The following is a 104,269-nucleotide window of genomic DNA, read 5'->3' on the forward strand; positions in this document are numbered from 1 at the left end:
ATATGGAAACAAATTTTCAATTACAGCATTGAGGGGGAGTATGTCCCGGTAGAAGGTGACGAGGTCACGTACAAAGTGAGCCGGGTCCCACCCAAGAACCTGAAGGTGCAGGCGGTGGAGGTCAAGATCACACATCTCAAGTCCGGGACGAAACACGAGACCTGGTCTGGTCAGATATTCAGCTCCTAGGCCTCACTTGTAGGCCTACCAGGTCACACTGGGTTCATTACCCACTTAGCAGATCTACAAGCCCACCACGCATTGTGATGCTACGCGTTGTGAGCTTGTAGATTGGCTATTTTCGGGAAGTAAAAAAAAGTTAATCTTTGAAAATAGGGCATAAGTTGTTATGGGACTACTGGGGTCATGTTGGGGTTTGGCCTGGGGGGTGGGGGGGGTGGGGGGGTGGCATGAAGGTGAGCAAGAGCTGAGGAGGAAAGAGTCAGATTACGCAGTAGCACCTCGAACTTATTTTCATTTAGCTACTGTTAGACACAGTCTTTTACCACGTCTGATTGTTCCATTGCAGTCAAATTGGAGGTGAAGCCACATTCCATGGTGATTGGATGATTGAAAATATCAGATTTGAGAGGGGAGTATAAATCAGAACCAACAAGAGACTCAGAGGTTTACGTGGGGAAGTGTTTGTACGTGTGACTTTCCTAGAGATGGACCCCACATAGCCTGACATGATGCTTACAGAGCATGATACTGTACTGTAATGTTGCTCAGCCATTATGATGCAGTTATTCCAAACATAGTTTGACCACAGTAAGTGCAAGTTAGGCTGAGAAGAATGTGTTGGTCAAATTAACGGTGCTGATAAATGTATCAGCACCGTTAAAATTATTACTCCTATATGTACAGCCAAGTAGTTGCACACTTGATTATGTAACTGAAATAGATTTAAAGCCTACAGGATTGGTGTACGCATGGGTGAGATGAGTTGTCTTATCCCTACATTGATCAATTGTTTTTTTTTTCCCAGTAGGGTGCTGAGCTGAAAATCACAACTCAAAATAAAGTAAGCATAAAAGAACAAGTAGTGGAGGGAATCATGGCTGAAGAGATTTGATGTTGATGTGTTGTTGGAAAGAGGAGAAGAGCAGCTCGTTTAGTGATGGCATGCTGACAATGTTTGGTGCAGTACTTTTTGACTGGCTTTGGTTTGGGACCCAAATGATATCTTAGGCATGAAGTTGTCTTCTAGTATCTTAGACACCACAGTGTTCTCCTAAATACATTATTGCTTGTGACCCTGACAGAAGGTCTTGCGACCTAATTTTGGGTTCCAATTCTCCAGTTGAAAAGGCACTGTCTTAGAGGACAAGAAGTAGAACTGATTATGATAAGATGGAAAGGGTAAGGTTTTGAAGGATTGGAGATGAGTTAGAGTAAGTGTTTTAGAAATGTAGTTGTAAGTCTATGTCAGAAAGAGCAAGTGTGAAGGGAAACTGAGATTGAATAAGGCAAAACACCAAGCATAGATGTTTGAAAACCTATTTATTTGACTGTGAATTGAAAAGCGAATATAAGTATTTTCCAGAGAAATGCATAAACGTGTCTGTATTTTCTCTTTTTGTTTTGTTTTTGATTATTTATGTTATTTATTTATTCAATGATTTATTTAGATTTTTATGTTACATGAGATTGCTATCTTTACATTTTGGGTAATATAGTCCACTGAGTGCACTGAATTTGTTTTGAACTTTTACAGAGGATAACCCCTGATTTCTAGTTGTTTTCGCGTAGGTGTTGCACCGAAAATAACAGACCTACAATCTCACACAGCACATCGCTCTGCAACACATTGTGAGCTTGTAAATCGATTATTTTCAGTGCACAACACCAGCGTACAACTAAGTATGAATTACCCTTAACTGCCACATGTTTCGAGTTCAATTTCTCGTCCTGTTTCAAAAGTCTTGTTTCAAAAGGTTTCAAGCCATGAATTGCTAAAAGAAAAAACTTTCTAAACCATTTTCTATTGTTAGAGAAACAATATATCTATCTGTGTGATTTCTTGAGCATAGTGTGACAGTGAACCACATAATGACATAGTTGATGCCGATAGAGTAATTTGTTGTCACTGAAATGTTATTTGTAGTTATTTTATGTTAGCCTGGTATATACTTTACTGTATGCCAGTTTCTACTGTAGCTACTGTATATCATACATTTCTATACATCTTGTCTATCTGTCAATCTCACTGCCTGGATTTGTTCAACATGAGATGTTGTGTAAAATTAGAATACCAATTCATTTCTGTCACGTCAAAGAGCACTTTCTTTTGTGGAAAAGCCACCATGGTGGTTTTTGCCATTACTTATCGAGCCTTGAAAGAACATTAAAGCATTTTATGATTCACACATTATGTGTCTTAATTGCTATGCAATTAACCTGTGTAAGCGATGGATGAAGATATGGACCAAGAGGAAAGATTGGTGTTTTCTTAGACAATAATGTAGTAGTAGTAGTAGTAATTAATAATAATGTGCCTAGAGTGACATTTTGTTACGTTTCAGTACGGTAGGTATAGTAGGTATAGGTGATATGGCTTTAAAGTAACGCAGTATTTTAATGTTCATATACAAAAAACATCTTAAAAAAGCATTTATATAATTTATGACCAACCAAACAAACCATGAATCGATTATGTCAAATAAATATTAGGTTCTATTTGAACAAAGGAATCGGTTGTCACAGTCTTCATGAATATAGTTTTAGTGGTGGTTGGAATGAAAAGACCTTCTCCTAAGACCTTGCAGAGGTTTATTTTGGACCCTAAGAGAATGGATTCAGTTTTACCCAGGTGTAATGATAGTTTGCTATCAGCGAGCCAGGTGTAGATTTTACCGAGTTCAGAGCTGAGTTTCGACCTGCAATTTGTCCTTGTCCGAGACCAGGAGAGCAGAGTCATCCGCGAACAAGAACAAATTGCAATCACAAGCTGATGTCATGTCTTTTACATATATTAGGAACAGTAAAGGCCCTAGTATGCTTCCTTACGGAACTCCACAGCTCACTGGGAGGGGGGAACAGGGTTCCGTTCACCTCCACCACCTGTCCTCTCCCCTCCAGAGAACTCTACTGCTTAATTATATCAAACAAATGACTTAAGAATGTTATAAAAGTTACATTATAACGAAAATTGTGTTATTATACACTCTACAATTGCAATGAAAAAAATTAAAGCAAAGTGTGCAGGTATACAGACCAAATGTGTTACACCCTTTATTTTAATAAATCACATGTATCATAATTCATTACATCACAAAAAAGGGGCACCATTGGGCCATATATATTCAGTAAAATCATATAAAAGAGTTGTATTAAAATGAATTGACACAACATCACACAAAATACAACAATCTTTCTCAAAACATTTCAAAACAAGGTGATTCTCACAATTATGCAATATTATGATGACCAATCATATAATACTTTACAAAAATGACCACCAATGATGATCCTTCATCGCTTCAGTGTTAGGAGTGTCATATTTCCCATAATCCTGCTATCTGTGCACCTCACTCAGGCAGATCATCAAATTAAAGTTTTATAATGATCAATTAGTCACAAAGCCACAAATTCCTCATAGCCATAACAAAAGGTCATTCATTTTGATATAACTTATGTGAAAACATTTACAGTTTCTACACATTGTAATATGAATATATATTATTGCATACAGTATTTATGAATCGTAAATGATGTAATTAATAAATCACATGATTAACACTGTGAATAGGAAATCAATAGTGGTTGATAATTGTAGATAAAATCCTGAAATTGAGCCACAACAAACAATTCCATGGGTTCACCAGTATTAAAGTATTGGGCAGTGACATAGAGTATCTAAAAAAAACATTTGTTCTAGATTAAAGAAAAAGTATTTTGTTGACCTAGGCACAATAATATCATTCATTGGTTGAAACTGATTAATGGGACTTGTCTTGAATAAATAAATCATCAGTTCAGTTCAGTCCAATTTCGCATTGAAACCCTCTGAGTCTGGTGTGCAGTAGAAGCAAGAGACGAGAGAGAAAATCTACATTTACTCTCATTTTGTAGCAGCAATCTATCCATGCCTTTTGGATGATCAAAACACAGATGGCAGTGTTGGTGTTTCAGGGTAAACCATTTTAAAATGATATGCAGCTCTGAGTGGTATAAAGAAAATGAAGTAGGCCTAACTGGAATGATTCATACAATGTGTCAGAAAAGGCCAAGATATGTCAAGCTTCATTAGCCTTATTTTCAATATGGACACAAAGCATAAAGTAAATGGTTCAGATGTTTCATCTCACTGTACAAATGTACATTTGTCTGTCTGTTACTCTCTGTCCTGTAGTGTTTAACAACACTAGTCACATGCAACCTTCATGGCATGTAAGTTCCCATTCATATTAAAAAAACAAGCAGGTACATGACATTGTTTTATAGCAATACTATAGCTCTTTACAGTATTAACCTCCAACAAAGTAAAACATACACAAATAAATTGTTTCCCCAAGTTTCTGTCACTTTAAAAAATACTGGGATGCTCTTGTCAATAATAACTGGCTTTTCCCTCCATTAACATCCAAACATACAGTCTGCCTGGTAGACCAGTCAAAAGGAATTAGTGAGGTGATCCCTCTGAGATTCTGCTCCAGGTTTCTTCCTGGCAGTTTTTGCGTGCTACAGACAGTCTAAGAGTATGGACCTGCTCTATATAAAAAAATCCATGAGACAACTTGTTATGATTTGGCGCTATATAAATAACATTTACTTGACTTGGTGCTTTTAAATGTCCAGCGAGGACACTATGTGATTGGCCAGTCTTCGCTTTGACTGGCAGTTCTGCCTTGGTGCCTTGGCAAATGCCAGGATGAAACTCATTGTCTCCCCTATACATAGTACCGTAATACAGTCACGCCCCTACCAGGAACCCCTCTGAGGCTATACATTTATGGAAGGATGATTGTTATTGCTTAAACATCTAACCTTATAATTTTGTGGGACATAAAATGCTATATAGTTGTTAAAAAGGTTACATAGTGCTGCTTTAACAATGTGTAAATTTGTTTACAAAAAATCAGTAGTATTATCATTATTTTAACATTGAATCTCCCCTTCACTGCCTCAGCACCTCAAGGTGCTGTGTTGTACAACGTGCACTGACCACAAGAGGTCATAAGAACACAATGGCTCTTTTGGACCGCAAAGGGTAACCTTCCATAACCTGAAACTTTCCAGAACCCATGAAATTCTGTGACGATTCCATTATAACCAGAACCACACCTGATGGGCGGGGTAAAAAATAGACGACCTACAAGCTGTGCACTTGTATATCAGCTATTTTTGAGTATAAGCTCTCAGTTCTGCGTTTCCAGAACTCAGGGTTGGTACCACCTCCTGAGCATGGCCCAAATTAGGTTGTGAGAACCTTATCTGAAACCCAGCCACAGCGGTATGGAAACAAATCCAGAACCTGTGAAATACTTCTCATTGCACAGCACGGTTGCCTTAGTTCTTGTAGTGGAAAAGAGCCATGAGACAGAGGGGAGCTTGCTCAATCAAGACTCGTTCGGTGGAGCATCAAAGAAAAGCTCTCGACAAAGCCTTGCTGTATCTTCTGGGGAGTAGACTGTGAACCCGATCGTCCGTGGGTCATTGAAAATTTCATAATCATTTCCACCCTAGGAGAAGAAATTAAGTGAGACAATAGAATAATCAGGTAGGATAATCATTTCTACCCTAGGAGAAGAAATTAAGTGAGACAATAGAATAATCAGGTAGGACGTAATGCTGTTTTAGGTGACAGTACTGTACTTTTGTTTTACAGCTTGCGCACAAAAACACCTATAAATGTCTTTATGTAAATGTTCTACTGTGGACATGAACACCGGTTAGATCATTCTATCTCTCCTGCTTTGTAAAAGAAGTCAATGACACAAACGGCAACATTCTTTCTGCCAAGGGTCAGCTCCTCTGAGCTAAGCCCATGACCTTTCACCTTCTGAATGGCCCTGCAAAACATTCCACAAAACCTGTGTTATCTCCAGGGTTGCATTGCTCATGGGACGGCCTTGCACACCGTGAAGGAACCTATTTGACCAGGAGCGCGCGCAGGTACACGCATAGATTTAAAACGACTTTAAATTCATACCTCAACAAAGTTTACAAAGGCTCCCGACTCACACCAGGTGCATTAACATAGGAATGAGCCAAGATGCATATTAATTGTCCATTGAGTGACCTGTAGTGTAGGTGTTAAGCGACGTGCGCGTCACGTAATTAAAATAGAGTGCAACCACGTTCCAATTCAGCATTGCAACACTGGTTATCTCTGTTACTAAACTCCTTGGAAAGGTTTCATCACTTATCCTTGTCAACACGTCCACAGCACCCCAATATCTATTTCTAGCCCTCTTTATCACTGCTCTATACTTATAATATACTCTCTCTCTCTCTCTCTCTCTCTCTCTCTCTATCTCTCTTTTGACCAAATTGTGTGCCCAACATAGGAACTCAAGGGTTAATGGGTAACATGCATTTTTTATTAAATTGTTCAAATGTGATATAAAAACAAAAACAAATCAGACATATCAGACAGCCTACATTTCTCAAAAGGAAATGCATGTATTTAATTCTGTCTGACTAGAAGCGGGGATAAAACATATCACTACCGGTGCTAATAAATTAATGGGGGATAGCAAAAGCAGAGGCATGGATCACCCCATCAAATCAAACCTTGGTACTATCTATCACCTACAGTACCAGTTAAATTTGAACTTCTCCTACAAGAGCTTAATTTAAAATTGAAACAGCTTGATTTAATCTAGGAAAATAATAGTATACACCTATAGATTTACATAATCTGCTTTAACCTCTAATAATCCATTCAAGTATAGCCATTGTTTTCATTGCATTGTAATTTAGCTTTAATAAACATTCCCTTTACTTACAAATGAGGTCTCATTGCCAAAGAAGTAGATAGTGTCCAGGCCTTCCCTCTCTAATGCCTCCAGACACAGCCTCTTGTCCCAGCCCTCAGGGAAGACATCAAAACTGATGAGACCACCTAAGCAAACAGGCAGAAAATTGGATGGAGAGGGGTAGTTCACATCAGCAAAACTTAAAAGATTAAGCCTAAAACGGAGTTTACATTGTGCTATTCCAATGGTCTTGAACAGTTATGTCAGTTATGTCTATCTATGGTGACCACATTTACAATACAACATCTATCTATGGTGACCACATTTACAATACAACATACGGTACATCTGCATGGTACAGAGCTGGAGAACAAAGTGTTTTCCATTCCCTGTGTGCAGTGACTGTGATCTGATGTTCAGGCATTTTAATTGTTTGTCCAACAGTATTATTATGGTGAGAATTGACCTTCTTTGCAGACAGCCAGGTGGTGGAAACAACACTCTACACTCAAACCTGCATCCTTATTCTGGGCATGTCATTATAGGTGAAAATGTTCCAAATGTTCCAAAATGTTCATAAATAAATAAATAAAGAGGAATAAAAGCAGATATACAGGCTCATAATGTCACATCATAGATCTGCTTTTTTTTGGGCTATAATATATATTTTATGCAAGCATACCTGCATCATCTCATTTAGTCACTTATTTAAGTCTTTCTTTTTGGTGTCATTTTTTTGGTGGCTAATTTATACTTATTTTTGTAGAACGAAAAGTCAGCATAGCGATAGTTCATGTTGGCATGAAAGGCAGGAGGTTTATATTCTACGTTCACTCTCCCCGAACCCCCCCATTCATTCGCTAACAAGCTAATTCATTCGTACTCCCACAAGTCAGTACATTCAACCTCACGCCATTCTCATTCGCTACAAGCAAACTCACTCACGCCCTCATTCCCACAGCGGTTCATTTAAGCAGCCTCTGTTCTCTGTTCACTCTACGTGCTTCACTGTCTCAGCTGGTTGTACAGCTGTGGTTTTCAAATTCCCTCCACCTCCCCGGCCTCCTCCCTATGGAATTTAGTTCATATTGTTATAGGTTGATTCTGTGTATTGTTCTGTGGTTCTATGGATGGTACTATGATTCTTTGTATTGTACTGTGGTTCTATGGATTGTACTATGATATGTGGTTGTTTAATTATGCATTGAAGGTTCAATGTTATGTTTATGTAAAACTATATTTTATGCTCAGCTCTGGGGGGTTTGTGATTTCAAATCTGTAGTCCTGCTTGCGCAGGTAATCTGTAATAGCACATGAGCAGAGTCACATCGCCAAATCTGAATGCAATATCATTGCAGTAAATGGTTAATATTGCTGTAACTGTAATGTTTATATGCAATATATGGTGATGGTTAATAAATGGTATTGGTTATTCCTGAGCTGAAATGTCTAAATGAAATAGGCTTTAGCGTAAGGTCCACTCCTAAAGGCCAGTCCACACCAATGATTCGTGACACAAACTCCTTGCAACATGCAACTACTTGCAACCATTATCCCCAATGGCAGTTGCAAGGAGTTGCATTGGTGTGGACTGGCCTTAAAACAGTTTTGTTGCAGTTGCATTGGTGTCGCCTTTACACACAATAATAATTAGATCGCTTAATTGCCACATAATATTCACGTTCTGTGTGGATGTTCTCATGACACAAACAGCAGTTCAATTAAATGTGAATTAATTGTACAAATACACGTTCCCAGGTGTAAGTTACCTTTAGGCAAAATTATGGTGTTATATGTGTTTTAACTGTATTATACATTTAATACATGCATAATACAGTTGTTTATCTATAGTAACTGGGTTTTTGTTCACAATGATAGAAGCTTGGATTTATATAGACATTGTAATGTATGCGTTGTACGTTAATGGTAATGTAATGTGAAAAATCACACTAAACAGTTCAATATTTCACCCCACCATCCCCCGCCTTGCTTTTTGAAAAGGAGCAGTTTAGATTCTACTTCATCCCCATCCCCCTTTAAACTGAACTCCACAACTAAATAGCCAAGCACAAAGTGTTACAGCTGATGACAATCCAGCCAATGAGATGTTGTGTTCCCCTCACACACCCCTGACATACCCCTCCGTCTGCTTTACTACCACTCTTTCCTTTGCTGACCCTGTGACCCATCCCCCGCTGCATCTGCAGACGTGTTTCATTATGGTGACCCGATGTCCCGGTTTGGCCGGGATTGTCCCAGTTTCAAGCTGGATGTCAAGAGTCCTGACAAATATCTCTAACACACAAAAACGTCCAGGTTTTCAACATTCACTAGTACTAATTGTACATGGATGTTTATGAGGTTTTGTTCTGTTGAAAGGTGCAGTCACTAGGTCTGCTAAGAGCTAAAATAATTGTAGCCCATCCTGGCGAAAACACCAGGTGAAAAGAAAAAATCACACCCTGTGTGAAGGAAGCGGTGCCTTTGGGGCGGGGCTTAAACAGTTCGTCCCTATTGGTGGTCTGAGTCGACTTACCAAATTTGTACTTGGTAGCATGCTGCAAACTGGAATGATGGCTGTTTAAAGCCCAGCCAATGGGCAGACAGAGGGGGCGGGGCTTAAGTAATTACAGTTCGTCCCTATTGCTGGTTTTAGTCCATGTACAAAATTTGTACTCCGTAGCATGCTGCGAACTTGAGTTATGGCTGTTTGAAGGCCAGCCAATGGGAAGACAGAGGGGGCGGGGCTTCAGCAATTCATGCTGGTCCCTATTGGTGGTCTAAGTCCACATACCAAATGTGGACTTGGTGGCATGCTGCAAACTGGAGTTATAGCTGTTTAAAATCCCGTGCTCATCCCGTGCTCATACGGGCGCTGGGGGTCCCTGGACCCCTCTTTGATAACGTCAGCAAGTCATGCGCCTCGCTATTGGTGGTGTAAGTCCACATACCAAATTTGGACTTGGTGGCAGGCTTCAAACTGGAGTTATAGCTGTTTTAAATCCCGTGCCCTAAACGGGCGGACGGACATAGCATACGCGGGGGGTCCCTGGACCCCGCTTTGATAACTTCAGCAATTCATGCTCGTCCCTATTGGTGGTGTAAGTCCACATACCAAATTTGGACTTGGTGGCAGGCTTCAAACTGGAGTTATAGCTGTTTAAAATCCCGTGCCCTAAACGGGCGGACTGACATAGCATACGCGGGGGGTCCCTGGACCCCGCTTTGATAACTTCAGCGATTCATGCTCGTCCCTATTGGTGGTGTAAGTCCACATACCAAATTTGGACTTGGTGGCAGGCTTCAAACTGGAGTTATAGCTGTTTAAAATCCCGTGCCCTAAACGGGCGGACGGACATAACATACGCGGGGGGTCCCTGGACCCCTCTTTGCTAACTTCAGCAAGTCATGCTCGTCCCTATTGGTGGTCTAAGTCCACATACCATATTTGGACTTGGTGGCATGCTGCAATCTGGAGTTATAGCTGTGTAAAATCCCGTGCTCATCATCCCGTGCTGATACGGACGGACGGACATACGGACAAAGTCAAGCTTAGAGCGGTTGGCACCGCTAAAAATAGAAATAAATAAAAAATGTCAGAAATTGTCAAAAGTAGCAAAAACAGCAGATCTATAAGCTCACATTATGTCGCATTGCGATGCATTGTGATCTTGTAGATTGCCTATTGTCTCTGTTTTTGAAGATTTAAGATATAAGTGATTAAGAATCCTGGTTTGAGTTTTTGAAAATATGGTCACCCTATGTTTTATACACAACCACCAAATGATGGGGCAAATAGATGAGTTGAAGCCAGGGAAACCATGTCATTTGCAGACTATTTTTCTTGTTTATTTTTTCTCGTCAATAAGTTTAAAAGTTAAGGTAAGTTAAAGTTCAGTTTCCCTGGTTTAACAATGGCTTAAATAAGGGGGAAACAGCACAAAAAGGAACCAGTGTGAAAAGCAGTGTCAAGAATAAGCAATGAATGAAAACTTTGTTTGTGAAACTTGTATATCAGAGCAGAGATTAGCAATATCAGTCATTGCTGCAGATACAGGCTGCAGAAGGCAAACACATAAAACCTGCCCTGCACACACACTCACTGTCACAGAGAACAGTGCAAACAGCAATATCCGCGGAGCTTGCTCTTCTGCAGCCAATTCTCCCCTCACGTCCCACCTCAGCAAACTAAAGTGTGCCTGTGTATATGCCTGTATGACAACGCATTCATTTTGTAGATTTGTGATTTCTCTGTGCAGTATGCATGTGTGTGTCTCTGCGTATGTCTCAGTTGTTATATCTGAGAATCAGTATCACACACATAATCAAATACAATTCCGAATGCATCCATTTGTAACTCTGAGAGCGTACAAATGTAACCAAATAGACCTGTACACTCTCAGAGTTAAATTAACACTGAGGATTAACACTGAGGACACTGTGTATAGCCTGCCGGAGGCCGCACATAATGTATTGTACTCTGTTTAATGATACTTCCCGTTCTGCTACGAGCCAAGAGCCAATTAGCAAGGAGACGCATGAGATGAAACAGACTAGTCCGTTTTGTGCACAGCAGCTTGTCTGTCTGAACTGTGTACAGTTTCACAAGGCATTAACAGAACCTCTCACCTCGCTGCACCAGTGAGCAAACACCAAGTATGTGATTAACCAAAAGAAAACATCTTACTCTCTGCTCCTACAGTACGTTCACGACAGGGAAGGGAAGCAGTGCGTGTGTGTGCATGCGGTCCATGCATGTTTCCTCATGGATAAATGAACACTGAGGATGTTTACTGTGTGCGTGTGTGTTCCAATGTCCACAACAACATGTCCTCTTTACACTTCAGTAACTATGAGGTAGTTGAGTCTTATTCTTATTATAGACAGATAACGTACAACAAACAAAGTCTTTGTAGAACAACCGAGATAACAGAGCAGTATTGGGGAGATAAACTGATACACCGTAAGACAAGGAGTCCCAGTTTGGATGTTTCATTCCGTATAAACGGATGTAATAATGTCCGAGAGAGCATTCTTTATCTTGATTATCGATAAGAAAGCGATTTGGCTAGGTGAAAATTACAACCAAATATTGCTGCCATTGCTAAAGTCCCCATAATTAGAGCGTGACCGGTGCCCGGCGTTGTGTCCGATGCTGATCTCTATTTTAAATATAAATTTCACACATGAACTAAACTTTTTAAAACGTTTTAGAAGTCTGGCGGTTGAGGCACCAAAATAATGTATATTGTCAAGCCAAATGGCCGATATATCGGCCAAACCAATATATCTGTCGGGCTCTACGCATATGGTTGTATACAGTAGTAGTTACTAGGAAGTGCTGTCAGATCATTTTGTTCTTCTACAGAGGTCCAAACACAAGCATAAAAACAAAACAAAATAAAGAAGGAAAGATAGTTAACTTTCTTCCTTACCACAAGAAACCAATATAGCCGCCAGTTCCATTTCGCGGGAATGATCAGTATGGTTAGAATGCATCTTTTCCCTGTCAAAATACTTTACTGAAACCAACTGAAACTCTGTAGTAGACTATAATGACATGTTATGGTAATTTGGCATGACTGCTGAAGAACATTCACACACTTTGGAGAAGGAAACTACATAAACTGAAGATATCAATAGCATATGTAAACGGTACATTATACAACTTGAACTTAAGCCCTATTTCATACTTTCACAAATGTTTTGTTAATAGCTGATCTACAAGCTCACATCATGACACATTACGATATGTTGAGAGCTTGTAGATGTGCTGTTTTTTTGCATATTGAGATGCTCAAAAAAGGGACACCAGGTTGAAAATGGTTAAGATGATTCCCACTGTCCAGCAGTAACATATTTCACTCTATTGAGAGAGAACCCCATTCTGCCAACTACTGTAGCTAGTCGAACTAAAGCGCTAGATGCTTGTGTCCTTTGAGTTAGCAGTGTCGTCCAGTGACTACAAATTCAGACAGACCTCAGTAAGGAATTATGTCCTTCTTTTGTTCCATTTCCCAGGAAACACACATTCATCTATGCCAGCTGACTGTGGGGAACAAGACTCACCTCTTGTGAAGCGTAGTCCCTTCCCAGCAAACTCCTCTTGTAGTGCACTAACAAACTTCTCTCTGATTTTCTCTTTCTGTAGGGACATGGCATGGACATGGCCTCTTTATGTTAATTTATACCTTGTCACAAGAAAAATGGTATGACGTTATGGCAATGGTAGTACTGTAATGAAAACAATCATTGATTGTAACGTCATTTCATCACATACTGTATTTTATCCGTTAATGCCCTTTGTATATTTTTTTCTCACCGTTGGTTGAGATAACCCAAATTTAAATGTGATATGTACTATTGTGAACCAAAATTAAATTAGAATAAATTTACAGCAAATTTACATCTGAAGAGTTAAAGCTCTATCCTTCATCAGGCCACAATCCTTCTCCCTGTCGCATGGCTCTGTGAAACTTCAATGGGCTCCCTGTTAAGCTCTCTTGAAAGCACAACATTGTTTTGACTTTTCCCTGTGTCTAATTCAAACTCAGTCAGTGCATACACTTTGCCTATCTAACAGACACACACACACACACACACACACACACACACACACACACACACACACACACACACACACTGACTGATAACTCACTCATTTCATTGAAATAACGAGAGAAGATCCCTTCCAGTATCAGTAAAGGGACACTATCATGATTTTCAACATTATTTCTGGAAATGTGTTGAATGGTTAATATTCTATTAGCATGTTCCATAGACCATTTGGGCGTGCCAGGCCGGTTCTTGTCTGTGAAATGGGAATATTATGGGGAAAAAAACAAGAAAGGCCTAAACAGACTCTGTCATGGATTGTATTGTAAATATTGTATATTATAGAACAGTGGTCCTTGAGGGGGTTCCAGGTGGTCCCTAGCTAAATGATGGAGAGTTGGTAACCAAATGGACCCTTAAAGATCTTTAACTCTTGAGAGTCTAAAATAAACCAAATGGACCCTTACGGGGTCCATTTGGTTCATTTGGTTCCTTACGGGGTCCATTTGGTTTCATTTTACGTTCGCAAGACTTAAATTGATGTTAAACATCTGCATTACTTAATTTACTTATTTAAGTAAGAATAATTGTTATTTTGATCAGCGTTTGCCTGTTATCTCTCCTATGGTACCACATCAATACAGCATCATACAAAATATTCTAAGTCTTGGGTCTGAGGGGCTAAATCTCATCAAATAGTGGTCCGTGGCTCAAATGCCGAATAAATAATGGACCTTGATATGAAAAGGGTTGAAAACCACTGCTATAGACTATGATAAACATCGCAATTAAATGAAATGCATATCAAAAGCATGACAGTGTCCCTTTAAGCAAAGGAACAGTGGCGTAATAACTAGCAAGGATTCACCGCTGGAACTTTACCTTGTCAATTTCGGAGAATTCAATTCGCTCTTCAAGTGTGCAGCTCCGGCCAATGGGTGAAATGTTCAGCATACCATTGCGGAACTCAATGAAGGTGCCCCTGGGAGAAAGAACAGGAACGTCATTTAACAATCTATAACTAGGATTTGGTCACATCAGTATGCCAGTCCCAGTAAAGCTTAATTTATGCTCCATAGCATGGTGTTGATCTCCAAGAAGATCTGATCTACAAGCTAACAACACATAGTGATGTGACATGTTGGTAGCTTGTATGTCTGCTGTTTTTATGGTGTATGAATTAAGCCTGATGTTGACTGAAAGCAATTTATGCTTTATTTCAGACCGAGATGAGAGGGGGGATCATATGGCAGTAAAGTGCCTCAGGTCAGATTTGACCCAGCCAGCTGCGGGAAGGACTATGGCCATACGTGGTCGTGGTATATGCTCTTATGCTCTCGCCTTGCTTGTTAAATGTTTATCAATTAAAAACAAGCCCTTTTGCACACCAGAGCGACAGGTGCGTAAGAGAGGAACAAACTAGGGCCAAGAAATTGAGCAGAAAAACAACATGTCACACACTGTCACTGTCAAATGACCAAAAAAAAAAAAAAAAAAAAAAAAATATATATATATATATATATATATATATATATATATATATATCCCTGATTTTTGGCATTTGAGGACGTGTGGGACTTTTTTTCAGGCAAAATGTTTGTCATTGCAACAAAGAAACATTCCCAAATGCCTGTTGTGTGTTGTCCTGGTGGCTCAACCAGTTAGTATGCGTAACATTACTACAGACAGAATCAAAACATTGTGAATTTAGCTGGTGGCCCCACCTCCCTGGTGGCATTGATGCATCATTCCTGGCTGTGAGTGATGAGTGTCAGGCCAAGAGAGTGCCTGGGGCCTCTGGGAGAGCTACTGTACACGTGCATTTGGAAATAGGTCAAAGGTGCATGCATGTATTGTACAGTATACAGTCTGTGTGGGCGTGACCTCGTCTGTGATCAGTGTTGTGTTCATGTGTGCATAGGCAAGTGAATGTTTATACATTTCTGTCTGTCTATCGTGAGTATGGGAGTGTTTTACAGTATTATGCTGTATTTATTATTATATTTTTCACAATACAATTAAAACATCTCTTATTTAGCCATGCAACTGCAATTCATAGGAAGCTGACACAAAATAATTTCACCCACACCTTTATATTCCTGGTGTAAACTTGTGATGTGACAATAAACTTCACACTGTCTATACATGCATTATGTGTCTTATGAGTGCAGACATACCTTTTCTTAGGCAGTTTGATGAGCCCCATATAGCTGAGACAGAAGTTGATGAGGTCTTGTAGAAGCTCCTCTCCTATCTGGTTCTGAATGGCCTGCCGAGATGAAAGTAATAAATACCACAGGAACAAAGAGGTGAAGTGGTACAAATGGCTTTTTTCTTTCATACAGTCTTCCATCTAACCAAGCATTAAAACATCTATTGTTTACATTCATTGAGAAAAGATGAGGTCATGTAAGGTAAACTGCAATGTCAGTGTACTCATTAACCCATTTAGACCTGGAACACATATACGCTGTCATACCTTTCAAGCCGGGAACGCCTCTGTTTTTTTTCCCAGACAATTTAGGTCAGGATTTAGAAGGCGTTTTTAGAATCGGCCTCAGGTCTAAATAAGTAATTATCTCTTTTATCTGAGTCTGGGTAACGGTCAACACCCATGGAAATGTAAATTGGCAAAACAAAACAAACACAAGTGCCTTTATGTGCACACTCACATGCTTTGAGATGAGTTTCCCATCTTTGTATTGTACTGTGCCATTCTCAGCAAATACATAGTCAAACTTGTGTATCACTGCAAGACAGAACATGAGGCAATTTAGTTACATAGACAGTAACACAGATCCACCCTGATTATCTAGTGCTCCAAGAACAACAAAGTAGGCTGATCTATTTTTTACAACAGACATCATAAGGTGATAACAGTGCAACCCAGAATGCTGGCCTGCTATATCTGTCTCATGGGATTATGCTTCGTAACAGATTACAGAGTAACACTACCTGGAATAGGCATGTTTAATCTGCATGACCTTCACACTCACTTCGGCTTTCTGTTAATTGGTCAATGGGCCTATATTGCCCTTGTGCATAATGCATAGGAATATCAGCATTACTGTTACATTTGTAAGTGTTGTAATTTATGCTCATACAGTACAGAGTGGCACATAGCAAATGTTACTGTCCACAGGAAGTTCATACAATATTATGGGTACTTCATTTAGTATTGCATACTTTGATGTCATTTTTGGCATCTTTTGCGTCCCTAGCCAATCATGTGTCTCACAGAGTATCAGTCTTAGTTGGCACTAGTTTAGCCTAATATTGACAGGTGGGTTTTGGTGCCCAGCCAGCTGTATTTGATGGCAGGTGGAACTTTGAGGGGTCAAGGATGATGGTGTGTAGTGTTATTGTAAGCAGGTGAGTAAACAAGCTCAGGACATTAGGGTCCCTGTGTGAGCAACAGAAGTCAGTTACGATGACGTAGGTTAACTGTGTTGACTAGGTTCTTGAACATAAATAGACATGAACAGAGGACCCTAAATTACAGTTGAGAAATCTGATGGTCTGAGGGGAAGTCTCAATTATGACGAAAGAAAACAGAGACGAGTAATGACGTCTTGCTGTGTCAGAGCAGGATGACAATAATGACTGATCTAATTACAAGAGCCTCCAGATATTTCCCTTTCTGAAGTCTGATGTTTGGACTCTCTCTGTGTCTATCTATAGTGAATGTATACTAGCCACGTGATCGGTGTATCAGTGCATAATGTTAAGTACTTGGGACACTTGAGTCTGCGTTTCTCTCATGACTCATTGCATGTTATCTTCTCTCCCAGCTTTCCTGTCACACTGGCCTATGAACCCCAGATAACATTCAAATACAGTATACATTCATTTATGTGAATTCAGTTATGCGCTGCAGTATAATTTAAACATACTGTACAGGCTTTTCTTATGTAGGATAGAGAAGCCTAATGGGGAAGTGACACAGTGATTTATCACGCAGTTGCCATTTTTCACTTACTTAATGCAGTACTGAGGGGTATTCCTACCCTGAATATTAAGTAAGAGCTAAATGTATTAGCCTAGCTGGGCTAATACAAATAAGAGCAGTACTCACCATCATCGCCCTCCCCAAGCTGTTCTGCAATCTTGGAATAGTCTGACCCGCCCACTATCCCAATCCTCACTTTCTTCCTCAGACTCTGGAAAAACTCATCCAACTGTGGGTGAATCTTCTGTTGAGGGGAAACACAAAGAGGCAGAGATGATGACTGGCAACAAAACATTTTCAAAAGTTCAATCCCCAGCACCTGATGGACGGTGTATTGCCATATAGTGAGCTAGCTACTGCATGAATTGCATGATGTAATAAGAATATAATTGCAAAGACACAACAGAAACCATGACAGAGATTAAAGAGATGTGTTCATGATCGTTTCATACATATTTCATGTTCAGACAGAAAACATTTGTCTGAACTCAGTGTTGGTTGTCATTAGTGATAAAAGAGAACAGCAACAACCGTAATTGTTTTTAGAGTTGCATTGCAACTGTCAATTACCTTCTTAGTGATTATTCAATTGATTACTTTTCAATTAATCAAATAATTGATAATGGCTTTTTTATATATATATTTTTCAATCATGTCAATCATCAATCATACTTTGTTTACATAGGATCACAAAGGAAAGTCCCAGGACTTTTTTGTGTTATCGTTTAAGCCTAAGTACAGTTTTACTGTACCTCCGTGCTGTTTACATTTTTGACTAATAAAGTATTCAAGCAATCAATCAATCAATCAATGTTTATACTTTGATTAACTGGTTCAACCCTAATTGTTTTGGTCATTACTCATTACAATAGACATAAGAAAAGAAAAAGACAATAGAGTGCAAGTGTTTCAGTACTACTTTCATTGTGGCTGTAAGAATACCACAGCTCACAAAAGGGAAGCTGCATTATGTAATACGTCAGTGGGTTCAGAGAATGTACAATACGCAGGCTTCTGTGTCAAAACGAAGCAACCAATGGCTGCTCAGACACACATCCTAAATACTTACTTTACGTTATATACAGTCCGCACGTGCACACTCACTCGCTCGCGCACGCACACGCACACACACACACACACACACACACACACACACACACACACACACACACACACACACACACACCAGTTCTTTCTTTCTCCTCAATGGAAATAATAAGTATTGGACATTGTTGTGTTTCATCCTCAATTGCTTTTAACCAACATATGTTAGTATGATTTGTGGGTTATGCAATCCAAATAATTATGAAAAAAGTCATATTGGGTAAGAGTTATTGCTTGTAGAGTTCAGTTATCTGATCTGGACCATGAGTGTTAAGTAGCCTACCTTTAACATCTAAGAACATTGAAGAAAGTGAAATAGCCTATTGTGTCGGCCAGTGGTTCTCAAAGTGGATTCCAGGGACTCTCTGGGTTCCTTAGGGCGTTCTAATGCTAAATTGACCCTTACAAGTCTGTAACTCTGTGGACCCTAACAGGTCCTGGCCATTACTCCATTTGTATACTGCCAGAGTTAAGGGGACACCTTGACATTTAAAAGTTTGAGAACCATTGGTGTAGGCAGTAGGCACGGAAAACAAATATGTAGCCTACTACATTAACAATGTTGATGTTTTTGTCTGAGTCTATGAGAGGACTGTGCACTGGTTCTGGCTAATCAATAGTCAAGTAGGCCTACTACAGAAACTATGTCTAATAGGCTCTATTCACAGCAGCCATATCATCACTTCCTTCCCAATGATACTAACGAAGGCTCTGTTCCATTTAGTGTAGCACAGTGGTTTCCACGACCCCCATAACTCTGAGAGTGTACAAATGTACACTCTCATTCTCACTCTCACTCTCATTTGTACACTCTCAGAGTTACACACCTGTAAGGGGCCATTTGGAAGGGGCCATTTGTAGACCCACTGGTGTAACAGTGTTTCCAGTGGGCCAACATGCACAATATCAGCACCCTGACTCTGTTTGACCAGAGTGGAACAGAGCATTCATTAGTATCATTGGTAACACCTGTGAATGTCTTCACTATATGCCTGCTGTGAATAGAGCCTATTCATGTTTCGTGTGTGAGCCACGCGGCTGTGAAGTTGTGTTTATAAACAGCTAGGAAAAGACACCTGACACCACAGGTTTGATTCATCAGGAACACTTGTGTAGCCTACACACTATTATAAGGATACACGCGCACATCTCGTGCGTGTTAGCTCCGAAGAGGATATTTTGTCATGATTTAACAGTAGGCCTATGAATGAAACATGTTGGTAAAATATCATATTGAATTTAGTTTAAGAGAACACGGTGTTCCAATTAAAGATGTTAGCTATAGTGCCTCAAAAACTGTTGGATCTCGAAGGGATTGAGAGACGATCCAATCCAACTAATCAATCATTGAAAGGTAAGATCGGATGAATGCAAGTATTGAAAGAGAATAGTTTTTACATTTAGAACACTGTGTTACTGTCTGTCACCCAATACATTACGTTTATATGGACGGACGCTATTATTGTGTTACACAACAGGGATTGTTGCATCTCTTCTCTCGTAGACAGGCAGCTAACGAAACATATCGCGCATGCTAACATGTTGACAATCCCACTTAAATGGAATACATTGTTTTTTATATGAATTGATTAAAAGATAACAGGTTGATTTGCTTGCAAGTACAAGCATTGATTATATGTCTTACCTCTCTTGGAGGTGTGAGAGTGCCATCCACGTCAAACAGGCATAGGATGTTTCTGTCTGTTGAAAAGCCATTTGATTCCATTTCTACTTATTATCTCATTAGAAAAAAATAGCAATAAAACCGCCTTGATTAAGAGTGTCCTCCTTAATATAAACAAACAAACACAAATAATCACAGCAGGAAAAAAAGGAAGAAAGAAAGAAAAATAAGTAAAAACGATGCTTCAAGATCTTGTAGATAGTGAAATAAATATTACAGCCTGCCGTTTGTTTGTTTGTTTTTTCAGGTCACATCCAACGATTCTCGTACAGCAGTTTCGGTGTGACTTGTCTCTCAACCATTCATTTCACATGGCTGTGTTTCTGTTGCAATGCTGTAACCCCAGACTAGAGGACACTGCACACAGCCTATCTCATCTCACAAGCCGTGACGTTCCGAAGTGGGCGTAGACTTGGCACGTAAACATTGGAGCCATACAGGGCCTACTCGGACCCATTTTTATGGGTCATGAGTAAATATTTTGTTTCCTACATAAAAAAAATCAAAAAATCAATGGTGGGTCCTCTGTTCATGTCTATTTATGTTCAAGAACCTAGTCAACACAGTTAACCTACGTCATCGTAACTGACTTCTGTTGCTCACACAGGGACCCTAATGTCCTGAGCTTGTTTACTCACCTGCTTACAATAACACTACACACCAATTTAATATACACATTTAAAGAAATCTAAGAAATTCCATTAATTTTATCTACAAGCTCTTGTAGATCTGCTATTTTCACTAGTGTGGGTCCCAGCGACCTTATCTGTCATTTGTGAGAGGAAACCAGATGGTGGTCAGATAGGTAACACACTTCCCAAAACTCACACAGACAAAATACAAATTGTTGTGGGTTAGGGTTACTAGGTTATAATAACGCTATATAGAATAATCTAATAGTCTATTAAATATATATATACTACAGACACCCCCAACATGCATATTTGTATTTCCTAATGTTGCACCAACCCTGAGTCTAATAATCAATTACCTTTCATGCATGCATTAAGGTTGTGCAGCCACTTACTAACTGTTGAATATACAACAATATTTGTAGACCATCTGTAGGATATGTTAATATATTACTACCACATCTGCAGGGGTTGCAGGTGGTCTCTCTACTCTTCCATTGAGAAATGTAGACCCTGGTGTCTGAACTGTTTCACATGTAGCCCTACTTGAAGCTCATAAGCCCAATATCTCCCCTGACCAAGGCAGGGGGGTTCCTTCTGGGATGAGGGGTAGATATTTGGTTTCCCATGTGTGTAACAAGGGTTTGAATCCTGGGTAGTTCCTATGACCGTGACCGCTCTCCATCAGTAGCTTTAAAATACTCTCCAGGCCTGTGAGTGTCTGACCTTTGACTTCAAGGCAAACCTTTCTTAATTCTTAATTGATTCATTTTAGTGTCAAATGAGGCATTTGCTCTAATAGGGGACATTGATAGTGCAGGTGTGAAATGGTGCAGCAGCCATATTACGCACCCGGAATAATGCAACTTTGAGAAGGATGGCGGGTATAATGCACATGCGCAAATAAATTCTCTACTACACCATGTGTTCCACAAGAGGGCAGGCTGGAAAAAGAAATTGGTTCCCTGGCTGTAAGAATATCTCTGTCCCTTACAATCTGAACACTATTTTTAGAACCAAACTAATCTTTTCCTAACCTTTAACCTTTTGGTTAAAGAGTAAGTCATAGCAAATAACCGTAGAAGGAAATGCTAATAGTGCTGAATCACACACCCTGAAGAGACACACTCACCGCCTTAATTTTCAATTCAATTCAATTCAATGTTATTAAAGTGTCAAATCACAACAAGTTGTCTCAAGACACTTTACATGTAGAGAAGAGACCCGACAGTCCCACCCTGAGCAAGCAATTTTGCGACAGTGGCAACGAAAAACTCCCCCTTAACTGGAAGAAACGTCAGGCAGACCCTAGGCTCTAGGCTGGGGGCCTTCTGCCTCGACCGTGTCGGGGGGAAAGAAGAGAGAGAGAGGGAGAGACAGAGGAGAGACAGAAAGAGATACAAGTAGTAACAATAACAATAGTAGCAAATATAATAGTGTAAGATAGTATATGATAATATAACATAGTACAACAATAATGTGTATACAGTATATAATGGTATAATATAAGAATGTTAAGATAATATACAGTATAGTGTAGTGGTATAGTGTAATGTAGTAGAAATCCACGGTCGTGCTCCATGGAGAGGCCCGGTCCGCAGTCACAGTCTTGAGCCGCAGCTGGGGGTCTGTAGTGACAGTCCATGGAACTGCGACGTGGGAGATAAAAGAAACTCCGGGGAGCGGGTCCCCGGGTGTAGAATTAGTGGCAGGCCTTACTAGAGCGAGAATCCGTACAGTGTTAATTATGATTGTACCAGTGGGACACAAACCCACACAACCAAAAGGGAGGACAAGAAGGGAGAGAAGCGAGAGGAGAGAAGAGAGAGGGGGGGGAGGTGGGGAGGGAGATGGGAGAGAGGATGACTATAGGGTGACTGAGTTTATACATTTATCATAGAGAAAGGTTTTGAATCTAGTCTTAAATATACAGAGTGTGTCTGCTTCACGGACTGAGACTGGGAGAAGGTTCCACAGCTGAGGTGCCTGAAACTTAAATGCTCTGGCCTCCTGTTCTAGCTTTTTTGGGGTTTCCTGGAGCCGTAAGCATTTTTTCATACTGTGGACGCAATGGTGTTCTGGCTGGTTTATAGGGCTCGTTTGTTCTGCTTTATTGAGAGTTCTTTGAGATACACTGGTGCCTGTCCATTGAGAGCCTTGTATGTGAGGAGGAGAACCTTAAACTCTATTCTGTATTTAACCGGGAGCCAGTGCAAAGAGGCCAATGAAGGAGTGATATGATCTCTTCTTCTGGTTCCTGTCAGTATGCGTGCAGCCACATTCTGGACTAGCTGCACTACTAGGCTATTTAGGGACTTACTTGGGCAGCCTGATCATAAAGCATTGCAATAGTCCAGCCTAGAAGTAACAAATGCGTGAAGAAGTTTTTCTGCATCATTTTGGGACAGAATGTGCCTAACGTTTGCAATATTACGCAGGTGAAAAAAGGCAGTTCTTGAAATTTGTTTTATGTGGGACTGAAAGGAAATTTCTTGGTCATTTCTTAATCTACCTCTAACTGGCTAATGCGTGTTGGACTTCCCTTTGTCCCTACAGTGTATGGCTTATTTGGTCAAAGAACTGATGGGTTCTTTTGTTGCCCAGTATCCAGTGTATGAGTCCTGCAGACGTGGCAAACAAAACCCAACTCTATATGTGTTTATCTGTTTGATGAGGTCTTTTGTTTTGATTTAGAAGGCAGAGCATGTAGTTCAGTCCTGTACTGTCTGCCTGGAAGGGCCATTTTAAATTGTGTACAAATTCCATCATACAATACAATTCAGTGCCCGCCAGGGTGCCTGTACTGTAAATGAGTGAACCCATTGACACCTGTTGGAAAACACCTGTTGTGAGTGAAATTACTGAATAGGTGTGGATGGATGTGGTGTAACATGCTTGAGGGCACGTCACATATGCACAAATTGAATATTCTGTTCACTTCCATTCTATTTGAGCAAAGGGGCGAACACGGTAAAACCTTCACGTCTAGTGCCAAAGTAAATTTGCCTTGTTTGTGTGTGTGTAGTGACACTGTACTATAGGCCACTTTAGGCACATTTAGCCACATTTTGGCCTGTAACTCTTGAATTGTAGGTCTACAATTAAAATTGTCTTTCCCTTGGATGATGTCACAACTCCCCATATACTGTGTAGGTCACACCCATTTCCACCTAACTAGATTTTCTGCCATTTTGCGTTCTCTTCAAAACATTTTATTTTCTACTACTGCTACAGATGTTGTGCAAAACTCACACAAATCGCTATCTCTGTAGTCATACGATAAACATGTATCATTCACATTTTTCATATTCCATTCCGATTGGCTCTATTTTACATTAAAAAAGACAAAAATCACGTAAGCATCATCCGATCGGCACCAAATTTGAATCACACATTGAGGGGCCAAGAACATTTCTATTGTTGTTCGATGTCATGTTTGTGTCCAGACACTCAAAGTCTTCTGGCCCTACAAACAGGGTTTTGCTATACTCCGATTGGCTATAATTGCATTCCAAAATTTGTGGGAAGGGTCTATTTAACAACATGTTGAGGGGCCTCTATACACCACACCCCCAAAACCACTTTCACTTCTGCCCATGAAAGGCACCACAAATGCGAAACGTATACTGTATCGTCTGTATGATGTCATATAAATGCTATTTCCCCACACAGCTTCCTCGGGTCCTGATGGCTGCAACCCATGACTTACACAGCGCTGGCCTGGCAACCCAGGTTGGCGGAGATATGCGCTCCGCGGAGCACCCCTTTCGAGTTGGATTTACCCTTTAAAGGTATAGTAAACAGTTACAAATATTAATGTTCTTTCATCATTAATTTTCATTAATTTTGAATCAGCCCTGAGATCTATTTGTATAAAATAACTGATAACAGCTTTTAGGGTTTGCTTTAGAAATAAACAGATACCAGTGCTTATCACACCTCTCAGACAGAGAGGATAAGCCTGCGTGTACAATGATGGGTACCATAACTGTCACCAGTGACCCATCTTAGGGCAGAATGGTACACAGTGGCAATCCTATAAATAATGTCACCATAATTTAAAACTGAGAGAAAAGTGGCTTCAATAAAAAAAAAAAAGATTATCAATGTGAAATTTAAATTATAGTTTATTGTAAAGCTCCCTATCGTAAAGCCACTTGCAGAGCTTATGGATATATTAAGTGTCACATGACATTCTGAAGTTTATTAGCCACACATAGAGAATGTAGGCTATACAGCACAGATTACAGGAAGATATGTGAGTCATCAGAATTAGGCAAGATAGTAAAACATGACTAACAAGCAGACTACAATTGTACTTCCAACAGTGACATCCTGTGTCCTTAAGGGGCCTGCAGTATCTTGATAAAGGAGCACATGGCATCAGAATAACATATCTATGCTTAAATAGCTTAGAGTAAGTAAATATAGACCAGATCGCAATGTTTGAACAAAGAGGTATTTCCAGGTAGACTGTCTATGGACGTTTTAACAATATAAAATAAAGAGTTCAGAACATGTCTAGTTTGTCAACCTGTGTACATTGGATGGACAGACGGGGGCAAAAACATAGTCTCTCTCGGCCATGCCTTCGGCCTGTCGGAGAAGAAAAGTAAAAATGTATCCAAAAAGTAAGAAAATAAAAGGCAGACTACAACTCGTCTACAATTCTCAGGCTCAGAGATGACCTAACGACTACCTCCCATTACACATGTGGCCTCCATGCTCCGCCCGTAGGTGGACTCAGTTGTTTCAGTTGTAGTTTCAGTTGTTTCATTTCCTAATGTAGTATTATCCTGCTGCATTTGTTATTGTGACTCACCAGTGCACAAATCATACATAGAAAGCCATTTCATTTATTTTTGAAAAAGGGTAATAAAATAAAAGGTAAAAGCTATTCCAAATGAATGTACAAATGAAGCAAGTCAAAGGACACACACTTCCCTTCAAAGTTTCCAGAACTCTGATAAGCTGTCAATAAACAGAGGGTTGACGTAATTGACTGGGTCAGTATTGCTGCAGTATTCTTTTTTAAATCTAGGTCTACAATTTAACAGCAATCATAAATCAAACCTACCTGGGCCAGTGGTTCATATTCAGCAACAATAGCACTATAAAACACAGTAATAGCATCATAATGCAACACACCACAGTAAAAAGCAGGGTGTTTTTCTCTTTTCTTTTTTTAAAAATACAGAAATAAATATTTGATAGAGGGCAATAATTATTTTTGGCTAGTCAAAAGAACAAGATAGTGTGTCAGACTCCTTTTTTCTGTTTCTGGGTTGTTGAGTTGCCCTCAATAGCTTACTATAAGTCATAAAGATTGTCTTTATCAAGATTAACCTCTCAGCATTTGCGCATGCGGTCTCCTAATAATGGGGTCTAATATGGAGAGTAAGGTAACAGAGGGCAGATAGTGACTAATCATACACTGAATAATCACTAGCTGTTGGAAAGATAAACGTGTCTCCTCGTCTGACTTTAGCATGACTCTACTTAAAAAGTTCCAATCCAATAAGCCAAGGTCTTTAGCACACTGCAATGAAAGGGCCCTGACACAATTACTATAGATAGATGAATGGTGGCCAAATACCATGCGTTTAACATTCTTGTTAGCTATCAGATACTGCCGATCCTCAGCTCAGAATTAAGTAATTGAGAGTGCGAAAATATGTTAATTTATAAAAGTATACAACCCCAGTGGAGAGGCGAAGCCAGTGCCAGAAATGGTGCTATAGTCTCCTTTTAAACTGGACCACTTAAGAACAATTTTATTCTTGACGTACGATTGTGCCGCATGGGGAAAATAGACGATCTACATGCTCACGTGTCACATCGTATTGTGTGCTTGTGGGTCAGCTATTTATTTTTTTAGGTTGTAGGTGGTTAAACAGGGTAAACTGCTTCAGCTTTACACAGCAGAATATGAATTGAATTAATGTCCAATTGGACACTTACAGCTTCAATTCAAGAGGCCTTACATATGCTACTCTATTTCTTTCTCCCATGCTAAATATTTCCTTCAGAACATTCAGCAAAAACAAAAGCACATTCAGCAAACATTTGGCAAAAATAGAAGATCTAAAAGCTAAGGCGTCACGTTGCAATGCGTTTTGAACTTTGCACATTGAAGTATATAGGGTTTAAGTGTATAAGAGGAGGAATCAAGCATTACATCTAGGTGTGTATCAATAAACAACATATGGAACAAGGTTAGAGCCAAGACAGATGAGGCACGGAGTCCATATGGACCATTAAAGTGTACAAACACAAATTAACATAATGAGACCATGTTTTAGGATGTAAGGATTTACAGCTTTGATGTACAGGATATCGAGGCTGTAAAGGCTGCACTCTCTCTCACGCATGCCCGCACGCACGCACACTCACTCACACAGTGTGAGAGCACAGAAAGTTATTTTGATTTAGGGTCACAATTAAGAAGAGATTCAAGTTGGGGTTAGATTAGGCCTTTAGGAGTCAGGTTTAGGTTTAGGGTAAGGTGAAGGTTAGGGTTAATTTTAGGGTTAGGGATAGGGATTTTGAGGTTACGGATCACGATTAGGATACACTTTTGACATCCTCACAAAAGATACTAAAACGTGTGTGTGCGTGCGTGCGTGCGTGCGTGCGTGCGTGCGTGCGTGCGTGCGTGCGTGCGTGTGTGTGCGCGGGTGGTGGTGGTGGTGGGATGCTCTGTAGGGTGAATTACTGAAGGCCTCCATCAAAACCATTTCCTTATCTATTTTTTCACTCTGTGGAAAGTGTTCAGCCGGTTCATCAGACTTACAATAACACTCCTAACAGTGTCATAGCATTAATGTTACTTCTCACTGTCCAAACTGCCAGCAATTGGCTTTAAAGAGACAATAAAACCCATTGTTGTGTCCCTTTCAACACGTTAGTGTTTCCTGCATCTGATAATCGCCTAGGGTGTGTTGAAACGGAAGCACTATGCAACACCATGGTGTGTCTAAATGGCTTGGTCTCCCAAGTCAACCGTGCTCTCATAATATCAGAGCCATTCTGTGGCATGTATGTTTACTCAAGACATTTACAACCCTGCTAGGATGGTGACAAACCTAACAAGGGTTCCATGTAAGTGTTCTGATTCCAAAACACACCGGAACACCCTGAGTGTAAATATAACATAAACATAACGTTCAGTACCATCACAGAAAAATCTATTTGTACTTTACTATGTATACTGCGAGCTTGTATATGAGAGAGTAGGGTGGTGTCATGTTAAAGGATTAGAAGATTTCAGATGTAGTCCATGACTAGACAGCTGTATATTAGCTATACATTATAGTGACTGAGTATTAGGTTGGACCTAACCATAAAGTTATCACACATGACATGAGAACATGTGTGATAATGGAGCACTTGAAATTTTATTATTTGGGGAGTTTAACAGAAAGTAGATATATAACTTAATAAGAAGTTGGGTTTTCTCAGTGGAGTGCTAGACCCAAAGTCCAGTATACACATCAAAATAAGGAATTTAAAAAATCCCAAAAAGGGTAGCACATCCAAAGTTTCAATTAAATGGAGGACAAAGTACTCACATTTCCACTTTATTTATTGGACACACCAATAAATGAACACTTACGCGTTTCAGCTATGAGCCTTCCTTCCTCCGGCAAAATCTGATTATCCACCTTGTCAGACTGTGTGAGTGGAATTTCTGACACTGCCAGAACTTGCTATGATGGTGTGGAATGGCTCATAGATGGCCATACCTAACCCTGTCACACTTAATGACCCGTTTATGCTATGATATGGTAATTTAATCTAGGAAGGCACTAAGACTGTCGATACTGTACATTGTATGTTCACATTTTGAGCCCCCAGTGTTTTTCACTTTTGCAGTAGCGCAGCTCCGAATCTGTTCTTGAGAGATTAGGCAAAAACAAAGGACAATTTAAAACTATTATCTGCGCCAACATTTATTTTTATTAATTTATTTTATTTTATTATTTCGGTTGTGGTTGTATATTCACTGAATGAATTACACATATTATAAACAGCAGCAAAAGCTTTGAAATAAAGTACCATTATTAAAATGAGGAAAAGAAGGGTGGCCTAAGGGTGTTGCAAGAGGAAAGGCCATGCAATCTGCCTATATTATGAGATATCTTGTGTGCAAAGTTGACATTTTGGCCTAAGGGTGGTAGAGGAAAGGTCATTGGGTCACTGAAATGGTTTTGGTTTGTCCTCAGGTGAGCATGAATGCGCTCAGCAAATTCCATGGTAATCCAGCCGTTTGGTTTTGAGATATCTTGTTAGCAAGGCAAAACAATTGGTCTACTTTGGGGTTTGGGATCTCTGCCATTGGCCATGGAAGGCCTATCTCACAGAATGAAGGGACGGTGGTATATGAGTGGCCGGCTGAGACTTTTATTGACTTAATCTAACCTGCTTTTATAACAGACAATATTTATCAGTGCCACACAAAGCCTACACCTTTATGGCCGTATTGTGACCTTTGCTCCTGTCACATTGTAGCTTTACCTTCTCTTTGGAAATCGAGTCTTTGTGACACTCTAGAATGAAAGAGTGAATAGAACATAAGGGGGTAGTATTGATTCCTTTGTCTCCGCATGAGATAATTTATTCTTGTTCGTTGTTCCTATGCAAGTTGCAATCTATGTTCAGGCTGTGTTTGGTTTGTACCTAGTCTGTCTATCTGCTGGTTAACATTTATTCACCATTGTAGTTGTTATTGGAGAGGGGTTCCAGTTTAGTTACCAATCTTATATTCAAGTGACAATCAACTGCAAACTTTACTGTCAAATCAAAACGTATTAATAAGTACTAAGGTATACAAAGGTATTGATGGTCTACCCATTCCGTTTATGATAGATATTTGATATTTGTTATAAGTGTCAATTTCCAATCTACAAAATGTGAGTCTAATCCCCCCCCCCCCCCTTCGAAACACACACAGGCTGTCAGTTGACAGTTGTTCATTAACGCGTGGAGGACAAGTACTGTAGACGAGCTTTTCCAAGCTGGAGGCAAAGCTGTTGATCTTATGCTTTCTATAAAGGACCAAACCGAGTTGAAGATTTTTGTATTCAGTCTTTGTCCTCTAACCAAGGAGGATTGGATCAAACACTCTAAAAAGAGTATTTAATTCTACCTGTGTGGGCGCTGGAGAGTGTCGCGAGTGACTGCCTTCTGCTGGGACATTGAAAATGCTGATTAGTTCTGCTTTTACAGAGAATCCTCTTTGGAACTAACTTCTCCTAAGGGGGTCAATGTACATAATGGAATTCAACCTTCTTTCCTACCTCCCATTTTTGGAGATCTGATCACAGCGTTGGAATTCATTTGACATTATCAACAGATTGTTATGTTGTTGAGAAAACCCAATATCTCAATCTTGATAATGTTCAACATACACTGTTTACCATTTGGGGTTTTGATTGCAGCGGCCGTTGCCTTTGAGATGCTGGACGACTGCCGTGAGCGTCCGTACACCATGAACGTTGTTCTGTTGGAGGACAACACTGAGTGGAGTCTGAATTATGTGAAAGCGGCTGTTCAGCAAGCAATTGAAAAGGACAGGAAACTGAATGAAGAAGCAGGTAGAGCAGTGCTTCTCAAACTTTTTCATGTCAAGGACCCCAAATTGATATGTATTTGGCCACGGACCCCCATCTGAAAAGGTTTTGTGCCAGGGACCCCCTCAGAGGAGAAGATTTGTGTAAAAAAAAATCTAAATTGTTCAATTTTTAAAATATTTTTTGAATAGCCAACATTTAAATGGATAAAACGATTATGATTCTATATTAACTACTTTTCCTGGGGACCCCATGGAACCCCCCCAAAGACCCCTGGGGGTCCTCAGACCCCACTTTGAGAACCACTGAGGTAGAGAATAATGATGTGATGAATGGCTTTAGCTCTTGGCATGTGACTGTAATTGTGATTGTTCTTTTGGTAGGCTACAAAGAATGTACAAACCGCTGAATAATGGACCACATGGTTTGAATCTTTAATGACAATAATTGTGTTAATAGGGAGAAGAAGTAGAGTTAATAGGAAGAAAAGATAGAATTAGGCCATTTTAAAAAACTGTTTTACATTGGAGAAGTAAGACAAATTTCCAGTACAGGGGACAGTAAAATCATTGTACTCTAATCTTGAGAACACGATTAATGAGGTCATTTTTCACTGCAGATCAACCAGTTCAATTTGCACTACTGATTAATGAGAATTTTTCTTTAATAAATTAATGCGTAAATAATACTGTGTCATACTACAGTGTCACACAAAAGTAGCCGTACAAGCTCACAATGCATCACATCTGCTATTTTTGCTATTTTAGATTTCATTATTTTGCAAAAGTGAAAGTGTTTAAGTGTTTTATAAATTTTGATCCAATGAAAAGTATAAGAGCTTATGAGTAAATAATATAACTACATTGGATCCATTTGAACACAAGTTGTTTTATTTTGGAAAGTAACGGTTTAGGACATACTGTACACGATTTCCACCCGACAGCGACGATATCTATCAATAGTTCTGATATTTTAATTTTCCTTTCTCTTTCTCGAGGTTTGAACTTCACGTTAACAGCCAGCTACCATGGGTTCAACACCACGCTATACAGACGCAGAGGCTGTGGGAGCAGCTCGTGTGAGGGGGTGGAGATACTCAAGAAGTTACATGTATGTGTGCACGTATAGTCTCTTTCCCACACAGCACCCTCACTGTTAATTGAACAAATATAACCTAAATGATTTGGTCACATTTGTACAGCCTCAGAGTTACAAGAGGATTTTTACTGTGTATCTACCTATCTATTATGTTCCTAATGACCAGCATGAGATGGAAATGGTGTTTGTCAGGTCTCTCATAGTTGACCTTATGTCATTATAGAATGCTTTATTACGTGTTATGATTATTGTTATAAAGCATTATGAGCATGAATGAGTTCTTATAACTATAAGTATACAGTGTTATAATACAGATTATAATACATTATACGTATGTTTATAATGCATCATAGACATGGGATGCATGGCAAGTGTTACCCAATTGTCTAATATTCAGGGTAAAATCAACGCTCCAGATTTGGCTAATGAAAATAGACACAGAAAAGTGTATTAGACAGGGTGTTACTCAACTTTTTAAACCATTACTCTGCCTATAGCAGAAGAAGATTAGACAATGTACAATGCCAACTATTCGATAGTATAGTGGAGTAACCACAATGTCTTCTGCAGAAAGAAGGTGAAATTGGCTGTGTCATGCTGGGGCCGTCCTGCACATACGCCACCTTCCAACTAGTGGAGTGAGTATGACTTCTTCTCTACATTTATATCATATCTTCTTTTTTTTTGCAGAAACTCCCACTGTGTTGTAGTTAGTCATGAGCATAGAGAGTAGAGAAAGAAAGAAACAAAGTCAGATATGAAGACACTATCAAATATGCAAATGTACATGATCAAAATAGAAAATGAAAAAATTAGGCAGGATAGCACAGTTTTAGTGGATACACACTACCAAACACACACGCACGCACGCACGCACGCACGCACGCACGCACGCACGCACACTCAACCCACACACAGCGCTTGCCCTTAGTTGACTGGTTGTTGAATTTACTTTGAACTTTTTAACCCCTGTCCCATTGTGACCCCTCTCTCACAGTGAGGACATTGGTTTCAAGCTGAGCATTCCCATCATCTCTGCCGGGAGCTTTGGTCTCTCGTGTGACTTCAAGAAGAACCTGACCCGCATCCTGCCTCCAGCTCGCAAGATAGCGTCCTTCTTAACCTCAATCATGGCAGAGAAAGACAAGCTCTGGTTCAAACCAGTGTGGGAGCAAGTCTACGTCTACAAGAAAGACAAAGACATCTCCACGGAGGACTGCTTCTGGTGAGAGAGATCAGAGGGCCTGCCGCTCTGCATGCTGGCTCTCTGAAGCATCACATATGCTACTTCCTCTGCACTGTAAAATTCTTAGGGTTAATGTAACCCTGAGCATGTACAAAATGTATTGCTACAAAATGTATAGATAAACACGGAGGGTTTTACTGTGTGTTTCACTCTACCCATACAGAAATGTTTCTTCTATGTGTATTTCATTTTCATGAGTCATATACTGTATTACATAAAAAGATTAGTTATAAAGGACCCTACCAGGTTCAGACCAGCATCAATACATATCACTGTCTATTCACAGCTTCCATAATCAGTGAAATGTTATAACATACCAAAATGAAAGTAAAGGAATCCAAATGAAGCAAACCATGAGAAAATTGTGACTCATTGCAAATGTATATATGTCTTCCATCTTACTTGTATTTCCTCAGGTACATCAATGCTTTGGAGGCTGCAACATTGCACTTCGCTATCACTACCACGAGGGAAATGCTGCGTAGCGAAGTCCAGCTGTATGAAGCCCTGAACTCTAATCGCAGACACAGTAACAGTGAGTATTTGATGAAAAATATAAGTGAAACAAATGTGAATAGTTTTTTTGGAGGGAGACTGGATAATGGTTCACCCAGTGCCAGACATTGAAAACCATTGTTTTTTATGTCTTGTTATAGACGGCCAATTAGAATAATACAAGCATAGAATAAGTCCATACTGTATATATTTCCAAATAGTAGCCCAGAGTTTTATACGCAAAATCAGTTTGGACCCCGGGCATTTAAAAGGAACCAGGCGGTTATTTGCAGCAGACCCCATGTTAACCTCATAATGCATCACATTGTGACGCGCTGTGAGCTTGTAGACTGGCTATTTTTGAAACATTTTTGAAAATCTCTGAACATTTTTACTTTCTTGGAAACATTTAGCCTATGACAACATGTACAAAATAGGGACACCAGGTTGAAAGTAGTTAAGATACAATATACATTAAAATGCCCCATGTTGTTGAACGTATGAAGACAAATTAATTGGTGTTATGGTTAGAGTTCTGTGCTCTTTATGCATCACAATCCCGCTTGTAAAGTTTAAAGTGAAGTACCTCACTCTGTCTGCTCAGTTTTAATGTGTATGATAATGCTTTGTGTTTATAGTTTTCATTCTGTGTGGAAACCGCCTGGACATTGCGGCATTGAATTTGACGGACATTCATGACGACATCATGTTCATTCTTCTTGATATTTATAAGTAGGTCTGATTATATCTGTCTATCTATCTGTCTGTCTGTCTGTCTGTCTGTCTGTCTGTCTGTCTGTTATTACCGGTACAGTATATTGTTTGCATATTGTAGATAATGGTATGTAAAAATCTATTAGGAATTCCCAGAACAATAGTCTTTCTCTTCCAGCAATGGGTCCTATGTCAACACAACGTCCACTAAGAACATGGAGAAGGTACTAGTGGTCACTCTGCAAGAAAGGAACTTGACTGACTCTGGGTACAATGATACGGGGGTGAGCCAGCATCACTGCAACACGCCTAACCACACCTACAGTAACCACGCTTGTTTTGTATACTGCTGCAACGCGTCTAACCACACCTACGGTAACAGCCCCTGCTTTGCCTACTGCAATGTACATACCCATACCAACGATAACCACACCTGCTTCGTATATTACTGCAACGCACCTAACCACGCCTACACTAACCACATATGCTTCGTATAATGCTGCAATGTGTACGATAACTGTGCTTGCTTTGTATACTGCTAGCGCCTCCTTTCCTGACACACGCACGCACACACACACACACACACACATGTCTTTCTATAATTTACACACCAAGGAGCTGATATCAAGGGGCTGGTGGTAGACAACCGCCGGAGCAAAAATAGACCCCCAGCCCCCTGCATCATTCGGGGGAGTCAGCGGAGTTCATTGACACCTACAAGTTCCTGGGCATACACCTGAACAACAAGCTAAAATGGACTGATAATGCTGAGGCCCTATACAAGAAGGGCCTGAGCAAACAGTTCTTCATGAGGAGGCTCAGGTCCTTTTCTGTGTATAACAGGATGCTGCAAATGTTCTACCAGTCTGTTGCAGCCAGTGTCCTCTTCCCTGCATTTGCATGTGGGCAGAGTTACATCACAAAAAGGGACAGTAGCAGACTGTACAAGCTAGTGATGAAGGCTGGCTCTGTCGCTGGTGCTAAACAGGATGTGGTTGAGGTGGTGGCGGACCGGCGAGTCCAATGACGAAGCTGGTGGCTATTATGGTTAACTCCTCCCATCCGCTCCAGAAGGATATAGTAGGGCGGCTGAGTACCAGTGGTGAATGCAGATTCATCGTTCCAATATGGAAGACAGACGGACTGGGTCAGTCCTTTGTGCTGGCAACCATGAAGCTGTACAATGACGTTAATGCTCTATTCACTACCAGGTGTCCTGGTCTGTGGTCGTGGTCGAATTACCAATGTGTCTCTTGTTCTTGTGACTCTTTATCTTTCACACCTGCTGTGTTCCTATTATCTATTCTTTTTGTCTTTTGCACAGTATGACTGTAGCTGTAACTGCCATGGTGACTACATTTCTATTTAGCTATCTAACTCTTCTATTCTTTATTATCTTCCTCCTCTCCCGTACTGTCCTGCTACTCACTCTTGCTTACAAACACAATCTCTCTCTCTCTCTCTCTCTCTCTCTCTCTCTCTCTCTCTCTCTCTCTCTCTCTCTCTCTCTCTCTCTCTCCAGCTAAATGACTATGTGGCAGGCTACCATGATGGAGCACTGCTGTTTGGCCAGGTCCTGAGAAATAGGCTGCTCAATCAGTCAAGTGACAGTTCCACTTTTGCCCTCAGCGAAAACCCCTTCGGGAATGTTTCTTTTGAAGGTACATTTATAGAAACCCTTTTATTTTTCCACCCATTTGGTCTGGACCCCCCAAATTAATTCATGTATTTGGCCACGGACTCCTCATCTGAAAGGTTGTTATCCCAGGGACCCCATAGAGGATTTGTATCGTTAAAATGTTTCAGAAATATTCCAACTATTATTTTTATTTTATTTTTCGTGCCGTGTTGTGAGCTTGTAAATCGGCTCTTTTGAAATAGGCGATGTATATAGGGTTAAAGTTAGTTTTTTTGTAAAGCTTAATTTATTTTATTTTAATTCAGCCAACTATTTTTTTTTTTCCAATTCTAGTTTTCATTTTTTTTGTTAGTTTGAATCAACTATAATAACCCTGCTAATCATATCGGCAGTATTGTGTCCAGGAAGTCAGAACCACACATACCATAACACACATGTTGCAGTATTGGTCACGTGCGTGTGTGTGTGTGTGTGTGTGTGTGTGTGTGTGTGTGTGTGTGTGTGGCATGCGTGCTTGCGTGCATGCATGCGTGCGTGCGTGCGTGCGTGCGTGCGTGCATGCGTTTGTGCATGCATGCGTGTTTGTCCGTGTGTTCATGTGTGTGTGTGTGTGTGTGTGTGTGTGTGTGTGTGTGTGTGTGTGTGTGTGTGTGTGTGTGTGTGTGTGTGTGTGTGTGTGTGTGTGTGTGTGTGTGTGTGTGTGTGTGTGTGTGTGTGTGTGTGTGTGCGTGCGTGCGTGCGTGCGTGCGTGCGTGCGTGCGTGCGTGCGTGCGTGCGTGTGTGTGTGCGCGTGCATGTGTGTGTGTGTGTAAATGTTATTGCAGGTATGGGAGGACACTATGAGCTTGATGAGTTTGGGGACAGGGATGCCAACTTATCTGTGTTCTATACATCCAAGACCAGTGGCATGGTGAGACAATGACAACCCCCCCCCCAATGTCAACAATGACAGCTACACCTTGACCCACCTCAGCAGTGAGGTGACTTTTTTGTCATACTGTCCCTACATTTACAGTTCGAAATACTGTTTGAGTTCAACACTGCTCTGAATGAAACCACAGTGGTGGACGACAACCCTGCTTTGCATTGGGACGGAGGTCTTCTGCCTGGTGACCGACCAGCCCAACCTGGTAAGGATTAAAATTAGGGGTTCATTAGGGGTGCACAGTTAATCAAACTAGTCGATAAAGATAATCGATAATTTAATAAAATAATCAATTAATAATCAATCCCTATTTTGGGCATTTCATTGTATAGGCGAAAAGCTTTACGAAAATTCAAATATTTTCTGAAATAGTTCAAATAGCCAATCTACAATGCATCACAATGCGACGCATTGTGAGCTTGCAGATCTGACAAATAATGTCCAAATAATGACAAAATATGAAACATATGCTTCTCGATTATTCAATCAGTCAAGACATTTATCAATTCAATAATCGCATCAATAATCGAAAAAAGAAAATCCATAGCTGCAACCCTAATTAAAGGGTTGTAAAATAGGACATTTGCTGTGAAAAATGTGTCTTTTGGTTTTACTATGGTAGAACTAAAAACAGAAAAGATACAACGCATAGATAATCACTAGACACAGGGACAGCATAATAGAGCTCCCAGCACAGAATTATCATAATATCAGAATTATATAATCTGTTGAATTATGTCTGTATCCCATAGTGAAGAGTTAATTTGTTGATTGTATGTTGAAATGATCTGTCATTAAAATGTGAACCTGTAATACATACAGTACAGTATATACAGTATTGTTTGGTAAGCTGTGGTTTCATGTGTGTTGTTGTGTGTGTGTGTGTGTGTGTGTGTGTGTGTGTGTGTGTGTGTGTGTGTGTGTGTGTGTGTGTGTGTGTGTGTGTGTGTGTGTGTGTGTTTCCAGACATTAGTACCATCATCATCATAGTTTTGAGTGTGAGTGTGGCAGTCGTGACAGCCATTGCTCTCATCTTCTACAGGTAAACACACGCACACATCATGAAGTCAATGTTAAAAACCATCAAAACGTTTTATTTCTTTTACCCTTGCGATATGAAACACTGCATAGATCTAAGTGTGTGGACATCTCTCTCATCAGTTTACGCTAGTGAAGTAAAATTGTTTGCTCTATTATACTAATGGATTTGACGAATAAGTAAACACATTAATTTATCTACCTTTAAACTCAAGTGTATAATTATCAGAGTAGTCAAAGGAGGTAAGAAAAGGTAATAAAGTGCGTGTGGGGGATTTAATGTCAGACAGAACAAAAAGGAGCGTCGCAACCAGAAGAGATGGTCCCACCTCAATCCGGACCTGATTGGACCATTGGATGAGAAGGAAGTGTCTCTGAAGGTAAGCTCAATCTACACTCAACAAACGTTCTCAACAAAGGTTTGATGTGTAGCAATGTCAGTACAGCTGGTGGGGGTTTGATGAGATCAGGCTAGGCTGACACAGACTGAGATATTAAGATGAAAGTTCAGGGGAGAGTTCACGAGATGATGGTGGTGAGATAAGATAAAGATGGTCAGAGTCAGATACGGTTAAGTGTGGTGAGATGAGTTACAGATGGTGAAATGCAATAAAGGGTGGTGAGATCAGATGAGTTACAGACGGGGAAATACGGTAAATTGTGGTGAGATGGGTACTAATGACTATGACATACAGTACAGTCTGGTGAGAATGTATGTCAATTTTAGATTCATTCACCATGTGGCATTTTACTAGTTTATTATTATATAGTGGGAAACGATGCTTAGGGGTGTCAATTGCTTGTGTTTATATTTGGAAGCCTCTGTAATGCCCACAAACTTGTTGGGAGAGGCCTGCAGATTGCATGTGCTATGGCACTGGATACATTTTGTTCAATGTCTGCGATAATTCCCAGTCACAAAATATGGAGGAGAGTCAGGAGACGATGCTTCCTGTCTCTGTGAACTGAGACTGAAAACCTATGTTGTTGAGAATTTCTTGTTAAGTGTGAACACAAATAAAGATGTCAAAGATGTGTGATCTTGACACAGAAGTGTGTGTGTGTGTGTGTGTGTGTGTGTGTGTGTGTGTGTGTGTGTGTGTGTGTGTGTGTGTGTGTGTGTGTGTGTGTGTGTGTGTGTGTGTGTGTGTGTGTGTGTGTGTGTGTGTGTGTGTGTGTGCACGCGCGCATACTGTAGATTGAGGATGAGAGGAAGGACAGCATATATCACATGCATCGAGGCCGCTATGACAAAAAGGTATCATATGTACAACATGATTGATGATTTGTAAGATTTACAAAAAAAATCTGATATCCATGTAATGTACTGTATCTCTCTGTATCCTTTTAGCCTGTGATATTGAAAGAGTTGAAACTCACAGATGGAAACTTCAATGAGAACCAGAAGATTGAACTCAATGCAGTAAGACCTTCCATTTCAGTTGTGACTAATTCTTTCTAATACTGTTGATTCATAAAGTGAAATTCTTTGTCATAGAAGCTCCATTGTTGCAGTTTCAAGAAAGAGAAAAGGGTAGAAAGAGATAGAGAAAGCAACAAAGAAGAAACAGATGAGATATCAACATACAGTAGCAGTGTGAAATATAAAGTGCATGATGTGCATAAGGTGCATGGTAAAAAATAATTGCAGATGATGTAATGACAGATATGTGCATACTGTAAACTGCATGGTTTAGGAAAAATCCATGAAATAAGGCAATTAAAAGTAGCAGAGTAACAGCTGTGGCAGAGTGTTCAGTCCAGAATAGTCATACTTAACTGTACATACATACAGTACACACATGTGTGGTGGCCTGTGTGGTGGCCTGTCTAATCGGGACAGCCTGTTGACAGGCAGGCTTAGTGTTTGTTCAACAGTCTGATGGTAGCCAGGTGGAAACTGTTCCGTGGTATGGCTATACATTGGTAGTGTTTGCCTGGCCATGGCCGCAGTAGTGGTGTGAACAGATTGTGGCTGGGCTGGGTGGAGTGTCCTTGATTCGCTCAGCTTTTTACACCATATATTCGCTGGAGGGCGGACCACACCTGCAGGTCCACAAATAACGATTTTTAGCAGCCTCTGCTGGTCACTACCGTCACTGCAAATATATAGCGTAGTCCTGTATTACCCAGAATTCCATTTGTTTTCACTGGAAGACAGAAGCGTTTCAAAAAGCGTTCTTTTAATTGTTTTATAGTCTATAGTTACCCTCCCAGTCCTCGTTCAGTTAACTTTTCTGTCAAACGTTACGCAAGTCTGTTACCACGCCATTGAGCCATAATATTATTGCCTAATGTGTAGCCACCAGTTTGCTTATCGTAACTTTTTAACTGCTCTGGGTTTAGCTAGTTGTTAGAGTTTGTGTTTTGTTGCCAGGTTTAGGAATCTGTTATCTCCCTGTCAAATGAGATTTAGGACTTTCTTGGTCCTACAGGTTAGTGGTAAAGTGAGTGCACCTGGAGAGTTTTTATCACTCTTTTCCTCTATACCTGAATAACACAAATTTACTTTATATAAATTCTCCTCTGGTTTTCTACATATTTAATATAAAATTGAGATGGCAGGGCATGTCTCCTACTTAAAGTTAATAGCTATATCTCTCAGAGGTAAAAACAAAACAAAAAACAATTGTTAGATTTATATTATAATAATTACGTATAATCATATTATTTATAATCTCAGAGATAAATTAATGCAGCTACAGTATCTATCATGCCCCCATGTAAAGCATCTTTGGGTACTCAGAAAAGCGCTATATAAATTCGAGATATTATGGTTACCATTGATTTCCACCGTCTTTGTACAACTGTGTGAAAATAGCAAAAATAGTAGATCGACAAGCTCACAACACGTGGCATCAAGCTTGTAGATCTGCTATTTTTGCTACTTTTGAATTTGTTTTAAAATGTCAAAATAAGGTTAGTCAGGGATAATGTTTATGTGAACTTGCCCCTTCATCTGTTCTCTAACATTCCTGCTATTTCAGCTGATGCGTATTGACTACTACAACCTGACCAAATTCTACGGCACTGTGAAATACGAATACGGTGTGTTTGGAGTGTTTGAGCTCTGCGAGAGAGGCTCCCTTAGGGTAAATGATCACTCATATTATCCACAGTCTGACTTTTTACAATAGTAGTCCTGTCATTGTGCTTTATTGTGTGCATATACCTACATAATATAATATTATTTTTGTATGGAATTTTACCATGTTAGTTAACTACCGTGTGTCAAAGGTAGATGGATGTTGGGACACAGAGGCCGTTTCTACTAACTTTTATCTTTTAATGAACCCACATTCTTGAAATGTTAGCCGCCCCAATGCAAAACAATGGTTAAAGACAACATTTTGTAAAAGATTCAATCCTGGCTTGATTCAATATTGAGGTTGAGTGACCTCCCCCCAACAAGGCAAACAGTAGCCTAGTTTTCTGTACATTTATAGGCAATGACATGTACAGTAAATGCACAGCCAGCGTTAAGGCCCCATGTACACTTGTCAAGAATGTGTTGAAAGTGACCAAAGGTTCACTCGTATTTATCTCATTTTCATTAACAGCATGTTCTGGGCGATAAAATCTCCTACCCCGATGAAGCTTTCATGGACATGGAGTTCAAGATATCAATCATGTATGACATAGCAAAGGTACTTCTATATACTGTAAATATTGCTACGTGCACTGTACACTGGTTTTCCTCAACCTTTAGAATTTCAAGGACCCCCAGTTTGATATGCATGAGGCCATGAACCCTCATTTGATACAAATCTTTTAAATCAATGGGACCCCAATATACACTGTAAAGTCCTCAGCGTTAATTTAACTCTAAGAATGAAATGTTCAAAATTCATTGTACATCCAAAATACAAAATCATACACACGAGTTACAGACCCATAAGGGTCCATTTGGACCCCTGGCTGTCACTGGACCCAATTGTTAATTCTAATATAGTCTAACTCTAAATTGATACTCTTTCATTGATGTTTGTGTTAATGCTAAGGTAGCTGTAAACTCTACAGTTGATTTCCAACTTTTTAAATGTTTTTTTTGTATGTTTTTTTCAGAAATTGAGCTTTGTTCACATAGACATTTGAGCCCCCCAGTTGCGAAAATCACTGTGGAGACTAATAAGACAAATAAAACAATTAGCTTAGTTAATTGATAGATACCTCACTATACCATTCTATAACTTGTATTATGTTGTCTTTATATTCCACATAAGCAGAAATCATACCCATAAGTTAATCATTATGCTCTCCACATCTGGATCAACCAACCTACATACATACATTTATTTTTTCACAGCTCTATCAGTTCTTTGACTTGAAGCTAGATCAGTTTTTTTCTCCTTATTTTATGGCTTTGTTACAGGGCATGTCATATCTCCACTCCAGTAACATCCAGGCCCATGGTCGCCTAAAATCCACCAACTGTGTGGTGGACAGCCGCATGGTTGTGAAGATCACTGACTTTGGCTGGAACACTATCCTCAGTCCTAGCAAGGGTGAGGCTCACTTACATGTTGATCCTAAAAGTGAGAGAGCCAGAGAGAAATTGTGCCACATTTTAAATGATCTAATTAGCTTTAGTATAGTCTGTGCTATTTTATTCTCAAAACTATGAAGATGTACACTACAGTATTAATGATGATTGACATGTTACTCCTGTCCTGTCCTGTCCTGTCCTGTCCTGTCCTGTCCTGTCCTGTCCTGTCCTGTCCTGTCCTGTCCTGTCCTGTCCCTCTCCTCTCCTAGACCTGTGGACAGCACCGGAGCATCTCCGTATGCAGGGCGTGTCTCAGAAAGGCGATGTCTACAGCTACGCCATCATTGCTCATGAGATAGTTTTGAGGCGGGGCCCATTCTATACTCAGATGTGCTCTGATCATACAGGTAGGTCTGGCTGATATGGTGCAAGATAATTATGCAATTCATGACCGTTTCATGTTCATCAGTGTTGAATATTATGTAACTTTATTGCTTTTGTTTCGATTTGCTTGCGTAATGTTCTACTTCATTTCTACTTTGTATTTCCTCCAGTTTTATCATTGCACAGTTGCCCATATAATAATAATAATAATAGTAGTAGTAGTAGTAGTAGTAGTAGTAGTAGTAGTAGTAGTAGTAGTAGTAGTAGTAGTAGTAGTAGTAGTAGTAGTAGTAGTAGTAGTAGTAGTAGTAGTAGTAGTAGTAGTAGTAGTAGTAGTAGTAGTAATAATATAATGTATGTATGATATGTAAAATACTATTATGTAGCAACACAAAAGCACCTCCTGCTGTCCAGATATATGTTTACAATATCTATGTACACTATGACCAACCTCTGCTCTGCCTCAGAGAAGATGAACAGAGTTGAGAATCCAAGTGGCCTGGCTGTCTTCAGGCCAGATCTGAACCTTGACGCTGTATCAGAGACAGAGACAGAGGTAAAAGGCATTCCTCATTTATATTGTGTACCTTTGTTACGGGATAATCTAAACTCGGATTGTGTGCAAATGGACAGTGATAGGTCAATTTCACTATAGCCCTAACACAAGTTATTGAAATTGTGTGTGTGTGTGTGTGTGTGTGTGTGTGTGTGTGTGTGTGTGTGTGTGTGTGTGTGTGTGTGTGTGTGTGTGTGTGTGTGTGTGTGTGTGTGTGTGTGTGTGTGTGTGTGTGTGTGTGTGTGTGTGTGTGCACGCGCTCATGTTTAAATGTATACAGCTGTACATGCTCATTAAGAGCTGCTGGGATGAGGACCCAGAACGGAGGCCGGATTTTAAAAAGATAGAGGGCATTCTGGGAAAAATATTCAGGTATGTACTGTAAACAATTAAGTCAATTGTCTATTTGAAATCAGAAGCACTATTATAAAGTACACACAATCCAACATTAAGACCAATAACTTTACATAGGACTTTTCAAGTTCAAGTATATGAATTTACAGGATTAGCTGAACAGCTGAATGCAGATTCTGCACAGCCCTACTGCAGTTTAGTTGGACATTCAGACAGGACAGGAGTAGTAATCTACCATGAATCAGTTGCTATAGCCTGTCCAACTGTTTGAATCATACCTGTCAGTTAAATCTTAAATTTCCGTTCAAAATAATGGTACTGTACAACTGAACAATCCATGAGCAAAGCTCATCGTCTCAGGGAACTTGAATGTGTTTTAAATTGTTATGTGTTAACCATAATGGTTTTGGGTCTGTTTCCCTTTTCTCAGTAACCTGCACAACCAGGCCAGTGAGACATACATGGACAACCTGATCCGCCGTCTTCAGATGTATTCCAGAAATCTGGAACATCTGGTGGAAGAGAGAACCTCGCTGTACAAAGCGGAGCGAGACAGAGCTGACCAACTCAACTTTATGTTATTACCTGGGTGGGTTCAAAGAAGAACAAGTTAACCAAATTACAGAAAGAAAGAAAGAAAGAAAACAATAATAATACAAGGCCTGCATAGTATATACTGTATTTAATACCCTTTTGTTTGCAGTTTTCAAATATGTTCTTTTGACACATGGAGAATCAAATGTTTTATGGTCATGATTCACCAGGCTTAAAATAATTAATATAAATATGAATGAACGGAAATCAATAGAAATGAATGGGCTTTCTATCTGTGGAACCACAAAACCCTCCATGCCAAGTCATATTTCCATCTGTCATTTATCTATCTTTAAATGCATGGTGTGTGTGTGTGTGTGTGTGTGTGTGTGTGTGTGTGTATTCTTGTGCGTATCCCAAGAACCCTGACCGATAGATTTCAAACTGGGCATTTGTGTCTCCGAGGACCCAAGGGTGTGTTTTGCCAAGTGGGAATTCTGTCAGACTGGCGGTCTCTTGGTGTCTCTGTCTGTTTCTGTCTCTCTTTTATGGCCATATATGGAGATCCCTGATGTCATCTATGTCATGTCATACTGCAACGGAATGAACGGATATATTGCATAACCAGAGGGGCATGCATTCCCAACAGGGGAACTGAACAGACTGTATTTCATATTTAATGTTTCACCCAACGGTTCACAGACAGCTGTTGTTAAACCTCCTGGCCTCATATCATTATATTTTTCACAAAAATGTAACAATTCCCGGAACACATTTGTGTTTGATATTGTTCATTAATACATCTTATAAGTGTTCTCCATATTTTGTGGTGCTGACAGCATGTACTGTAGTGGTGCAAACAAGACTGTCCCTTTGTGACTTTCTCTTTTTCTACCCACTCCCCTGCTACCCCCTCCTACTGCATGTGCAGGCCAGTGGTGCGTTCACTGAAGGAGACGGGTCGAGTGGAGCCAGAGCTGTTTGAGGAGGTGACGGTGTATTTCAGCGACATCGTGGGCTTCACCACTCTCTGTCACTACAGCACGCCCATGGAGGTGGTGGACATGCTCAATGACATCTACAAGAACTTTGACAGCATCCTTGACCACCATGATGTGTATAAGGTAGAACAGGCCTACATAATGTGAATCACTGATTTCATGCTTGGATCCCCTCCTGCAGGAATCAGGCATTTAACCAACAGGTGTGCCAACTAATCAGACCATGGGAAGCACCTCATGCCAGGGATTGTGGTTTAGAAAGAAGTTAGGACCATTCTATTACCTTACGATTAGCTTTTTGTTAAATTTGTAAAATACTGTAGTTAGTACCATCTAATTCTTGACTTCTAGGCTAATCTTTTTGGATGAGTAACCATGGGTGATATTTTGACAACTGTTAAAGATGCACAACCTGCCCATCAAACAATACAACTACTGAATGTGCTGTTAAAAACAGAATACTCAATATTGCATCCATATGCATTTTGTTAAAGACAGATACTTGATTCATAAACATGATCCCTCTGCTATCTGTTCTCTATCTCTCTGTCAGGTGGAGACAATAGGTGATGCATACATGGTGGCATCCGGGTTGCCTAACCGTAATGGGAACAGGCATGCAGTAGATATTGCTTACATGGCTCTGGATATACTGGAATTTGTAGGAAACTTCCAGCTCCAGCACCTGCCTGGCATCCCTCTGTGGATTCGTATTGGTGTGCACTCAGGTACCATGAGGCCCAAACTCTTCATCTCAGAAAGCAAAATCATGTCATTATAGGCAAAAATGTTAGAAAATAGAAACAATAGCAGATTTACAAGCTCACAACACACCGTATCTCGGTGCGTTTTGAGCTTGTAGATCAGCTATTTTCACTGTCACGTGACCAAGCACAAAATAGGGCTAAAATGGTTAAAACTATACCAGCTTCTTTTTTAATTGGGAGGTAAGGCCATGATACAATGGAAGACTTTGAGGAAATCTAGAAGTACAATTTTGCCACAATTACTATAAGCAATAATACTGTATATTTCAATACACTTACCTTGTTCCTCATTCTATCATCCATATTGATCACAGGGCAGTGTTGCCCATCAACGTCTCTTAATGTTGTACAGGTATTATCACTTTGGGCACCTTTTGTTGTCAGCTATTCTGATGTACTAAAGTAGCACAAGGACAGTTCCCTAGGCTAGTCTGTCTTTTGTCACTTCATTCACAAAATATATATACCGGTATGACTGTTTCTATGTAAATGTTCTTTTTCTTTAGGTCCGTGTGCTGCGGGTGTGGTAGGAAACAAGATGCCTCGTTACTGTCTGTTTGGAGACACAGTCAATACGGCCTCACGCATGGAGTCCACAGGCCTACGTAAGACTCATCACATACACATGCACGCACGCACACACTTCTACATACTGTAACTGTGTAATATACCCATTGGACCCTCTATGATTAATCTATCCAATGTCTTCCCTCTAGCCCTGAGAATACATGTCAGCCGGTCCACTATCAACATCCTCCAGAGGACAGATTGGAATTTTGAATATGAAACGAGAGGAGAGACTTACCTCAAGGTAAGCTGGTGTAAAAAGTTTAATGTGTAGGAGTGGATGGAAGACTCAGCAGTACTTTATCCAAAAAGACCATCAACCCAATTAATCAATTGTGTCAACAACAACCAAACAAAGGGTTTGTTGCATTGATCATATGTTGAAATACATCACAATTGATATAATCCCAATTGATAGTAAAGGGGTGTAGGGGGTGTTGTCCGCTTAGTTTAGTTTTGACTGCCTGTTTGTGTTTTTGTTGTGTTTAAGTCTGTTTCTTTTTCTTCCTTTGTCTTTTATGTCATGTGTATTATTTGTTGAAAAATAAGTAAATACTTTAATGACAAAAAACAACAACAACAACAACAACCAAACACTCCCAATGTGGTACTTACTACTTGGTCATTGTGTCTCCATGGTACTGGTCATTGTGTCAATAAGGTACTGGTCATTGTGTCTCGATATCATGGTCATCATGTCAGTATCATTTGACATGATACTGATGTCATTGTAACATGACCTCAGTATCAATATGACACCATGGTAACATGGCAGCCCTGCCATTCAGTGCTGTGATGCAGTGATGTGACAGGGCCTGACACTGACATCCATACACAATTCTACTTATAATCGTAATAGGCTTTTTTTTTCTCTCCCTGGGAATATACCATAAGGAAATCGATGAATGTTTTCTAAATTATATAAACAAGACAATACACAATAGAATAAAAATTAAGCTTACATTCTAATTGGGTGAGCAGTATCCCCCAGCTCTGTGACAGGAAGGGACATGGATATTGTATAGGGGAGATGGCCCAAAAAAGGTTGAGAAACACTGTACTAGTATGATTTCATTAATTCATTCTAAGCATAACATACCTTAGAGGTCCCGGAGTGTCATTGTTCTTTATTATCTGACCTACAGGGTAAGGGCAAAGAGATGACATACTGGTTAACAGGGGTGAAAGGAACTGAATACTACCTGCCAAACCCACCAACAGCGTAAGTCCATCAGTAATGCCTAATTTATACGTAGCTGTATGCCAGTGTGACATTCAGAAAATAGCATGTCCACTTGAGCCTTTATATCTGAAGTACTGTATAACTCAAGCTTAACATAGAATCATTCACCTCTCGGTGAGTATGGCAGTGGCTTATAAGTGGCTGTCTGGGAACCGGAAGCTCCCTGGCTCCTCCTGTGTCACAGTGTCTTTGAGCAAGACACTACTGCTCCAGATGTGAATAGGATACACTGCAAAGTACTTTGGATATAAGGCACTATGGAAATGCAGACATTATCCATCCAATTATTTGGCAAGACAATTTAATGTTTTCCTCCACGTTAGAAAAAATAGCTCCTCTGTCCATCTTCTATCTTTTATATCTGGGCCTTCTCATGTAAATGACCACTTGAGGAGTACAGGAATTGTCTGGAGGGGGCTGTGACGTTTTACTCCTGATTAATATTCTACTGGTAGATTCATTTAAAATTGCTCTGGATATCAGACAAATTCACAAGACATAATAGTACAAATAGAAACCCCCATCTCTTTTAATCTCCACCAGAGAGAACTTCCAGCGGCTGCAGATGGAGCTGGCGGAGATGATCGTGTCCAGTCTGGAGAAGCGGGGTGCGGGGAGCGAGGGGTTTGACAAGAGAAAGACCCTGTCCACCAAAGTGCGTAGGAGGGAGACCAACAGCAGCCTGATGGGGGACGGCCTGCCAGAGTACCTACACTTAGTTGTTAACAGTGAAAACCCCAGTACTTACCTGTGATGATAACCTCCATGCACCAGAATAGGACGAATACACAGTAAAATCCTTAGTGTTAATTTAACTTTGAGAGTCTCTCAGAGTTACAGAGCCTTAATGGTCCATTTGTTTGGAAGTTTGGAAGTTTGGGTCCAACTTCTGTGATGGCCACCTCTGCAGATACACCCCTCCTTATGGTAGAGATGATGGAGGAGAGCTTCATTCACAATACTCCTACAAATGTAGACTAGACTCTATTATGGGCAACAATGGTGTAGCTGCATGGACAATGTGGCTTGATAATATCACATCTTACTAAATGCATTTGGAAAAATGCAAAAGAAGCTTAATATATACATTGTTGCACGAGTGTCACTCAACAAAAATGTAGTGTTGACTGAAGAAAGTGTTTTTTGTCGAGCGACATTTGTCGAAAGGGTTGTGCTGCCGCAGAACCCTTTCCCAAAATTAAAATGAGCCTTTACTGTCCCTACTGACCAGTGTCCACTATGAACATCATGTCTTAGTACTATGTTTAACATAACCTCTTGACAACTTGCCTTTGTTAGGGGCTCTCTTTTTATGTCTTCACCTTTAGACATATAGGTTTTGCAGACTGCCTGTTGATTTAAAGAATGTAACCAAATTATTTACCATGTAAATAGATAGTTCTACTGTAAAGACAGAGTAAAACCTAGATTATATCAAACCAAATGCCATAATACAGTATATATCAGACTGGAGAATATTTCTCTTTCTTATGAAAAATATGCCTAGTCTATTTGTAAAGTCATTAGTGTGTTCTTGTAGTGTGTTTTCATTTTGTGTTGACTTAAATTGATGTGAGGTGCATATTTACACTTACAGTATATAGACTGATATATTTTTTAAAAGTTTCACAGATACATTACATAAATACGTAAATGTTAAAAAGTTTAATAAAATGTGTGAGGTACATATTCATGCTCCAATTACCGTGTCATCTTTTTAATGTTACTTTTGTCATGACTTCAGAATAACATTAATAATACATTCTGATTGTTCATGCTAAAGAACATGAACAGCCAATCTCTGAAGATGGCAATCAAAAACAGACTAAATACAAACACATACATTAACAAAATTGCACATCAAGAGATTAGACATATTTGGACTACAATCTACCTAATAAAATATCATGGAAACTAGCAACAATAGATGTCTGGATACAAAAAAATAGACTGGGTTATAAAATGGCACACAGTGCCAATCAAAATTACAAGGCAAACAATCGAAAAAGAATTCTTGCCTGATCACAAATCAATACACATGCGCATGTACACATCCACAAATACGCACATATTATACACAAACAAATATACACACTCAAACCACAGTATTGTCACAAATCTGATGATTTAATGGCCATAAACCTGCAAGCACACACAGACACACTGACATGCACACACGTACGCAGCACACACACACACACACACACACACACACACACACACACACACACACACACACAGCTCTACGGGGTTTTGGCTGTCACTAACGCAGTGTCCCCCAGCTCTGTGGCAGGAAGTGGAATCCTGTGCTCTCTGAATGTGCTGCACACAACCAGGCCTCCGCCCCCCTCTGTCCCTCCATACTGTGGGGGTCCCCCATAGGTGGCGTGGACCCAGTCGTGCTCCTTCACGCCTTTTTGGGCCCCACCATTCACGTGAGGACAGAGTGGAGGGGTCTCTGTTGCTGTGTGGAACACATCTGTGCAAGCGTTTCTCTCTAAAGGTGGTGGTTGGATTTTGACAATAGGCCCTGCGTTGGCAGGAGAATCAAGTGTAGGCTCTGCGTCATCTGCAGTAGAGGAAAGATGTAATGGTGGATGTCAGATACTGTATTGATTGATTGATTGATTGAATACTTAATTAGCCGTTTGAAAATAGTACAGCAGTACTCTCTCTCTCTCTGTGTCTCTCTGTGTCTCTCTGTGTCTCTCTCTGTCTCTCTCTCTCTCTCTCTCTCTCTCTCTCTCTCTCATCCATAATAACATTTAAGGATAACTGTTCATATATATATATATTTATATATTTATATATATTATTAAAGGGATATTTCACTTTCAGAAAAACTTTTGGTGATTTTATCATCTACTCAAGCCTTTGTGAGCCCCCAGACAGTTTTTAAGTTGTGCGATTCAGTATTTAGATATTTGATTTTCATTTTATCAGACACGCCCCCTTCCTATACAAACCCATTGTAACTTCAAACTCCATTTTTAACATGTTAGATTCATCAAAAACACCCGTCCTTGGTTCTGGTGACTCACCCTGCCCTCCTAATACGCGAGGGGGCCGTGTTTTTCCGAGATTTTTTTTCATTTATTTTATTTTATTTCTTTATTGTATTTTATTTTTTTCATTTTCCCAAAACACGGCCCCCTCATGTATTAGGGGGGCGGTAGGAGACGGGTGAACCAAGGACGGGTGTTTTTGATGAATCTAACATGTTAAAAATGGAGTTTGAAGTTACAATGGGTTTGTATAGGAAGGGGGCGTGTCTAATAAAAATGAATATCTAATATCTAAATATTGAATCAAGCAACTTAAAAATTGTCTGTGGGGCTCACAAAAGCCTGAGTAGACGATACAATCACCAAAAGTTTTTTGAAAGTGAAATATCCCTTTAATTTAAACATTCCTGTGTATCATATGGATAAAGCCCTATTGATAAACAGAGGGTAAGCAATGAAGCTGCGTCATAGAGTACTGGCATTTAGAGGCTTGTATGGAATCTGTCTTTCCATACAAAGCCTCTTGTCTCCACAGTGAAGTTGCATGCACGCACAGTAGCAGTAAATACACAGATGGTACAAGTGAAAGCATGCCATGCAGTAATTTAAGCATGTGATTATGAGTGCGACAGTGAGTGAGTGTGTTTTAAAGCTTTTGTGGTGTGATGAACTTATGTGTCCTCTCTGCAACTAACGGATGTGTGTTCAGACTAGAATAGCTGCTGAGGGATGGGGCTGTCCCACGGGACCCCAGAGGAGAAGAGAACAGAAACTGTGGATTTTCTAGGGTGATGCATGTCACGCTTCACCCCAACTGCCTGCTGCTGCTGCCCCACTTCCTGCTTGCTACCACCGTGCGGGGGGTACTGTGTGCATTATTGTTGTTACAAATTTAGAATAGGCTGAATAAAAACCTCAAAACACACATCAAGTTCCCCTAGAGTTCATGATGCACAGGTTACTGATGCCCAGGCCAGGAATATTCAATTCATATGATCATGACCTGAGGTGGCAGGGGATGCCAACACACAGAGACACCCCACAAAGTACAGTATCTGATATGCAGTGGTGGAAAAAGTACTCAAATTCCTTACTTACGTATAAGTACCAATACTGCAATATAGAAATACTCTGTTACAAGTAAAAGTCTAGTATTCAAAATGTACTTGAGTAAAAGTACAAAGGTATTGACATCAAAATGTACTTAAGTAAAAGTACTAAAATGTTTGAAAATAGCCTAGGTATAAAACAGGGCTGAAGTGGTTAATGTATGTTTTATAATATAAAAAATATGAAAAATAAAGTTTTCAAATAATTGTAGTAGAAGTTAAAGTATTGGAAATCGGAAATACTCAAGTAAAGTACAAATACCTCAAAATTGTACTTAAGTACAGTACTTAAGTAAATGTACTTAGTTAATTTCCACCACTGCTGATATGCATATGGTCCACCCAGTCTGACCCTGTCCTCCACATCAATCTGACGTCTGTGCACGTAGCGAGAGTTGGTCTGTTACTGTAATATACGGTATATGTCACATTACATTCTATATTTCCACACATAAAATTTAAACAAACTTATTTACACTTATATGTGTCCTTAACTATATTTTGCCTGTGGTACATGGTCTATTGTCTGGACGCATGGGAAGTGACAGTTTTGTCTGCAGGTATACAGTAATCCCTTTGAAAATATCCCATTACATTATAACAAACCTGGTCTGCTGTCAAGATACACACGTACAGTAGTAGTAGTAGTAGTAGTGTGTGTGTGTGTGTGTGTGTGTGTGTGTGTGTGTGTGTGTGTGTGTGTGTGTGTGTGTGTGTGTGTGTGCAGGTGTGTCTATTATAGTATATCCCAAATTATTTGTAAATAGTATACTGTACATCAGCCAACAGTGTATTATATAGGATGTCATTACCTGTGCGGCGATGCCTGGTGTGTCGTCTGTAAATGAAGAACCACAGGGCCAGAGCCAGGCTGGAACCGGCTACGATTGCCAATACAGAGACCCACAGAGCAGGACTCAGGACCACCAGGGAATCAGCCTGGATCACAGCATCAGTGGTTCTCAATGGCACAACAATCGGAGGGGTTGATTCTGGATGGAAAAGATTGGAAGATTTAAAATCCCACTTCAGAAAGAAACATTTGTGCATGTACACATGAGTTTTATTGCTCAGGAGAAGTAAGATAACTTAAATTGATTTATTTTCTTTTGCAGCTGAGGAGATGCAGCTCATATCATCAGCTACAATTACAATAGGCATTTAGTAGACGCTCTTATCTAGTGCAAGATCGGAATAAGCAGAGTAAGCATGGACTCTAGCCAATAATCAACAAGGTCACAAAGTCACATAAGTAGAGTTGCAGAGAGAAACTAGGATACCAGGTAAACAATGAACCTACAGTATTATCTGCATGTCAAAAGTCAAAACAACATGCTAAATAATAATATCTTAACAATATAACAGCTAAACACAGCAGGTGTGAGTTAAGTAGAGTGAAATAAACATTGATAATTGTATCTACAAAATTCAAAACAGACCTATTTTATATTTCGTTATATGACAGTCCTGCTGGCCGAAAACATCAAATTAGTTGAAAATTAGTTATTGTTGTGAACTACACTGTTCAAAAATCAGGACAACTGGACAACTAGAACTCCACTCACGTGGACAACTGGACAACTAGAACAACTCCACTCACGTGTACTCACCTGTTGTTGGTTTAATCTGAGGAGCTCTAGGCTGGGGTCTGGTGTCTGACAGTGGCTGTAGCTGGACCTGTACCTGGATACAGTCGTTGCAGAGGTTGTCCCACTTGAAGCCAGGAGGACAATTCTTCCTGCCCATGGTGAAGGCAAGGCCAGTTCTGCTCTGTGTAGAGTCTGCTGCAGGGTAACACTGCTGCACTTGTGTTTGAGGCAGAAAATGACATGTAGTGAAACCAACTAATACTATGAGACAAGGGTGGAGAACTAAATTGAAATACAAGGAGATAGAGAGAAACAAGGATGAGGGGGTATGACTTGTGAAGTCAGTAGGGCCCTAACAGACGTTTCAGTTCCTCTAATTCATAGGAAAGGGTGAATCACTAAATGTGTCCCCTGGGCCAAGAGAGAGAGAGAGAGAGAGAGAGAGAGAGAGAGAGAGAGAGAGAGAGAGAGAGAGAGAGAGAGAGAGAGAGAGAGAGAGAGACAGAGAGAGAGACAGACAGAGACAGACAGACAGACAGAGACAGAGAGAGACAGAGAGAGAAACAGAGACAGGGATGGGGACCAAGATATAAATGTAGACACAGGTGGGGCATTGAAGGGTAGAATTCTAACATTATAACCTACTGCCTCTGTTTTGACATAACTAATCACATTTAAATACACCCTTTTGTATTGCTTTATTAGTATCATTAGTGGCATAACATTATTAACATGAATATCATAGTAATTATTTGCACAGATACCGTCACTCAGAAACCACACATGTGACTTCTGTTTCAAGTATTGGTTCTTCTTCTCATAGCTGAAGAAATACAAATTAGACTAGTTTCATTCATGTCAGGCTAAAATTAAAATGACTCCATTTCGGACAAAGTGTGTGGCACAGCTGAACTACTGTAAAATAATCCACTCAAACAAATACATTGTGTCACACCAAGTGACAAACATGGTGGCTCTTACATTTTATAGTAAGGCGTTAGTCATGTAAGCAAAATAACACATAAGAGAGGCAAAGGAGGTCACGGTAGAGTTCAATGTTTTTAATAAACAATGTGCATAGGAAATTACATTTTCAAAAGTGCAGCATTGCGTGAAAACAGATACTACCTAAAAAGTACAAAATTCAAGGACATTGGTTTTGCTCACACAAAACATAGTCTAAATTATGGCTTTAAAATAGATTTTAAAATTGTTTATCAACAGCCCTGAGAGTGACGTTGAAATGATTGTTTCATTAAGCAAAAAACAATGGCGTTCACAGGCATACATTATGAGTGTTGTTCCCAACCGTGGTCCTCGCGGACCACTGTTACTGAATTGCACAGGTATCATTGGCATCCAACCTGGCATTCTACTGTAGTTGTCTATTCAGGGTCTAGTTATACTGGTAAAGCAGGTGAATAATAACTGACAAGTATGGTTGGCAACCACTGCACTATGAAGACCTTAAATGCTGATCAACTTGCTTCTGGGAGACGATTCATTGTCTGACTCCAAGGCACAAATGATTGCAATCATAAAGACTATAAAAGAGTCACTAAGAATAAATACATCTCTAGTGATTTAAAAATACAATTTCTGATACAACACCCTGAGAATGAAATTCATCACCAATTGTACCTGCAGTGGTCTTCCAGCAATGTGTCCATCGACAGCAAAAAATCAAGCAAACATTAAAAAGTAAATTAAAGTGATTGATTTTGCGTTTTTTAGCAAAGTACAGGGAAAAATAACAGATTGCACGTTGTTCTGTCACACTCATAGTGCAATTTAAAAACTATCGCTCTCATTTACGCACACACACACACACACACACACACACACACACACACACACACACACACACACACACACGCACACACGCGCACACACGCACACACGCACACACGCACACGCACACACACACACCCCCCTCAGGGCATGAAGAGGCGGGGCTGCATGCTGACGAAGGTGAAGTTGTAGTAAGGTGGGAGGCCCTGGTGGGCAGTGCTGTTGAACTTGTCCCAAACAAATGGAGGGAGATTGTCTTGTGTTGTGGGGCCGTTTAACGCCTCGGCGTGGAACTGCTCAGCCATGGAGTAATCTGTTACCTGGGTGGAGAAACAGGAGGCAGCCAACGTGGCAAAAGGTGAAGTCAGAAGCTGCAATTGTTTTTTAAAAGTAATCTTTTGAAGTGTTCTGATTATAGTAGAGCGTAGAGAGACAGGAATGATGGAGAGAATGGGGAGTGACATGCAGTAAATGGTCTGGCTGGCCAGGAATCAAACAGGGGACTGACTGTCAGGCATTAGTGCCTTATGTGTTATGCACCATAACCGCTCAGCTATTGGGTCAACCGTAGACTCCTTTTTCAATCTGTGGTTTCTGGTTTCAACCATAGAAGACAGGGAAGCACCATAGGAAGCACCATGGAAGACGGGGAAGCACCTTAGGAAGTGCCATAGAAGACAGGGAAACACGCACCACAGGAAGCACCATAGATGACAGGGAAGAACCATAGTATTGTAGGAGATATGAAAACCCTTCACATTCTGTAAGTTGCCAGAGCTACTACCTTAGTGTCATAGCAGCCTCCTGGAGAAGGTTTTGTGGCCCTCAGGTCATTACGGCAGCAGATGGACTTACAGGGATCACCTTTGGAGTATGGATCCTTTTTGTACTCTGGTAAAATAAAAGCCAAAGGTCAAGTAGATAAGGCAGCTTTCAGAAGGAGAGTACTAGACAAACCAAAAAGTTATAAAAAAGTAATGTTATACCCTTAAAAATGCTCTGAATACTCGTAAATTACTAAATGAATTACTAGTAGCATACACAGCATTTACTGTGAGTCTACTGCCATGTCATTGTCATCATCATAAGGCTGGGCGATATGGATAAAATCAAATATCACAAGATGTTTGACCAAATACCCCTATCAATATTGTGACAATAATATAGCTTTGTGACAATAATTGTCTTTTACATTTTTTACAATGTTTGAAAGTATAAAAAGGCCAAAGTGATTAAAATCCGTAAAAGACAACACAAAATCCCAGACCATATCTAGTCTCATATCGCGATATCCAGCATTGGAGCTTAAGCATCAGAGGTTCCTGTAGATGAACTACTGTAAGGCCCAAAACATTTCAACAACAAAAAAAGAATCTCTTTGAATTCTTTTCAAGAAAAGTATTTTTTTGTCAAGTTTTTTTTTTTTTACTTTGACAACAATCTACAGTACAAGCTCACAACCTGTTGCAAGCTTGAACATTATCTATTTTTACTATTTACATTTTGCTTACTTACTCTTGTACACTCTTGACACTCTTGTACGATGAAGTAGGGCATTCATTATGGAAAAACATAAAAAGTTGAAATATGGAGATACAAGGTTTCTGCCCTACAGCAACGACATGAAGAAAAACTAAAACACACAACAACCCCACTGACTCAGTTGAACACGAGGAGTCAAAGCTACCACTAGCTGCAATAATGAGAAAAATGAGAAAGGAGCACACACCATTGAATCTCATGATGTACTTGAGGGAGTCCAGGTCCTTGACCACGGCCTGGTCACGGCGGAAGATCTTGGCTCTGGGGCAGAGGTCATAAGAGAAGTCGTCTCCAAACTCCTTCCACATCTCTCCATAGCCACTCATCATGTAGATCTTGTGGTGAAAAGGGACGTTGTAGGATGGCCAGAAGCCTGGGAGGAAAGAGACAAGAGATGAGAGCAAGAGAGAATGGGGGGAGATAAGATAAGATAAAACTTAACTGATCCCCGTAGGGAAATCTCTCTGACCCCTTACCACTGATTTGTTTTGATATCAATTTACTGTTATTGCATTTATTATGAGTTACTAGTATGGATGCATGATTCAACAAAATTATTAATAAAGCAAAAATTGCCATTACTTGTGATTACTTGTATTTTTCTTTTTACCAAAATCAAATCAAATCAAATCAAAATAAAATGTGCAGTAAAGTTAACTGTGGTATGTCTGTGTCTTACTCTACCTCTGCGCAGAGTCTGTGTCTGGTCAGAGAACTCCACCAGTCCTGGGATCTGCTCCACCACTGTCAGAGCACCATCGTCGATACTATGGCCGAGCTTCACTTTGCTGCGGTCCACCACCATGTACTGATTGTTGTATGTACCTAGAACACAAAGGTCACATATCATATATCATTTGGTGAGTGCTCTTATCCAAAGGGCCTTACAGTACAACCATTGTGGAAGTTGAGGGTAGGAAGTTGGAAAGATACTTTCTAATGAACCACATATCAGTTGACAAGACTTGACTTCCAGCTAACAGTGAACTGAGAAAAAGAAAAACGGAACTGAAATCTCAACCATGGGTACTGTACATGAAAAGGATCCATAAATATGTTTTGCATTATTGTTTGATCAGAATATTTATTTCCTTTATTATGCATATTCAACTATTGACTTATTGTATGCTTTTTTTTAATGATCAGATCATTTGTATATTCAAGATCTTTCTGCAGTATTAATCAGAGATAGCTTTTTGGGTATACGCATCAAGAGGAGATTCTACAATGGTTACCACCGAACAGTTCCACGCCCGTTAACGATTTTAGATGGCTGGCTGGAATTGGAAATGATCCAACAGACAGAGAAAAGTAGCGAACAAAAATGTCTGTTTCGCCACAACTGTATTCACAACTATATTCTGCTCTATCTGCTCACCGGAGTTGTGCCTAGAGAAGGTTTTGGCCCACTCCTCCCCAGTATTTGCCAGGCTGTGAGCCAGTCTCACTCTCTGCCATGATAGAAGACTCTGGGGGATGATGAGGGACAAGAGGGAAGAGTTGAAGACATTGTTGGTGGTCTGGGTCATCATCAGACCACTTCCCAACAGATAGAAGTCATCCAGAGATACCAGGAAACCTAGGAGAGGGTTGGTGAAGGGCAGAGGAGATTGAGGGCAAGTGAGGAAGGGACGGGGAGTGACACAGAGAGACAGACAGAGGGAAAGAGACAACAATGGGTAAAGAAAAGACAGCTGATAAACCACTCTCTTTATTCAATGTTCACCAGTAAAATACATTCTAATAGAAGAATTCAACCCTGTGAACACTTTTCTTTCAAAACAACACAAACAACTTGTTAGTGTTATTTTTAAAGAAAAATATCCTACCCTGTAATATATAGCCTTGTTATTAATAATATGTTACAGGGTAGAACAACATAGAGAGGGGAGAACCATGAGAGCCTCCCATACAGTGTATACTCCCAAAAAGGTCATGTTGTTGAAGAGCGTCTTTGACCTACCAGGGTAGCTGCTGAACGAGAGTTTCCCGGTGGCTGTGTGGGGCTCAGTGACATGGAAATCCCAGTGTTTATAGATGCGCATGGTGGCCGCATAAGTGTACCAGCTGGAATGGGCAAACAGTAGGTTCTCGAAGCCTGGCAACATCTGGTGCAAAGGAAGGTTGACAGAGAAGAATTAATGAAGCCTAAGATTCAAAATGTTGTCTTGCATTGTCATGTCAACAGTGGTAATTGGAATTTGCATCAATGACACAGTAGACAAACAAGAGACATATCACTGACTCCTCACTGACCCATAATATTATTCCACTTTGAAAGATGAAAAGGGTTAGAGCTTGCTGTATGTGAAGACACTTTATTCATGTTAACCACTTAACCCCTATATACTGTACTTAGTTGACCGGGGTCCCCCAGAGCTCTATACTTCGTCCACTCCTTTTTTCTCCTCTACACTAATCTCAAGAATAGAAATACTTCATGAGGTTAAAATATATTTTGAAATAATTAGTAAAATAGGTATATTGATAAAGAACGTGTTACCAACATTCTGGAGAAGAGAAACTTTGAGAAACAAGCTGACCTTTATCAGTGCAGAGCAGTGTCCCATCGATGGTAGATGGAAGTCTCTGAGGGGATTATTGGAGTTGGGAACCAGAGCTGGAATCAGATCTAGGAGGTCTCCCACTGCATTCAGGAACTGGATAGAAAACATGGACAGGGGCTGTGGGAAGGAAACCAGATAGACAGCTGTTAGTTAACACGCGGAAGATTTACTGAATATGGAAAGAGCAGGAGAGAGTCGACACATAGTTCATTTTCCCTTGATCTACCCAAGACAACTCATTTATTAGTAAAGTGGTCTCATATGGTTCTTTATAATTGGTCATGAGATTGGAAGCAGCAAGAAAGAGAAACATTTTAGATTTTATAATTTGACTAAGATTTAAATTGAATTCTGACAGGTGTCAAGGTCAACACATACCCAAAATAGAATGACTCAGTGTAAAAATGTGTAATAAACACATTTCAATAAGCGCTGTGTGCTTATTGAACACAATTTATTTCACCATCATTTGGAACAAACTCTATAGGACTTTGTTTGTGTATTATTAAAGGCCTTTCTTGACAAAAGACCACATCCCTTTGTTCTTCATGGTGATAATAAATTTACATTTCATGCTGATTGTGTAATAATAACATAATAAAGATTTTCTGAGTTGACGAATTCGACAGACCTTCTTCCCTTGTTTCTTGGCCCAGTGTGCAACTCCAGCCTGGAGTCCGTCCATCTGAGCCACTATGAACCCTGTGTGTCGCCACAGAGGATCCGAACTCTTATTCATTTTCACCTGTTCCCTCGTCCACATGTCCTGCTTCCTGAAAGCAAAACAATGTGAAGTGTCCTGAAGTGTCCATGGTGGTTTTTGCTCTTCCTCTTTCTATTTTTCAGTACTTCCATAATCTGCACATCCAAATACTAAATGATAGTGAAGTTGAGAAGTGGATTCACAGAATATGTGACTTATTCAGCAGTCAGTTGCTATACTTTGATCGGTGTAACATATTCACTCTGCCAAGGTTTGGCAACAGCCTGAATAAGTTCTGAATAGTTTTTCTTAGCTTCATAGCATATTTTGAAAAAACCCAGAAGGCATTTTTAATGATTGAAATGTTGTAACTCACAAGAAATAAAACAATGTAATGTAACCCATCGTCACCGGTTTGCCTCTCAGTCCGCCCATGTCTACCTGTCATCATGACCATCTGAGCAGCTATCAGCTGGGTAAAGCTGAAACTGAAAATCCCCTGTACAATCAACAAAGGTCCCCCTCCCCATAGCTCTAGTCAGCCCATGAGAATGCATCCAAAAAGCATCCCTGCTAATGCAGTCAGTCTTATTAGACAATATGCTTATTGTCAGGCCAAACTATCTACTCCCATTACAGAGTGAGCTTCCCTGTTTGGCATCATGGTCATATGAGCTGACTGTAGCACAAGCTAGAGTCTTACCAAATAACTTTTAATATAAGGATATGAAACTAGAAGAGACAGTGAAATGTGTCCGTTTATAAGGGCGTGGTGAAACAAAGGAGCACCACCAAACTCACTTCATGAAGCTCTGAACTGCGTTTAAGACCTCTGGGCTGCTGATCAGCTGCGGGTACATATTGGCATAGTGGTCGATCATCTGCCTGTTGGAGTGACAAATCTTAATTTGGTAATACACATCAAAAGAGCGAAGCATAGCTTACTGAGCGCTGTATACTAGTGGTTTTACTACTTTGCAGGATTTCCAGTAATGTTTCATTGATATGTAGGTGTATGGCTGTATATTCAGGATACGTACTGGGCAGTGAGGAAGCCTTCAAGGTACCCAGCTAGGAAGAAAGTGACTTCATCTGGCTCAGGTGTCTCCCCATATCCTGCACGAATCTCTAAAACACTCCAGCCAGAGCTGAAGAGGGTGTCATTGAGGTATCCATATGCATCCCCCTCTGTCTCAATGACACCCTCTTTCAGTAGGACAGTCTTGTGAGTGGGATCCCAATACACTGTGGCCGATGTCATCTCTGAAAATGATCAAGAACCATAATGAACATACACCCATTAAAATAGGTGGTAGGGCCACTATGGTATATATTTACAGCAATCATAGGCTAGTAAATGGGCACGATTTGGGGGTATTTAACACTACAGGAATTATGTCACTGGGGTAACCAGAAGAGAAGTCTGGGTTCCACATTTGTTCTGGAAGACTGGGCACTTTTTAGGGAAAAGACTGGGCACTTGAGGTGGATTTTAGGCGTAAGACTGGGCACTACTCTGATTAACAAATTGTAAGACTCTTTATGCTTTATGTGATATACTAAATACTTTAATAAACATAGTGACAGCTACCCTTCCTGTTGTGTTACTTACAACAAAATGTGTATGTGTCCATATTACTTATACCTCAAAACTACAACTAAACTGGGTCATTCACATATCACAGAATGAATTGCCTGTGAATGGGTGGAAGACTGGGGCAGTTATCCAAATGCAGTTGAGTGCCCCACCATTACATTTTTGAGTGACTTACCAAAAATCAATGCTTCTTTGTTTAGGCAAATTACTGTAAAAATATGCTTTAGTCAGCGCTCAGCTTCAATCAGTATTATGTAAAGACATCTTGTTGTAGTAGTCATGGACTCAGACCTGAATTTTAACACAGTTACAAAGTCAGCCTACTACTACTGAAATAAAATAAGCTTAATGTTTAAGACAAACTAACTATTCCCGGTGCCCACTCTGTTTTTGTGCCTAGATTTAATCATTTACCACGTGCCCACTCTGTTTATCGTGCCCGGATTTACCCTTAGAGTTAGGATTTACACCACATGCCCATTCTACTGAGGTGCCCAGAGTTACTAGTCTAAATGCCCACAATGTTTTGGAGCCCACCGCTTCATGTATTCGTCGCAGCTGTGGCACAAGTTACAAGTTATGTAGCCTACTTGCATGTATGTTGTGCATGCATGCAATGCCCAAGGCAAGGCAAGGCAAACAAAAACTACAACATCACTGTTATATGATTGTGATTGTGGAATCATTCGGCATGGTTCGAGAACACTGGTAAAATTAGCAGGTAGAAGTATACATTACGCTAGCAACTTCACAGCTTAAACCTGGACTAAATGATTTATTATGGTAATGCGGTATACTTACTGTCAGTGTGAGCACTGGCGAAGACCACCGCCATATTTAATAAAACAAAGATATACAACATCTTCTTTAAAAACATATTTAGCTTGTAGTCAAAAATAAAATGCTCTTCGTGGCACAAAGGAGCAACTGTTGCGTCGGAAGATCGTCAACTTAGCTGCCAAACACAAACACAAGGGAGCTGAAACCTGAAAGTCCCTAAAGATTGAGGAAGGTTTCCTTATTGGTGGATACAATACAGAACGATTCCTGGTTGGCTAGCCTCCCATCGAGGACTCGTAACCTAAAGGAATAAATAAAATCAATGTCACGAGTTTACTCTGACTGACGTCAGGTGGTGACAGGTATATGTAAATATGGAAAGACAGAAAAATGTACCACCCCAGATGGGACTCGAACCCACAATCCCTGGCTTAGGAGGCCAGTGCCTTATCCATTAGGCCACTGGGGCACGTGATCCGCATTGACCATGGATTGGTATTTAGTTGTCATAGTGTCATAGTGTATACACAATGGCCCAGGTTTGAACCCCAGCGGCGGTGCCATTGTTGCCTTCAATGTCTCTCCATCATGCTGTATCTACTGTACTTTTGTTTCTCCTGTATCCTGTTTTTAACTGCTGTACTGTCTTTGGCGACTTAATTTCCCCCATGGGATCAATATTCTTATCTCATCTCTCATCTTACTTGAACAATTACTGCCCCAGATGTGTTTGCTGTTGGTTTGAAAGCCAACTAAAGAAATCTTGACACATGGCACACAAACATCAAAACTGCGATTATGTTTTATAATTTAATAAAGAGCATTTTCACATTCACACACACTTTCAAGTCAATGTAGCCTAATAGTTTGCGACCATGATTAGTAATAATCAAACACAAAGATAAAGTAAAAAAAAAAAAAAAAGAACAGCTTTATACAATTAATAAAATACCCTTTGTCTCAACCATTTACATTCTGATCTACTGCTTTGCTTTCAGGAATGATCCTTCATGCTTTATTCCTTCTTGTAAAATAGGACTTTAAATAGCCTCTGTATGAAGCTGCTGGGAACACTTTTAAACAAAACAAAATAATCCCCCTCCCCTGAAAATATATATATATATTTATTTTTTGATAGGTAGTGTTAAGGTTCACATGGTAAAAAAAGAAGTAATTATACCACTACTTAAACCAATATAATTCTCTAGGAACTCATGTGTAAACAAAACATATAAGACACACATAGGTCCCTTTCAATGAATACATTCCAGTGGAAGAGAACAGAAGAAAAACAGAAGCTTTTCCTGCAACAATGTAACGTGCACTCCTACAAGTCATCCATAATTGTTACTTCTGGGCAAGCTACTCTTCACATTTTCACCTTGACAACTGTTTTGGTGAAAGTATTAAGAATTAGCACATGACAAAATAAAATGCTTTTAGCTTTTTTTATTAACTTAAAACCTAACCTCATCCTCACTAGGGACTTTAAACCTAACCATCAGCTTAAACAGAGTTGAAAAATGTTATTTTCAAAAGGTGTCAGAGATTTATTTCAGTTTGTGATGACACTGCCCCCAAGTGGCAAGCTGGATCATATCTACAATGTCTAATTCAAATATTTCAACATGAAGAGGAAAATGTGTGCACTTAAACCCTCTATAGGCTACTTAGTAAATGAATACTTAGTTGACCGGGTCTGCACTTGGTCTGCTCCTTTTTTCCTCTACACCAAATATCATTGCCGAAAATATCCGATCTATAAGCTCAAAACACGTCACGTTGCAACGCATGGTGGATCTGCTATTTTTGGCAAATGGTCCCCCCAGCATAGGGATGCTATTGTTCAAGTGGTTAACTGACGCTAAATCAACAGAGCGACAATTTTGTCCGACTCCAACACAGAGCAACACCAAGTAAAGCAAGATGAAATCAACAAAGGTGGAGAGAAAAAAAATTAAAGTGTACATAATGATATCATACTGATATTAACATATTCAACACATATAAAAGTCCTTCAAAGCAGACCGATATGTCTATTCCGACAAAAACGTTGCATTCTATTCAACCAACAATACAATGGTTTGTCAACAGTTTTACTGATTTCTAAAATGCTTAAATGCAGACCAAAACTAAGAAAACATTTAACTGGGAATGTAACATCACTGTGGCTCAGAATGAAAATAGTCTTCATTTGGTCAAAAACAGCTCTAATCAAATCACACTTTTCCCCTTTATAAATATTTCTTATAATGTATCCAGCAGTTTTCTCACAATACGTCAATCCCCCACAAACAGCAAAATCCTGCACACTGCTTTAGCCAGGTATCACATTTATTAGGCTACTAATGTTTCCATCCTACATTTTTCCTTTGGATTTTTGGACAATTGCACTCATCAAGATTATTTTGGAGGTGTCAATATTTCCCTTCCCGAAAAGTTAATTGGATACACACTTTTAAGTGGGCCAGTGTTCAGCAGCAAATAACACAATGCTTATTTTACTTGATGTTATTTTATCATTTCTTATTTCATAGAAGACTATTTTTTACTTTGACTTTATTTTAATTATCCAGTCACTTGTCATAATGTCCCTATCTTTTTAGGTCAGCTAAGGACAAATAAAGATTGTTTTCTGCCAAGATTGTGACACAGACTCAGTATAAGGAATAATGGGCTGCACACCAAGCAATATAACTATAACTATGAAGACTGCTTTCAAATCGTTCAAACTCAAGTGGATGTCAGAGTCCATACTCCATACCACGACTATATGACAGTGGTGAACGATATAGTTATAGTGCTTGCTGTGGATGGCCCTTAAGATTAAGATGCTAAATGTCAACATATCACCAATCCATAGTGTTTTATAAGTTGCAAAACAGTCCAGACTCCATCAAAGATCAGACTTGATTCAAAATAGACTGAAAAAGGCACTACACATGCACTCATCTAGTTACTCTGAAGCATTCAGAACCCACTCACACCCTTCATTTTAGAATAGGATCAATTTCTACAAATCTCACACTCTGGCTCTCATTAAGCAGTCATCTGATGTCTGAAGCACAGCTATGCCCCAAAACTATGACCACTTTCCCATGAAACAAAAACTAACAGGGATTGATAAAGCTATTATGATGAATCGTTATTCAAATATAAATTAAGTGTAAAGTTCAAATACTGTGTAAAGTACAAGTATGTAATCTATGACTAATTTAAGTATTTGTACTATATGGTCTACTGTACTGTACATCACTGAGATGTATTTATTGAGAGACATTCCAGTGCAAACAGGATTCAGTGATATAGCAGGGTTTTCCAGGCGTAAACTCCAGTGTGTTGACAATATTAACCATTCCATCTGTCATACAATGTAAAACTCACAAAGATCATTGCTGGATGAGTGCATTGAGATCATCTGCTGCAAAGTGAAGAACAGGGGTTTCAGTGGTAGACTTACTCTCCACAGGACCGGCCAACACGGCCCTCATATCAGTCACTCATCATCAATGAGCTTCTCAGCACCGTTTTCTGCTTGTCTGACTGCACTGCTCCCTCCTTCCTCTCCTCCGCTGCCCTCTTCTTCCTCCTCGTCATCCTCTGCATAGGAGTGGGCCTGGCCGCCATAGTTGATCATGGTGCGGGAGAGGTCCACCTCGATGGGGAAGACGTCTGCCTCCTTCAGAACTGCATAACACTCGTCGTAGTATCGCGACATGCCCGACACAAAGCGCTGTAGCTGGAACACAATGTCCTGGACTGGAGAGGGATGAAGGAGGGGGGAAGGAAGGGGAAGATGTGTGTGCAGGGGGGTACATAGAAGTCAGAAGATGAAGTGACAGGCTGACTCAGTTGAAAATCAACTGTCTAAAGGCTGCAGCATACTTAAAACAACGACAAATGCTTTTTTCGGCTTCGGAAGGGCTTGCCGAACTGAAGAAAGTTTGATGAAAGTTTTACAACAGAACTTGGAAACTCGAGCATTGCCAGAGAGTGGTTGAATTTTGTGGTATTGATTTTATTAATTTTCTGAAAATATGAAAGGTGAATATTGTTTATTTTGGGTAATATACTGGTATTGTATGTGCATGGAGTGTAGTGAAATAGTGCCTTCTACTTTTCTCTGCATTGTGGCCTGCCGTAGCAGATATCACATGACACCAATCATGGCAGCATTGGGTTCACCTGTGTGAGCTTAGGTGCTGGTAATCAGAACAAACAGGGTTTCAGAGCTGTGAGGAGCTCTGTGTATGCCAAGAAGAAAATATATAAAATGATAAAAAGTACTAACACTCCTGAGCATATCTGGGCAGAAGGCGCACACGGTATGTCACTTGTTTATTTTGTTGGTCTGTACAATGATTGTTATTGTTGTTTTGTTGTGTGTTTATGCAACTAAAGATGGACATTTCATTTGTTATGTGGACATTTCATGGACATTTAAAAATAATACAGCATGGCTGTCAACAAGGACATAATTCATGTTTATAATTCATTGTGGTTAAAAAATATTATTTGTTATGTCATTTCATTTACAGTTTTTCACGTTGTCTCATCTTGGGAGAAATAAAAGCCCTAGTGAACATCAGTTGGAGCATGGTTTACTCTGCCTCAGAAAAAGACAGTTTAGGAGCAGTTATAGTAAGGAGAGATGAAAAGAACAGACCATGTTTCTGATCCAGAAGTTCTATCTTCTCCAGCACGTCCTTCCTCATCTTGGCGAAGCGTGCCCGAGCCTCCTGTCTACACCGCAGTATCAAACGGTACTCGTAGTTACCAGTACTGACGCGATACATGGGCTCTCCCATGGCCTGAGGGAACAAACATAATCACGACCAGGACTTTAAGTATTGATGAGGATATTTACAAGATGGAGGTGTTCACTGAGATAGATCCAATGTATGTCTAACTGCATACACACAATCAAAGAAACTCAACAAAAACTCACAAAAAAGGTGTATTATGTCTTTTTATCCATTTACTGTATGTCATATATTGGACTTGAAGGTCAAAATTAAATTTCTCCACAGAGCAAGCAGGCAGGTTCTATAAGCTCAGTGGGGGAAAAAATACTCTACTCGGGTGAACAGGAAAGTTACACAGTGCAGCTTTAAACTCTGATGGTCTTTATAAGGCTACTCACAATGCAACTGTACTCTTCATCATCCATCTCCTTCACCTTCAGGCAGTATGACTTAAAAACACAAGGGAATGAATACTGTAATCAGGCAAAGCAACATTTAACTTACAGTAAAGCTATAAAACATGTTGCCATCATCTCATAAAGAAGAACGTTGAACATTTCAGATGTATAATAAAATATGAATTGTGCATGGTGATGTGTCCTCACTAGATATTCAAACTTGACATCCAGGTACTTGCGGATGGTGAGCTTGGTGTCTGGTATGGCCTTGTGAAGGTACGTGTTCAGGTCATGAAGCATCTGTTCAAAAGAATACAATAAGTGTCACACGGCATGGTTTTGACTGCCATTTGATTTTACAGATAAAGTGGGAGAGAAACCCACCACTACAAAAAAGGCAACTGGTCAAGTTGATCCATTGGTTGGCTATTATGCATTGTGCCAATTTGCTATCCATAAACTAACTACAAAAGGTGCCACACACAACTGGTGGAGATCTGTCAAACAAGATTCACCCTTCACATTAAGTGCCTACCCATTGACCTGCATTGAAGAGATTTCAGATGGATTAGGTACAGCAAAACAATAGGACCACATTTACAAAGCAAATATTCAAAACTCCTCGAGGACATCAAATAATGCAGTCCAAACAAGAAAATACACCATTAAACCAATTAAATAATTTCACATATTTTATACTGTGTGCTTAAGTGTTCCCCAAAACATTAAGCATTAAATGCTCTACACTCTATCCTGTACTCACAGGCTTGATGGTCTTCAGGAGCTGAATGCCAAATTTCTCAATGTTGCGGTGTGCCTCAGCAAACTTCACAAAAGCTTCGCTGGCTGCAGCCTGGGGTTCCCGTACGCCAATAACCGAGAACACATCCCCAAATGCTGAGGAGAATTAGAATGATCATCAACCAAATAAGTGTGATTTTTCCAGAGGCTTGAAAGTGGGCAATTACTTTTGGACACTACCTGCTGAGCTGTCATGGGAATTTGCTGTAAACCTTGGTGCTTGGTGGATGAATCTTATTGATTTAGGCCTTTCCTCTATCACCACACTTGGCTAAAATTTCCATTTAACAAGATATGTGCTTGATACTGTATCAACATGGCATATTCTATCCTCACTATTATAAGAATTGTGTTTACAGTGGACTAAATTAGTTTAACAAAAAAAAGTGTTATAATTGGGACATGCTCTGAGTGTGACAATTATTATTATCATTGAACTTATCTAGTGTTGAAAAGGGTGGGGTGACATGCAACATACCTCTGTGAGTTTGGGAGAGCTCAAAAAAGGCTCTGAGCAGTCTCTTTGTGTGTTCCATCAGTCCTTAAAAGAAACAGAGACGTTATGAGAAGAAAAAAAAAGTTATATCTTATTTCTGCAGTTAAAGCATTGAGTTCAATATATGTTCAAGGTCAGTGAACCAGGTCCCCCAACAGAACCAGCTCAAGCCCCAATTAAAAAAAATATCCTAATGACCACTGATAAAGGTGTAATGTACTGCAAGGCAACCTTAAGCAGTTTAAGACCTTTGTAAAGCTCTGCTGTCTTCTCCAGCTCCTCCAGTCGCTTAACCAGTCCATCTGTAAAGAAACATTAGGTACAGATTAACAATATATGCGAGAAAGTCTTTAAAAAATGTAAGTCTTAGTTATATCCTTTACTACACTATTGAAATTGACGTACAGTATGAAATCCAATTAGTGTGTGTGTGTGTGTGTGTGTGTGTGTGTGTATACACACACACACACACACACACACACACACACACACACACACAGCATATTCATATAAATTATACATATCTATTTACGTATACAAAGTATACACATAGTATTTAATCATAAAAATTCCACTCTCTAACCGTTGCATAGAATGGCTCTGCTGAGTCCGAGAGCATCTGCAGTGCCTGAGCTCATGTTCTCCACTAGGCGGTGCTTTACTTTCTTCAGCACTGAAACAAACAAGGAAACAATACATTCATGGTGTTTTAACTGGCTCTTAATTAAAGTGTTTATTATTGTATATTATTGACAATGGGTGGACACTGTACTAAAGCTCTTTCTCTCTCTCTCTCTAAAGGTCGTCCTTGGACGAGCCATCCAGCCGTGTTTTGCAGGAGGGTAATTAAATAATTGTTCATTGTGCGAATAATATGTAAAGGTGAACAATTGTTTGTATTATTACTCATCTATTCCAGTCATTTCCTTATTGGAGCAATTACCTATATCCAGAGACTTCCCCTGTTTGGGGTCAGCCTGAAGTTTGTTGTAGTGGATTGTTGCTTCTCCCTGTAGAAGCATATAATAAAACATAATTAACAATACATAGTAACAGAATACAGATACACCTGTATATGAATAAAATAAGCTGTTATAAACCTATACATATGTTTTATAATTACATCAATGTGGAGATCACTGTATTCAAAAAATATATATATTTATGTCCATGAGGGAACTGAGTCTGACTTAAACTTAATGTCCATCTATTAATTTGCACACCTTGCAACTAATGCTGAGAGTAAATTCCACATGCAGTCTTTGCAATTGTTGGACAGTCAATGACACAATCTAATCCTTTAATTCCTAAACTGGACCCTCATTCTAATCCACTGTAGGGGGGGTCATGGAACTTCCTGTGTGTTCACAATGGAGCCCAAAAACAACACAGCCACTCTGCATTGGTGACAGTATGTCACATGCTACCATCTTTTGTTCCCATTTCTCTAGAAGTGAACTGGGCTTGTTAGCAATGTCCCTCTTCTGCACAGTCTGATTTTGGGATTACACCAAAAATCAAGTGAGGTCAGTGACATACGTTACAGGACGTACCTTTCATACATACTGAAGTAATCTGTAAGTACTGTAACTTGTTCTTGGTTTGAATTTTCATTGACAATGTACCGCAGCCAAAATAACACATGACATACATAATACATATATACAGTACATGAAATGCATATAATTAAAAAAGGGTATGCAATCACTAAAAAAAGAGTAGAAAAGTTAATATTTCATCCATGGCACATGGCTTCCAAAAATCAATCAAAGACGTTTCACGTTGATTCAGCTCATTTGGTTTGTAGAATAGAAAATAATCTCCAGGCAACAGTTACTAACTTAACCTGGCACAAAAACACATGTATCACCATTTGGCTGGTGTTACCATCCCTTCTCAGTTAACAGCTGGGGACCAGATTTTCCAACCGGGTTGTCCATTGTTAAACAACTGAACACTTGAGACAGAATGGCTTTGATGAAAACTATTATTGTAAGGTTATATGTATAAAATTCAATATGTTTTCAAAGGAGAGAGATTTTGCAATAGCCTGGTTTTGCCAAAGTAAATTAGTTAATGACAGCCGTCTATTTCTCCATCCCCCATTACTGTGTACCTGTACAGCTTGAATCATCTTGGCCACCTCCACCTTGGTCTTTCCCTTCACAGGCTTGCCATTCACTCCTGTTATTTCATCACCAGCTGCCACTGTCCCCTCCAGAGCTGCAGGGGTATTGTCAAAGACCTGCGAGACAATAGAAATATGATTTAAAAGATAGATTTTTCACTTAACCAAACCACACCTGGATTTACCACCGTTTTGCCAAACTAATATAAGATTGTATAAAATGAGACTATGGTGCCAATTATGGTACATGTGAAATTAACAATCGTTTCCTAGTTGAAGATGTCTAGTAAATCTGCTGTATTATTTGTACTGCACTTAATCACTGGTACTCTCAAAGGACTGTACAGATGCAATGGAAACTTCAAGGCACCAATGTAGGCTAGTACAACACTTATTCTGAAATCAGTTTACATGTACCTACCTGTACAATGTAGAGACAGGGGCAGTACTGTGCCCCACCCCCAATGCTGATCCCTATCAGGTTCTGAGCATCTTTCTTCAGAGTCACAGTTCCAGGTACTGTCGGTATCCCCCTTTAGAGGAGACACCGTTAAATCATCCCTTAAACCTGTTTTATACTTTGTTGTACAACCGTATCTTCAAGTGAAAAACATGACGCTTGTGCTGTATGATGAAGCATAAACTAGGCTTTACTCTCAATGCAATTCATTTCACTCTACAGTATGTCCCAAAATACAATTCAGTGGATTGAAAATGTTACTGTGGCAATGATTCTTATAGCTTAGAGCTAAGTCATTAAAAAAAATAGAAATGTTCAATAGAACAGAAAACTTAAGGGTGACCATTATACACTTACAACTTGTCCTCTTCCAACTCATAGTCCATGTCTGTAAACATATCAGGCCAGCGTCACCCCGTCCTTGTGTAACCTGATATTGAACAGGATAACATTACAATCAAGTCTGCCTGAACAATGACATAATGTAGAAAGGGGGAGATATAATGTACTTTTAAGGGTGTGTATCTCTAAGACAGTGGTTCTGAATCTTTTCAGGCCGTGACCCCCCAAAATAATCATATTTGAACTGGGGGCCCCCCACCCTAATCACTTGGTATGTAGGAGTTAAGGCATTACATTTTGGGTTACACAGATAAATATTGTGAAAATACAACTACAAGCTCATAACGCCTCGCTTTGCAAGGAGTTGTGAGCTTGTAGATCGGCTTTTTTCACAATCTTTGCCTCTTTCTTATATTATTTAGCAATTTGACCAATGTTTGACCAGTTTTTATAGTATAGTTTGTTGATTATTTTGGAGGCTGTTTTTTTAGGTATTAAAAAGGTCATAAAAATCTTTAAATTGTCACTTCACTGTCATCTGGGGACCCCCAGGGGGGTCCCAACCCCCAAGTTGCGAACCACTGCTCTAAGACATAAAAGGAAGAGGATCCATTGGGTTCCATTTGTACACTCTCGGGAGTTAAATGTAGCAGCAGAGACTATGGATTTAGCTGTCTGACAGCCAGTCACTGTCTGTAGGAGGCTGGCTGCTGCACAACTGGACCAAACAGCTGGTAACAGTAACAGTATACTGACGTTAGCCAGCTGGAATAACAACAATTGAAGTAAAACTCAATTGACAAGATAGAAAGCATGCATGAAGCTGATGTAGCAAAAGAAAAACAAATGAGTTTTGTCGCTGGGTATAAAAAAGACCCTCAAACGGTGACGTTAACGGGAAAAGGGCAAAAGGGCTAGCTAGCGTGCTAGCTAAATTAGCCTCAGACAGTAGCAGCAGGTGTATTTTGGAACAAATGAATAATAAGAAGAAATAAGAATAAGAAGTCGCGAGTTTACCTTTGAAAGAAGGGCCAATAGTTACTCTCATACAAATGTCCCTTGACATCTATATGAAAGCTGTTTTTGATCAAAATGTTCCTTATATTTGCAAGTGTTTCATTTCTGGATTGTCTGACAGATCTGTTTACTTTCCGTCGTCACTTCCGGTAACTCAGCGGAAGTTGGAGAGAGAGAATCAGAAATATGATGCAAATTAAAAGCTTAATTGTTCAATGCATAATATAATTTTAATGTTGATTCAATCCAAGGGTAAAAGCAACTTTAGTAGGAGCGTTCAAAAGGCCCTGAATAATGTTTTTTTTTAATCTCACACACTGTTTACACAGATTACTCATTGATCAAGGCAGAAGTTAATCTTTATCACATTCTTTCAATGTTTAGATTGTGAGGGAAACTGCTGTGAGTGAATAGTGGTTGAAAGTGGTTTGTCACTAGAGTAGCCTACAAGCCTCTGATCATTAAGACCCACTGTGAAGTTTGTGTTTTTTTACAAAAAATACTTTTTTGTTTCAGGATTATTCTCAACCCTCCGAAGAAGTAAAATGAGTATGGTACGTTTGACTGACTTGACGTGTGTGGGGATGATTTTGTAAAATTGTGTGCCATTAGTTGTAAAGGCTACTGCAACTGAACTTCACAGATGATGGTGTTGGTGACGATGATCCAACAAATTAACATATTACAATTATTACTGAAGAAACTTTAAACTGCACTTTAAATTGTGTTGTTCAGGAACTTGAACTGAAGAATGTGGCCCTGAGAGCTGGAGATCAGCTGAAACTGAAGGGCCAGATTTTACATGATGCTGACAGGTAAACCTACTTCATGCAAATACATTTAATGATTCACACTTGGGCCTTTAACTGGGAATATGGTATCGTTGGATTTCGCATGTAAGCCTACTTTATTAGATAAGCAGCACAGTAATTACACTGTACAGACCTATACTGTGTATTTGGAAAATGATATGTGGACCTACTCCTCATCCCAATCATTAACACTACTACTAAGACTTGACTTTTAATTTTTAGTCTATTATTATTATACATATTTTAATCATGTCATTCTCAATCTAGGTTCCAGATTGACCTGGGCTGTGAGGCAGATGAACTGGCGCTGCACTTTAACCCTCGTTTCCATGACGATGAAGATGGATCTGTGCTTGTGTGCAACTCAAAGACCGATGGATGCTGGGGTGATGAGAAGAGGGAAACACACAACCCTTTAAAGAGGGGCTCTGAAGTGAAGGTGAGACAATATTGACATATTGTAAGTAAGAAGGTGTTGGATGTACAGTAGGTGGGGCAAATTAAGAAAATACTGCAGGAGTTTTGACATAACATGAAGTAGTGATATGTCTTTCTAAATGGGTGTTTACTTCAACCTATTCGCATTGATAATGAGGTACATTTGTGCTTGTGCACCATGTGTATTTTTAACCTCAGATACTAGCTGGCTTCTACGGATGCCGTGTCAGACATTTGGTCGGTACGCTGTCTTTAGTGGACTATCTTTACTTGCACACAAGAAGATGCATAAAAATCTAATAGGTGGGCCAGCAGTCCGGGCACTTAGGCTCAATGTAGCCTGACAGTGCGTCACAGGTTCGACGTGTGTCATTCCCCGTGTCTCTCTTGTGTGAGACACGGGGTGTCTCTCTTTCCTGTCTCTTTTCACTTATACTATCCAAAAAATGGACATATGCCCTATAGGATGTAAGTAGTACATCCTCTTCTGTCTACATAAGGCATCTAAATAGGGCCCAGGCCTTAGGTATTGTTTGCTAATAAATTACTGTAGACGAACAAACTGTGAATGTTTATTAAAGCTAAAGTTGTGCACAAAATAAGAAAGGCACTAGGATGGCAGGAATACAGGTAACTGTAGTAACACATGTAGTTGTTACCACATACAGTAGTGCTGCCTGATGAACTAGTGTTCTATACTCACTGTTGTTTTCTTTCCTAGTATTGTGGTATATTTTCTATAGTTTGGGACCTGCTTGGAAACTCTTTCCCCCACTTTTTTTGTGGTTGTATTTCAGTGGTGCCACATAGGTGTAAAGATGCTGGGAATGTCTGACGTTGAACAATAACATTACCATCAACATTTCTTTTCTCTCTAGATTGTTGTGAAGCTGACTGGAGACATGTTTGAAGTGGAGCTTCCTGATGGAGAGGAAGTTCAGTTCCCCAACCGTGACGGCATGGACATCATCAGCTACGTCAGAGTTAGAGGAGACTTCAGACTCACCTCTTTTAAGATCTGCTAGGAAGAGAGCTCTAGATTGAATTAGGCAGTTTGAACTATGCAGTTTGTGTGATAAATTGTTGAAATCATCTTAAAACAACATGGACTAATTAATTGTGAAGTATTGTTGTATTCATGTATTCATTATTAATTCATTCATTCATTCATTCATAATTCATGACTACTGTCTATATATTGCTACACATACATTCTTGTTCAAATGGATATTATCCTTCAATGTACTGTATGTCATAAAAAAGTCTGAACACAAATGGGCTATAAATTGTTGATCTTAATAGAAAATGTATTGGAAACATATTCACTATTTGCAATATAATTAAAGTATGTTTTAAAATGAATCAGAATATAAAGAGATTCAGGGGGCATAAAAGAAAACAGGTGGAAACTGAAAGTAAAATGTATTCTTGTATATTGGTGTCAAGTTTGTCAACAATACTATGATACAGGACTTCAGAACAAGTTGGTCATACTGTACAGTGGCCACTAGTAATCTTGGCTGTGTAATTACTTGCTAGGCATCCTCTACCCTAAAATGTTATATCTTTGCTTGTACTTGGGTGCTGTAAGCTTTTCTCATTCATGAAGCTATATACAGTGTACATGAATGTGGCATTAAGATTAAAATGCAAGACACTTCTACACTTCTAAGCTGTGAAGAGTCTTTTAAATGGCCTGATTTGCTGATAGTATTCATACGAATGACCTTAATAAAACCCATTATGCATTTATATGGAATTATTAGCACTAAAAGCATTTTAGATTACTCCCCCCCCCCCCCCCCCACACACTAAACTCACACTAAAAATGAACATATTTGAATTCAATGCTAACAGTCGGAATAGGCAAGAGTTTAGTTTCCTTCTATGATGTAAAATACAAAGTAATAATGCAAAAGTGATAAATATTTAAAGCAAAGTAACAAAGAATACACAATACCAATTTGCTAGGTACAAATAAATACTACGGTAAATAACAATTTACAGTAAAGTGATATTAATAAAAAACAACTGACTTGTTGATAGAAGTTCAGTATTACTTTCTCTTATACGCTGAATGGTTAGTATTTTCCACAGTATTGTACTTATATCTACATTACATCTCACATCACAACAAAGAAAAAAAGACAAAATAAGAAAATAACCAACATTATTCATTTCAACTCACGAATAAAAGGAATAGTCTAGCACTCATTTTCTTCTAAAACTCGTCTTAGAACCTAATTGTTCATCCCACTGATCCCAGTAATGACCTGGTATTTTTCTTTTTGTTCACCCCTACCCATTATGTCTGTGTTAAGTCATTTGTCATGTATGCAATATTGTCAACAGTATATACTGTATATGTATGTTTGTTTTTAATCTTATATTGGATTCAAGGTGTTACCATGACTGAAGTTACTAAGCTACTACCAGTCTTTAAAAGGTACTATAATTTATTATAATTATGTGCAATTGACAAAGAATATGTCATTTAAGTCATAATCCCCTTTTCATGATATTGTGAACAGTTGTAGCAGAACCCAAAGGGCATTCAGGTGACTAATGTTAACATTGCACACCGGCATTGTTCATATAGATTACTCATTGATCAAGGCAGCAGTTCATCTTCATCACTATAGAAATGCAGACCACCACCACATTCTATCAATGTTTCCATTGTGAAGGAAACTGCTATGCTGAGTGAATCAATTGGTTGAAAGTGGTTTGTTACCTTTCAATAGATTATTTCATCATGATGTATGATTAGTCATGATTCAGTCAATGAACACTCACATGCCCTGCTTCTTCCTTGTCTCATTGGATCTTGTATAAAAAGCCTACTGTTCTACAGCCACTGACAGATCACTCAGATCACTGCTGTTGTTGGAGAGAGGTTTGTGTTTGTGGACTAAAGACCATTTTCTATCTCTGTTCCAGGATTATTCTCAAGCCTCCCAAGAATCAAAATGAGCATGGTATGTTGGACTGCCTTGCCTTGAGGGTTTAATTGTGTTTTATATTATTGTAGTCTGTGTCACCTTGACACTGATTTCAATCGATTTTAAAAACTTAAATAGAGGATTATTTTCTGCAAGTGTGTGTGTGCGTGTGCATGTGCGTGTGCGTGTGCGTGTGCGTGTGTGTGTATGCATGCGTGTAAAGGCTACTGCAATGATCATAGTGTCAGTCAGATATTATCAATTATAATAATTACTGAAGAAACATTAAACTGCAATATCCTATGTGTTTTTCAGAAAGTTGAATTGAACAATTTGGCCCTGAAAGCTGGAGATCGTCTGAAAGTGAAGGGACGGATTTTACATAATGCTAACAGGTAAACCTATATACTGTGTAAGCAAATAGCAAATACATTGAGAAATTATTCACTCTCAGGGCCTTCAAGTGAGAAACTGTTACTCATCAAAAAGAATTGTGGTTTAAAGCAGCAATGGTAATATGTAAATCATGAGCCATGTGTAAATTCACAATTCACATTTAAAAAAATATAGTGTATAGATGTATCTAATTATTGATTGATGTTCAACACAATCTATTCCTCATTCCAAATTGTGCACGACTTGACATTTTCTTAAATGACAACAAATTCAGGTTCTGCATTGACCTGGGCTGGGATAGAGATGACCTGGCGCTGCACTTTAACCCTCGTTTCTGTGAGGAAAAAGATGGATCCGTGCTCGTGTGCAACTCAAGGCTGTCAGGTGGCTGGGGTTCTGAGGAGAGGACACAGAACCCTTTACAGAAGGGCTCTGAAGTGAAGGTGAGACAATATGGTTACACAGTAAATGGTGATGGAAAATAGTGTTTTCACAAAATAAAGTGGTTATATTAGGCCTATCTTTAAACATTTTTGTTTGTTTAATTCAATTCATGGATACTGAGGTCAATTTGCACTCCATACTGTATGTATCTTTTCATAGTTCTTGAACTACAAAATTTGCATCAACATGTTTGTCTTTCTTCTAGATTGTTGTGAAGCTGACTGAAGACATGTTTACAGTGGAGCTTCCTGATGGAGAGGAAGTTCAGTTCCCCAACCATGACGTCAGGCCCATTATCAGCTACGTCTGCATTGGAGGAGACTTCAGAGTCGAATCTTTTAAAATCTGCTAGGAAAGAACTACTTTGAACCAAGTTAAAGCCCACTGAACAACTGAAGTGTCAACATTTCTGTGTGATTTGTATATTTGAATGATTGACAAAGTGAGAATGTACTGTATTGATATACAATAAATATCAGTTATGGCTGTGCCTGTGGGGACAGTCTGAAAACACTGACATTCAAAAACTATAACTTGTATTGTGTTATTTTTTGAAAAGTTGCAGCAATGAAGTATGACATATAAGCATCATTATCAAAAATCACCATTTTATTATGCCAGCACTACTGTAAGTTTTAGACATACAGTAGACTAAAATACTAACATATGTTAGTAATATTGGAAGATGTTTTATAAACAATCATATGCACTGTTTTGCAAACGTGTTACACATACAGATAGTTATCACATATGGAAATCATTCTTCTTAAAATCAAATCACAGATATAAAAGACCTTGTTGTCTGTCATAGTTTTTGTAATACCTTCATTATTCACATGAGACAATTGCCTGCTTATAAAGAGGGTAGCCATTACAACAAGCAAGACAGTTCTGCAAAGATGCTCTTCAAGTTCATCACTGAATGGGAGTTGACTAGAGATACCTTTGATAACTTTAATGTATATGCCAAGAGAGAAATTGATTACTGAATATGAGAGTGTGTTAGGAGAGCAAAATAAATGCACATCACTGTTCATTGTTTGCAGTGTTCTCATCCTGCAATAAACACGGCAGGAACATCATCATGTTTCATTCTCTTTTCAATCTATGTTAATGGCATAGTGTGCAATGATAAGAGTCAATATTGTTAGTGACATGTCTTGGACAAATAATACAATGTTGGTAGTTTCAAATGTAAGTTTGAGGAAGTCTTGAAATAGCTTTTTTTTACTTGTAAAATTGTGTTAATGATCAAAAATATAATATGTCTTACTTGAGGGACCAAGAACCCAGAACAGTGAATGGTTCTTATGGTTTTAATAGGCTTGATAAAGGTTATATTGCCTTTCATACAGACTTTCAATGTCTAGACTTTGATCTCTTCCTCCTCCTCAGAGAAGGTATATGTTGTTTTTTGGCTGCAGGTGAAAGCAGGTGAGATGGTGTCCTTAGCCTGTGTCAAGGACCCGCACCCATAGTGACGTGAAAGCATGTCAGCTGCCCTCTGAAACCTTTCTGCCTCCATCACTGGTTCCACTATTGGAGGTGACCCCATGGAGGCATCTGGTGTCTTCACAGATGTCCTGTCTTCATCTTGTGAGCTACAAGAGCGCTCTCTGTTATTTATGCTCCCTCTTAATGACACGCTTCCCACAATGGTGTTGGGTGAACTCATTACAGGGCTGTCCTCAACCATCTCAGTGATGGAGGTCCTCTCCTCATCCTCCTCCTCCATTTCTCCCTCAGCCTGGCTGTGATTGGACAGCTGAAGGCAGCTGGGGTTGTCGATTAAGCTCAGCACCTCACTCATGAGGGAGGGGCCGAGGTCTACTGTGAACGAGGAGAAGGAGTCAGAGCGTGTCAGCGTAATGCCCCCACTGTCCAGAAAAGAACCACGGTGGTCGTCTCCATCCTGAAACTGTCTGTCGAGGCGGGAGAGTCGGGGCAGAGTTACAAAACCAGACTGCAGACCTGCACACAGTAAAAGAGGGAAAGAGACATTGGTCAAAGACATGACATGGATCAATAGTAAACAGCATCCTATATTAAAATTGACTCAAGGGAGGACGGGCTGGCCGGCCGGTGCGCGGGCGGGCGGACCTCTGACTCATGTCAATGCAGCAAGTCCCAAATATGGAGTGTGTTGTCTAAACCTCAATGTGTTGTCATGGCATCAGGCGCAAACAAATCAGTCAGCTCCATATATAGGCACAAAATGGGCATATATTACATGGGCATATACTAATGACATCAGAGATCTCCATAAATGGGCATAAAAGGGACATGGACTGACAGATACAGAGACCTCCATATGGGCATATCAGTTGGATCAGCGGTATGACGTACGTGTGAGGGCCGCCCAAACTCTATATACGCGGCCCGAACCTCTAGTAGGTGAAAAGATTACAGAGAAACTTTTAATTTTGTGCATGACAGCTCATTCTCTTTTCAATGGGGCCCCTATTATAGGAAGCTGAATTTGATCATATTTAGATAGCCATGTGATCAAAGTTGTGGAATGTCTGAGTCTACAAGTCTGAGTTGTTACACAGACCCACACAATTTTTTCTATAAGGTGTTGTGACCTTGACAAACACAATTTGACATTTGGACTGAAAGACGTGGAGTATATAAGGAAGGACAGAGCCTGTTGTGAAGTTGAAGTTGAAAGTGAAGTTCACTTGGTCTTGATTGCTAGACTAAACATATTTATAGTTAGAAACATGTGTATTGTTTGAACTGATTCACCATCTCCTTGCTCAACCTCTCAATCAAGAAATGTAGTGTTACTGTATGTACTGCAGTGTAACTGTTCCACCAGAAGGTGGAAGTATATAACAGCCCAATGGTATTGTAGGTGTTTTCCATGCCACCATTCTAACCCACACACATTCCAGAGTGCCATGACTTCACTGGCTCTGAATGCTCCCTGAAGGGACAGGCTGAGTTTTTATGTCTTCTGGACAGTCCCATGGTGGTTTTGAAAAGAAGAGTTATAAAAAAGGGAGAACATTAACAGAGAAGTAAAAAAATAACAGTAAAAGGGAAAAAGAAAAGGGTCTTGGCTAAAAGGAAGAACAAACAAGAGCTCGCAGGGCATACAAATGCCAAGTGAGAGGAAAGTGAGAAGGACACTGGCTGGAGACGATAATGTAGAGAGCAACCGTTTAATATATCAGAGGACTAACTGGCTTCAGAGCCTATAGGGTCGCCAAGAAAAAAGCATATTCATTCATACCAATAACAATAAATGAATGAAACAGTGATGTTAACATTATCATTGGTAAATACGCTACCTTTCTTTAAAAGGTGCTAGAATTAATTTGCATTCTGTGCCATCAACTGACACAAATTATTCACATGCAATAACTGTTCATAAAGAAGAAGTTTCCTAATAACAAAGAGCTTCAATCAACTCCCTGGCTCACTGACTGTCTGTATCCCTCAACTCACTGATCACTGTCCGTCACCAGTGGTGTACAAAGTACTCAACTCCAGTAATTGAGTCAAAGTGTAGATACTCCTGGTCAAATATTACTCAACTACATGACTGTGCAAGTTGTTAGATTCATACTTGAGTTAAAGTATGAAAAGTACTGTACTGCATAAAAGTACATTTTCTTTTTAACATCAATGCATTGCTGTATTGACATTTAGACATTTTCACAGAAAATTCAAATAAATGTAATAAAATAGTGATAATAGCCGATCTACAACAACGCGTTGTGAGCTTGTAGTTCAGCTATTTTCACTATTTTTGAAGTAGTTAATGTAGCCTACTTTTTTCACCTACCTAGAAATGTAGTGGTGTAAAAAGTACAATATTTAAGTCATACGTATCCCAAAAAACTAATGCTCAAGTAAAATACATATACTCAAAGATTTTATTGAAGTACTGTACTCAAGTAAATGTACTTTGTTACTGTCCACCACTGTTTGTCATGGTGTCGCCCCTCAACCCACTGCTGACTGACTGTCTGTGCCCTCACTCCACCGCTCTCACTTTGGGTAAATTCTTTCTGGGTTGGGTAATGAATCCAGAGTTGGAAGGGGGAATTCCAGATGACCCACATATGCTGTAATGAAACTCAACGTGCTCCACATATACACCCATTCACACACACGCCCACGCACACACACTTCTGTCCCGTAAGCACTGATTGGTTAGTGGATATAATGAATGGTGTGTTTATACCATGCAGTCAAGCAAGCACATAGATGACAGGAAATGCCCTCTAAGTATCTTTCTCTGCCAGCTGTGTATGTTCTTGTTTATAGACATAATTGTGAACAGGTGTTGCCTAGGTGAGTCCAGGAAAAGTTATTCTGTTTGTTGGTTGCCTTGGAGGGAAGATGTCGAAGGGAGGTCAAACTCCCTCTTTGCGTGCAAATATGTTTGTGGTGTGGTGTGGTACAGTATGTGTGTGTGTGTGTGTGTGTGTGTGTGTGTGTGTGTGTGTGTGCGTGCGTGCGTGCGTGCGTGCGTGCGTGCGTGCGTGCGTGCTTGCGTGCGTGCGTGCGTGCGTCCGTGCGTGCGTGCGTGCGTGTGTGAGCATATTTGTTTGCATATGTGCAAGTATGGTATGCATGCGTGTGTCTACTGTATGTGTGCGCCTGTATCATGTTCAGTTCATCTCTGAACCTCCTCTTGAGCACCTCCTCTTGTCTTAGATAATGTGAACATAGAGAGGAGAAAGGGTAGAGCTCCCTCTTTGTACAAAGTGAATATTTATGTCACAGTTTGCTGTAGTTAAGCTGACTTTCGTGAATTTCAGCACGTACCAAGATCACCCTCATGCTGAAACTTGTTTTTGCTGAGGTGGGTGAAAGAATACCAATCTGGGTTTTGCTATATAGTGTGCTGTTTTAGTCCACAGATATACACTATCCATGGCTGTTGCTAAAATCTCATATCCCCTGATTGGGTCTTTGCTATAATGAGTGTGGTGTCAACCTTAAAGGAGTAGTTCACCCAAAGAAATATTTATTTTCTATCAATTACATAATTAGAATTACCCCTGCGTAGTCTCTGGTAAGAGACTCAATTTACCAGCCACCCCGTCATCAAATTATTGGCTCAGGAATGCGACAAAAAATAAAAATCTCCATTAATTCAAGACTTCATGGGCTGTGTAATTGATAGAAAATAGTATTTTTTGGGGGTGAACTACTCCTTTAAGGGTGATGTGTTATGAGAAATTAGCACATTATCTGTGATACACTGTGACCAGCTCTTGGTTTGCGCTTGAAGATGTTTTGACATACAGACAGACCAACAAACAGCATGGCTAATATGCATGGTCACAGTAATAATAAGCCATTAGTTGTTTGTTTTGTTTTTTAGGCTTGGCCTTTGGATTTGGGTTGGGCTTGGTCTTGGGTTTATTTTTCCCTGAAGGTCAACTTCACTTTCCGGTTGGGACACAATAGTTTTTCTGTAGATTTTTTATGAATTAATGGTGATTGTATCATAAGATATTTCTGGAAGCCTTTTCCCTATGCTCTGAGTTATCATCTGTTTTCTCACCATATGTGTAGAAGGAGTCATCGGCAGAGCTGACAGAACTGGGAAACAGCACCCTCTGTGAGCAGCCGTTGGGAGAGTCTATGTTGAGCTGAGGCAGGGAGATGGCATTCTTGATGATGGGCGAGATGGGCGGCGGTGGGGGCGAAAGGTCACGGGAGCCCCCCCTCGGTCGCGGTTCTGGGTTTTTGCGTACAGTCCGAAAATTTCGTGTGAAAAACCCAGTGGACTTGGAGCTGTTTGCTGAGTCTGGACTTCCTGGCTCCCCTTTCCCCCCATGGTTACTAAGGAACGAGGTGTCACCAAACACATCCCCACCACGGCCAACGTGCATGGTGTGTCGGAAGTCACCCATGGGTGGGCTGATCATGTCCACAGAGAGGTCGCTCTTAAACCGACGTTTCCCCTGAGAGGCGGACACTAGGCCCTTTATCCCTGGCATTTTTCCCAGACTCATGGTGGCAAAACAAAAATCAAAACAAAGAACAAGAAGCAGTAATATCCCTTTTGATTCAATTCAGGATGTCAGAATTCCAGTTCACCAGTCCAAGTTTGAGTTCCAGTACAAGATCCACTGTGAAGAGAGAAGAAAATACGAACTTTGAGAGGCTGGATAGGGAAGACAGAATATACAAATATTTTATACAAATCTGTCTCTCTTTTTCTATCGCTTTTAGTCCTCCTTTCTCTGTCCCTTCTCTTTCTTTGTGCCTCTTTCCCAACAACAATACATCTCTTTAAAAAATCTGAAAAGTCATAGAGAAACCTCTTGACTCCTTCATTGCAGCAGCTTTCAACCATGTGAAATAAAAAAAAGCAGATAAATTACAAGGTCAGATCTCAAGGCTTCCTCTGGTCACCACAGCTTATGTGGGTGGAGAGCTTGGGACTGGGTGTATTTTTGACGTTTTGGTTTGTGAATGTCAGTTCCAAAATACATGCAGTTGTGGCTTTAAATGTATTGAGATGTGATCCCAGAGCGTAGGAACTCAATTGTACTCAACTCTTTGTGAACCGCCCCAAACACACACAGACGCACAGACACGCGCGCACACACACACACACACACACACACACACACACACACACACACACACACACACACACACACACACACACACACACACACACACACACACACACACACACACACACAAAATAACGTTTTGATTATATGTCTTTTTGGAAGTGGATGACAGCTTAATTGTTAGTCTTTCATTTGTGACACTAAAACCATTCAGATAGAATCTCCATTGACCAGCCCACACCTGCAAACATCTCAATTTGAATCAGTCAACACAGAATTATACGTACAACTGTATCACTAAGATGCAATCTTGTCTTTCTTACCAGTTTATAATACAGTATAATTTTACTTCCCTTAAATGTTATTTGAGCTGTATCCTGGTGAATCAAGCAGTTAGTGTGACTTCCAAATAATAAAAGGCCAAAATTTCATGGGTTTGAATTTGGCACATAGTTATATACTTGCTCTCAACCTGCTCTTTCCTGTCTCTGTTTATCCAATAAAGCAGGAATGCCTTCAAATGACCTTTAAAAAGTGATTTTACATTTCCACCAACGCAATGCTCCTTTAGAGAGAATGGCAAACAAGTCGTTAATCTGGGTTGTGAAGTACAAATGTACTACCTGGTTACACCAGCATCCTAGCTACTATATGAGCCTGTTTACAAACCGTTTACTTACAGCCCACCCGTCTAGACACTAATCACTACAGTGGAGGTTTATGAGAGCCTTGTAAAACCCAAAATAAATGTTTCTATCTTCTTCTTTTTTTACTTCCCCGAGACTAGAATGACTGTTCCAGTTCTGGCATTATAATTGGCAGATATGTGTGCTTTTTTTCAGGTAATGCAACATAACATTATACTGATTGTATGTCAGCTTTTATAATCTGCCAACCCAAAACACGTTTTCGTTATAAATAACTTTGTAAAGCAAATCTAATTTGTGTTTTCCCCACTCACCACTACTTAGGTTACAGGGTAGATGACCTTTGTTTCACACAGGAAACACTTTCGTTAGTACTGCAACTTTCTTTTTATCCCTGAGAGATTAATCAGAACTGTCACTTCTGATCCCATCCAGCACACTTATACACTGTACAGTACTAAAACTTATCTGCTTATCTAATGTTGCTGTTTTTACCTGTCCTGATTGTTCTGTTAACTGCAACATCAAAAGCAACACAGTCTTTAGTGGTGCTGTGATTCAGGATGCACCCAAAGAACAACACAGTATTACCATCTTCAATCTGTCACTTACTGGCAGTGGGTCCCTCTGGTTCACCTTTAGCCCCTCAGCCCCCCAACAGCAAGTGTACAGAGGGGGAGGGCTGGTCTGCAGGCACACACCGTCGTCTGCTAATGAGATTTATACATGTGTACCGCACAATACTATAGTATAGTCTAGTCCAGTACTACAGTTCAGTAGTCCAAGAGTCACCAGGATGCCAGTTGCTTGCCAGTTCCAGGATGCAATGAAAACACACACAGCGGATGAGTGAGGCTTCTTTACTTTACTTAGCTTTACTTTGAGGCAATGAAGTAAAGTGCTGTAATCTGAGTGACTGTTTTGTCTGTTTCGCCTTGGAGAAAAAGCAGGGCTCCTCCTGGATTGGACGTGTGCTGGATTAGCTCCTTAATCTCTTGTGTCTTCAGTCGCTCTCTTAATTAACGGCTGCTCTTCATAACTCACGCATCCCTCTGCCTTCTTCAATCCACTTACTGCTCTGCTGGCATCCAGGTAGGGGGCTTCTGTGTTTTAATTCACTTCACTTAAGGCCAGCTAAATGAACTGTGGAGAGAAAGAGAGAAAGAGAGGAGGGAGGGAGAGGTAAATTATAATCAGCAGAGCAGCCAATCAGTTCTACAAAATGTTTGGACTGATGCTGATGATGCTCTGTTTTTACCTCTGTTTTGCATCTCAAGGCTGCATGTCAATGACAGGTAAATAATTCTAGTTGTTTCATTTTTTGTCTATATCCATTTATTGTATTTTTTTGTGAAGCATTGAGTTTACTTTGTACGAAAACCAAAGCTTACCATTTCAAGTCAGGCATCTTGGCATCTTAATCACATACTGTAGGTGGCAGTATTTGCATGTTATGATCTGTCCTCAAAAATCCATCCATATAAAAAACGTAAGCCTTGTTTGATGACTGCATAATGTGGTCCCTGTGGGAACAGAACAGCCATAGCTCTCTGCATGGGATCACGTCCCTCTAAACAATCTCAGCATAACAACACGATAAATCCATAATGTTTAGAGTTCTCACTACTTCCTGAGGTAATGTTTATCTGTTTTCCTGGATATACTCTGAAAATATTCTTCCTGTCTGCTTAGGAAATGACTCCAGGGTGCAGAAGCACCTACTACTGTATATAAGCACCTCAACACGTGACCTCGTTCTGAGTCTCTATACCCATCCAGGCTCCAGCCGCGGCAGGATTAGCGTCACAAACTGTCATCAGAATGACTGCAAGAAACTATGGAGCTACTACTGGGCATTGATCTGGGGTTAGACTGCCTTGCCTAAATCTTAATCAGAGCTGAGCTGTACAGTGCTGCATATTTGAGAAATGTGGGTTCAAATCAGGCAAAGCAACTAAGCAACTAACTAACTAACTAACTAACTAACTGACTAACTGACTGACTGACTGACTGACTGACTGACTGACTGACTGACTTGTTGGACCTGTTTCCCCCCGATTTTATTATTTTTTAACTCTCACAGCATGTGTTGACTGGACCATGCTGACCTTTTACACAAAATCTTTCTCCCCTGGTGAAGAACACTTCATTCAGCTGAACTCCAGATGCCTTTATGAACAAATAAAGCTAAATACCAGTGCAGGAATCCACTTCAGGCTCCTCATTAAGTATATATCCTCATTAGAGACTCACACAGAAGCGCGCGGCTCCACTAAACATACCATTTATCCTTAAATTGTACCTGCACACATCCGTAAACAAGGTTTTGGCCGCGAGGCTAGCGTGAGCTGCCTGACTGATTGCAGAGACAGAGACACACAGGGAGTTCGGGAATTGTAATGGGAACAATGTGCGATAGGAGAAAGTCAGCCGGATGCCATCCATTAATGCCGTCTATTAAAAGAGCTGACTCTTGATGGGAAACACATTTGTATGATTGTTAACTTGGGTGATTTATTTGTGTCTTCTTAAGCTGTTGTACAGTTGCGTTCATTCAATACGTTGTGCTGTTTGTCCTATCCTTTCCTTCAGCAATGTCTATCTATCTATCTATCTATCTATCTATCTATCTATCTATCTATCTATCTATCTATCTATCTATCTATCTATCAATCAAAGTGTACACATATGAAACCTTATGTCTTTAATAGTGTGTGTGTGTCTCTCACACACACACACACACACACGCACGCACGCACGCACACACACACACACACACACACACACACACACACACACACACACACACACACACACACACACACACACACACACACACACACACACACACACACACACACACACACACACACACACACACACACACACTCCCCTTTCTTGTGTGCATCATTCTGCCTGTTTCCAGTAAGTAGGTTTAATGTTTTAGTCAAACATCTGGTACCACAGAACCACTAAATTGCAGCAATGGAGCGGTTGAGGGACCGTTCTGTCACAGCAGCTTGCACACACATACACACACATAAACAGCCACTCATGCACAGATACGGACACATGCATGCACTCCTTCTGGGGCTACTGTTTCCGCTGGGCCGGAGAGCCACTTGAAGGTCGGGCCTAGCACACAGTAGTTTAGGTCACACCAACCCTTCACATGTCTCCAAAATACAAGGAACTACTGCTGCAACGTGGCTATAGCAGTTCTTGAAAGGCACCATATAAAATGGTATGTCAGTCCTCACGGTGTGTGTGTGTGTGTGTGTGTGTGTGTGTGTGTGTGTGTGTGTGTGTGTGTGTGTGTGTGTGTGTGTGTGTGTGTGTGTGTGTGTGTGTGTGTGTGTGTGTGTGTGTGTGTGTGTGTGTGTGTTGTGTGTTTACTGTGTACTGTACGTAATGCATGCTTCTCTCTATATGCCCTTTTTTGCATTTTATTACAGGCATTTGCTTTTCACTCCCTAACCCCCATCCTCCTCTTAATATGCTTTCAAGTCAACAAATGAACCCACAAGGGCAAACAGTAAAGATAAGAATTCATTTTTCACGTCAGTCATTGCACTGGTTCATTTACTTCTTTTAAAAAGGAGGCATACATTTCAAAAGCAACATTGCAACACAGCCCCAGTTTGAACAATCAAATTAATCTTTAGAATTTATTCCCAAACACTTTCACCCCTTCAACCTCCCTCTGCCCCTCGTTTGCCACTTTTATAAATGATTTTCTTTTTTGTTCTGGACTTATGTCAACATAACAAGTGGAATACAAACAAAAATCCTTCCCATGCAATAGCCCCATCGAACAATGAGTGTAAAGAACTATTAGCTCTCCAAACTTCCACCTAGCAAACATAAATAGAAAGGCATGGCTAATGAATCATAAATATAAAAAGTGCTGTTGTAAAGCTCCTTTGTCAGAGATGTAACAAAAGACTAGCTGTGACCACAAGTCTGCCATGACTGACAGAGCTCTAGTAGTACTGTGGCATATTCAGACAAAATTACTCATTACATAGCCTTGATTGCCACTTGAACTCTAGCGTCCCTATTCTGGGCATGTCATAATACAACCCTATGGCTGCATAATAGGCGAACGTTCTGCAAAATTTACCATTATCAGTCCTCATGGTGTGTGTGTGTGTGTGTGTGTGTGTGTGTGTGTGTGTGTGTGTGTGTGTGTGTGTGTGCGTGCGTGCGTGCGTGCGTGCGTGCGTGCGTGCGTGCGTGCGTGCGTGCGTGCGTGCGTGCGTGCGTGCGTGTGTGTGTGGTGTTTGGCTATTTTGGTGAAGAGATTTGGGGACCCCTAGGCCCCTGGGGGACACCAGTCTACAAAGTTTATAGGGTTTAAGTGGTTAATGCATCACTTAGGCTAATTATTAGTATTAATCATTACTTATACAACGCACAACCATGTCATTGGACAAAAGAAAACAACTTAAAAAGTGTCAACGCCAGTTGTCATCCATTTATGATTTGCAACTTTGTCAGCCACGGTTTCCATCACTGTCACTGAGAGTAATGTAAGGCATTTTTGGATAAAATTACACACAATTTTGTTTTATTTCCCAAGCATTTATAATTGAATAGTTTACAGATTACAGTTCACATAGTTTACCCACTGCGCTCTATGAGCAACACAATTAAAAAAGTATTATATATTAGTATTACATTATTATATCATACTGGTTATTAATTGTATAATAACATCAAAGTCTATTCTGCTTTCTGAATGAGTGTGTGAGGCAAACAGCACTATCATTTGACCATAATTAATGCAGTTGTTCATTGGTGTCACTAAGTAACCACAGTAACCAAATAATTTAAACTGTTCCTATGAAGTTCACATGGCTCCCACTGGAGTCAGTCTTCATCAAGGGCACAATGGATGAAGAGAATGATGTGATTTTATATTATTCCTATTACATTCAGCCACTATAGTCAAGGAGTTCAGAAGTCTAAAAGTGTTCCAATAATGCCCAATCCAATTTTCAGGGGAAGAACAATAGCCTACATGTCAGGGGGAGTCAGGACACTTCCACTGAACTAATGAGGCCTATATAATACCCAAGCAACATACCCTGAGGGAATTAAACATATAGGACTCACCTTTCACCTAATTGTGAATAATGTACAATGATGAAGTCTAATGGTTCAAATCAAATCATGGATGCAACTGAGAGCACATCTCATACTTTTTACTCAATCTAGGCATGCACGCACGCATGCGTGCACACCCCCCCCCCCCCCCCCCACACACACACACACACACACACACACACACACACACAGTTTTTAATAAACCTGCCAATAATAAACCGACTAATTAACCCCTTTCAATGGGCCTATACAGTATAACGGCTCACATGACCATTGTGAGCTTGTAGATTTGATATAAAAAATAAAAAAAATCGGAAATGCCAGAGACGCCAAGTTGAAAGTGGTCGGCTTCTAATCTAGAGGGATAGACCTATTGGATAGGTAGCACTGGCACAGTGGCACTTGCTCTGCACCCGCGCCTTTCTTTTCCACATGCATTGCTCACTGCTCCTATATATGTATGTAGGCTACTCACTACTGGGCTACTGCGCTTTGATTGATTGATTGATTGATTGATTGAATATTAATAGACAGTAAAACAGCACGAGTAGGTAGGTATACAGTCAAACACTTTGTCTAAAGGATAATACCAAAAAGTCCTTGCGGTCTTGTTTCCTTTGGAGTCCTTCCTAGGTATTCAATTCATAAACTTACAAATATAGCTACTGCTGCGCTCAACTCAACGGGACTAAAAGAAAATCAAATATAAAGTCGTGTCTATAGTCGGCAAATTAATCATCATCAAGTCACATGCACATAAAATTAGGCAACTTTAGCCTAATTAGATCATGTAAGTAGCCCGTTTTTGTAAATAAAAAATTGCAAACCTTACCTTAAACGATTTAAAAACGCATCTCCGTCGTGATAATGCAGGAAAACAACTCCAGTTCCACAATCTCTTACATGGCTTTCTTGGCTTTTGTAGGCTGCTACTTTACACTTCACTATAAAGTCCACATCACATCTCAGCTCAGCAGCCCAGGGATGCAGAGGCATTGAGCACTGCAGTCTGCAGGGCTGCGCTGCCTCACACTCTGCTTCATAGAGGACTAGAGGGAGGAGGTGGGTGGGACATGAGCAACTCAAATAGGATGAGGAGCCCGCAATGTTCAATGGCATAGCAGCACCCTGAAAATAATATACAGAAATTTGGACAAAGACTTGGGCGAAGACTTCATCATGATATAATTCACAGTTTTATATAGCCTATAAAAATATGTTTAAAAAAAATAAAATACAAAAAAAATACAAAAAGAGAGAGGCGCACAACAAAATCTTCAGTGTTATTACCAGGGGTAATTGCTGTAGGCAGGCTACTATTTTGTTGCAACAACGAATAACAGCAAAAACAACAATAGGCTAGCCTACTACTAATAAATATGAATAAATAGGCTACTGTGTCAGTGAGAGGGTGACAGAGAAGAAGGTTAGAGTCAGTTGTCTTGGCACTGTGACAGAGTAGCTATAAGCTATAAGTTTTCCCGCAGTTCAACAGGGCACACCCCATAATGACCCCTTAAGTATCCACCAAGCAGCAGCCAGCATTGATGCAACAGTAAAAAATAGTTTTCAAATTCCAATGTGGTTACTGAGGGGTCTAACCGTGAAGAACTCCTTGACCCGTGATGGCCCCTGACTGTTGCCTATTTCTCAAGCCAATTAGACAGCCAGTCAGTTCACCAGATAGAAGCTGGGGTCATGGGGAAGTGTCAACCAGATCAACTGGCAACAGCCATCAAAGAAATATATGTATATCACTTGGCCCAAGGTAAGGAACTGTGGGATGGTTGGATTGGAATGGAACTGGTAAGTGCGTGCGTGTGTGCGTGTGTGCACGTGTGTGCGTGCGTTCGTTCGTGCGTGCATGCGTGCGTGTGTGCGTGTGTGCGTGCTAGCTGTATTTAATCACAAAACATAGCGTCAGGTGAGCAGAATATAATTAGACTTAAATGTAAAAAAGGACTGATCAACATCAGAGAAGTACAACCTTATGTCAGCCTGAGGTCAATCAGTGAAAACAGATATTCAGAGCTGTGTACATTCCCATGTGTGACTCTGTGGGCTACAAGGCCTGCAATAATAAGCAGTTGTGAGTGTTCCCAGACTGTGTCTTGTCTGTGTTTGCGGGTGTTTGTGTGTATTTGTGTGTACTGTAAGTGAAGTATGTGATGTGTGTTTATGCATCTTATCCGTTCCATTTGTGTGTTTGTGAGAAGGAACCTCCTACACTCGAACTCATGCATCATGTCAGCTTTCTCACCCTCTCTGTTCTGACATTTGGAGCCTCTGATGAGAAGGACTGCTGTTCTCTTGCAGTTTTTGACATGTATACGTATGTGCCTACATGCATATGCGTGTGTATGTGCGTGCGTGCGTGTGCGTGTGCGTGTGCGTGTGCGTGTGCGTGTGCGCGCGCGTGTGCGCGCGCGTGCGTGCGTGCGTGCGTGTGTGTGTGCGTGTGTGTGTGTGTGTGCGTGTGTGTGTGTGTGTGTGTGTGTGTGTGTGTGTGTGTGTGTGTGTGTGTGTGTGTGTGTGTGTGTGTGTGTGTGTGTGTGTGTGTGTGTGTGTGTGCATGAGGCTTCACAGCATCTCATAACAGAACATTTATTCTCCTTGGACTATGTCAAACGATAGCCCACAACGTTGCTCATTTGTCATCTGAAATCCTTCCCTGTCACTCTGATTCCACGCTCTTTGTTGAATTGATTTACTTGGAGCATGCAAGTAAAACACAGGCTCATTTTCGCAGTCTTTCTGCATAGAACGGCATGATGACGGAGATCAAATGTCAGACATGCAAAGGAAAGATTTAGCTTCAGACATTTCATCAAAACCTGTCATGCAAAGTCAAATACTGAGATGGAAGTAAATTGAGATGGTAATTATGGCCAGTATGGCACAAACACGTGCATGCACACACACACACACAAACACAGCATAGAGAGGCAGACACATGCATGTGCATTAACTTATGCGTACGCCTCTCACACACACACACACACACACGCACGCATGCACGCACGCACGCACGTACGCACATACACTTATATTCAGAGCAACATTTATTTTTTATTTTTTTAGCATGTCTTTACAGTGCACATGCTTGCACTAGTCACTCTTCACTCCCCACTGGTCAACTTCTGTTGGCTTTATGTGATGTTGTGGTTCAGTGGACTGGCGTCTCCACGGTAGCTGGCTACTAATGGAGTGTGAGATTGGCATGCATAGTTGTCAGTCCCTCACAAACACCCATATGCATTCATACAAATCCACACCAACGTTCATGCAAAAAGATACAGGCTGACATGGAAACACAGAGATATACACACACACGTTCACACAAACAAAAACATACAACACTTATGTACAAACATTTAGACAAAATGGCATGTCTCGTCATGAAGCACACACATACACAAACAAACAAATACACAAATGCATGCATGCACGCACACGCACACACACACACACACACACACACACACAGACACACACACACACACACACACACACACACACACACACACACACACACACACACACACACACAAATGATTTAAGCTGCCATGCCCAATAAAGAGATATAGATCAGTGTGTATTTGTTCCAGAGTACGAAGATGTGATAGAAGGAAATGAGATATGGAGACTGAGGTTGATGAGCCTCGAGAGAGTACTTAAGAGATCATATATTTTCAGTCCGCTTCAAGGAGCAGAAAATGGCTATGTGTGTGTGTGTGTGTGTGTGTGTGTGTGTGTGTGTGTGTGTGTGTGTGTGTGTGTGTGTGTGTGTGTGTGTGTGTGTGTGTGTGTGTGTGTGTGTGTGTGTGTGTGGGGTGTGTGTGTGTGTGTGTGTGTGTGTGTGTGTGTGTGTGTGTGTGTGTGTGTGTGTGTGTGTGTGTGTGTGTGTGTGTGTGCGCGCGTGTGTGTGCGCGTGCGTGTGCGTGTGCGTGTGCGTGTGCGTGTGCGTGTGCGTGTGCGTGTGCGTGTGCGTGTGTGTGTGTGTGTGTGTGCACTGCACGTCTCAGGTCCCACCTTATTTTAAATAGTTGAACGAGTTGAACATTTTGGTTATATTTTACACACAACTTGCAGGCCAGAGAGGCAGTTTTACTGTACAAAAGTCATCAGACTAGGATCACATCTGGAATGATCAACTGTATCTGTATAAGATTTGGAATATCTGTGTCTTTTCTTTGTTGATGATCCTATCACAACACTTTGAAGAAGGAAATATTCACGCCAGCTCCTGTTCATTGTTTGACTGTGAACTGGGGTGGAATAGTGTTTTTGTACAGCAGCAGCAGATATCCATTACTAGAAAACGTTTAATATTCACCAAAAAGGAAAACGTGAAGAGAATTAACATACAACACTTGAAATATGTTTATCTTGAGACTCCAATATGTTTTCATGAGATCTCAGACCAACCCAGAAACCCAAAGCCCTGTGAACTGCAAAACAACCATACTTCATGTTCCCATGGCAATGTTTTCATCTGGCCTTCCAGTGGGTTCCAGGGGTTTGAGGGTGCGTCTGTGGTTTCACTTATACGCCTAGCGCAGGAAGGGCCAGCACTGGCAGCAGCTGCAAAAAAAAGGGGAAAAAATAATAGCAGGGAGATTCCTCAGCATGAAGAGAAGATGTTGGTTGACTTGGTATGGAGAAATCAGAACTCTGGAACTGAAGTACATTTTCTGTGAAGGAGAAAAGGGGGTTTGAATACGAGACTGGGGATGAAGGGCATTGGCTAAAGGGTGAGGAAGAGGAGCACAAGAGGACAGACTAGTAAAAAGAGGTTGCAGTAGTGGAAAGGGGATACGGAGGAAGAAAAAGAAGGGAGGCGGCAGGTGGGCGGAATTGTGTAAAATGAGAATCAATATAAGAAATTGCGGAGTCATCTTCTCTGTGAAGAGAACCAGCTCTTGTTGACAACAGCTGCAAGGCATCAGACACTTTTAGAAAGTGACCAAGACAGAGAGGGAGACAGAGAGTGAGAGAGAGATACATCAATGAAATCACAGAAACTAAATGGCATTATTAGGTCTAATTCATACACCGTCATATGACTGTCACTTGACAAAATAACTGATTTTCTTTTTCAAGATATTTTTGGGCCTTTTTCTGTCTTTATTGATAGGACAGTAGGCTGACAGAAAAAGGGGAGTGAGATGGGGGGGGGGGGGTGACACACAGCTAAGTCGAACCCACAACATGTGGTATGCGCCTGGACCGCTTGGCCAGCGGGCGCCCAAAATAACTGATTTTCACTTGGAAATGTAAGCATTATTGTGTGTTTTATGGAATTGAGATCACATTTTATCTTGATCCACAACACAGTTCTCATGCTTTACTGTATTTAGCAAACACATTATATGGAAAGATATCAGTGTCTGGGCTGAGGAACAGAGATCAATAGGTCCAGTAAAGGGAGAGAGTCAGATGCAGAGCGAGAAAGAGGGAGAGAAGTGGGTGAGAGAATGAATCTGAGCTTAATAAAACAGGATCAACGGATAAAAAAGGAGAGCCCAAAGGGTTTGCCAGAGAGGAGGAAAAGAGGAGGGAGAAAGAAGGAGGTTGGAGGGAGAGAGGAAGGAGTGCTAGTAAAACAGGATGAGAAGTCTCCGAGACAGAAAAAGCTTTTCTCCTCAGGAAATGACTTTCACACAAATCGAACAGTCTGCCAAGAAACCTTTAACTCTTTTCATGCTGTCAAATCATGTCGGTCAGACAGTACCGCACTGACTCTACATCACCGTTAAGTAGCACCAGGTATACCAAATACTGTATAGTTCTTCAGTTGCCTGACATTTAACTAATTACTGGACATGGACATAGAATGCATTACAATGTAAAAATGTATTACTAGTCATTAAAATGTGATTCATCATCATGTCTCAAATATTACTATCAATCATTTATAATATTGCAAGAAAGATAAAATGATGATTCTGCGCATTGTTGGGAGCCAAATGTTCCCCAGAGCATCAGCCATCAATCTCTATGGTTAGGTCAGAAAACACATCAGCCACAAACCCACGTACCACATCCTTCAGTCGTGATTAATTACAGTTGTGTCTCTGCTAGTATGAAAATAACCGTTGAATCATGTTGCATGTCCACAATCCCCAAAATGGCCAAGCAAAATGTTAGAAATATTTGTGCTGTTCAACATAATGCCAAGAGCAACGTGGGGCAAGGGACATAAGCATAACATTTTACTGCTCTCCCTGGGCGTAATGATGTTTTCCCTTTTTCTTCTTTTTTTATTACTCCACAGTGTTCTGTAACACTTTTGCATTTCAGTGCTGCTACTGTAATTGAATTGAATTGAATTGAATTGAATTGAATTGAATTGAATTGAATTGAATTGAATTGAATTGAATTGAATTGAATTGAATTGAATTGAATTGAAATGATATCAATTCAATTCAATTCAATTCAATTCAATTGACATGCTGCTGACATGCCGCTTCATGTCACGGTGGCGTGTCAGTGGCACAGTGCTGATTTCCAGTCAATTTTACAGTTGAAATACATGAGAATCTGTTGTCAGGCTGGAGTCTATGAGCTTATAAAAGCCAGATGTGATCCAGATTGAGTGTAGAACATCACAGGGAGGAGGTGGGGTGGGGGTCATTGTGTATACGTGTGTGTGTGTGGTGAAGTGGATGATGTATAGAGGGGTTAGGTTAAGGGGTACACTAGAAGCTGACCCCCGTGTTTTTGTTTGGGCTGCGCCCCTGTTTCCGTGAATTCTGACCCGCCAGGAAGACCGGGTTTTGGCCGCAAGACAATGGACCATTATGTCCGACCTCAGCGTCTTCTAGGCAAAACAGGGAAACACACACACACACACACACACACACACACACACACACACACACACACACACACACACACACACACACACACACACACACACACACACACACACACACACACACACACACACACACACACACACACACACACACACACACACACACACACACACACACACACACACACACACACAGCGAGAGAGCCCTACATGACTAACACAGTGGGATCTTACATGACATGATGTGTTGTTGAATACTGTGTTTTACAACCAGGTCTAAATATAGCCCCCCACGCAGCCACCCACCCACCTCTATGTGTCTCTGTTTCAGGGGTCAGGTGTTTTATTGAAGATGACTTGACTGATGAATGATCCTGAATGGATTTTGAGGAAACATGTTGTGTTACTAGTCCCACTGATGCACAGAAGCAGTTCATTACATTTGTCTACATTTCAATACTAATATTGTTATTTATGGCATGACGGCAGACGTTGAATAGCCCATTGAATCCTACCCACAGCATGGCCACTGCTGATTTGCACTCCAGACCTACGCACGTTGTAGATCTCGTATGACAAGCTCCAAGTAGAGCCAGGAAATGTCATTTTCGGTCTGTGATCTGGATCTGTGAAACTGCAGTGAAATGAGAGGTCATTACCATAGCAAAGATTTTTAGTTTATTTTGAGTGGAGTCTCTGTTAGGGTTGCTTGCTCCCTAGTTCCCAGTGTGTCTGTCTCCAGGAGATGGACCATGTCTGTCGGGGAGGGGGGGGGGGTGCATTGTATAAAACAAGCCATTGTTTCATACAATGTCCCAGACATGCACTCATTCATGGTTAAAACATGCATGCAGGCACAAACTCATCAGACAGGACGGAGAAATAGTCCAGATGCCAAATGCTGCTGAATGTCCATGTGTTCTTTAATGTACAACTAATATGTGGCTGCAGTGTTTTGCACGTTAATCATTGTAATTCACTAAGTTTCACTAAGAATTTCTGACAGAAACATTTGACTCCAAATCCCTTTCACTGTCCAACAAAAACAGAGACACCTCTCCTTGTTGAATTAACCTCAAGCATGTTTAATTTGAAATAGGCTATTTCCATTGTAGCACTGTAGACATAATATTATGGTTAGCTTGAAATAGTGACTACTGCAATACCCAGATACCGGTATACAATTGCACAGATTGGAATGTCTATTTCCATATCTCAACCTCTTCCTACTCTAATGTAACCATTCCCATAAGAAATGGGTTCCCTAGATGTGTTTGATTAGATGATGCCAGTTAAAAAGGAAATGCCTAAAGAGAAGGGAATGTGATAGGCATGTCATGTGGCTGTCATGGAAAATGTCCCTTTGACTGTTGACCTGTGACAAATAGGGCCATGACCCCTGGATGTCATGTCCAATAATAGGGGCTCAGATATGTGCACCATACAAAAAGACCAATTCATAGACACACGAATGCAGAGGTGGAGTTGTATGTGCTAGACTCATATGAAAATAGCAAAGAAAAAATAAGAAAATAGGTCTACAAGACATGACCTCTTTGACATTGAGACTAAATGTCTCAATAGAAGAGCAGGGAGACAAAATACAACCACACCAATTGTAAGTTCTATTGTATTAACATACTCTGCCATACAGATTGGACAAAATTACATTTTATTCATTTAAAAGAATAATGCCGCTTTTAAAAGAAAAATCTCTCTCTCACACTTATGCCAGTGTGCCAGTGATCACCCTCCCCTGTGTCAATGTTGGCACCCATGCCTAAGGTTGCCTACCCCTGACATACACAGTCAACCACACTGCATATACAGAAGCATATCAACGCAACCAAATGAACATTTGGTTTTAATGAATAGGACAAAGAAGTTAACATGCGGTGTGGCTAGCTTGCCACCTTCCATCTCTGCTTGTAAGCTTTAACTCAAGTTCTATCAAAACAATCAAAACCTATTTCATTTAACACAGCGCTTAGTATGTCTTTAGCAGAAGATATATTTTTTAAACTGTTTGTTTATCTGAAATCGGTTCACAGTGGTTGGTAAGGCTATCTATGTATGCAGTTTGTACTGTAGAAGTGTGGTAGAGCTCAGATTTAGATAGCTGCACTACACCCTATAATTCACATGTCAGCTCAAACCTCACAAACTGTGAAGGAAAGTGAGAGAAGCAGGCTCAGGCAGAGGCTGACAGTGGCACCACAATGTTATGTTTGTCTATGTGTACAGTATGAGTCACACAGTGCAGTAGGCCTATGCCTTGGATAAGTGCATTGTTATGGAACTGTCTCTCCCCTCTTCCAATCCAATCCAATCCAATCCAATTTATTTATAGCATTTTAAAAAAACAACTGTTGACCAAATTTGATTGTTCTCCTAGTATCATTTGACCAAACTCAGATGTTGCAGTTTAGAGCATGCACCAAGCATTCACCAATTTTTTGGGTCTTTTTCTGCCTTTATTGATGGATTTGGAAGTGAAGATGGACAGGAAAGAGGGAGAGAGAGACGGGGAGAGACACGCAGCAAAGTCGTCTCAAATGTGGTCGGCAGTCTACTGAACTCCCCGCACTCACATGCTGCGCTGTCTGCCAGGCCACTTCTTCGTTTTTAAGCTGTAAATTATGATGCCTTGCTAGGTTCTGTAACTAGGAAGTTTGCTTAGCCATTTATATGTTAACTGGTGCAGTGGTGGATACAAACTCAGATCAAGCACAAAGTGTGTTTTATGACATGGAGGAATACAATGTTGTCACTGAACTCAGGTGTTCTTCTCATGCCAGTGACAACCTCTTCAAACACTAAACTGAAGCTGATCAAGAAGGCAGGCTCTCAGATCTTCTGATGCTATCCATTGATAGGGACATCCCAGTTGACCCAGACAAGGTCAGTGATATTCATAAACACAAAGGCCAAAAGGAATACTGATATTACCTGATATCCCCTACCCTGAGTAAGCTCCTCCATACTGCCCATTCTCACTAACATCATCAACGTAACTTAACCATGGCCCGGACTGCTGGCGTAGCGGTCCGGGCACCTAGGCTTTTAATGCCTGACAGCGTGTCGCGGGTTTGAATCCCGATCCCGGGGACCTTTGCTGCGTGTCACTCCCCTCTCTCGCCATTTCCTGTCAGTCTACTGTATACTATATCAATAAAGTCAGAAAAAGCAAAAAAATAAATCTACGAAAAAACATAACTAGTATGTTATTACAATATAACAAGCACATCTGCAGCGGTTGGAATTTGGGAGGTGGTCTACTCTTCCATTGAGAAATGTATACCCTGGTATCTGGTAGGACACCTGCTGGTTGACAAGTAGTACCTCATCTATGCAATATCTCTCCTGGTATGCATTTCATCTCTCATGCAGTACACCAGAGTTTGAATCCCGGGTAGGACATAAAAGTTACAAATTCCAACTTTAACTACACATATTATTGGACCACTGCAAACAAATTGTATATGAAATTGGAAATCATATCCAGTAATTCACCTTATAGACACTCCCCTTGACCATCGCTTTAACAAATTGTCCTCAATTTCACACATTGCACATACAAGGTCCAGCTATATACTGGGTTTTGAACAAGAACAATAGCCTACACTTCGTCATATGACTGTCACTCACCATAAAGAATTGGTTTTCATCTAAAAAATGCAACAGTCCGTCAAAACAGTTTTTTCAACAAGCGATGCAGCCGTACGATGAAGTATAAATTGGGCTTTACAGACCATTACGTCTCAGAATACATTCTGTGGCGGACTCGTGGAAAACACATTGCTGTGGATGAGAATGGTTGTGCTGCCCACAGCTCCATGCCCATATCTCTGTATAGCATTCTGTGGTCTGCGGAAGGCCTCAGAATGCTCAGTAGATCTACAAAACACACCGCAGGATAAAGTTGATCACTGTTGTTTGATATAGATATCCTTTTCCTAGAGTGATTTTTTTTTCTTGACTACAGATTAAGTGTGTATATATAGAAACTGCAATTTGTTTTATCTGATTGACTGATTCATGATCCAACTGGGTAGGTTGTGTGAGAGCACACACTTATTTACACACTTGACTGTACTGAAGTCATATACAAATGCATCACATTACAACAATTTTATGTAACTACAGAGTAATATCAGTAGTCTTTGGTTGGCATTGTAGACAAATATAAGTCATTATCTTCCTACATGTGAACACAAGAAAACTCTTCAGTCTTTTTTCAAATGCACGCACTGCACTGCAATTATATTTACAGTCCAATAAATTGTATTTGGTCCAAACCTTTATGGAGTAGTGGCTCCTCACAAGAACATTTCAAATTAACTGGGTGAGCAGAGTTTCTTTTAGGTTTAAGTTTAGGTTTTAAACAAAAAAATGAGTCCCTGTAAAACTGGCTTCTGGATGCCCAATTATGAACCTCAGTATTTTTCCTGTAAGGATGCATCCAGTCCTTCCATCTTGTTTCTTTTCTCAGTGGTTTCTTGTTTGTTTAAATACAAATTCCCATCTTGGATCATGATCATACTGGTGCCTCTTCGTGGTGATGTTTTTGTCTTTAGTGTTGATCCCAACATAAACAGGAAATTGCATGATGTTATCAACACTAAACTGGGATCAACACTAAACCTTTTACAGGCTCACAGAGAGCTACAATTGTGCTGCCAAAATATGACTTGGTTCAAAAGGTAAAAATGTATAAACAAGACCTAAGTGATTAGCTGACTCCACACACTTGTCCTCCTCACTAAATGTACACACATAGAGAGGCTGAAATATTCAAGTGAATATGATGGTTAGTCTTCTTGGTAATCTCAAACATCTCCAAAGAATATAAGATGATATAAGATAAAAGGATAAACATGATAACATAACATAACATAACATAACAACATAACTAATAAGTTAACACCAATTCATTGGGTTGATTGTCTGTCTAACTTGAAAACATAGTCAGACTGGGTCCATACCACATAGATGTGTCTGCTAGCCCTGAAAACAGATTTGGACGCTGTTTTGAATAAAGCTGAAGTCAAGTATAGCTGTAAATTTATAATAATTGCATTTATTATCATTAATTTAAAAACAAATGTGGACAGTTGGAGTGATGAGAAATAGAAAACAGTAGAAGAGAGAGAGGGGAGGCGGAATCAAATTCAGGTTGTGTGTCCTTTTGAACAAAGGACTGTTGAGTCATCCATCCAATCTGTTAACACTGAAGCTGTTACAACGGCTATTAAATCAGTGCACCAATAAGGCTAGAGTTATTCCCCCCTGATCAATAGAGAAAGTATTTGTCTCTGTACTGCACCAACAAAGGAAACATAAATTACAGATCAAGATTTAAATCTGTCTCACTCACTCATGGCCCCCTCCCACCCTTCTCTCTTTCTCTGCCTCTGTTTCCCAAAAAAGCAAGAAAAGACACATTCTTTGTGGACACAAAGGGTTGATTCTGCCGGGGCAGCGTAGCCGCCAGGCTTGGGTCAGGGATAGAGCTGCAGGGGGTCAGCTGCTGGGGTAAAGAGCCAAGGTTGCTGTGTTCTGGGCCAGGCCAGACAACAACAAACATAGACATGAAATACAGAGATTTTTACTATGGTTTAACTTTATTCATTTTATTACACGTTCTATTTGCAGAGAAACCGAACTGAACAAATTCGTATTTGAAGTAATCCTGATGTTGAATTAGCTGCTATGTTGAAACTAGCAGCTGAATGCTATTATGGAACCTGTGTGTGTGTGTGTGTGTGTGTGTGTGTGTGTGTGTGTGTGTGTGTGTGTGTGCGCGCGCGCGCGCATGCGTGTGCTCGTGTGCGCGTGCGTACGTACGTGCGCGCGCGTGTGTGTGTGTGTGTGTGTGTGTGTGTGTGTGTGTGTGTGTGTGTGTGTGTGTGTGTGTGTGTGTGTGTGTGTGTGTGAGAGAGAGAGAGAGAGAGAGAGAGAGAGAGAGAGTTCTCAGTGATTCTGAAAATGGTCAATCCCACACAGTCAGTTCCTGCTGTATTTTCTGTAACATGTGTGTCCCGTTCTGTGACATCTTTGAGTTCTGTTTCTTTGCAGCTTAGCTGCACACATTCCAGCACAGACAAACTGTGGGCTCTGGAGTTGCTCTCAATAGCTTCTCTGTGTCCCCGTCACCTCAGAGACAACAAGAACGCTGATCCACAACATGTCCCCTCCAGCTCTGAACCGTCCATATGAAGACAGATTGGACCGAATGCCTCAGTATGAGAGAAATACAAAGTGTGTGGGGGTGGCTGTAGAGGACAACAGAACAGAAAAGTTTACAAAGTGCTTTACAAAGAAATTCCTATCTTTTTTAAGAGATTAAAATTCCTTATTGTAAGAATATGTTGTTATTATAGATTTAAGAGGTTACTGAGCTTCTGAGCTGACAAGCAACCAGGCCACTCCAAAGCCCCAAGGCTCTGATCACAGGAATTGTGACTGGCATAGATATGTGTATATATATTGATGGTGAGTGAATGGATTAGACAGACAGACAGACAGACAGACAGACAGACAGACAGACAGACAGACAGACAGACAGACAGACAGACAGACAGACAGACAGACAGACAGACAGACAGACAGACAGACAGACAGACAGACAGACAGATACATAGATAGATAGATAGATAGATAGATAGATAGATAGATAGTGACAATATACAAGCAAGAAGGCAGTGGATAATGTTCATGATTTATTTGTGTCTGTTCACTCATGAAGAACACAGCAGATAACAGTTTTATATGAATACAAGCACATTTCCTTAAAGTTTACACTCAAGCATTGATAACAGCGTTTAAAGGCCATTTTCAGGAGACATCCAAATAGCGAAATGCCAATTATGCCATTGTTTACCACAAACAAGCGTTAGCCAAAGTATAAGCACAGTCATTCTGAGAATATCACTTCTCTCAACAAAAGCGTCTCCAGCTATCTCCAGCTATATGGCTTGCCCATACTGTAACCCCCCACCACCACCACCACTACCAACCCCAGTAGTGCTGAGACCCCAGCTATGGGTTTGTTTATTTAGGGGAGGCCCGGAGACCGAGGGTAGCATTACATTTCCTGTCCGTGTGCCGAGAGAAAGACACATTCTTTTGTCTGGCACCCCATATTTCCTGTCTCCCTCTGTACAGTGACTGCGACACACACTCCCCCCTCGTCTTGTCATCATCCTCAGTGCGTGACTCCAATAGTTTGGCTCAGCACCAGAGATGGGGATGAGCATAATAATGACCACAAACTGCCATGCGACTTCCTTTATCATGATTCTCTAAAACTGAAGACTTCATTGTGACATTTTTATTATTTTTATTGGACAACTTTGATCCTTTTTCAAAAATGTAAAGACATACTAATAAAACACATACAGTACATATATCCTATTATTCATGTACTGCAACACAACATCTAATAACTTTATTGTGATTAGAATAAGATGTTGTGGTGTAATAGTAATAGTAATAGTTACAGTAGTATACTATGACACTCATTAGCTAAATAGAAATTATTAAAATGATAGACAAAATGAAAAAATTGTAAA

General features: G+C 40.2%; 9 protein-coding genes across 9 annotated transcripts in view; 4 read left to right on the forward strand and 5 right to left on the reverse strand.

Moving 5' to 3' along the window:
- The window catches only part of csdc2b (cold shock domain containing C2, RNA binding b), a 4,722-nt gene extending 4,358 nt beyond the window's left edge, over nt 1-364 (forward strand). The window contains exon 4 of the mRNA XM_084071085.1: nt 27-364. Within this exon, the coding sequence (XP_083927211.1) occupies nt 27-189 (163 nt within the window). The 3' untranslated portion in view covers nt 190-364. The remainder of the gene's footprint in view (nt 1-26) is intronic.
- A 2,922-nt stretch (nt 365-3,286) lies between these two features.
- Nucleotides 3,287-20,546, reverse strand: pmm1 (phosphomannomutase 1). Its single transcript, XM_084072070.1, has 8 exons — nt 20,177-20,546; nt 17,554-17,671; nt 16,151-16,227; nt 15,656-15,747; nt 14,361-14,460; nt 12,993-13,068; nt 6,954-7,069; nt 3,287-5,684 (listed from the first exon to the last, which is right to left on the reverse strand). Exons 1-8 carry the CDS (start codon nt 20,255-20,257, stop codon nt 5,562-5,564), a joined length of 783 nt encoding a protein of 260 aa, XP_083928196.1. The 5' UTR covers nt 20,258-20,546; the 3' UTR covers nt 3,287-5,561.
- Nucleotides 20,547-29,078: 8,532 nt separating this feature from the next.
- On the forward strand, nt 29,079-48,220 carry gucy2ca (guanylate cyclase 2Ca; the record flags this gene model as incomplete). Its single annotated transcript, XM_084070692.1, has 28 exons — nt 29,079-29,103; nt 30,288-30,443; nt 31,417-31,529; nt 32,088-32,155; nt 32,515-32,742; nt 33,180-33,298; nt 33,897-33,990; nt 34,151-34,347; nt 35,514-35,633; nt 36,436-36,521; nt 36,627-36,741; nt 37,503-37,578; nt 37,861-37,954; nt 38,773-38,832; nt 38,926-38,997; nt 40,562-40,666; nt 41,135-41,221; nt 41,947-42,079; nt 42,330-42,467; nt 42,912-43,000; nt 43,281-43,372; nt 43,785-43,943; nt 44,820-45,012; nt 45,443-45,617; nt 46,163-46,261; nt 46,373-46,467; nt 47,369-47,445; nt 48,010-48,220. 28 exons carry the CDS (start codon nt 29,079-29,081, stop codon nt 48,218-48,220), a joined length of 3,276 nt encoding a protein of 1,091 aa, XP_083926818.1.
- Nucleotides 48,221-49,709: 1,489 nt separating this feature from the next.
- LOC311054689 (uncharacterized protein) lies at nt 49,710-53,337 on the reverse strand (the record flags this gene model as incomplete). Its single annotated transcript, XM_084070693.1, has 3 exons — nt 53,191-53,337; nt 52,393-52,572; nt 49,710-50,035 (listed from the first exon to the last, which is right to left on the reverse strand). The coding sequence occupies exons 1-3, from the start codon at nt 53,324-53,326 to the stop codon at nt 49,710-49,712; spliced, it is 642 nt and encodes a 213-aa protein (XP_083926819.1). The 5' UTR covers nt 53,327-53,337.
- Nucleotides 53,338-54,215: 878 nt separating this feature from the next.
- On the reverse strand, nt 54,216-62,472 carry plbd1a (phospholipase B domain containing 1a). Its single transcript, XM_084071884.1, has 11 exons — nt 62,171-62,472; nt 60,813-61,035; nt 60,574-60,657; nt 59,701-59,842; nt 59,046-59,186; nt 58,466-58,610; nt 57,881-58,081; nt 57,187-57,327; nt 56,690-56,875; nt 55,745-55,851; nt 54,216-55,280 (listed from the first exon to the last, which is right to left on the reverse strand). The coding sequence occupies exons 1-11, from the start codon at nt 62,244-62,246 to the stop codon at nt 55,104-55,106; spliced, it is 1,623 nt and encodes a 540-aa protein (XP_083928010.1). The 5' UTR covers nt 62,247-62,472; the 3' UTR covers nt 54,216-55,103.
- A 478-nt stretch (nt 62,473-62,950) lies between these two features.
- On the reverse strand, nt 62,951-72,676 carry pick1 (protein interacting with prkca 1). Its single transcript, XM_084072813.1, has 13 exons — nt 72,537-72,676; nt 71,535-71,607; nt 71,139-71,250; nt 70,706-70,834; nt 69,533-69,599; nt 69,173-69,262; nt 68,838-68,891; nt 68,572-68,634; nt 68,056-68,189; nt 67,500-67,592; nt 67,293-67,343; nt 66,816-66,960; nt 62,951-65,908 (listed from the first exon to the last, which is right to left on the reverse strand). Exons 2-13 carry the CDS (start codon nt 71,573-71,575, stop codon nt 65,646-65,648), a joined length of 1,242 nt encoding a protein of 413 aa, XP_083928939.1. The 5' UTR covers nt 71,576-71,607; nt 72,537-72,676; the 3' UTR covers nt 62,951-65,645.
- Nucleotides 72,092-74,811, forward strand: LOC311056296 (galectin-2-like; the record flags this gene model as incomplete). The annotated part of the gene is made up of 5 exons (XM_084072814.1): nt 72,092-72,253; nt 73,053-73,090; nt 73,272-73,351; nt 73,616-73,787; nt 74,665-74,811. The coding sequence occupies exons 2-5, from the start codon at nt 73,082-73,084 to the stop codon at nt 74,809-74,811; spliced, it is 408 nt and encodes a 135-aa protein (XP_083928940.1). The 5' UTR covers nt 72,092-72,253; nt 73,053-73,081.
- Nucleotides 74,812-76,654: 1,843 nt separating this feature from the next.
- LOC311054690 (galectin-2-like) lies at nt 76,655-77,920 on the forward strand (the record flags this gene model as incomplete). The annotated part of the gene is made up of 4 exons (XM_084070694.1): nt 76,655-76,764; nt 77,044-77,123; nt 77,399-77,567; nt 77,774-77,920. The coding sequence occupies exons 1-4, from the start codon at nt 76,756-76,758 to the stop codon at nt 77,918-77,920; spliced, it is 405 nt and encodes a 134-aa protein (XP_083926820.1). The 5' UTR covers nt 76,655-76,755.
- A 256-nt stretch (nt 77,921-78,176) lies between these two features.
- On the reverse strand, nt 78,177-90,867 carry LOC311055872 (cdc42 effector protein 1-like). Its single transcript, XM_084072141.1, has 4 exons — nt 90,708-90,867; nt 85,379-85,909; nt 83,096-83,666; nt 78,177-79,539 (listed from the first exon to the last, which is right to left on the reverse strand). The coding sequence occupies exons 3-4, from the start codon at nt 83,547-83,549 to the stop codon at nt 78,935-78,937; spliced, it is 1,059 nt and encodes a 352-aa protein (XP_083928267.1). The 5' UTR covers nt 83,550-83,666; nt 85,379-85,909; nt 90,708-90,867; the 3' UTR covers nt 78,177-78,934.
- Between the last annotated feature and the right edge of the window lie 13,402 nt (nt 90,868-104,269).

Source organism: Gymnoscopelus microlampas (genome assembly GCF_963454915.1).
Source record: "Gymnoscopelus microlampas genome assembly, chromosome: 11".
Lineage (NCBI taxonomy): Eukaryota > Metazoa > Chordata > Actinopteri > Myctophiformes > Myctophidae > Gymnoscopelus > Gymnoscopelus microlampas.

What these genes read in the sequence shown, in the direction of transcription:
- pick1 (XM_084072813.1), bottom strand. Translation starts at nt 71,575, where the DNA reads ATGTTTACAGACATGGACTATGAGTTGGAAGAGGACAAGTT. An exon ending in GAGTTGGAAGAGGACAAGTT is followed by an intron (nt 71,251 to 71,534) that starts GTAAGTGTATAA and finishes TCTCCTCTAAAG; the next exon opens with GGGGATACCGACAGTACCTG. An exon ending in GCTCTCCCAAACTCACAGAG is followed by an intron (nt 68,190 to 68,571) that starts GTATGTTGCATG and finishes AATTCTCCTCAG; the next exon opens with CATTTGGGGATGTGTTCTCG.
- plbd1a (XM_084071884.1), bottom strand. Translation starts at nt 62,246, where the DNA reads ATGTTTTTAAAGAAGATGTTGTATATCTTTGTTTTATTAAATATGGCG. An exon ending in GCAGTTCAGAGCTTCATGAA is followed by an intron (nt 59,843 to 60,573) that starts GTGAGTTTGGTG and finishes TTTTGCTTTCAG; the next exon opens with GAAGCAGGACATGTGGACGA. An exon ending in ACTGCTCTGCACTGATAAAG is followed by an intron (nt 58,611 to 59,045) that starts GTCAGCTTGTTT and finishes CCTTTGCACCAG; the next exon opens with ATGTTGCCAGGCTTCGAGAA.
- LOC311055872 (XM_084072141.1), bottom strand. Translation starts at nt 83,549, where the DNA reads ATGAGTCTGGGAAAAATGCCAGGGATAAAGGGCCTAGTGTCCGCCTCT. An exon ending in TGACTCCTTCTACACATATG is followed by an intron (nt 79,540 to 83,095) that starts GTGAGAAAACAG and finishes TACTGTGTGCAG; the next exon opens with GTCTGCAGTCTGGTTTTGTA.
- pmm1 (XM_084072070.1), bottom strand. Translation starts at nt 20,257, where the DNA reads ATGGAATCAAATGGCTTTTCAACAGACAGAAACATCCTATGCCTGTTT. An exon ending in CTCTCACACCTCCAAGAGAG is followed by an intron (nt 17,672 to 20,176) that starts GTAAGACATATA and finishes TCCCCTCAACAG; the next exon opens with AAGATTCACCCACAGTTGGA. An exon ending in GGAAACTCATCTCAAAGCAT is followed by an intron (nt 15,748 to 16,150) that starts GTGAGTGTGCAC and finishes TCATCTCGGCAG; the next exon opens with GCCATTCAGAACCAGATAGG.